The sequence below is a fragment of the Choloepus didactylus genome, chromosome 10, assembly GCF_015220235.1.
Source record: "Choloepus didactylus isolate mChoDid1 chromosome 10, mChoDid1.pri, whole genome shotgun sequence".
NCBI classification, from domain to species: Eukaryota; Metazoa; Chordata; class Mammalia; order Pilosa; family Megalonychidae; genus Choloepus; species Choloepus didactylus.
This window is the reverse complement of record NC_051316.1, coordinates 18,395,053-18,539,231: the sequence shown is the minus strand read 5'-3', so window position 1 is coordinate 18,539,231 and position 144,179 is coordinate 18,395,053. Positions and strand designations below refer to the sequence as shown.

Genomic DNA, 144,179 nt, shown 5'->3' with positions numbered 1-144,179 from the left:
GACAGAAGGCTGCCAACCTGGGAGAAAGCATGGTCTTGTCAACTTGCCTTGAGTTGGGTTTCTAACCTCTGAAACCATGAGCCAATACATTCTTGCTGTTTAACCCAACCCATTGTGTGGCATTTACCATAGCAGATGGACAAACTAAGACAAGGGGCAAGGACAAGTTCTTCTACAAAGTGAAAGCCACTGAGAAACAAACTAGGTAAACATGTTCTGGGACCAATCTCTGGTGAGTCAGAGCAGCCAAAGAGAAGGCTGAAAATGCCAACAGAAGGGAACATCGAAGAACCTTGGGGCTTGGTAAGGGATTTGGAATGTCTCCTATAGGATCCTGGAGATATTACTCTTGGTGAAGCCATCTATCCTCTGGAACCCAGTGATTCATTTCCATCCTACATGTCAAATGCATTCACCTCATTTCCAATATCCCCCAAAATCTCAACCTATTGCAGCATCAACTCAAAGTCTAAAATCCCATCTAAATATCAAAAGTTCCAAAGTTCCAAATATTATCAACTAATCATCTAAATCAGGTACAGGTGAGACTCTGGGTAGGATCCACCTTGGGACAAAATTTCTATTATGAAACAAGAAAAGTTATTTGCTCCTAAAATGCAATGGTGGAACAGGAATGAAGTATTCATAAAGAAGAAAAAATGGAAGAAAAAAAAAGAGTCACCTGTCATGATCAATTTAGAAAGATAGCAGGAAAAATTCTCTTTGATTCCAAGGCCTGGAAATACCACTCTGTGGCTCAAGCTTCTGCCCTCTGAGTCATCCTTCCTTTTTCATGAAAGTTAGAATGTGTTTGCCACTGAGCAGCTTTATCATTCTGTTCTCTACCTAGGGAATTTTGGAAGTCCAGAAGACTTTCTTCATGCCATCCTCTCTGTCCCTTTCAGCTGTAGCTGGCAGTGTTTCCATGGTCTAACATTCCCAAGAAGCTTATGGGTCTCTCCATGTATGTCTCAGTGATTCACTCCATTAAAGGGGCTCAGCCACAGATCTTTCTTGGATAATCCCATTTCTTCTCCTGGCTTCTACTGAGATGGCTGAGGCTCTTCAAAGAGCTCTCTGGATGATTGAAAATACCCAGACCTTTTGACTCTTCTAAGATACTAGGAGGATTTCCAACCACACAGGTGTTCTTCTCCCCAGGGCATGCTTTCCTGACAGTAACTTTCCTGGTTTTAGCATATTTTGCAACGAGGATTGGCTGAGAATTTTCCAAATCATCAAGTCCTGATTTCTTTTTTATTGGCAGTTCTTCCCTCAATCAATCTCTTTTTTTCTCATATTTTATCATAAATAGCAAGAAGAAACCAGAACACATCTTTAAAACTTTGCTTAGAAATTTCTTGGGTAAATATTCCAAGTTCGTCATTCATAAGTACTACTTTTCACATAACTGTGGAGCACAATTCCATTAAGCTTTCTGCCACTAAATAACAAGGATCCCTTTCTTCCAGTTTCCAATAGCATCTTCCTCATTTCCTTCTGAGCCCTCTCTGGCAGCATCTTCAACATCCATATTTCTACTAATAGTTTGTTCAAAGCAACCTAGGATTTTTCTATCATGCTCTTCAAAATTCTTCCATTCTCTGCCCACTGCCCAATTCCAAAGTCACTTCCACATTGTGATGGTTAATTTCATGTATCAACTTGGCCAGTTATGGTGTCCAGTTGTTTTGTCAAGAAAGCACTGGCCTGATTGTCACTGTAAGGATATTTTGTGGATTTAAATCATCAGTAAATTGATTGCATTTATGGCTGATATAACTACAATCAACAGAGGAGCTTGCCTTCTTCAATGAGAGAAGTCTTATCCAATCAGCTGAAGCCTTACAGGGAGGACTGATGATTTCAGCAATCTCAGAAGGGAGAATTTTCATCTTTACCTTTAGCCAGCCAGCCAGCATCTCCTGGGGAATTCATCAAAAATTTTCATTGGAGTTCCCAGTTTGCAGTCTGCCCCATGGAATTTGGACTTGCCCATCCCCGTTCTCACATAAGCCAACTCCTATATTAATATCCTATTTTCATTACACACACACACACACACACACACACACACACACACACACACATCTGTGTTGGTTCTGTTTTCCCAGAGAACACTAATATGCACCTTATTAGGTATTGATTACAACAGCACCCTACTTTCAAGTACCCAAATCTGTCTTCATTTTCTAGGGCTGCTACAGCAACTTACCACAAACTGGGTTGTCAAAAACAACAGAAATTTATTATCTAACTGTTCAGGAATCCACAAATTTAACATTCAAAAGGACTGTGTTCCATCTGGAGTCCCTAACAGAGAATCCCTTTCCTTGCCTTTTCCAGCTTCTAGAAGCTGTCTGTATTCCTTGAATCATGGCCTTTTCCTCCATCTTCTAAGCCATTGTGTAGCATTTTCAAATCAATCTCTCATTCTCTTTCTTTCTCTCTGTCTCATCTCTGTTTCTGTGTCACATCTCCTACCACCTGCTGATGCTCTTGCCTCCCTCTTCTAAGGACCCTTGTGATTATATTGGGCTCACACAGATAATCCAAGACAATCTTTCCATTTGAAGATCCTTAACTTAATCAGACCTGCCAAGTCCCATTTGCCAGGTAAGGTAACATATTCAAAGGTTCTGGAGATTAAAACAAGGACATCTTTTGGGAAGGAGGCATTGTCACCACAGTGAGTACACACATTTGCACATTAATCACTACCCTTACTAACCCAAAAGTTGAGTTCACTCAATTGGATGGCTGTATGATGATAATTTTCTTGGATATCATCCCTCTTTTATCACCAAAGATTCTATTTTCTTTTTTTTTAATAATGCAATTTTATTGAGGTATATTCACATACCATACAGTTATACAAAGTGTAAAATCTATTGTCCACAGTACCACCATATAGTTGTGAATCCATCACCAAAATTAATTTTTGAACATTTTCATTACCACACACACAAAAGTAATAAGAATAAAATTTAAAGTGAAAAAGAATAATTAAGTAAAAAAGATCACTGGGTGCTTTTTTTTTTTTTTTTTGCCCCTATTTTTCTACTCATCCATCCATACACTGGACAAAGGGCAGTGTGATCCACATGACTTTCCCAATCACATTGTCAACCCTCATAAGCTACATTTTTATACAATCATCTTCAAGATTCATGGGTTCTGGGTTGCAATTTGATAGTTTCAGGTGTTCACTGCTAGCTATTCCAATTCATTAGAACCTAAAAATGGTTATCTATATTATGCGTAAGAGTACCCACCAGAGTGACCTCTCAGCTCCTTTTGGAATTTCTCAGCCACTGAAACTTACTTCATTTCATTTCACATCCCCCTTTTGGTCAAGAAGATGTTCTCCATCCCATGATGCCAGGTCCATATTCCTCCCAGGGGATTCTGTTTTCTTTATGACATATGAGCTCCTTTGACATGGCCAAATGCAGTATATTTCATCCAACTGGTCTACCTTTATGCTGGAAATGAAGGTTTGGGGGTCATGGAGTAGGGGGCTGGCATTTACCATAGACTGGATCCTGATCACACATGCTGCAGTGTGAAATTCCCACTGAGACAGTGGCTTCCGTAGATGGATTTCCCACCTCCAACATCATGACTAGTTCAGGAATAGTATCTGTTCTATGAACATACCGGTTGGCTAGAGTGGATGATCAGCTGGAAGGAGAGTCCAAGGCTGAAAGACAATTAGTAATCTAGTGAATGACGGTTTCTCCTGCAATAAGAAGTGGGGTGGTGGGAAGGGCAGAATCCAAAGAATTTAGTATGTAGACCAGATGAAACACTGTAACAAATATGAATATGGAAAATGAGAAAGAGGAAGCTGAAGAAAGGGTGATCATGAAAAAGGGTGGCTGAAGTCTTGGGTATGAATAAAATCATAGAGTCTGAACTGAGAAGAGAAGAAGAAAGCCAAGAACATTCCTACTGACATCTGTATCATCAAACATAATTCTCTATGGCTGACTATAGATACATGTCACCCAGAGAAAAGTAACAATATTGCATATTCTGCTATCCGGAGTATAAGGCTCCCTGCTACCACTAATATATATCATGGAAATGTTCTTCATATTGGTTGGTTGGGACTAAATCTATTCTTACTTCAAAAGAAAGAGAGGCTCGAAGAACCCCACTTTTACATTTATTTTCTAGGAGATCTGTGTCATGTTGCCAGCCAAAACTTTCCTTTCCTGCCAAAAGCTTTCATTTCCTATAAATATAGACACCAAGAAGGGTGTCCGACATTTCCTGACTCGTGTCTAGGCTGGCCAGATGTGTTCATTGGTTGAATCATGTCATTACTGGCAAGGACCTGGCCACAAAGGCACTTAATGGAATTAAAGTGTCGTAGGAAGAGGACTGGGCTTCTGGGGTGGCAGTGTTGGAATTTGGGGATCTGGACAAGTTTGGTTCTGGTTTTTCATTACTGCTGAAAACAATAGCATCATCTGAGTTTCCAAGAAAATTCCTATGTTAATACGTATACATTTGATCAAACTCAAGACCTTTTTGATTTCCTTTTTATTCACAAGGTACACTTACATTTGCACTGATATGCTGTTCATGCCAGTTTTCCAAATCAAAATGTCCACTTTACCAAAAAGGTAGACATCTTTGAAGAAGCTCTTTAATAAAAAAGTAACCTATAAATATAACATTAAGAGCTCTTCATTCTAAATATATTCACAAATAAATCACTTATTAAAATGATGAAAATGCATACAATACATTTCATTTGAAGGTCTCTGACTTAAAATAATGATGTAAAGGAACCTTAAAATAACTTTAGGGAGTAAGGTCACAGAGAATAAGGTATGACTACATGTTCGTGTTACAAAATTACAAAATAATCTTTATACACAATGTTTAGAAAATTGAAACAGAGGTGCTGCAGTGGCAAGCCTAGAAATGGAAGGGAGAATTTGGAGTCTGTTCTCAAATTACTTTTTCCCTAATGAGAACATACTCATCTAACAGGAAAACGGGGTGCATTTTTCTATTAGAATGCTGTTTTAAAATGATATTGAGCAGCTGCCATGGGCTTCTACACAGTTGCACTCTTATTTAAAATACTAAATAAAAACCAGGGAAATTTTTCCTAACTACTGCTAGGGTAACATTACACCTAAATGAGGGGCAACATTACAATAAAGAGCTGTGCTGGATGAAACAATGAATCACATTTGTGTTAGTACAAATGCAATTGCATATTCAGAGTGGCATATAACTCATCACTCTCTTATCCTCACCCCTATGAAACTCCTCCTCCCTCCTTGTCTGGCTCTGCCCTCCCCATGGGGTCCTGGGCTCAGGGCCACAACAGGGTGGGCTGCTGGGCTGAGTAAGGACTGACTGGAGCCAGTCACTCTCTACTGGAACACAGCGCTGATAATCATCCTTGCAGGAGTCCTGCAAAAGAAACCACATGAGTCACAATAAGATGACAGACAGTAGCTTTCTGGGGGCTAAGATGACAGGCAGTTTGTCCCGATCACACGCTCCTATTATAAATCAAAAAGAAACTGGCTCATCCAGATGAACCAAGGATGTAGAAAAGGGCAGGGAATCATTCCATTTATTTCCATTTCTTCTCATTGTATGACCTTGGATTTCACTCAGTCTTTTTCCTTTATACACATTTCACCCGAGACAATTTCTGAGAATAAATGGAGCATACTGAAGCTCACAAAGATCATTGTTAGATATTCATACCATCATTATTCTTAAATCATATTTATAATTATGCATAATATTAATATCATTATTATTGTTAAATATAATTAATAATTATGCATCATTTATGCTAATAAAACTTTTCCTGAAAAGTTGTTAATCAAATGCGTATATAAGTTTTTGTGTGAAATTTTATTTATCCCCCTTGTCTTATCCCAATCTGCTGTTGGAGGAATATATGTCCTTGCTCCACAACCAATGGGTGGCTGAGTGACTTGCTTTGGGTAATTGAAATGTGAGTTGTGAGGTTTGTCTGTCTGAGCAAAGATGTAAACACGCTTGCATCTTTGGGCTCACTCTACCTGCTCCTTACAATTTGCATGGGAACAAAATGTCTCAGAGAGTGATTTTTCTTTCAGCCTGGAAATATATGAGAATCATCTCTCTGCCAACCTGTTGCCTGTAATAGAACTGCCAGAGCCAACCTGCAAGCCCAGGAGTGAGAAATAGAGAAATACCAGCTGTTCTAAACCACTTCAAAATGGGAGTTGTTTGTTGTCAACACAAAAACTGACTAATACACTTACTCTGTTTGCTCATTGACTTACAATATAATTTCAGGGTATACTCTGTTTTACTGATTTTCAGTTGAATATTATACCAGCTGGCTATTGCCGCAATTATGCTGTGTAACAAAACCCACAAATTTTTGGTAGCATTAAATAAAATAATAAGTCTTTATATCTCATGCATTTGTGCATAAGCTGGAGTGGGCTTGGCTGCAGTGGTTTGGCTGTGATGGCTCTGCACCACATGTCTGATATCCTCTTCCTGGACCAACAGGTTACCCAGGCATGTTTCTCTCACTGCAAGGACAAAGGCACAGTAGTAGCCCAACTAGGCAAGCACTTCTCAATCCTCTACTTATGTCTTATTTGTAGCATACTATTAGCCAAAATGAGTCATATGACCAATCCCTGCATCAATCAACCAAGGAAGTACATGCCCCCCTTGGCTGTAAGGGAACAGAGTGGACATTTCTGAAAACAATCTAATTCACCTCATTAGTTATTCCTAATATTTTACTGGAGGATTGGTTTTCCTTTTATGTTCTGCTTCCCCTTTCCATCCCAGGTCAAAGGAAGTGAACCAAAAAAACAGTCCATAATCCTCATAAGGGCTGACTTCAAAGGATTTCTGCTATGGACAACTTGTACCCTATGACTACACATAACCTAATTAACTGATCATTTTCTACATCATATTTAACATCAGTAAATCAGAGTGGAACATACTAAACAGCCCACTTAGGACTAAGATATAAATCTATGTTGTTCAATTTGGTACCAGGAACCATGTTTAGTTATTGAACAGTTGAAATTCTGCTAACTCAAATTGAAATGTTGATGTTTTGTTAGAGTACAAAAATACCAGATGTGAAGACTTCTTAAAAAATGTAAAACACAGCATTAATGATTTTTATATTGATTATATGTTGACATAAAAATACTTTGTGTATACTGGGTTAAATGAAACAGAGTATGAAAATTAACTTGACCTGGTAATGTCAGTAAGAACAGCAAGTGAAGACCTCTGAAAATACTCTTTTCCATAAAAGCAGTGAGAACACCTAAATCATTAAAATTAACTTTTTTGGAACTCTGGGAATTAACTGAAGGCTTACACAATCTGAGAAGCTGTTGCAAGATACAAAGACAGAATCTCAGAACAAGGGGCTCTGTGGCATTTGAACTTGCTTTATTCACATTCTTCCCCTCCCCAGCTCTTCAGTAGCTTTGAAAAGCAGCAGCTTGCAATCATGGTGAAAACCAACAATGTGGCAGCTATGGGAAGATGCAGAGAGGGGTTGGAACTCCTGCAGTGACAAATTCTAGAGAATTGTTATCATTTAACTGGTCTGAAGATTCCACACGATCCCACTCAGAAGATTTATCTTTATTTGACCTGACTGGGAGCTTGACCAGTGTGAGTAGCCTTTTCCCTAGAGGCATTTGTCGAAAACAATCAAAGGTAACTGTTGAACATTGAGGTAGACTAGGGCAATAGATCACAGTTGGGTCAAGCAATAGGTTAACCAAAAAAGTGCAAAAGTAAAATCCAGGAATGAGATGTCCATGGGAAGCTTTGAAGAGCTCCTCCATCTTCCTGATAATCTAGAAGGCTACATACATGTGCTGGAGTTACTATATAATTCAACAATATCAGTCCTAGGTATATATCTCAAGAGAAATGACAGCATATGTCCACACAAATACTAGTTAATGCATTTTTTATAACAGCATTATTCATAATAGCTCCAAAGTGGAATGCATATCAACTTATTAATGAATAAACAAAATGTGGTATATCCATACAATGAAATGTAATTTGGCAATAACAAAGAACAAACTGCTGATACATGCTCCAACATGGATGAACCTTGGCAACATGATGCTAAGTAAGAGAAGGCAGTACAAAGGATCACATTTTGTCTGATTCCATTTATATTAAATGTTCAGGGTAGAAAAATTTCTAGTAATGCAAAGTAGATTAGTGGTTGCCAGAGAATGACAGGAAGGGTAATGAATGAAAATGTTCTAAAATTCATTGTATGATAGTTGCACAGCTCTGAATACACTGAAACCCCTTGAATTGTATACTTTAAATAGGTGACTTGTGTGCTGTGTGAATTATTTCTCAATAAGGCAGAGAGAGAGAACATTCATCCCAGCATCCCAGCTGAGCCCAGTTGCTAGTTGACCTGTCAATGGAATGCAGTCACACAAGTATCCCCAGCAAGATGAGCAGAAGAATGGTTCATCTGAACCCAGCTGAATTTGAAGAATAATGAGCAAGTGAAATGGGTTATTTTAAGCCACTAAGTTTTGGGATGGTTTATTGCATAGAAATAGAGAACAAAAACAACCATAGCAGAATGCTTTTTCTTCTCTACTCCTTCTCTTTCAAGGCTGTTGGATCAGAAGGGGTGGACTCCTCTCACTGGGTCATTTATTTATTAGAGTGTGCTGGACTTATTCTTAGCTCAACTACATCTACGGAGCCAGAACATTCTTGTTTTGATTCTTGGTATACTCTAAGTGAAAACATACTTTGTATCAGACAGAACCTGCTATGCAAACCTAAAATATGCCAATACATCTTTGAGGAATGGTCAGATTGCTTTCCAAGGTGGCTGCACAATTTCATATTCCCATCAGCAGTGTGTAGGATTCCAATTTCTCCACATCCTCACCTATAATTGTTATTTTGTCTTTTTCATTATAGCCATCTTAGTATGTGTGAAGTGTTATCTCATTGTGATTTTGATTTGTATTTCCCTGATGGCCAGTGATACTGAGCATCTTTTCATGTGCTTATTGGCTATTTGCATAACTTCTTTGGAGAAATGTCTATTCAATTCCTTTGCTTATTTTTCAAATGGGTTAGTTATCTTTGTTATTGAGTTGCAAGTGTTCTTTGTATATCTAGATTCAAGTCTATTATTCAAATCAGCTATATGATTTTCAAATATGTTCTCCCCTTCTGGGTTGTCTTTTTACTTTCTTAATGATGCCCTTTGAAGCAAAAAAAAATAATAATTTTGATGAGTGCAATCTGTTTATATTTTGTTGTTGCCAGTCTCTTTAGTGCCATATCTATGAATCCAGTTTCTAACTTAAGACTGTGAAGAGTTGTTCCTATAATTTACTCTATGATTTTTATAGTTTTTTCTCTTATATTTAGGTCTGTGATCCAGTTTGAGTTATTTTTTGTGTCCAACTTCATTATTCTGTATGTGAATATCCAGTTGTCCTAGCATCATTTGTTGAAAAGACTATTCTTTCCCCCATTGCATTATCTTGGCTCAATTGACCGTAAATGTAAAGGATGATTTCTGGACTCTCAATTTGACTTTGTTTGGTCTCTACAGCTATCCATTTGCAAGTTCTACATGGCCTTGATTACTGTAGCTTTGAAGTAAGTTTCAAAATCAGGAAGTGTGATTCCTTCAACTTTTTTCTTTCTCAAGATCATTTTGGCTATTCTGGCTTACTTGAATTTCTTTATAAAATTTAGAATCAACTAGTCAATTTCTGCAAATATTCATGTAGTCTTAACTCCTTCCTCTTCCATGAGGATTTTCCACCTGGTCTCTATATGTGGTATTTCCCATCAGTATAACCAGCTTCTCACATGGCCCCCAAGAGCAAAACCAGAAACTGCTAGGTCTTCCTAATGTCTGGAGCTGGCACAACGTCATTTCCATCACATGGTTTTGGATGAAAGGGGTCACAGGGTCATCCCAGATTCAAGGGAGGCAACTATACAAGAGCGTGAACGTCAGGAGACCTGGCTCACTGGGAGCTCCAAGGTTCTACCACACTGACACCAGCAGCTGAGTGGAGGGAGGATGAGAAGGACCTGAGCATGGGCCCCAGACTGAAATTGTCACAGTTCTTGTGACATCTTGTTCTTCTCTTCTGGATTTTCCTAGGAAAGATGGAGCAGTTTTCACCTTCAGATACAGGTTTCATACATCCTGAGGGCAATTACATTCAGAGCATTCTAACCTGGGCTGGATGCTCTTTCTGTGTGGTCCTTTCACTTCTATGCCCTCTGAAATATCCCTCCTCTGACAGATTTTAACATTGCTCAATGCTCAGAGTATACAATTTAGTCAAAATGAGGTGGGCAGCAAGAATTAAAAATGGCTGACTGTAAATTACTCACACTGGCGCAGAATCCACTCCAAGTCAGCATCTCACTAGAAAAATGGTTGCTCAGCTGCTCTCCAAAAGTAACTTTTTTGAAGGAGATATTGATTAAGTCTGATTTTTTCCAAAGCTGCAATTGATTTGTCAATTTGTCAGATGATGTATATGAATCAAGAAGATTAGAGAAACTAAAATCCATCTGTTTCTCAAGGCTTGAAACTGGTGCTTCAACCTAAGAAGAGAGTATAAGATGCATTTCAGGAACTCTGGGTGGCTTTTTCAAATTACTCCAATCCCACACACTCACCCCCAAGCCTTGAACCCCTACTTGAGACTCATTAACAAGGTAAATTGAACCACTGGTTCTGAGAGGAGTGTGTGAGAGCCCTCAGTTGAAATAGGTTGGGAAAAAAATGACCAACCACTGGAAACTAAGCCAGAATCTGTCCCACCTGTCCATTAGCATAACCTCTTTACTGTCAGGAGACCCTCTGATCTCCAGTTGTCCATGCTACATCTCATGTTCCATCCTAGTATGGTCACTTCTTCAAGCTACTGACCCACAGTCTCCTCCTGAGCCTAGATCTTGGCACAGCTCTTTCTAAGGCTTTACCTCATTACTCAAGACAATACTGGTCTCCTTGGTTTCTGAACCCCCAGATTATCTTGGGCTGTTCCAGGCAGTTTAGCACTCCTGTTTTCAATGTTCTGTGATCAAAGGTAAAAGCTCCTTGATAGGCAGACTCAGCCTTGTTCTTCTTAACACCCCCAGGGCAGCAGGGTCAGTATTGAATGGCATTGTCAATGTCACATAAACACACAAAGCTGCCTGAGGGGCAGCCAGCCAGCCTTCTTTGTCACCAACTATAGCCTACCACTAGAAATACATGTATTATCATCTGGATGTAAGTTTCCTAGTAACTTCCTGTAGAAGCCCCTGGCCTGAGCAAAACAGGCCTGCAGAGCTTGTTGCACAGCAATCTAATGTTTAAACTGTCATCTTTGTAAACCAGAAGAGATAAAATGGTAAATTAACCTTAAAATGTAACTTTAAAACGGGAAGTAGGCAGGAGGTGAGAAACTCCTGGTCTGGCAAAGAAGCAAGATGTAAATGTAAAGTCTTGCACTCAGATTTGAATCAACATTCCCCAGACCTCCCACTGTCAAACCTCCCCTGTCAAATGTTAATCTATTTTACCTGCTGCCTGACTCCCTAAAATGTTATCACTGTTATGGTTATCACGAACTCCATCTGATGGTCTTCCTCTTCTTCCTATACCAACCCGCTTCCCCCATATCATCACATGACCATGTTCCCATGCTTATGCTTTCTTACCCTTAGGACTGTCTTCGTCTTAAACCCTTATAACTGGCTCAGCCAACCTCTTTAATTGCATGGTCAACTTCCCTGTGAACGCGGTACATGCTGGTGAGAGAAAGCCGTCATGATCTCTCTACAGTGACCCCTGTAAGCAAGCCCTGGATAAAGGTTCATGTATCAGAAAATGCCTGGTGTCATCTTTGGCCTCTCAACTGGCAAAGCCCTCAAGGGCTGCGACACTTCCCATTAAAATGTTGGGGAAATTTAACAGTAGAAACTTGTTTCAGCTTCTGTCTACCACGTAAAGAAGACTACTTGCCTGTCAACTGTCAGGTGCTACAGTGGTTGCCTTCTTCTTGAATCTTCCTTTTACCCTTTGGCAGTACTGCTTCCTCCAACCCTTTCCGTGTGCTGTCAACATTAGTTCTCAATGTTGCATGTAGGTTATCCTAGCAGAGGTACCCAACATTTTATTTGCTATTATTTGCTGTTGACCAGACTCTCCTTTCAGGTTACGAACACCTAGAAGGCAGGAGCCCAAGTATTGTTCATAAATGCACTAAGTAATTCAGCATGATGCCAACTACAAAATCACAGCTCAATAAATGTGTGAATGAACATTGTCTATTACATATATATTAATATGATTGTATAACCAATGTAGTCAGAACTCAAATCCAGTGCTTCTGAATCCAAGTCTAGAGCTCTTTCCACCCCAGGATAGTGCCAAGTCTTTATACTACAATGGTCCAAAAATGAAGCAGGAAAGTTTCTTAGATCAAGGCCCCCAGAGATTAGTTGGAGAAAATAATAAATTAATTAAACTAGATAAGTACCTTACAACAGGTCACGGTAGAGACAGGGAGGCTGAGGAGGGGAAATATTTGAGTTTGTGAAAAAGGGAAAGCATTGTGGAGGAGTTGGCTGGGAGGTAGACTTGGAAGGCTTGGTAGGAGCTGGGGCCTTGGGGAATTGGGATGGGTGGTTATGTATGAAATGATCAGTCACTGCTGGGATGCCCAGGGGAGGAAAGAGAGTAAAGAGCACAAGACAAAGATTCTCCTTTAAAAGGTCTGCGTTGGTGCCCCAGGTGTATTTGCTTCCTATTGTTGCTGTAACAAGTTACCAAAAACTTGGTGGCTTAAACCAATACATAGGTATTATCATACAATACCGGAAGTCAGTCTTGCTAGGCTAAAATCAAGGTGTAAGCAGGGCTGTGTTCCTTCTGGAAGCTGTAGGGAGAATCTGTCCCTTTGCCTTTTCCAGCTTCTACAGGTCACCTGCTTTCCTTGGCTCACATGCTTCTGTTGTCACCTCTGTTTTCTGACTGTGAGCCTCCTGCCTCCCTCTTGGAAAATGACTCTTGGGATTCCATTGGGCCCACTGGCTAATGCAGGATAACCTCTCCATCTCAAGATCCTTCACTTAACCACAGCTGCAAAATCTCTTGTACCATGTAAGGCAACATATCTACAGGTTCTGGAGACTAGGATGTGGACAGCTTGGGGGGGGGGGGCATTATTTACCCTAACAAACTACACATGGGTGAGTTTTTAGATCCTGCTGTACGATGCAACCAAAGAAGACAGCTACCCAGGCAGGATGCAAGTTTTGCACGCCTAATGGTGCATTCAAATTACCAGAGGACCTTTTGCAATCACAGAATGCGCCGACTGCACCCATGCCAGGTTTCCAGAATCAGAATCCTGTTATATTTTAGAAGTTCCCCCACATCATTCTTATGTACTCCTTGGGTTGACAATGCCCTCAGCGGAGTCATCAGCAGCCCCAACAGCCCTAAGTCACTACCCAGTGTAGTTCCCTGACAAGCTGCAAGACTCTCCGGGGCACTAGGCAAAATCCAGAGGGTATATGACCTGGAAATTCCACTCCAAGTTACAAATCCTAAAGAATATAAAACAAGGACACAAAAAGATATAGAATAAAAAATAGTGCTCACAATAGCATTATTCGCAAAAGCAGAAAGGTGGAGACAACCACCACCAGACAAATGGATAAAGAAAATGCAGCAGATACACACAATGGGATATTATTCAGCTGTAGAAAGGAATGAAGTCCTGATTCATGTCACAACATGGATGAACCTTGAAGATATGTTGCATGAAATAAGCCAAACATGAAAAGACAAATGTTGTATGATACCAGTTACATGAACTATCTAGAATATGCAAATTCTATAGAGACAGAAAGTAAAATGCAGGCCAAAGAGTAGGAAATGGGGAGCTATTGTTTAACGGGTACAGAGTTCCTGTTTAAGGTGATAACAAAATTTTGGCAATGGATGGTGGTGATGGTAGCACACTACTGTGAGCACAAGACAAGTAATTAATATCACTGACTTGTACACAGGAAAGTGGCTAACAGGAAATTCTATGCTATATATATGTTACCACTATAAATTTTTTTTTAATTTCAAAGGGCAGGGTCCCAGCCAGATTTGGAGTATGGACCCTTTATGGGAGGGCTCACACATCTGTCTTTTTAGCAGTTCTTCTCAGGTGATTCTGATGTACATGCGATCTGACTCCACTGCCCTGCGGAAAGCATCATAGAGACTGGAGATGAATCAGCAACAGCCTTGGCAGGTGGAGGCTACTTTTGTGGAGAGCTGACAAGGGTGCCAAGCGGACAGAGTGAAGGGCTTTGTCCAAGATCTAACTCTTCTTGAAGGAAATAATTTTTTTTCAGAACCAAATGCAGGCACCTAGCAAAGAGCAGTGTGGAGGCCAGCACACTTTTGACTCTTGGGGAAAGATGTGGAGCCTTTATAGATGGAGATGTTCCTATCAGCCAGGATTGTTGAAGGTTCACGATGATCCTCTCTAATCTGGTTCAAAATGACATCAGCTTGAGTTACTGCAATTGGTACTGTTAAAGGGGAACATATCTCATCCCTACAATGATGCAAATTTATGCTGCCAAGTTAGACCCATAATTTTTTGAGACAATTAGGAAATCATTCAGAAAATTGTACAATCTCAAAATATTAGAGATGGAAGAAACTCCAAGATCATCTGGTAAAAGAAGTGACCAGCCTCAAAGAGCTACTTGGGACTCACCCAACTCCTCTGGTTCCATCTGAAAACGGAAATATTATCCCTTGTATCATCTACTCATATGAAAGTGTATCATCTACTCATATTAATGAAAGGCAGACCAATTGACCAAGCAAAGTATTAACAAACAAAGGCCCAAAAAATACACCTACATATTGAAAAAATGAGAATTTATCAGAGATTAAAGGGGAAAACAATATTTTAAAACATACAGTCTTATTTCCACAACTTTCAAGCTGGTTATATGAAAGTTGCAGTTGACTATCATCGTTAAAACTGACTAGCCCTTAACACTGAAAATCTTAACAGGGTCTAGAAAAAAAAACTAAAATTACATGTTTTTTAAACCCCAAACTTAAGCAAGCATTCACATATCCACCCTTTGCTGGGAAACACATCAACCATGTGCAAATACTTCTAAACTTTGTTCTCACGTTGCATGCAGACTTTATTTAGGGGCCAGATAGCAGCACAAATATATCTCTGTCACATTCTTAACCTGAAAGTCTTCAAAGCAATGATGCTTTACTAACCCCAAAAAGAATTCCAAGGGCACAATTAACCTATCTTCAAATTGTCACTGTAATCCCCTTTCTGAGCCTCAGATTAAAGGATGCTGTTGTAAGGATACTCTGTGCTTTCAAATTATAGATGAGATCATCAAGAAAGCTTAAGTCAGAACTTTGTTTTGGATTTCTGGCTTCACAACTTCCCTTGGAGGGAAAAAATAGCTGTCTATCAGATATGCTACCAAGAATAAGAGTGGATCGTTTGTATACATAAAAATATCAATAATAAAATATCAGTAATCATGTTGGTAATATTACAACACCCAGTGGTGGTGAAAAATTCAGTACAGGCTTGCAATAGAAATTGAGTTTCTATCCTAGAGTTTGTAATAGACAGCAGAAGTTGGCAAGCTATGGTCCTTGAGACAAATCTGGCCCACAGCCTGTTTTTGTACAACCTGTGAGCTAAGAATGATTTTTAGATCTTTAAACGGATGAAAAAATATTAAAAGAAAAATAAGACTTCATGACACATGAAAATGATGTGAAATTCAAATTTCAGTGTCTTTAAATAAAGTCTCATTGAACCCAACAAGCCCTTCATGGATGGATTGCCTAGGGCTGGCTTTGCTTCATAATGGCAGGTTGAGTAGCTGGCACAGGGATTGAAAATACTGTCTGGCTCTGTTTTTGTTTGCCAGGGCTGCTAGAACAAAGGCCACGGACTGCTTGGCTCAAATGACTGGAACTCATTGTCTCACAATTTTGGAGGCTAGAAGTCCAAACTCAAGAAGTCCAAAATCAGTCTTTTTTCAAAATCTGTCGTGTTCTGGTGATGGCTCGCCGGCCATCCATAACTCAGTCTCTGCCTCTCAGTCTCTCCCTATCTGGTTCTTCCTAAGGTGTCCAAATTTATTCTGCTTCTACAGATTCCAATCCTATTGGTGTAAGGCCCACTGTGATTCAGTTTAGCTTCATCTTAACTAGTAACATCTTCAGAGGTCCTATTTACAAATGGGTCCACACCCCAGGACCAGGTGTTAGGACTTGAGCGTGTCTTTGTGGGGGCACAATTCAATACATAACAGGCGCTTTACAGAAAAAAAGTTTGCCAATCTCTAATATGGACCACAGTTCTCAACCTTGGCTGGATGTTAGAATCATCCTGAGTATTACAAAAAAAAAAAAAAAAAAAAAAAAAACGGATGCTTGGGATTTTCTGACAAAGTTTTACATCAACTGATGAGAATTTCCCAACTGACTGATCTAGAAACTTGCATCAATTGGCTTCATAAACTGCCATGCAGGTACTCCCACATCCCAAATATAAATTCAAGTTATCCACTCCTCTTCCCTTTGCCCTTCTCCCAAACCTCCTTCGTGGCTTCAGGGATATCCTCTGTGTGGGATTCTTACTGCAAGAATGCTTTGATGGGAACCACATACTCACAAGTATGCACATACATGTGTACACCTGCACACACAGAACACATGGGGTGTCTCTCAGCACACAGTGCACCCATGCATACACACACAGACATGTATAAACATATGTGTGCACACGAATATACACCCACGTGCACACATGAATTCATGCACCCATGTGCACACACAAGCACAGGCACCCAGTGCGACCTTAAGACCTCAAGAAAATGGAAAGTAGATTCTATTTTAAAAGGGTTATAGATTATTTATCAAAATCACACCTAACTTCATTCCCTCATTGGATCTGCCCTAGCCCTTGCTCTTGAAAATCAAGCAGTTGCTCTTTGATGCAGAGAGCATATTTTAAGATCTCAAGGTAGTTTCACTCTTTGAACCGCACCTTTCACATTTGAACCTCTAGGTGGCAGCCAAGTCTCATGGTTGAAATGTTGCTCGTTAAATGAACTTGTGTGTGTGTGTGTGCGTGTGTGTGTGTGTGTGTGTGTGCACATGTAGGTGTGTGAGTGAAGCCCTGGCATTTAAGATGCTCAGTTAGAGATGCATCTTTAAGAAAGATGTTTGGAATTAAGAATACGTACAACACCCAGTTATGTATGGCTCATAAGAGGGAACGAGGCGTAATTATTCCATGAGTCCTCACGACCTAGTGAACAGTTTTTGATACTTTACAACAAACATCAGTCCAGAGGGCTGTACATCAAGGGGCAGCTAGAACCTGGCACAGCCTTCCACTAGATTCTTTCAATTCACATGTTCTTTTTGGGTAAATGTTGAATGGGAAAAGGGCCCTTAGCTGGAATGTGCTCTTTTCATGGAAACTTCTCTCTTGGAGGCTAGAGGGTTACTCTCATTTTTTCCATTGAGTGCCTTTGCTTTCCATCTCCCTCCCTGACCATGGGGGGAACACTGCATCTTGCCTTTTAAATCTACTTTTATTGATTCCCATTGTTGTAGATGGGGAGATAATTCTTCTCTCTCTCCAGGTATTGACACAGTGAAGCTGCTGTATTCTTTTAAATTTCCATTTCAGTGAGCCAGTCTACATCAGCTGCCCTGATCAAACAGTTTTTCTAGTAGCCAGAGGGGGGTAATCATTATGTGGCTGAACTTCTTTTGTAATGACAAAGGGAAAATCAGGCCCTAATCCTTTTGCCAGAGACATCTGATAAGAACAGGATGGGGATGAGGGGGATTGATAATTAAATTAGTCCAGAATAAAATAACATTTGGTTTCTAGACCAAAAAGCATTGAAGAGGATGCAGGCACACACACGTACGTCCACACTTTGGAGGGGAAAGGGCACCACGGTCCAAAGACGAAGGCTTCTTTACTCTGTGGACTTCAGACAAGCTGTTTCAACTCTCTGAGCCCCATTTTCCCATCCGTAAAACAGGGGTCGCATTGAATTACCTCCTCCTGCAGCATTAGGAGAATTCAGGGAGATAAAGTGTCTGGGAGGGCTTTATAAACTAGCACCTCAAATGCAATTTCCGGTTATGATGGTGATAATAAGAGTGTTTCCATGTGGACATGCAGAGATGCCCCTGAGAGCTGCCCCATCCAGCTCCCCCGTTCCCAAGATGATGCTCTGTCTTCATCTCCTCTCCCTCCAATAGCCTCTTAAAACTTGGCAAGCCCTCTGGCAGCTCGGGGTATTTCTCCCAATTGCACTGTAGAGGATTCTGAATAAAATGGAGAGCAAAGTGTCAAGGCTCCCAGCCCCAGCAGCCACCTCTGTCCACATATCCCCACCACTGCCTCCTCCCTCTCCAGTCCCCAGAACATGCCAGGGATTTTCCTGGCTGCTTGTCGGTGTGGTCCCTTGGGGGGTTGAAGGTGAGAGGAGCATAATCTGGGACAGCTCTTCTGGAGCTAAGGTTTCAGGACACAAGCGTGTTCTGGTGGGAACAGGGAGAAACTTGCCCTGGTGTGGCCTCTGTGTTTTCCAGCACCAGCGTGCATTTGTTTATTTCGGGGCCTTGGAGACGGAGCTGCTGTGCTTATTCACCCACATTCTGGGCTGGGGTTCATCCTAAGAACCAACGTTGCCCTTTTACTTCGGAATATGCCTTCTGGTGCCAGTGTCTCATCTCCTGTGGAAGGTGGCAGCTTCTCAGCCCTGGGAGCTCGGCTGTGGCCACGCTTACAGGCTGCACACAAAGCCAGAGATGGAGACGGGGTCACCGTGGCTGGTGAATACCATTTTGCTGCTTCCAGTAAACTTGGCCTTTGCCCATAATTACTTGCTTCACAGGTTACATATATCCAGTTTTCCTTTAACCATAGACTGCAGCCAAGATCCAATAGTATAAATACACCAAACAATTTTTTTTTCAGACTCAAGATATTATTTTTAATGGAAAAGGAGCTTGTTCTCCCAGAAAGGTAGCTTTTGACATCTTGCTGCCCTACCAGGGGCTGTCAAGAATACGAAGAGTTACTTGCATCAGCCGTGGATGTTTCTTTACAAGACAGACAGCAATCCAGATACTGTGCTCACTCAACTTCTCAACTTTCTGTTGGGAGCCAAATAGCTGCCAGGTTTGCAATAACTCCAAGTTCAGGAGACCGGATTTGGATTTGGACTTCCTGGAAAGCTGACTCACCATCCAATGCTGCAGGGATGCGTATCTCCTTCACAGTGATGCCTTCAAGGATAAAGCTATTTAGCAAAGTCCAATCTATTTTCTCTGCTCAGTCAGAGGGAAGCAATCTTCTGAAGGGCCCTGGACCCACATGATTTTGGAGTAACAGCTGGTATCAGATGAGATCTAGGGGTTTTCAATAGCTTTGAGATATCTTGCCTGGGATGAGCATGTGGATATCTGTGCAGACCAAATGCCACAGGGGCCCATTTCTAAACTGAGTGCTGGTTCAGAAAAATTACGATGATCTGGTCAGAATACAGTCCCAGGACCAGAAGCATCAGTCTTACCTGGAAACTTGCTAGATATGCAAATTCTGTTCCCCTCTTCAGACCTACTGAATTAGAAACCCCAGGAGATGGAGTCCAGCATTCTGTTTTAACAAGTCCTCAGGTGATTCCAACAGAAGCTGAAGTGTGAGAACCACTGGGCTAGCTCCTATTATTATTTTATTATTATATTAAAATTTTATTATGTACTCCTTCCCATCCTTCTTTTTTAGGTCCAGCACATTACTGAGCACAAAATGAGATCTGAATAAACATTTTTGGAAGGAACAGGAAGGGATTCTATGATATGATTCCACTTTCTCTCTTTGAATTTGGTTTCAGTTTAAGAAGCTATCGTAAAGCTAAGAAAAAGAGCACTCCTGTGTGGGTTTTCTTTTTACACACTCAGTGTGGGCGGGCAGGTGCCTGCTCCTACAAAACCTCTGGAAGAGCAAAGTTTATAAAGACATAAAGGACTAATGTCAGTTCATGCTTGGACTTGTGAATATTCAAGATTGAGCCTGCAGTGCTATGGACTTTGCCAATTAAAACAAAGCAAAGCAAAACAAAACAAACAGAAACGCTACTGACTTAATTCTCACTGGATATTTGCTCTCGTTTGCATTAGTAATGCTTCCATCGGGGACACACTGACATCAGAAACAGATCTGGAGAGGCCTCTGTGAGAGAGGCAGATCCCTTAGCAGGGCAAACGTTAGTTTTGTTATAAACTTGGAAATGCAACGAACAACTTCTGGCCAAGACTCCAGCAGCGCCTCCTGGGCAGACCCAGCTCTAGGAAGCTCCTACCAACCCCAAAACAGAGGAAGTGTCCACTCCTCCCAGAAAGCTGAGAGAGTGAAACAAGAATAAGATGGCATTATATGCAAAACTGGCTTTTATTAGGCAAATGATTTCTCCAAGTTACTTAAACTGGCTGAGCTTTAGTTTCCTCATCTGTAATATGCAGCTATTATTATCTTCCTCAAATATGTTAAGTAAGAGGGTTCAAGCAAGCAGCAGGGCGCCTGGCGTATCATTGTATCATTGTGCCATTCTGTTGTTGTTTTTAATGTGGGTTGCAGCTCATTAGCGCTGAGGAAAACCAACTCACTGGTCATGATTCCAAATGATTTTTTCTTGCTGTTGATTCTTAACGATTTACTTGGGGATTCACTTTTCAATCTTCTCAAAGTCATATATGATATTTTGATATTTACTTTGTTACATTTTTTTCTTTATAATATATGGTTAGAACAAGTTGTTTCATGAACATTCTATTTCATTCGCAGCTATCATACACGGGAACTGATTTGCAATGTAAAAATACATTTTTCACTCAGGGTTGCAATTAAAAAAACTGGAAAACCTTGCATTAGGTGTTTTCCTCTTTCCTCCATCCTTCATCCGTCTGTCTGTCCTTCAGAAAACAGGGGCCACTGTCATGCCTCCAGTCGTCAGGATTGAAACAGGGAGACGATTCACCCTCATGGGTGCAGAGCATCCAGTGCCACCCCTTCTCTTCTTTCTGGAAAAGGAGATGAGGAGCCAAAGAGGTCTCCATGGGAGCAGGAAGCCTCTAGCCAGCCCCGGAATGGCTAATGGAGTCCACAGGGGGGCCCCAGAGGGACGAATTGGGACACTGTCAGGCAGCTTGTGGATTAAGAAAATGCACACCCTACTTTGGTTGCCCTTCTTGCCAGGGTCTTCTGTCATGCAAGTAGAGAACCAAGTATTCAGAGAGCCAGAAACAAATGATCACCCCTCCTGATTAACTGAAGGCCCTGGGTTGCCGAGGCCCTCAGAAACAATGGCCAGCCCCCCGGGGCCTCCTCCAGCCGCAGCTGGGCCGCTGTGGGGGCATGCACGTGGGGGCACGCGGGCCCAGCTGTCGGGCACGGGGGTCTTTCATTCTGCGGAACAATGGCCTGGGCTCCCGGGGGAGCTTGGGCAGTAGGATTGACCACGTGTTACGCCGCCCTCTCGCTTCCGCAGACAGAAGTCCCGCCCGCCCGGGAGCCTCCCTTTTCCGCCGTCCCCCCACCTCTCATGTCAAGGGCTGTGGGCCCCTCTCCTATAGGAACACGGGTTTACAGTAACAGGGCAGGTTGTTTGAGGGCAGGAAAAGCCATCCCTGCGCACCCTCGCAGGCTGATGGCGCAATGCCCGGGGCCTCTTTGCTAAGAACTGGGAGGTTCGTCCAGCCTTATCCGGAGGCTGCCAGGAGGATAAGCAACTTTTGACAGCTTTCCCTCTGGGTTACTGCTGGGGGGCAAGAGAGTGACAGGGTGTTTGCAGCTGTTCAGGGGTACCTTCTGCAGCCCCTTGCTTAGGGTTAAAGGCATGCCCTCTGTTTGTAAGGCAAGCCAAGTTTTAGGGCTGTTGTTCAACGCTCCCTTGCAGACTGCAGTAGGAATCCCTCTCTCCCCGGCTAGGCAGGGTTTCTACAGAGGCTCGCATCTCTCCCTTATGGTTTCCACCAAAACTCCAGGGGAGGCAAGACATGTAGGCAGACGGGGACAATGCATGTGTTGTTTTCCTCCCCCCACTTCCTCCTTCCCCTTGCCCATCTCCCTTCTAATTCTTCCTCTTCCTCTTCTTTCTTTCCTCTTCCTCTGCTTCTCTCCCCTCCCCCCATCCTTCTTCTGCCAGTTGGGGTGCAGCAGGAATAAATTGCCAAAGACAAGAGGTCCTACCCAATATATTTTCTTTGCAAGGGCATTTTGAGAAATATTTCACTGGGGGAAACATAACTCTCATCAAACTGTGTTGGACTTACATGAAGTAACTTATTTCTGGTCTGAACTTAGGTTTACATTTTACAGGTTACGTTACCCCTTTTCTCACCCCGTCAAGGTGTGTGTTGCTCAAGTTGGCAGCAAATTGACTTAGGGTTGGGGTGGAGATAAAGCTGGAAGGAAAGCTTTGCTTTGGGGTCTCCAGGTGGCACTGCAAGTACCAATCTGATGTTATGACTACTTCCTGAAGCCCCACTCTCAAAGTACCTTTTTAGCATCCAATTCCTTTTTTTTTTTTTTTCTGGAAATGTGAATTTGGATTTTTTAATGGCAGCCAAGAACCCTTCATAACTAATTCATCCATTCAACAGATCTTGTGGAGTACCTTTAAGAGTTGGAATTCCAACAAGCTTCTCCTCTTAGCAGTGTGCTGAAGCCCCTCGAACATTGGTTTACAGCCTTGACTACACATCAGAACCACCTTGGAGAGCCTCTGAAAAAACTCCAGTGTTTAGACCCCTCCCCAGGTCAACATAATCTGTGTTTTTGGAAGTGGAGCCAAGCATTGGATCTGATGTGCAGCCAGGATTGACAACCAGTGCATTAGGTTCCAATGTTTTGAGAAGTTGGCAGATTTCTACGAAACTGGCTGATACTTGCTTTGAAGATGTTGATGTGCTGAAATTATGGAAAACAGAGAAATTCTACTTATTTCTCCAGAATAAGTATAGAAGTGTTAAGTTCATTTTGGAGGTCTACGTAAATGAAACAGACATTTGAATTTACTTGGCCATTGTTTTAGTTTACTAAAGCTGACGAAATGTAATAAACCAGAAATGGGTTGGCTTTTACAATAGCATTTATTAACTTACAAGTTTATAATTCTAAGCCTGTGAAAATGTCCAAATCAAGGCATCATCAGGATGATACCTTCTTCCTGAAGAAAAGCTGGCGATTGGGGATTTCTCTGTCATTTGAGAAGGCACAGGGCGATATCTGTTGGATCCTGGAACAGGAAAAGGCCATGAGTGCAAAAAGTGGTGAAATCTGAATAGTCTGTAGTTTAGTTAATGACATTATATCAATGTTCACTTTTTAGTTTTGATAAATACACCATGGTTATGTAAGATGTCAACATCAGGAGAAGCTGGGTGAGGGACCAGGAATCCTTGGTAGTGCCTTTGCAACTCTTGATTAAATCTAAAGTTATTTCTAAATAAAAAGTTAAATAAAAAAGGTTTCTTGGCTGTCTACACCTTCAGACATCAAAGTGTAACAATGACAGGCAGTTTCCTCGATGAGGCCAAGACCTTTCACATATGAAATGACAGAAGACTGATTCTAGACTGACCACTTTTCTGTGGTTCTTAGTGACAAAAGCTGACCACTGACCCTATGGTAGGGGGTGAGCGATATGGGGGCAGAAGGACAGGTTTCTTTCATGCCTCCAAACTAAATCACAGCTAAGTCATAGTTTCTTCCACTGTGATGAGTTCCAGTAGGTCAAACACAACCCCTAGATTTTTCACGTGGCTGGAAAAGAATCAATTCGTGCTGGCGACAACTGTTAACTCAAGCTGATTGCAGATTAGAACTGGCTGGTCGGGGCTCTTGAAATTGTTGCTGTGGTTTTCAATTTGATCTTGTTGTCTTCATTTTTATCTACCCCTGATTTGGTCTCCAAATACCAGCCAGAGCAATCTTTTGCAAGGCAAAGAGCAGATCAGACACATGCTATCTTTGGACGGAGAGTTACTGTCATCTATCAAGACCAAAAACAAAATGGGAATAAAGAACTTCTGGCATGCCACTTCAGTGTGGTGGACATCATCATTTTTAAGCTTAACCGTCAGTTTTTTCTATGTAATTTCATGTAGAAGTGACCTTGTAGAAGACTTGGAAGTGAGGGGAGAGCGTTAGTGGGAGAAGAGCCATCAGGGAGGGGTGGGAGGAAGGGAAGGTTGGCTTTGATGACCTCCAAAAAAGCCCATTGATGATTTTGGAATTTATCCATATTTCCTCCAAAGAGATTATTAAAGATATACATGATCATATATATGTGTATGCATCTCTATATAGAGTGTAGACATAGACACTTCCACTAGCACTCATAGTGGAAAAATTCTAGCACTAGGAATTAGGAGACCTAACTCCAGTTTTAGCTTCCTTACAGACTGCATCTCCAGATAAGTACTTGCAACTTTTCTTGACCTCATTTCCTCACTATGAGCTAAGAGAGTTGAGGTATGGCCACTTCCAGAATTTTATCCTATTACTTCAGGTACAATTTCAGGAGCTAGTGATGGGACTCCATGAAATAAGAAGTAGAAAATTGAGTATTATGCCATCCATTTAACACCATTCTATCTGAATGGTGTTACACACCACATTCACACACACACACACACACACAAAAAAAACATAGATGGAATTAATTCAAGTATTCTATTAAAAATTTCTTGGTAAGTCCAAGGTGAAAGTTGACTGCACACTGATAGAGTGTTTCAATTTGAGGTCAACACCATCCCCATTCATTCCTGTTCTACAGCTCTGAAGATGAAAACTGTGTTTTCATCAAGTAGGTCAGTGTATTGCTGTCTGACAACATCACGTGACTGACTTCAACATGAAAAATATTTAACCTGCTGTTTCAAAGTATGTGAAATCTCAATGATCATCCTCAGCCTCCCTTCTTTTCCCTGAATTATAGCAGACCACAATAAAAAAATCAACATGTTTAATTCAGTTGAAAATTAATTATCTCTCTCTCCCCAGGGCTGGCACTGAAAGGCTTTGTTCTCCTTCCTCCCGACTGAAGGACTCCAAGAGTCTAAACCCCAACGGGCCAGATGAGGAGACATCGCCATGCTGGGCCACACGGCCACCCCAATACCACATGGGCTGAATGGCTGAAGTGGGGTGATCAGATGTCAAGCACAGAAGCCCAGCTGGGAGTGCATGGCCAGGTTGAGCCCGGCTGTGTATCACTGAGGTGAAGCAGGCAAAGTTGCAAGGAAAGGAGGGCTTGACCAAAATCGGTGCAAACCCCCAAACGCTTTCATAGTGACCTGATTTACCATCAAAATGTGACTTCTTATTCTTAGCAAAGACTTCCAGGGGGTTCTCAGACATCAAACACTGCTGGGATAGCCAAGTGACATTTTGACAAACATAAGGAGAAACAAATTGAAACCATCCATGGATTTAATTGCGTATAAAACACAGATGGATTGAAAAGATTAATAAGGGAAAAAAATCTGGTCAAAATAAACTTAGCCTTAGTAAACACAGCATATTCAAAAATTGTTAGAGACATTGGGAGCAAAGCTTTGGGGGTCAGATCGCCCAGCCCTGCTGTTAGACCTTGCATCTCAGCATATACAGCCACCTGCAGGGAGTGTCCTGTGTCAAACACAGTCATTGTCCATATAGTGAAGGAAAGCAAGGGGCCCATGGGAAGGAGAGCCCTCCGGAAGCACAGTGCACTGCACGCTAGAGCACTTTCAAATATGCAAGGAGAGCTTGTTATAGTCCACCATACCTGTCAATCATTTGTGATCACTGCATTCCTATTGGCTTATGGCCCCTTCTATCTAGAAAAGAGGAGGGTCCGAAAAACTTTACCCACCAAAGACAGCCATGTAAGAAAGTTCAAGACAGTTAAGGAGAATTCCGAAATTTGGAGCTTACTCTTCCAATATACCTCTTTTGATATACTGGTGACCTCCTTAAGCAGTGTCCCGTGTTTCTAACATTTGATTTCAAAGTTAACCTTCACTTATAGGGACTTACTTGCCTTCATCCGTAGCTTAACCACTCTGAAGATAGAATCCAGAAGGCATTTTCAAAAATATTCTTCAAGACGTAAGCTATTTTATCCATTATTTATTCTGTAATTACACCGAGAAGTCATTGCCCTTCATTAGCTCAACTCTAGTTGATAGTAAATGTGTTGATTCACTTTGAGTTGTTTCAAATAGCATAGTCAAGAAAACTAGGACTCACTCTTTAGGGACATCAATGTTAACTCACAGCAAATCCTTATCATCCTTTTGACATTCCAGGGCAGCTAAGACTGAGCTGGTGGCTTAAGTTTGCAAATAATTTGATTGTTTTTTGAATGCTTTCCTGTAATAAGAGAAAACTTGGCTATGAAAAATGATGCACAATACAGTAGTCTAAAAGCAATTATAAAAGTGAGCACAAAACTTGCTATAAACAATCCCCCCACTAACTCCTTGCTCTGTCATTTAATTTGCCTGGATATTGCTGACATCTGTCAGCCACAATGTGGTTTGTTGAGATTATAAACCAGCAGACCAAGGTGGTGTTTGAGATGGTTAGATTATGTCCCAGCTCCACAAAACACACATACACACATACATGCCACATACAGTTATTCTTTTTTTCCTATTTTTCTTAGCAAATCTCAGATATTTATTTTACCTGCATGGATTAAAATTGTCTTTATTCAAGGCTATTCAATCTTTTCCTAAAACAAACATCATAAGAGTTTGGAATTCTGATTGAAATTGCATTAGATCCTAAAAAACATCACACTAAAGTGGAGGTTAAAATCCAACGTTTGGGTTGATGTTGTTGGCTGTTTTGTTAAGCTCCCTTTACGAATGCTACCTCCTACCAGGTTCCTTCCTCCACTTTTTGACAAATATTTATTTTTACATCAAGAGGCAATTCAAGATTTCTCTCTTGCAGAAGATTTTAAAGATTATTCTATCATCCAGTTCTAAGTCAGGGTTTTTCCCAGGTGATTGGTCATACAGAATCTTGCATTTGTCTCTACTCTGACACTTAGCACACCATTTTGTAATTGTCAGTTTATTTGTCTATATTGTCCACTAATTTCCATGGACACTCAAAAACCTATAATTTATTCTGGAAAAGTCATATAAAAATGGTTCTGAGCAGTAGAGTGAAAGTTCCACAAAGGCAGCAATTTCATTTGCTTTGCTCATTTTGACACACCTGGTACATATTTTGACAAATGGCAGAGGCTCAATACATTTTTGTCCATTGAATTAAAGAATTTAAATTTATTAGAGCAAGTATAATATATTCCACAACTGATGCTGACATAAATGGACAAATCTCTGGTAGGAAAAGCTATCCCTCTCCAGCAGGGATCAGCAAACTAGGGTCCGAGGGGTCAAAGCTGGCCTCCTGACTGATTTTGTACCCCTATTGGCTAAGAAATGGTTTTACATTGTCAAATGGTCTTTTTTTTTTTTTTTTTTTTTAAATCAGAAGAAGAGTCATATTTCATGACCTGGGAAAATTATATGAAATTCAAATTTCGGTATCCATAAATAAAGTTTTATCAGAAGGCAGCTATGTCCATTCATCTTTGTATCATCTCTGGCTGCTTTTGCACAGCAAGGGCAGTGTTGAGTAGCTGTGACAGTGACCAGATGCAGTCTTCTCATGGCTTTGCCCTGATGCTCAGTGTCCTACAAATCACGCTGATGCGGTTATAACTTGGCAGCATTTCAAGTACCACTTGCCTTGCCTTGCAGCGACATTTTATTTATTTAATTACCCATGCATGTCCATCATGTCAATCAAGAGAGGAGGGAGAGTGGGCTCTGAATGCTTTCAAGTCACAATGGAGTGTGATTATTTTGTTATCGAATTTGGCAACGCCTTGCTTTTATTATGCAATAGCACTACAGCTGTGCCAAAGAATACAATACGTGTCAAAGTTACTAGGCTAAGTACTTATCATCGTATTCCCGATTCACAGGACGGCAGGCAGTCAGAAAAATTAGGAAACTGAAAACGGGGCTTCTTATCACAACACGATTTCTGCACAAAAATAAAAATAAAAATGAGGCTACGATCAAAGTAAGTTTCCAAGAGGCTCATTTGTTAGCCAAGCAGATGAAGCCATTTATTGATGTTTAGTTGATTATATTGTGCTTGACTGTAGCAGCTGAGACTTTCAACGAGAGCAGTTGTCCTGCGAGTTGACAACAGTCAATAAAAAAGCAAGACAAAATTGTAAAACTATTATAGAAATTATAAAAGGGAAAATTATAAAATATTAGGTGCTTATATAAGAAATTATCTTTTTAAATTTGGGGATCAGAATGCTTTTAAACAAAACTCAAATGTCATAGACCTATAAAGGGAAAAAATTTAAAGTTTTATTTTATTAAAGAATGATTCAAAAGATACTATAATCTCATAAGGAAAGAATACAAATTAAAGTTATACCTGTTAGATGAAAAAAATTCCATATCTCACCATGATGGCAAGACTGGAAGGACACACATACTTCCTTTCACTGCTGGTGGAAAAACAAATTGCTCCAATCTCTGTAAAGTGAATCTCACAGTATTTATAAAAATTTTGCAGCATTCTCATTTCTGGGATTTTATCCCTCAGTTATTTGTACAAGATAATTTACCATAGCATTGTTTATGGTGTCAGAAATTGTTAAATAATCTGGTTGTCCTTCTAAAGGGGACTTGTCAAATTCATTAGAGTTACACATAAAATATGGAACTGGCTTACACAGTTGTAAAAAGTTCTTTTTAAACTCCTTATGTACTGAAATAAGTATAACTTCAAGATATGTGATTAAGTGAAAAAGGAGCAAGATGGAGAAACATTCATATAGAATGCCAATAATTGGATAAAATGAGTGAGCAATAAAACATTTATCTACAATTATTTTTATGTGGAGTAAGATCTCTTAGATACATGAGAAACTGACAGTGATGATCTGTTTTCGTCTCCTGGGCTGCTCCAAGCAAACACCAAGAAATAGGTTGGCTTAGACAAAGGGAATTTATTAGCATACAGTTTTGAGGCCATGAAAATGTCCAAATCAAGGCATTGTCAAGGTGGTGTTTTCTTCCCAAAGACCTGCTGCTGGGGATCGTTGGCTCCTCTGCCACATGGCAGGGCACATGGTGGTGTCTGTTGGTCTCCCTTCTCTCTTCCAGGTTTCATTGCTTTGAACTTCTTGCTTCTGTGGCTTTCTCTCTCTCTCTCTCTCTCTCTCTCTCTCTCTCTCTCTCTCTCTCTCTCTCTGCATTCATTCCATTTATAATGGACTCCAGTAATAAGATTAAGACCCATCCTGATTGAAATGAGTCACACCTTAACTGAAGTAGCCTCATCAAAAGGTCCTACTTACAATGTGTCAACACCCACAGGAATGAATTAAATTTAAGAACATGGGTATATACAGCTTGAAACCACCACATTACCCATTTCACTTTTTTTAATTTGTTTGTTTTGGAGGGATCATATCTATCTGGACAGTGGTGGGAGGTAGAATCTTTACTGAGTATTTTAAAAAAATTATTTATTGTCTTTGAATTATGTTCAATGTATTGTCTGTTGGGAAACAAAATTTAGAATGGAAAAAATAAAGAAAAAGAAATCTATGCTTTAAATTTAAAATTTTAATGATTTTTTTGAAGGATACATTCATGAAAACTGGAAAGATAAGCAACTAATTAGGTGAGGATCCCAGGGACACATGTAAATGACAAATGATCAGCATTCAGAATATATACCTAACTGTAAATTAATTTTTTAATAAAGATTAAAATGCACTACAGGAATGGGCAAAAAGACTTGGACATCACTTTATGTTAAACTCTCAATATTAGAGGAAGCTAAAAGGTTAATAAACATCTGAATAATGCTTAATATCATTAAAACTATAGGGCGTGCAAATCAACAGCAGAATGAGAACTTATTTCACTCCCACCTGATTGGAAACAATTTCAAAGTCTGGTAATACCACATGTTGGTGAGGAGATGCTGCAGGAGCTCTAATCTACTGCTATTGAGAGTCTAAATTAGTACAGTTACTGTACTTTGGAAAACAAACTTCAATCCTCGATATAGCCTTGAGAAATATATGCACCAGAGTATCTGTAGATAGTGTTTCCAGAACATGACTTATAATAGCAAGAAACTGAAAACAATCCCAACTCCATCAAGAGTAGAATGCATAAATAAATTGGGGCATATTCACTTAATGGAATTCAATACAGCAGTGAAAATATGTGAAATAGAGTTACAAATAACAACACAGATGAATTTCACAAGGACAATACTTAGTATAAAGGAGAGTCGCAGACAAATACATGCTATTTGACTGTAATTTTGTAAAATTCAAATCCATCCAAAAGTAAGCAGAATATTGTTTGGGGATACAATAGCAAAACTCTATAGTAAAACTCTATAGAAAATCACAGAAATGACAGGCACAAAAATTTGGTAGTGGTTAGGTTTGAGGGAAGAAGGAATGGAAGGAGATGGTGTTTTGAGGGTTGGTCAGAGCAGTGAGGACCCCAGAAACTTAACTGTAGTTTTCTCTTCTAAAACTGATCAGTGTGTGCAAGTTGTCAGTTGTATCATTACTCTTTATAGCCTATGTGGTTATTACAAAAATTTTCATTCTATTTATTATTTAATAAAACTATTTACTAAATTTTGAATTTTCTCATCTCCCATCCCTGGAATAAAATCTATTTTTATGGGGAATGATTACTTTAATATACCAGTGTATTCTATACTCTTGTATTTGAGTTAGGATATTGGCATCTGTATTCACAAGTAAAATATGGTGTCTGGTTTTCTTTTTCAATTCTATTATTTTGAACTTTGGGGAATAAGATTATTCATCAAATGAATTCAGGAGTTTTCAATTCTTCTAAGCCTGAAATTGTTTAAATACCCAGAAATTATCTTTTTTGTTTTACTAAAGGTGAGCTTTGTCTGTATTAAAGGTTCTTTCATTCTAAAATACAAGTATAAGCAAAGGAATATTCTGACTATCAAAGTAAGTTTGAACTTTTTATTTCCTGTTTTAAAAATGTGTACATTCTTCAACTCCTCCTCCTAATTGTGTGAGGTTGCTTTGAAAGAGAACCTGTGACTTTTACCTTATTTAGTAAAAGGTCCTCTTCAGATGCAATAGGGACCCTGAGATGAAGAAATCATCCTGTGTTATTTTGGAGACCCTAAATCCAGTGACAAGTGTCTCTATGAGAAACACAAGAAAAGACACAGTTGTACAGAGGAGAAGGAAACGTGAAGATAAAGGCCGAGATTGGAGTGATATGGCCACAGGCCCCAGAAGCTGGCAAACTTCAGAAGCCAGAAGAGCCAAAGAATGGAATTTCCTGGAGCCTCTGGAGGGAGAATGACCCTGAAAACACCTTGATTTTGGATTTCTGTCCTCCAGAATGCTGAGAGAATCTGTTTCTGTTGTTTTAAGCTGCAGAATAAATTTTCTGTTGTCCTAAGTTATTGGTAATTTGTTAAGGAAACCTCAGGAAAATAATACTGATTTTGGTTCTAGAAAGCTGTGTGCTGCTGGAATAAATACCTAAAAAAAATGTGGAAGTGGCTTTGGAATTGATCAGGAGACAGAGGTTGGTGGTAGAAAAAAGCCCAGATTGCTCTGAACAGACTGCTGGTAGAAAGATGGATGTTAAAGGCACTTCTGCAAAGGGCTTAGAAGAAAATGAAGGGCACATTATTGGAAAACTGGAGAAAAGGCATTTCTTGATACAGATATAGAAAATTTGACTGAGTTGTGTCCTACTGTTGTATGAAAAACAGAAGGAGTATATGGTAAGTATATTAGCTGAAGAGATTTCCAACCAAAGTGTTGAGGGTGTAGCCTGGTTTCTGCTTATAGCAAAATGCAAGTGGAAAGAGATAAATTGAGACAGAAGCTGTTAAGCAAGTATATACCAGGACTTGATGACTTGCGAAATTCTTGGCCTATTCAGATTACAAAAGATGCTAATATTAGGAGATTCACTATTAGGGAAGTGTGCTCTAGAGAGAGGGCCAAATGTGTGGCTGGATAACTGTTCTGGTTTGCTGAAGCTGCCATTATGCAAACTGCCAGAAATGGATTGGCTTTTATAAAGGGGATTTATTGGGCTATAAATTTACAGTTCTAAGGCCATAAACGTGTCCAAACTAAGGCATCAACAAGAGGACACTGCCACTGAAGGAGGGCCAATGGTGTCCAGAACACCTCTGTTAACTGGGAAGGCACGTGGCTGGCATCTGCTGGTCCTTTGCTCTGGGGTTCTGGCTTCAAAATGGCTTTCTCCAAAATGTCTCTCTCTGCTTCTATGCATCTTTGCTTTTTCTCCCAGAGTGTTTGTCTCTAAGCATCAGGGATCCTCTCTTAGCTTCTCCAGGACCAACTCTTGCCTTCATCTCTTAGCTTAGCATCTCCAAATGTCTTTCTGTCTACATCTTCAAACATCTCCAAGCATCAGGGTCTGTGTCAGTTCTTAGCTTCTCTCTGAGATGTCTCTCTCAACTTCTCTTGGGTTGTTTTCCCCTTTCTGCTCTCCGTGTGAGCTCTCTTTAAAGGACTCCAGTGATCTAATTAAGACCCACCCTGAATGGAAATAATATAATCAGAGTCTTCACCTACAGTTTGAGTGAATCACATCTTCATGAAAACATTCAATCAAAATGTCACATCCTAATCAAAAAGATTAATATAAGTCTGCCCCCACAAGATTGCATCAAAGAACATGACTTTTCTGGGGGACATAATAGGTCCAAACCAGCACAACAACCTTTTGCTAAAGAGATTAGGTGTGGGACTCATGGATTCACTCAACCGTCTCAGTAGAGGCCAAGAATAGAGATGGGTTATCCAAGAAAGATCTGGGGAGGATTCCATTGTCTCACGGCAGGGATCCCAGTGACGCACCTGGGAGGACCACAAGGTTTTTTTTTTTTTTTAATACTTTAATTATTTTTATTAAGTGAACATATGTCTCACTTATAATAGGTAAACTGGCTACAGCCCCCAGAGATCAAAAGAAGATATACATACGATGTGTGACTTTTGTTAAAGTATTATGCATCTACTATTTAAGGATGTGTATATACTAAACTAATTCTGTTTTAAAAATTACAATCTGTTTTACAGATGATCTGTATCTATGTTTGTTCACTAAGTCTTTGCTACAGCCTTTGGCCTAAAGCAGTACAATCCTGACAGGATGTTTATATTAGAAAATTATATAAAAACAACGGATGGGTAAATTAGGTAACAAAAGCATTTTACTCTAACTTCTTTTAAAAGAAGTAGAGAGTTATCATTCAGAACAACATAACTCATTTAAGTTTCAAGTTTTTTCTTTCCATTGTGCAGTATTTAACTTCTTCAAAAAACTTTTTTATCCTGACTTCTCTCATATAGAAACACTAAGAGCTGTTACAAAGTTCTGTCCTATAAGTAAAAACCTTGTTAAAAAAGGTACTTGTAAAAATCATCGGAGGTTTATTGAGACTAAAATGAAGCAAATGGCTACGAGAATAGGAATAAGTCCTCATATGGTTTCAACATAGCTACAAATGCTGATTTTCCGGTAAATGATACATTCTATTATATGTAAGGGGTTTGGTTTGAGTGATTTTCTGATCATTTGCCACAAGCGACTTTTTTCCAACAGAAAAATAAATGACCCAAAACATAACAAGACTGTGCTACAATTAATAGAATGATGAGGGGAAAAACTGTCTCTGTTAAAAAACAATTCCTGTCATTCTTCTGGTATCAAATAAGAGGAAAGAAAATAAACATTTTTTTGTGAAGATAGAAAAACATATTTGAAACTACATGATTCTGACCTATAATTTAACCTGAAATTATGCAGAGTTCAAAAAAGACCCAGTCCCCAAATACACCCTTTAGAGGCACAATAAAATCTTTAGAATGCTGTCCCAATTAAAAAGGAGAGCCTGGAAACAAAGCATGAAATACCTCTACTATATTAAAAGTCAAGAGCAGATGAACTGAAAGCAGATTCCCTCTGAATATAATAAATTATTTTATAGTCTTTAGACAAACCATTTTAAGAAATCTGAAGTTCCATGATTTATCTTATCTAGTAGTACAGAAATTCAAAGTGCACATTTTATCAATGTATTTTAGGAGATATAGCACCCAGTGTCCTTTGAGGTTTGATATCTGGTTCTTTCACAGGTTTTACTTCTTCTTCTGGTTTGGGTTTGGTACTGTCATCCTTGGGTCTTTCGGAGCCAGCATTTCTGGTGTCCAGTACGCACTTACAGGAGGATATTCAAAAGGTAAAGTCTCTGCAGGACCATAATTTGCTTTGAGTTCCAGCTGTGGAGCTTCTGTTGGAATTTTTTGAAAGTATATAAATCCGTTTTCTCGCTGACATTTTTCTAGGGTATTCTTCACAAGACTTCCAAGTTTCCTAAAGAACAAATGTCCTGAAGGTTTGACATTTGGTCCAGGTCCTTTGGTTTCTTCATATTCTTTGCATAATGCTTCTGCCTTTGCATAAAATTTTTCTGCTTCTTGGAGCAACCTGATTGCTTCACCACATTTATCACTGGCCAACAAAGTCTGACCATGGTAACAGTAAGCATAAACTGTGTAGAAACACATTTTCAAATGAAGATATTGTGTCCATTTCAGAGTATGCAGGCTCCAAACTGGATAAAGTATGATCAGCTTTTTGATAGAAATTGGCTGTTTCATATGCCAGTGCAGCAATTAGTCCAGGAGCATGTTTTAGTTCAATTGCTCGAGCAATTGTTACCTCTTGAGCTTCAGCCTGACACTGGATGATATAAGCTTCTATGAACTGCACCTCTAAATCCCTTCCCTTTTCTGCGGGTGTAATAAGTTTGGGGATATGACTTGCCTTTAAATGTTTAAAAATCCCAGATGCAATTTTTAAGCTTCAGTGGACTTCTTTTGCTTCATCTTCTGTTATGTTTTCTTTTCCAGCCAGTCTTGAAGCATATTTGGTATACCATAAAGCAACATTAAATCCCATGGAAATTAATTCAAAAACAGCATCCTGTTGGGAACTTGGAGAGCTGGAGGGTCACCTCGGGCTAGCTCTGTTTCTTTTTCGGCTCAGTGGAGAAAGACTCAGCCATTTTCAGTTCCCAGTTCTGTTCCCACAAGGTTTTTGAGAATATTATACCAGCAGAAACACTGTCAGCTTGGACTGCAAGTGATAGAGACAAGATGGAGTGAAGCAACTGTCAGACTTTTGAGATTTTACAGGCAGGAAATAGTCTGATGGAGCTGCTCAGCTGCAAACGTGTGCTACCCTTCAAAAACATGGAAGAATGACTTGGAGGGAAGAGCCTTCAGCACAGAAGGTAGGGCCAAGGGTACAGAAGCAGAGGGCAGCAGAGCTGTGGGCTCAGAGAGAAGAGCTGTGAGTGTAGAGGGCAGGGCACAAGTCACAGAGGATCATTTCCAGGCCCTGAAACCTAAAGCAATTTGCTTTGCTTGATTTTGATATTGTTTGAGACCAGTGACTCTTACCGACTTTCTGTTTTCTCTCTTTTGGAGTACGGATGTCTACTCTGGTATCCTATGTCTGTCCTGCAATTGTATTTTGGAAGCAAATAATACGTTTTCTGGTTTCCTGGGTCCACAGATGGAAAGGAATTTTGGCCCAGGGTGGATCATACTCAGAGCTTCACCTATACCTGATTTAGATGATCAGCTGATGAGATTTTGGACTTTTGAGCAGATGGTACTTAGATGAGATTTTAAACATAGAGATGATGCTGAAACGGTTGAAACTTTGAAGGATGTTGGAGTGGGATGAATGTATTTTACACGTGGGACAGATGTGAATTTTGGGGGGCCAGTGGGCAGGCTGTAGTGGATTGAATGGTACCTCCCAAAAAGATACAACCTGGGACCTGGGACCTGTGAAGTTTACCTTATTCGGTAAAGAGTAATGAATCTGGAGATGAGGAAGCCATCCTAGATCTTTCTGGGTGGGCCCAAAATTCAATGACCAGAGTCCCCAGAAGAGACAGAAAAGAAGGCTCCGACACACACAGGAGAAAATTATGCAACAATGAAGACAAAGATTGGAGTGATGTGACCACAAGCCAAGGAAGCTGGCAGCCCCCATAAGCCAGAGAGCCAAGGAAGTGTTTTCCCCTCGAGCCTCTGGAAGGAGCATGGCCTGGCTGACACCTTGACTTTGGACTTTTTGTCTTCAGAACTCTGAGAACATAAATCTCTTGTTTTATGCCACACGTCGGTGCTGATTTGTTATGGTGGCCTTGGGAAACTAACACATTAGGGAAACACCATCAAGCCCCAGAGAGGTGAGCAGCTGATTCATATCAGATCTTAGGAACTCTGACCCCGGGAATCAGAAAACACAATACATCCTCCTGAATACAGCAATCAGGCTTTCCCAGCTCACTATATAGGAATGCTTCCAATGCACAATAAGAAAATCTGTCATTTAGCCTGGACCTTTATTAGCTTACTTTTAATGACATTCCAGTAGTGAATTAAAATAAAGTTGCAGAGGACTAAACAGTAACTTAAAGATATTGGGATAACTTCTCTTTTAATTATTTGGATATTAATTTAGGCGAGTTTATGTGTTAGCGGAAATCCTTCGGCATGCTATCCTTTGGCATTACAATCTATAACGAATTTTTCACCATCAGTGTTTATTTTTTAATGAAAGGAGAAATAAACTATTTCTAAACTCCTAAGGGAGTGTTTCCTTTACTCTCGGCATCAGAAAATGTTTGCTCTCAGGGAGCCAAACTTCCCAAATTGGATCTAGGAAAAATTGAGACCATCAAAGTGTTTAGTTCTCTGGAACCAGACTGTTAATACTCTTCCCAAAATTTCAGGTCTGACTTTGTTAGGGTATTTGTGGACTTAATAGGGGCTACAACAGAAGAGCTGTAAATGTTATACATTGCCAAATATCCATGACAATAACAACAACAGAGCAACAACAGCTAACATGTGTTAGACTGTTACCCAGTATCTTGCCAAAAGTTAAGCATTTTACAGTGGAGAGAGAAGGGATTGGCTGTGGCTTTTGGATACCTGGGTCCCTCCACTGTATGTTTCAACCAAAGCCCAACCTCAAGCCTTTAGCTTAGTGGAAGAACACAGATTGCATCTGGTTTTCCTCCATCTTCATTGCCTGCAAATAGTGTGTAGCACCCCTTCCCCGCCACCACCCCCAAACTTGAACTCACAGGCTGTTCTAGTTGCCAAGGCTGACAGAATGCAAAACACCAGAAATTGATTGACTTTTATAAAAGGGGGTTTATTTGGTTGCACAGTTACATTCTTAAGGCCATAAAGTATCCAGCAACAAAGGGTACCTTCACTGGAGAAAGGTCATTGGCATCTGGAAAACCTCTGTTAGCTGGGAAGGCATGTGGCTGGCCTCTGCTTGCTCCCAGGTTGTGTTTCAAAATGGCATTCTCCAAAATGTCTGCATCAACTTCCAACGGCCGTCCTCAAAATGTCTGTCTCAGTTCCAGCTAGCTGTGAGCTCCTTCCGTCTGAGCTTATATAGTGTTCTAGTAAACTAAACAAGGCCCATGCTTGAATGGGCAGGGCCACACCTCCATGGAAATTACCCAATCAGAGTTATCACCCACAGTTGTGTGGATCACATCTCCATGGATACTGAACCAGTAGGTTTCAACCCAATCCACACTAATATGTCTGCCTCCACAAGAATGCATTAAAGAATATGGCTTTTTCTGGGGGACATAAATATACAAGCCACACACAAGTCAAAATAACAAAACATGTCAAAAGCATGGAAACACTGGAACAGACAGATAATTTTATGTTAGCCTAATTTAATTCTCAAAGCTCCCCCTCTGAAATTGGATTTACCACTCTTCCCATTGGGAGTAAGGCATTAGAAGTTTTGGAAGTTTAATTCTTTCTCTTATGGCTTTATGTTAGTTTTCCTAGCACTGCTTTCTTTTCCTGACATCCAGAACAAGAACTTTTTAAAGCAACAGCTTTCAGCACACCTGGGACGCTTCAAAGGCATCAGATTTACTGCATCTGTTCTCCCCCATGTAAATAGAAGTCCCACTTTCTCCTTGAGTCATGTCAGGAAGGTAGTTCTTACCCACTGCAATTATATGTAAAACAACAGAATCCCCAAAACCGAAGGAGAATACAGACATTGATCACGTAAGACACTTAACATCCATGTTTTCTTCTGTAATAAATTTTAATCACAGCACATTAAGAAAGGATTATGCAGTCTCCTCGCCAGCTCTAAAGAATGAAGTAGCTCTTCCTTTAGAGTGGTCCTCAAAACTAGGTCTGCAACTTCCATTAAGCATGCAATCTTAATATTTTAGTGACTTTGCAAGCTGCTTGTGGTTTGAGGCTCCACATTTCATAATTCAGACTCACCTCTATAAAACTAAAGTTCATTGTTGTAAAGCCTTTGTGACAAGCTGCTGAACCAGTCTAACTGCTGCCTCTCTCCCTATTAAAGGGGAAACACCAAAAGTGGAAAAAACTGTGGGAGACCCCTGCAGTGACAGGATCTGCTTTAAACTGGCTTGTGTGGGGCTGGGTACTGTACCAGGAGTATCAAATAGAAAGGGCCTTTTGAAATTTTCCTCCTGTTGCTCCTACTACACTCTTAGGAAACAATGCATGTGGGACCCTGGACCTCAGTTCCAGATGTCCTCAGGAGGAAAATCCAGTGTCTTAGAAGAGCTTCAGGAAAGGAGGGAAAGGATGGAGCTAGTGAGGTAACGGCTCAGAGGTTTACAGAAGAGAAGCAGCACGGAGGGCTCCTGGATGTGAGGGAGTGTCTTGGTTTTCTCAGCTGCTAAAATAAATGTCATGCGATGGGTTGGCTTAAACAACAGGAATTTATTGGCTCACAGTTTTGAGGCTAGGAGAAGTCCAAACTTGAGACATCAGCAAGGCGATGCTTTTTCCCAGAAGACTGCAGCATTCTAGGGCTGGCTTGCCAGGGATACTTGGGGCTTCTGGCTTTTGTGTCACATGGCAATACACGTGGTGGCATCTTCTCGTTTTGCTTCCAGGTTCTGTTGACTCCCAGCTTCTCCTCCTGCACATGGCTTTCTCTTCATAAAGCCTTCAGCAATAGAATTAAGCCCCAATCTCATTCAGAGGGGCCACAATTTAACAGGAAATAGCATCTTCGAAAGGTTTTATTTACAACAGGTTCACACCCACAAATATGCAGATTAAGACTAAGAACATGTTTGTGTTTTGGGGGGTACATAATTTAACCTACCACAGGGTACGTTAGGAATGTCTTACCCAATATGTTTCACTTATATTTTCCTTTTAATGTATATGTGAACATACCATTGCACAAAAACTTTACCTTTCTAAAGAAGCCTAAATAATGTTCTAATTTAAAATAAATATCCTAAATGATAAAAAAGAAACTTTCTTATAGATTAATTGGAACCCTTTACTTTGTAAGTCAAAAAAAAAAAAAAACAATCAATAGCAACTTAGATTTTATTAAATTTAGTGTCTCTGTGTGTAAGTACACACACACACACACACACACACACGTATGCATAGGGCAACTATGATATTTTTGGAAGGAGACCCAACTTTTGCTAATAAATTTGAAAATTCAAATGAAATGTACTATTTCCTAACAATAGTTAATTTGACAACATTGATTGAAAAATTATAGAAAGGCAGAGTAGGTTATTTAAATAGAAAAAAGGAGAAAATAAGGAAAGTCATCTGAAAGGTCTAATTTTCTAAAAAAGTGCCCAATTCAGAAAATAATAAAATTGGTTTCTTCCAAATTTTCAAGAAACAGATATTCCTTATGTTATGTAAATTATACAAATATATATGTATATATGTGTTTGTGTGTGTATGGTGTGTTTCAAGTTCATTATTCCATGAGGCTATCATAACTCAGATATCAAAAATAGAAGAAGATAGTCCACATAAACAAAACCCATAGTCAACTCTATTTCTTCAAATAAATGCAAAAATCTTCAAATAGATGCAACAACAACAAAAAAACTAACAACATAATAAAATAATCCTAACTTATGACAAAACTTATTCTGAGAACAGAAAAGGACTCAACATTAGGCATTCTATTAATAAAACTCACTAAATTAAGAGAAAGGAACAGCTGAATAAATTCCAAAACAGAAGGCTTTGGATAAAATTTAACATCTATTCTTAATACAGAGCAAACAAACAAAAAAGACAGGATAAAATGAAATTTTCTGAACACAATAAAATGTATGTATTAAAAACCTGCATCAGACATCAGATTAAATGGTAAATTTTTTAAAAATTCCCGCTAGAGGCAGTACCATGACAAGCGTTTAATCTAGTGTGCTGGTTTAGATGTATTATGTCCCCCAAAACACCATTCTATTTGATGCAGTCTTGTGTGGGCAGGAAACATATTGGTGTTGATTGGGTTGGAGACTTTTGATTGGATGTTTCTGTGGAGATGTGACCCACCCAACTGTAGGTGATAACTCTGATTGGATAATTTCTGTGGAGGTGTGGCCCCACCCATTCAACATGGGCCTTGATTAGTTTACTGGAGCACTATATAACCTCAGACAGAAGGAACGAGGTTGCTACAGCCAAGAGGGACACTGAAGAATGCACAGGAGCTGAGAGAGGAAATGCAGTTTACAGAGACATTTTGGAGACGGCCTTCGAAAGCAGGCTTTTGCTCTGGAGAAGCTAAGAGAGGAAAAACACCCCAAGAGCAACTAAGAGTGATATTTTTGAGGAACTGCAGCCTAGAGAGGAACGTCCTGGGAGGAAGCCATTTTGAAACCAGAACTCTGGAGCAGATGCCAGCCACGTGCCTTCCCAGCTAACAGAGGTTTTCCAGATGCCATTGGCCATCCTCCAGTGAAGGTACCCAGTTGTTGATGTGTTACCTTGGACACTTTATGGCCTTAAGATTGTAACTGTGTAAACAAATAAACTCCCTTTATGAAAGCCAATCCATTTCTGGTGTTTTGCATTCTGGCAGCATTAGCAAACTAGAACAACTAGAAATGGGGATGATAGCATGTACAACAAGAAAATGTTATTCATGTTGGAATGAATGAAGCAAAAATGCTATGACCCACAGTCAATATTATTCTTTATTTTAACAGCTCAAAAGAATTAATTAAATATCCCTGAAAATAATTTATTAAGATGACTCGATGAAGGATGAGTATAGAAAAAGCAGTAGCTGATATATACGTTAAAATATAAAATCAGAATATGGAAAAAGGAAGAAAAATCCCATTCATAATAGCAAAAAGTCTTGTTAAACACTTAGTAAAAACAAAAAATTATAAATGTGCAGAACTTATTATGAGGAAAAATACATTGGCAGAACAGAGGAGAGGAGGCATATCATATATATTTTGGGATAAGGTGTCCATTAAGAAAATCTCCAGTAGTGACTTCATTTTTTTGACAAAGTGGTAACCAAACTTTTCCTTCCACTTTGCTAGTTCTCACTTTAGCTGGACCTAATTTGCTGTTAAACCCATCCACTGAATTCTCAATTTCAGTTCCTGTATTTTTTATTTCTAGAATGTCTATTCTAATTTTAACATGTTTTGCTCTCTGCCAAATCACTGATCATGTATTTTAATATCTCAAACATACTAATTATATTTACTTTAATGTCTATGTTTGATAACAATATAATCTCAATCTTCAGTGGATCTCTTTCTATTGTTTAATGGTTTTTTTTTTTTTTTTCTTGGTCAGGTTTTCTCTTCTTGAATACCTAGCTATTTTTGATTGAGATTCAGTCTTGTTTCCTTGGAATGCGTCTCCAGATGCCTCCTCTTGAAATACTCATTTTTGGAATCAAGTCACCGTGCTGCAAGAAGCCCAAGCCACATGGAGAGACCATATGGAGGCACAATGGTTGGAAGCCCTAGCTGAGATTAGCCTTCGAGCCATTTCAGTCTGGAAACCAGACATGTGAGTAAAAAATTCTCCAGATGGTTCCTGGTCTCAGCCAGCTGAACCACTCCCACTGTTTCAGGTCTTCCCAGCTGAAGCCCTGGACATCTTGAAGCAAATACAGGCCATCTTCTGACTATAGAATCTGGGAACATAGTAAAGTGGTTGGTTGATGCCAATGAATTTATATACAGTGACAGATAAGTGAAATGAAATTTCTGGCTGTGAAAATTCCTCAGTGGTAGTGATCTGGCTGGCTTTACAACCTCTACTCTACATGACTTATAAGAAGGAGGAAGAGCCAAGATGTAAGCAGGAGAGAAATCTTCTCATGGATGAGCTCATGACACCTTTGGAAATAGAGAATCCAGAAACTTTCTTATTTATGTTCCTTCTTCCAACATTATTCTTGATGAGGAAGGATCCCAAGCTGCTGTCTTTAGGCACAAGAAGTGTCTCTGAGCTTTAATTTGGGTTCTAACTTGAACACAGCTCAAGACTTGGTTTAATCATCATAGCTACCTAAGAACTGATATTGCCAAAATGATCAAAGTGCTCCATGCTGGTCATTGTGTCCAAGTCCAACAGCCCAATCGGTCATTCTCATTAGACAATGACTAGGATGCATGATAGGGAGTGAAGAAATCAAGTGGAAAGGCGGGAACAACAAGAGTCAATTTGGTCCTCCATTAAAAAAAGGTAACCAATGCTCAGAAGTACTCTTGCAACTAAACAAGCTCTTTCTTGCTTGCCAATAGATAGATTATAGTGTAATTTGCTGTCCAGTCTAGAAAGGTGATGCTATTACTAATTACACTGGGCAACAGACATACATCCTGTGTGATTCCATTTCTACTAAATTCTAGGAAATGCAAACTAATACATAGTGATAGAAAGCATATTGATTGTTGCTAGGGGATGGGGTGGCAGAGAAGACAAAAAAGGAGAGTTTATAAAGATGCCTGAACATATTTTGGAGGTAATAGACATGTTCATCTTCTTGAACAGGTGTATATCCAGGTCAAAACATCTTAAATTGGGCACTTTAAATATGTGCATTTTATTGGATGACAATTATACCTTGAGAAAGTTGTTTAAAGAATCTCCATTGCAGCTGAAGTCACATTGCCAGATGCTCTGCTAGTCTCTCTTTGTAAAATAAATAAAAATGTTACAGAAACATCCCTACCTTCCAACATCTTCCCTTTCGCTCCCTGCCAGTGTCATTTCCCAGAAGTAACTCCTATACAGATGTTGGCGTACTTTCGAAACATGATTTTATACATTTCCTAAATGTATATTATGGTGGTTTGGAGCTGTAGGTACCCCAGAAGAACATGTTCTTAAACTTAACCCATTCCTGTGGGTGTGAACTCATTCTAAGTAGGACTTCGTGGTGAGGTTACTTCAGTTTAGGTGCAGCCCTCCTCAATCAGGATAGGTCTTTATCTTATTACTGGAGTCCTTTATAAGAAGAATGAAATTCAGAAAGAGAAAGCCACAGAGGGGGCACTCAGAAGCTGAACATCAGTGGAACCCAGAAGAGAAAGGAGAGATCAGGAGACACCACCATGTGCCTTGCCATGTGAGAAGCTAAGGACCAAGGATCACCAGCAGCCAGCCCGAGAATGCCACAGTCTTCCAGCAGAAAGCATCATCTTGATGATGCCTTGACTGTGAGCAAATAAATTCCCACTGTTTAAGCCATCCCTTTGCATGGTATTTGCTTGAGCAACCAAAGAAATTAAAACATGTGTATCTCAGTTATATATACATACATATAAATATCTCTATTAATTTTAGACATTATTCTTTTATGTGTTTAGGATATTTACAAATATTATCATATTGGGAATAATTGTGATGAATTAAAAGGAAAAGGAAACTTTTCTCCATTTTCTTTCCAGGCCTGCTGCACAAGCTGCAATACTTGAATTGCTTCTTTTCACTACACCTTTGTGTTATGATCACTTTTTCTTAGATGCCATATATTCTTCTTTGTTGGGTTCTTTTTTTCTTTGTTTTCTTATAGTATAGTTTTAAGAAATATTATTTACAGCAAAGTACATGGATAGGAAGCAAACTTTCCAATCCTTTGCATGTCTAAAAGCGTCTTTCTTATTTTGCGCCTACATTTGATTGATAGCTTGGCTGGGAATAGAATTTTAGGTTCGTAATCATTTTCCCAAGGACATTCAAGCATTGCTCCATCGTGTTCTAATTAGTGTTGCTGATAAGAACACATCTGTCAGTCTGATCCTTGTTCCATTATAGTTAATATATTTTTTGCTATTGGAAACCTTGAGAATCTTTGCTTTATTCTTAGTTTTCTGAAGTTGTTTTTGGGTGTGTCTGGGTGTAAACTTAAATTTTTCATGCACATTCCTTTTTCTATTAGTTTTTAAAATAATTAGCTCTTCTCCATTTTCTCTTCTTTTTCTTTCATAGACTCCTAATAATAATATAGTACTTTTGGACTAATGACTATTTTTTTCCTCTTTGTCTTTTTTTTTTATATACTGGGAAGTTTCCTCAAAGTTTTCTTTTAATTAGTTCCATTGAATTGTTTTCTTCAGATATAATGTTTCTAATACAATAAACTAATTATATTTTCTGATTCTTCCTTATGAAGAGTAATCTGTTCTTAATTTACAGATATCATTTCTTCTTCCCCATCTCTGGCTAGAGATCTTTGCATCTTTTTTCTTTTTCTTGGATTACCTTTGTTTCTTCTGGGGTCAATTCCATTCATTCATCTCGGCCCTGTTTTTTTTCTTTTCCTTCTTTCCCCCTTTGCTTTATTCTTGGATTGTATGTTTATAAACAAAGCATAGTGTTGATTAGTTTAGATAGGTCATATGGATTTTCTCTACCATCACTATCATTTTTGGCCTGTCCTGTGGATTTGAAGACTTACTGCAAGCTTTGAGTGTAGGTGAGACATGTCATCTGGTAGGTTTCTTTCAAGATATAAATAATAGTGAGGGAAAATTGGCAGGCCTCTCCAAGTCCCAGATGCCAAAAAAAGAGCCTATTTCAGGCGATCTGCTATTTCAGGAGATCGAGCTCCTTCTAAGCATCTATTTCAGCCTTCATTTTGGGGGAAAATATAGCTCCTGGGAAGAAGAGTGGGAGAAGCCTCCTCTGACCTCTATCTTGTTCTCAGCATTGTTATGAATGTGTTCTATTTTATATATCTTAACTCTCATTTGCATTAGTTTGTGCTTCCCAGTCCACTATCTTGAACTAGAATCATATTTTATTTTTAGATAGTCAAAGCCCTCTGCCATTTTGGGCAGGGCCCATTATTTTTGGAGCTGACAATAGGGGCCAAAGTATCTTGTATAATAGCTATTATTACAACAAAATTTTTGTTATTATAAAAGCTAGTATTACAGTCACAACTTTAGTATCATCTGTGCATACATATATGCATTGAATGTTTCATTTCTTTTAAAGGGCAGAACACTATCTTCCAATAGAATTCTTCTTCGGAAGCCAATTAGATCCAACAGAGAAGTTCATGGAGATGTGCCCCACCCAACTGTGGGTGATAACTCTAATTGGATAATTTCCATGGAGGTGTTATCCCACCCATTCAGGGTGGGTCTAAATTAAATCACTGGAGCCATATAAATGAGCTGACAGACAGAAACTCAGTGCAGCTGAGAGTGACATTTTGAAGAGGAGCTACAGCCAAAAGGGACACTTTGAAGAATGCACTGGAACTGAGAGAGGAGCTTCAGCTTACAGAGACGTTTTGGAGACAGCCTTTGAAAACAGACTTTTGCTCCGGAGAAGCTAAGAGAGGACAAACGGCCCAAGAGCAACTAAGAGTGACATTTTTGAGGAGCTGAAGCCTAGAGAGGAACATCCTGGGAGAAAGCCATTTTGAAAACAGAACTTGGAGCAAACAGCGGCCACATGCCTTCCCAGCTAGCAGAGGTTTTCCGGACACCATTGGCCGTCCTCCAGTGAAGGTACCGGATTGTTGATGCATTACGTTGGACACTTTATGGCCTTAAGACTGTAACCGTGTAACCAAGTAACCCCCCTTTTATAAAAGCCAATCCATTTCTGGTGTTTTGCATTCCAGCAGCATTAGCAAACTAGAACACTCCATAACAGTCTTTTTCTGTAAAAGAGAACTACGCCTCCATGTTATTGACACCCTTTTGCCTCAAAATGTGTTCCTTAAACCAGCAGACTTTGCCAGAAATTGTGAATGCTGCCCTACCCCCAAGACCTGCTGATCTGCATTTTAATAAAATCTGCATTTAACACACTCTCCAGGTGATAACAGTGCACATAAAGTTTGACAAGTGCTAGCTTTAGCCACTGTAATTTTGGCCACTCTTATGCTCAGCTAAACCCAGTCTTACCTGATGTAGTCCTTTTGGGATCAAAGTTTTGTGTGCAAAGCGATCAATGGAAGGGGGCTGTGCATATTTGGGCTCTCAGGATAAAAGGGAACAACATAACACAGTGTGGCCAAGAGATTTATCAGAAGTTGGGAACTGGAGCCATGACACCAGCAGATAAGAATAAGAAGCTCTTATTGGGGAAAAAGGAGGGAGATAGTGGCATTTGCACAAATAGCTCAAATAGCTGTTCATACCAGTCTTATCCATATCTAAAAAAGAAGGCTGATCCTAGATGACATCTGGGTAATTGACTTAATATCTAACTCCCTAGAATCTGGATCTTGGTAACTCAGTTCAAGAGTCCAGCTATTGCCTCTGGTGGTACTTTTTGGAGGTATCAGATCAGAGTAAGTGTTTGCACATTTTGTCTCTCCTCTCTCAGGTCTGTTAGGCCTTTCTAGAGGGTCTCCCATTTTCCATCTTTAGTATTATCTAAGTTAGTTATTCTCACCTTCTTATTTTTTTGGTTCTGCCTGACAACACATCATGGCCCTCTCCTTCATCTTTATATGACTTCAGGCCTTTTCAAGAGATAATAACACTGCCATCTTACTTGACCATCTGGTCTTCCCTTACGGTTCTTTGCCTTCTCCAGCCAACATGCTTATTCAGCTCCCTTTACCCATTTAAATCCAAGGTTTCACAAAAACATAATTGTTGAATAGAGGGAAACCCTTTTGGTTCCCATTATTGCTAAAGTTAGCTCAGAAGGCATAAAAAAGCAAAATGTTGGCCTGGAAGGAGGAGTATTTGGTTGAAAGACACAGAGAATATTTTAAGTCAAGAAAAAGCAACCAAAGGCCTGTCCTTGGGAAAGATGATAGTGAATGGAGGATGGGGCATAAGTCCTGGGCAGGAGCTGTCAGCTGCCCACCAGAAGCCAAAGAAAGCTTGTAACTCTGCATGGTGACAGCGTAAGAAGGGAAATGGAGAAAACAGAGCCTCGAGCCCTCACACCAATGCTGAGTTGCTGAAAGAAAACTGGAATGGCCCCACTCCAGACATGATGTTCCATGATCTCATGAGGTATCTTCACTATGTAATGCACAGTTAGTTAGAGCAGTTCTTGTTACTTGTAGCTAAGAGCATCGCTAGCTCATATGATTGCAGAGGGTAAGGGAATAATATGAAATAGCCCTGAATTGATTAAATCTGACCTGAATACCAAGCTGAAGGATTTAGGGAAGAGCTATGACTTTTAAAGAGATTATTCCTATAATAATGCAAAAGATTGACTAGAGAGGAGATAAAATAAAGAAAGAATAAATAGAAAATAACTGAGCATGGGAGTGTCTGAGGATCCAGATGATGAAAATATTAAAGAGAAGGGAGGTCTGAGAATGTTTTGTAGGATGACCACTGGACTCGATGACATCAGATGCAGTGATAAAAAGTTGTCTTAGCAACTGGGAAGTTATCACTAGAATAGGCGTTATTGTTTAGTCATCAGCCTCTGCAAGCAAAAGCAGCTCATGGCTCAATTTCTGCAAGTTAACAAGCTTGGATTTATGTATAGGAGTCTGAGTACTGTATGCCATAAAATACGATTTAAGACTTTTACTTATGATAACAAGGAAAGGAATATTCTTGAAATTTGAGAATGACCATATTCTAGAGGGAAGGGAAGAGAGATAATTAATCAAACCCTGATTACCTGGGTTCCCAGGACCGTAATTGTATGTCATCTCATTTTTTCTTGCAATAGCCTTGTTTGATCATCATCGTCGTCATTGTTATTCACAATTTAATTATGAAGAAATGGAGACTCAAAGAGTGAAGGAAAACTTACTTGTGGTCACATAGCTGTAAATGAAACCGGTAGCAAAACAACTCCCTAACCACAAATACCCATTTAATGTAATAAGTAAACATGCAGGGAGATAATGTTTTAAGGTTCTCCGAAAGCCTCTTTTAATCTGGCCTCAACATCTTTACTATTTAAATGGTCTCCAAATCTCCTGAATTAGTCAGTGACTCATTTTACCCCAGTATTTATAAATAAAACTGATTTTCTTTAACCAGGTTGGAATCTAGAACAAAACAAATAATCTCTATAAACATGGAGATTAACTTTTTTTTTTTTATCTTTACCTGGATTGAAAGTTTTCATGAATTTAGGGTACTCCATTTCAGAAGAGGGTTGGAAAGGAGGTGAGAGTTGGAGGGAGTTTATGAATGGATGGGTGACAGGGTAGTTTACGAACAAGAAATAGAGCATCGATTTATTTATAGCTCTAAACCTTAAACCCTCCAGATTGAGATATGAAGCAACTCACGAATGGTTCAAGTTGGTGATGCTGATAAAAGGCATGTCAAGAGCATCTATTTGTCAGGGCAGAGGGGATGTCCGATCCCACCCTCCGGCACCACAGTGAGTTTTCTAGCTGTAGATTTGCACCCAAGAACATCTTCTGCTTCATCAAGATAAATTTCATTCTAGGTGAACAGTTCACTCACTGGTCAAGACCAGTTTCTTTCTAGTGTTGTTTTGGACCCTTTCCCTGGGGCAGAGAAAGCCTCTGTGTTCATTGTATTATCATGCATCAACCCTTGCTCAAGAACCAGCCAGGGGTAAATAAAAAAATGTATCCAAAGGTGTTCAGTGATTCACAGGCTCTGAACATTGGCCACGGACAACCAACAGAAGTCAACTACATCTGAGTAGCATCAAACATAGAGACCAGAAGATGAAACAAATAATATGACCCAAAGGCCTTTTTGATAGAGTAAGTACATTAAACCAGGTATCTCTGAATCAAGACTTTGAAAATATCAGCCTGCCCACAGCTTCTGGGATCTTTAGACTTAAACTCTGCTGTGTCCACCAGTTTTGCACTATCCTCAATTCCCAAAGCTGCCCCAGAACCCTGTGCCCCTCCTCAATTGCAGTCCATCCTTTCCATATCCTAGAATGAGAGAACATTCCCTGCAGGGAACGCTTTCCTAGCAGGTCCCTGTTATTCTCCTACATGGCACAACACTGCCTGATGCTTTTCTCCAGGAATGTCATATACGATTTCTCTTGTACCACTGCAGGGTCTGAATGCTTGTTGTTGTTGTTTGTTTTGTTTTGCTTTGCTTTACTGAATCCAGAGGAGTTTTATGTTAAGAGTGACCCAGATAATCACTGCAGCCACCTGCCTTGCCTGTAGGTCAAATGATGCTAAGTTTTAATGCATCTGATTAAGAACTTAGTTCCCAGGTGCTGTTAATCAGATCTGCTGATTTTAGCCCTGTATTTTCTGGCTTGGCTGGATAATGGCCCTTATTTACTAGTAGTTGATCATTCCTCTGGCAGGTTCTATGGTATCTGAACCACTGCTTGAGTATCTCAGGCAAAGCCATATGCTCAGGGCCATTGGTGACTCACTCCCTCCGCCCCCCCCCCCCCCACCTCCCACATCCAAAGAAACCAGAAGGTCACACTTCCTTCTTGTAAGGACACTAGTCATTGTATTTAGGGCCTGCCCAAATCCACCATGACCTCATCTAAACTCAATTACTTCTGCAAAGACCCTATTTCCAAATAAGGTCACATTCTGAGGTTCCAGTTGGACACGAATTTGGGAGGACAGTACAAACCCCATAGTGTCCTTTTGCTGTTACAGTTTACCTTTAAAGTGGAACTTATTCCTTAAGGGATGCTGTTTATTGTTTATCTAAGTATGGAGGAAGGCAATAGAAAAAATATACTGTGGCTTGCGTCCTGCTGAATTTTTGGGGGAGGTGCAAAGTCCATGCTGCACTGAAGATAAAAACATCTATTGAGACATTTTTGTGCCAGCACTTTACCATAAAACCTCCAGGGAGAAAAACACAAATAAAGACAGACAAACTGAAAGTTCACAGGTTAGTGATGGAGACAAACTTCTAAACTTAGAAGAAAGACAACTTTGGAAATGACCAAGCACGGCTGCGTGCTCACCCTGTTACCAGGATCCAATATTGGACTTAGACCTCATGGCAAGAAGCAGATGCAATTAATGCTGGGGAGAAAAGGCAAAATGTTGATGTAAGAGGTGGAAAGATGTTTGGGTCGGGAAGCAGTAGCTGGTGTGTGATACGCCGTCCTCCTCTGGGGCTGCGGCAACACAAATGCACAGCAGGGAAGGCTGTGGAGGGGGCTGGGATGCAGGAAGGAGCAGGCCAGGCAGACACACCATGCTCAGATGAGGTCACAAGACTGTGTTAGAGATGGCCACACCTGCATTGCTTGAGAGATCCCGCCCATGGTGGTAGTAACAGGGTATGAAACTTTAGAAAAACAAATGCATGCTAGATCTCTCATCTTACAAAGATCAAGACTTGAAAAAGGTGAGGAGCCTCTGATGAGTGAAGGTTCAGAAACAGTGGGAATGCTGGGGACACACAAGACCTCTGGTGCCCAAGGTGACAGGAGGGTGACAGGGGATGTGATCGCCAGCCCAGGTGGATAAACCTCCCTCACATTTGTGCCAAGGGCCAGCCTTCCCGTGACTTCAAATTTGTTTCACAAAGCAAATGTGTTTGACTTTATTGCAGCTCACAATATCAGTTCTTTGGCTCGTATTGGTTCTTTATTTGATTAATCAATCAAATAGTTGTTTTATCCTTTGTTATGTAAACATTTTTTATTGATTAAATAAAAATAAATAAATATAAAACTCTCAGAACACATTTTCCAGATGAACTAAATAACAACACTTCCACTTAGTGGGTAGAAGGAGAAACAGAAATTGGAAAAAAATTACTGTTATTTGGGGACATCACCTTAAACATGTCAAGCTCTGTTGAAAATTATAATCCCTTCTCCAACACAATTTAATTTATGTTGTTGGTTCTACAAATCATGCTTTCTGCTTATAAATAGATAGTCTGGTCCTAGGCTGACTCATTCCTTTTCATTTCTCTTATTGCCATGTCCAGTCACAGAATCAGATGCTCTATTGAAAATGTTTCACTGTATTAAGTTTTTTTCATGTTGGAGAATTTTACCACACTTACAAACAAATACACACACACCAGTTTCTTCTATTTTCTGCCATTTTCTGAAACTCCACCTTTGAGAAATTAGAGCCCCAGCATTGCATAGTTTTTTCTTGGTTACAGAATGAGCTTATTCAACTTCTGTTTCCAGAAAGATGGAGTAGATATATATTTTCCTATTCCTCCCACTAAATACAACTAAAAAACCCTGGACAACTAAAAACTCAGGTGGAGAGAAGAAGGGAGACCAATTGTGGACCTCAGGACCCAAGGAAAATATGATAGTTCCTGGGTTTTCTTTTTGCTTCATATAATTCAGACTTGGAGATGAAGAAACCAAAAACCTGAAAATGTCAAAGGCACAGACAAAAGATACCTTATCAAAAACCTGCTCCTTTTACCCAGAAGACACGGAAGGCAGCAACCCAGCAAGACAGAAAATTTTTAGAGAATAGCTGTTCTACTCCAGCCAAATACCATGGAATAAACTGTGATCCCAAGCCCCACCTATATGGGGAACCTAGACTTCTACTCTCTCCAGACTAGAAAGAAGCATCCCAATCCTCTCTGCTCCCCCAGGGTCAGGGTATATGGTGTCACAGAAAGCCAACTAACCCCGAAAATTTAAATAAGATTCAGTGTGTCATACAATAATACCCAAAATGTCCAGTTTTTAATAGAAGATCACTCATCACAACAAGAATCAGGAAGATCCCCCAACTAAATGAAAAGAGACAATCAGTAGATCCCAACACCAAGATGACACAGATGTTAGGATTCTTAGACACATATTTTAAAGCAGCCATCATAAAAATGCTTCAGTGAGCAATGGTGAACATACTTGAAACAAACAAAAAGCATAAAGACAATCAAGTGGAAACTTTAGAACTGAAAAATACAATAACCAAAATTAAAAACTGAATGGAAAAACTCAACAACAGAATGGTAGGCACAGAGGAAAGAATCACTGAATAGAAGAACTCAACAGTATAATGGAGGGTACAGAGGAAAGAATCAGTGAACTGGAAAACAGAATAGAAATTACCTAATATGAGTAACCAAGAGAAAAGAAAACAAAGAGCATCTCAGGGACCTGTGGGACTGTAGCAATAGATCTAACATTTGTGATAATGAAATCCTGGAAGAGAGGGGAAAGAAAGTGGGGCTGAAAAAATGCTCAAAGAAATAATGGTGGCAAAATTCTCAAATTTTGTGAAAGACATAAACATACAGATTCAAGAAGCTAAACAAAACCTAATCAGGATAAACCCCAGGAAATGCACACCAAGAAACCTTATAGTCAAACAGCTAAAAAGTAAAGATAAAGAAAGTATCTTGAAAGCAGCAAGAGAAATGACATCTTATGTATAGGAGAAAAACAATTCTAACAAGAATGGATTTCTCATTGGGAATCATGGAGGTTAGAACAAAGTAACACAATGCAGGTGCTGAAATAAAAGAATTGTCAACCCAGAGTCTTATATCCTATATATGAATCCTATATATGAATGAATTCTATGTATTAATCTACATATGAATGATACTTAAAAATGAATTTTATAAATGAATAAAGGGGAAATCAAGACATTCTCAGATGAAAGAAACCAAGAGAAATTGTCATCAACAAACCTACCCTAAAAGAATGGCTAAAGGATGTCCTCTAAATGGAAAGGAAAAAGTAAAAGAAGGAACCTTAGAACATCAGGTAGGAAGAACACAAAATTTAAAATATGCATAAATTGAATAGACTTTCCTCTGTCTTTGAGTTTTCTAAATTATGGTTGACAAGAAAAAAATTAACACTTCCTGATATGGTTCTAAATGTAAACAGAGGAAATATTTAAGATAGGCATATTATAAATGGGCAGTGGTGTAGGATTTCTGAATTTCACTTGAACTGGTAAAATGATGACATCAGTAAACTGTAATAAGATATGCATATACAATTCAATATATAGAGCAACTATTTAAAAAGTTCTACAAAGGGGTTTACTCAAAAACACCAGTGTTAAATCAAAACAGAATCCTAAAAAAAAGTTTGAGTAACACTCACAAAAGCAGAAAAAAGAAAACAGAATAAAGAAAGAGAAGACAAACAGAAAAAAATCATAAAATTGTAGACACAATCCCTAAAATATCAATAATTACACTAAATATGAATGTTCTAAACACACCAGTCAAAGGAAAGAAATTGATATAGTGGATTTAAAACATTAGCCAGCTATATGTTATCTACAAAAAATTTATTTCAAATAGATGATATAGGCAGGTTGAAAGCAGAAGAATACAAAAGATAAATCATGCAAACATTAAATAAAGCAATAATGGCTATATTAATATAAGATAAAGCAGACTTCAGAGCAGAGAAAATTACAAATGATAAAAGAATCAATCCACCAAAACAATATAGTGATCCTAAATGTGCACACACCAAAGAACAGAACTGAAAAATATACGAAACAAAAACTGACAGTACTAAATGGAAAAATAGACAAATCCACAATTACAATTGGTTAGTACAATTCATCTCTCTCAACAATTGATAAAGAACTGGAAAGAAAATCAACAGTTATAGAAGAATTCTAGAAAACCACTGACCAATAATATCTAATCCATATTTATATGGCACCCGGTTAACAACAGCATAATACCCATTCTTTTCAATTGCCCACAGTATAAATATCAAGATAGATGATATCCTAGGCCACCAAACAAACCCAAGAAAATTTAAAGGAATTGAAATCATATAGAGTGTGGTCTTTGGCAAGAGTGGAATCAAACTAGAAGTTGATAATAGAAAGATAAAAGGAAAATCTCCAACCACTTAGCAACACATTATTAAATAATCTGTGGGTCAAAGAAACCCCAAGGGAAGTAAAAATATAGTTACCTGAATGAAATGGAAAATACAACAAGCAAAATTTATCAAACAAAGTTAAAGCATTGGTGAGAGGGAAAATTACAGCAGTAAATGGACACATTCACAATGAGGAAATGTCTCAAATCAAGAATCGAAGCTCCTACCTAAACAACTCAGAAATAGAAGAGCAAAATAAATACAAAGTGAGCAGAAGGAAGGAACAACAAAGAGCAGAAATCAATGATTTGAAAACATAGAAACAAATAGAGAAAAGTAATGACACAAAAAGCTGAGTCTTCAAAAAAAGATCAATAAAATTGACAAATCTGTAGTAAGACTGACAAAGGAAAAAGAGAGGATGCAAATTACCAGCATCAGGAATGAAACAGGGATATCACTACAGACCATGCAAATATCAAAAAGATAATAAGGGAATATTATGAACAACTATACCTACATGACAACTTTTAGATTTAAATGGAACAATTCCTCAACAACAAAAACATAAACTATCAACAACTTACCCAATATAAAAAAGGAAATCCCCAGGCCTAGATGGCTTTATTGGAATACTCTACCAATTATTTGAAGAATTAATACCAATTATACACATATCTCCTTGAAAATATAAGATAAGGAAATACTTCCCAATTAATTTTGTGACTGTAGTATAACCCTGATACAGAATCCAAACAGAGCATCAAAAAAAGAAAGAGAAAGAAAGAAAGAAAGAAAGAAAGAAAGAAAGAAAGAAAGAGAAAGAAACAGACCAATATCCCCCATGAATATAGGTGCAAAAATCATTAACAAAATATTAGTAAATAGAACTCCTTTGTACATAAGAAGATTGTACCTTATGACCACATTGGTTTTATCCCAGGATTCAAGCCTGGTGCAATATTTGAAAATCAATCAATATACTCTGTAATAGTAGCAGACTAAAGAAGGAAAAGTATCATCTGATCATATCAATTGATACAGAAAAAGTATTTGGAAAAATTCAACACTCATTCACAGAAAGAAAATAACCTCTCAGAAAAATAGTAATAGAGGAGAATACACTTAATTTGATAAATAAAATCTACAAAAAAGATGATGACCCACATTATACTCAGTGTTGAAAGACTGACTGTTTTCCCCCTAAAATCAAGAGGAAACAAGGATGTCTGCTCTCATCATGACACCTTTTATCAACATAGTGCTGGAAGTTCTAGCCACTGCAATAAGACAAGAAAAGGAAATAAAAACCACACAGAATGGAAAAGAAGACTTTTTTATATATATATTTTCAGATGACATGATTTTGTGCTTAGAAAATCCCAAAGAATCTATCAAAAAACTCTTAGAATTAGTGAGTACAACAAGGTAACAGGATACAAGATAAACATTCAAAAATCAATTGTATTTCTATACACTAGGCAAGGGACATGTAGACACTGAAATTTAAAAATATAATACCATTTACAACAGCTAGAAAAATTGAATACCTAAGTATAAATCTAACAAAACATGTGCAGTACTCATACTACAAAATGCTGATAAAGACATCAAAAAAGATCTAATTAAAAGGAGGAAAATATCATATTCATAAATTTAAAGACTGAAGGTAGTAAGAATGTCAATTTCAATCTACAATTTTCTTAAGAAGGTTTATTACATAACAATGAACTCGTTCACATCTGGTTTGATATTTGCTTTTGAAATTCTAAATTTAATCCTTTTGCATAGTAGATAGACCCTAGAGGCAATGAAAGAGCTCATATGTTCTATTCCCTTTGGAATGATCCTCTGATCTTGGTGCCTTCTTTAAGCTATGAAACCAAACTCCCCGAAAGAATGTCAGTGCCCTGCATCATCTCTACGACATGTGAGTCTCCAGCAGCCCTCCCAGCTGTGTTTCCAATGTGCCTACAGTGATGCTTGTGCACAGGGGAAAGCCCTGATCTGTGCTACTTACTGGTGAAATGAAAGGCCAATCCAAGATGGAACCATCCAATGATCATGTTGCAGGCTTCATCTGTGTTCACTGACATCAAGGAGCGATGTTTGAGCCACATTAGTGAAGTGTAGATTTCAGCCTGGTAAGCAGCTCACGTTAGCTTCACACTTGCCTCATCTCTCTGGTATACCTTATCTAATAACAAATGGTGAATATTGCCCAATCTCTGGATCTCAGTCAGGTCCTCCTGGAATGATGAGTGATGTAGTGAGACATTAAATCAAAATACGTAAGAGAATGGAAATTAGAGTGAACCCCAGATCAAAATAAATGTGTTCAAAGTAGGTGGCAGAGAATCTGTTTTCCAACTCTTGCACACTCTGTTCCCAACAAAATGCTAGTACATGATGTTTCCTCAGTGAGAGAGAAGGGGAAGGTTTGGCTCTGAGTTGCTGTTCTTCCCCACCAGCCTGGTCCGGGAACTTTACCTTCACCTTTAACTTGGAGCTACTGAGGGAAAACCGAATTGATCTCCCCTGGAATTGGAGGCATCATGGCCGCAAGGCTGCCTGCCTCCCAGGAAAGGCAGTGAGCTCCTTTGGCAGGGTGAAGGTGATTTGGCATTGCCTACATTAGAAATCTATTGCTGGCTAATGAATTACCCAGAACTTAGTGGCTTGAAGCAACAAATGCTTACTGTCTGGCAGTTTCTGTGGGTAAGTAATCCAGGAAGGGTTCACTTGGTCCCGAGAGGATGGTCTTTTAGAAAGCTGGAAGACAAGATGGTCGGGTCTGCAGTCATCTGATGACTCAACTGGGGGAAGATCCTCTTCCAACCTCAGTTGCATGGCTGCTGGCAAAGCTCAGGTCCTCTCTAGCTGATGGCCTGGATCATTCTATAGGGCAACTCAGAACACAGCAGGTGGCTTGATCCAGAGTGAGAACTGACAGGCAGAGAGCCTGAGTAAAACAGAAGCCACAGCCTTTTTGTCACCTAATCTCAGGTGGGACATTCTATCACTTGGCCACATCTATTTGATAAAAGTAAATCATTAGTTTCAACACAGACTCAAGGGGTGGGGAGTACACCAAGGAGTGAAATCAGAAGTTGAGCCGCCCTAAAGACTGTCTACCACTAGAGGTGACCATACACCCTCCAAGGGCAGGTCAAAGGGGGTATGAGTGTTGTAGAATTGCCACGGCACTTGGGGAAGAGACTGAAGGACCATTTGCAAGGAACCCTGGGGCTTGCAATGTGACAGTCACTATGTGGCATGAGCTACTGGAGAACGAAGGCATGAGGGTTGCAGCTAGCAGTTGAGGCAGAGGCACCACCCCATCCTGAACATCACAGCTGGAGGGGAACAATGGGACCACCAAGAAAATCTCCTTCAAGAGGAAACCCCAATTATATCCTCCACCAAAAGGTCCTAGACAGCAGGTATATAAAATGCATCCAGCGCCATAAGACTGGACCTTTTTCTTTTAGTGTCTTTTGCTCTGGCTCAGTCTAGGGGTTTGTAAACTGCCAAGGTAGGATGGAGAAAGGATGGAAATAGTAGTAAGGGAAGAAGATACTGTTCCTTCTGCAATGAGGCAGACCATCAAGAGTCCAGATCTAGGGGACAGGGAGAATGGAGAGGGTTGGGGGGTAGTGGTGAAGGTTCATTCATCTTAGACTCAGACATACAAAGAACTTAAAAGTGAATGGATGGAAAAAATTCCATGCAAGCTACAGCCTAAAGAAAGCAGGAATAGCAAAATTAATCTCAGATAACATAGACTTTAAATGCAAGGATGTCATAAGAGACAAAGAAGGTCACTATATACTAAAAAAAAGTGACAATTTGACAAGAAGAAATAACAATCATAAATGTTTATGCATCTAATCAAGATGCCTCAAAATACATGAGACAAACATTGGCAAAATTGAAGGAAGCAATAGTTGTTTCCACAATAATTTTGGGAGACTTCAATACATCACTCTCTCCTCTAGATAGAACAACAAGACAGAGGACCAATAAGGAAACTGAAAACCTAAACAATGGGATAAATGAATTTGACTTAACAGACATACATAAAGCATTATATCCCAAATCAGGAGGATACACATTCTTCTCTAGTGCTCACAGAACTTTTTCCAGAAGAGATCATATCCTGGGGCATAAAACAAGCCTCGATAAATTTAAAAAGATTGAAATTATTCAAAGCACATTCTCTGACCACAGTAGAATACAATAAGAGGTCAATAACCAACAATGATTTAGAGCATTCACAAATATCTGAAGGTTAAACAACACACTCACAAACAATCAGTGGGTTAAAGAAGAAACAGCAAGAGAAATTGCTAAATATCTAGAGACAAATGAAATGAGAGCACAACACATCAACACACACAGGATGCAAGGAAGGCAGTATTGAGGGGGAAATTTATAGCTCTAAATGCATACATTAAAAAGGAAAAAAGAGCTAAAACCAAAGAACTAATGGAGCAACTGAAGAAGCTAGAAAATGAACAGCAATCTAATCCTAAACCAAGTAGAAGAAAAGAAATAAGGATTAAAGCATGAAGCATGACAACATGGATGAACCTTGAAGATATAATACTGAGTGAAATAAGCCAGAGACAAAAAGAGAGATATTGAATGTTACCACTAATGAGAACTCTGTGAAAAATGTGAAATAAATGCTTTATATTGTAGAATGTAGGGGGCCTAGCAATCGACAGCAACTATTGAAGGGGGAACAATAATCTAATAAGAACAGATAAGTTAAGGAGGGTAAACAATGTTATGGGAATGCTCAGGAATGACTATGTTTGTTAATTTGGGGCGGGGGGCGTATGGTAGGAACATGTTGGAAGCAATGTAGTGATTTTACGTTGTTTTATTTTATTTCTTTGTTTTTCTTGAAAAGTTTTTTCATTGTTTTTTAAATTTTTTGATAAATAAAGTTTTTTTTTAAAGTAATGAATCTTCATTCATTATTGTCTGGGACTGCATACTCTAATTTATTAACTGAGACTGCATGTATGACTTCCATTTACAGGATTTTCTATTTAGTGTGAATGAACAAAGAGGTCGTAATGCCTGCCAGGTTTTCATCCAAAAGTGAAGAAAGACTATCCCCACAGAACAAATTGCATAGGACCCATGGAAGATGAAAATAAAGTTAATGTTTATTATATCCTTCAAGCAGTACTTGTTCAACGTCACAGTAACGAAAAGCCTACCCCATGTTTTGCCAAGCTTCATGACTGGGAATCGATACTTACAAAAGAACACTTTCTACTGCATAAATGAAAACCACTGTGGTTCCTTCAATCATCAGCAACTTTTTCTTTCAAAACCATATCCAGGTTGCAAAGTGTGTTTGTTCTGACCATATTTTACAATCATCCAATGTGTGTTTTAAGAGTTTAGCGACATAAGTAGGAGAGCAAATGAAGGTCTATCTCAACTGAAGGTCTATCTCAGCAATTCTCAAAGCACCAATGGGACCAAAGAGGAGTGAGGATCGGGGGTTGCTAACCAGCTTCCTTGGAAGGATGCTTCTCTTGTGGGCTTTGTCAGACTCCAGGAGGTCTTCCAGGACCAGCACATCTCACACCCCTTCCTCACACATGGGACCCTTCAGTTGAGAGTCATGACCTTTGTTAACCCAGCTACCTGCTGGAGCAGAGTACATGCCTCTTGGGGAAGCTGGGAGACTGCGCCTGAGTTTTACTGCTGATCCGCAGATATTTAAGCGATGCCTATCTCAGAAATTGCTGCTGTAATTACCTCTCATGGCCACTCCTTGAAATTTCTGAAATAGAAGTAAAGGCTACGGAATCAAGACCAGCATTTAAATCTGGGTTCTGCCACTCCCCTGACCATGTGTCTATTATGTAGATTGCTCAATCCTGCAGTCTCAATTTCTCCAAATTTAAAAATAGAGATGAAATAGTACCCACCTCCAGAGTGTTGTGAGGAATGAATGAGGTGACACATGGAAAGCATTTTGCACAGTGCCTGGTATACTGGGAGCATCAGTAGCTGTGTCTCTTAATAAAGCATCTGGTGCACACAAGCCAAGTGCTCCCAGACTGTGCTAACTGGTTTATGTAACTCCAGGAAGGGCAGATGGGCTCTGGACATGCCCCTCCTCTCATTTCCCTCAGTCCACCTGTGAAACCAGTTCCTGATGGAGGTGAAGATCCCTGGATGCTCACAGCAGAGGAGACTTTTCCCTGATCAGGGGTCCCTCATTAAGACCAGGCTGATAGACACCTTGAACTACCCTTGGTTGCTGCCTCCCCTCCACCAACTAAAAGAGTTGACCCTCTGTGCCAGTTTGGTTGTATTATGTCCCCCAAAATGCCATTATCTTTGACGCAATCTTGTGTGGGCAGACATATTAGTGCTGATAAGGTTGTAATTCTTTGATTGAGTATTTCCATGGAGATGTGACCCACCCAACTGTAGGTGATAACTCTGGATAATTTCCATGGAGGTGTGGCCCCGCCTTGATTAGTTTACTGGAGCCCTATAAAAGCTCAGACAGAAGGAGTGAGCTTGCCACAGCCAAGATCTCTTTGAAGATCGCACAGGAGCTGAGAGAGGAATTGCAGTTTACAGAGACATTTTGGAGATGGCTTTTGGAAGCAAACTTTTGATCTGGAGAAGCTAAGAGAGGACAAACTCCCCAAGAGCAACTCAGAGTGACATTTTGGAGAGAAGCTACAGCCTAAAGATGAATGTCCTGGGAAAAAGCCATTGAAACCAGAACTCCGGAGCAGACGCCAGCAGACATGCCTTCCCAGCTAACAGAGTTTTCTGGATGCCATTGGCCATCCTCCATTGAAGGTACCCAATTATTGATGCATTGCCTTGGACACTTTATGGCCTTGAGACTTTGTGTAACCAAATAAACCCCATCTTATAAAAGCCAATTCATTTCTGGTGTTTTGCAAAAAGGCAGCATTAGCAAACCAGAACACTCTCCCATTCACAGGAGGCACCTTGGCAGAAAAGAAGGAAGCCACATCCCAAGATATATTGTACTTGCTATAACTTACCATGAACACAGGGCCTCACTCTCCAGTGAGGTGGGACTAGCATCTTTCTTCACTGTTTTGGTGATAGGTAGCTTTTTAAATGGCTCCCAATACCTCCTGGAAGCCACACACTCTTGCTTACTCTCCTTTCATTGACTGAAGACTAGATCTTGTACCTGGCTTCTACCAAATAGAATATGGCGAAAGTGATGGGATGTCTCTATATTCATAAGGGAAATTGGTCTATAATTTTTTGTTTCTGTGTTGTCATTATCTAGCTTTGGCATCAAGGTAATCCTACTCTCATAGAATGAGTTAGGAAAGGTTCCCTTCTCTTAAATTTTTTGGAAGTGTTTGAAAAGGATTGGATTATTTCTTCTTTGTGTGTTTGGTAGAATTCACCAGTCAAGACATCAGATCCCGGACTTTACTTTGTTGGGAGGTATTTGATTACAGATTCAATCTCCTTAGTTGTTACCATTTTGTTGAGATTTTTCTATTTCTCCTTGAGTCAGTTCAGGTAATGTCTGTGTTTCTAGGAATTTATCCATTTCATCTAGGTTAGCTAATTTTCTGGTGTACAATTATGCATAATATTCTCTTATAATCTTTTTTATTTCTGTAAGCTCAATGTTAATATCCCCACTTTTGTTTCTGATTTTAGTTATTTGCATCTGCTTTATTTTTCTTTATCAGTCTAGCTGAAGTTTCATCAATTTTATTGAACTTTTCAAAGAACCAACTTTGGATTTCATTGTTTCTTTCAATTATTTTTACTTTCTATTTCATTTATCCTGTTCTAATTTTTATTACTTCCTTCCTTTTGCTAATTGTAAGTTCAGTTTGCTCTGCTTTTTCTTAGTTCCTAAGATGGAAATTCAGTTAATGATTTGAGATCTCTCTACTTTTTAAAAATGTAGGCATTTACACTGCCTTTTCTGCATCCCATAAGCTTTTGTAGGTTGTGTTTTCATTTTCATTCATCTCTGAGAATTATCTAATTTCTCTTGTGATTTCTTTCTTGACCCATTGGTTATTTGTGTGTGTTATTTAATTTCCACAAATTTGTGAATTTTTAAGTTTTCCTTCTGTTACTGATTTCTACCTTCATCCATTGTGGTTGGAGAAGAAGGTTTGTATGATTTCAACCTTTTAAAATTAACTGAGACTTTTTTTTGTGAACTAACATATAGTCTATGCCACAGAATGATGATGTGCTCTCGAGAAGAATGTATAATCTGCTTTCGTACAGGGGTGTTCTATATATGTCTGCTAGGTCTAGTTAGTTTATAACATTTTGCAAGTTCTATGTTTCCTTACTGATCTATTGTATACGTGCTCTATCCATTATTGAAAGTAGTGTATTGAAGTCTCCAACTATTATTATCCAACTGTCGATTTCTGCTTCAGGTGTTTTGGGAGTCCATTGTTAGACACAAATAACTGTTTTATCTTCTCAGTGAATTGACTCATTTATTAACAGTGTCCTTCATTGTCTCTTGTAACAGCTTTTGACTTAAAGTCTATTTTGTGTGATATTAATGTAGTCACCCCGGCTCTCTTTTGGTTACTATTTGCACGCAATATTTTTTTCTATCCTTTCACCTTCAACCTATTGATCTACAGTAAGTCTCTTGAAAATAGCATAGAGGTGGATTGTGCTTTTTCATCCAATTCTGCTAATCTCTGAAATTTGATTGGAGAGTTTAATCAATTTGTATTCAAATTACTGATAAGGCAAGACTTATTTCAGCCATTTTACCTTTCCCAGGGTTTAGCAGGTTTCTTCCTTCCTTCCTTCCATTCATTCATTCATTCTTTCACTCATTCATTCTCTCCCTCTCTCTCTCTCTCTTTTAACAACAAAGGCTGTAGTTCAAACTGGCTCTCTGCTGAGGCTCTCCTTCAACACTTAGCCTAGCTTATATTGGTTCTATAGATCAGCCCAAGGAACATGTTTAAGATCTTCTTGGGTCTTTCTGAGCATGTGTCTTGCCCTGGGCTTTTGCAGCAGTGTTCAGTTCCCCAGTGTGCAGGCATGCTTCTTGGGTGATCTAATTTCCCTCTCAAAAAACAAAAAGCACAAAAAAATCCTCCTCCCCAACTTCTCTTCCTTGGCCCCAGGCACTATTTTATGTCTCAACCTCAACCTTCCACTCTAGGCACCTGGACTTTGCTTGGTTCCATGCCACTGGCCTGTATCACTTCTTAGCCCTGAACGAGTTCTGGGTTAGGGGGAACAGACCAGTACCTTGAGTCAGTTTTACAGGGAGACACGGTCAGGTTGGAACAGACATCCAGAAACACTAAATGTGCATGTCAGGTGTGCTGTGCTTCCTCCATAACCAGATACCACAGGCCTGCACTGGAAATAATTGCCTGCTGTCCTATGGTTGCATATGCTGGGGGAGAGTTGGGGAACAGGGCAAGTCAAAGTGCCAGGCAGCTTTCCGACTGCTGTTAGGCTGCCTTTTGCTTGACTCAGGATTTTCTTGGTTATTATTTATATTTGACTGTCTTCTGGAGTGTTGGAAACTTGGCTCTGACCATTTCTGCCCATTTTTGCTATATCAGTGATTGGGTATGTGTGTGGAGCTTCTTATTCGGATATCTTGCTAATAACTTTCTATTATTTTTTATTTTTTAAATGGGACTAGGCATTTTCAAAAAGTATGAAGTGGGGTGTCTTGCAATATTGTTTGCTATATCAATAAATCCAAATTTGATTTGTCTATGTAGGACCAAAAAATCTGGGTGTTCAGGCCACAGACACTGCAGAGCTTCTGGGTAACTCACTCCCCCTCCTTTCTTCGAATCCCTGGGAAGGTGGTGCTAACAGGTGGATGGATTGATGTGTCCTCAGTCCCCAAGGCAGCATGGCTGAGGGAGGCTCTGTTCTCTGACAGCCAAGCACACAGGGGAACAGTTATGGTTTTTCTTTCCCATTGTACCTCCCTACTTAGGCGCTCCAATTTACCCTTTGCATGAGTTCTTTATTCCATTGTTTGCTGTCAATGCTGTCACTTCCTCCTTGTTGTCCCAGTACAAATGGAAACGCACCAGCCACCAGGGCTTTGCTTTTGTATCCCCTGCCAGCTGGGGGTCCCACACTTCAAAAACTTTAAATGATTAATTTTCTGCTTTAAATCACAAAGGGGGATGGGAGGAAAGAGCTTAGTCATCTGTCAGCCAGTGTCAACAATTACTTCCACAGACTTTTGGACTAGAATTAAAATACATTTCAGTTCTATTCACCATTCCAAATGACACAGGGTCTGAAGGAGGAATAATAGTAAGGAGGCTGAGGTCACTTGGAGGGTAGACTTAACTTGAGTTCTTGCTTTCTCTTTCTCCTCCTTGACCTCCTTCTTTTTATCTCCGTTTACCATGTGCCTGTGGTTCCAAGCACTGAGATAGGAGCCAAAGGGGAGAACAGAGATACACACACAAAAGTCTGTTCCCTGTGTGCTCTCAGGGCTGGGAGGAGGCTGCAGTGCACGCACTGGTTGACCAGATGCATGGCGTCTGGACTAAGTTCTATAGTGGAGATATGGGGCTAGATCTTGGCAGTGAGAGATTAACCGTTAACCAGCAGAGGGCTTCAGTTTAGCAATTCAAAGGATGTCTAGAATATCAACACTTCTAGAGAAATGTGGCAAATGCCTTTCAGACAGAACTGGAGCCAGAAAACAAGATAACTCAATGTGAGCTATGCCATGTGGTTAAAGTAGCAGGAAGGTGGGTGGAGAAAAGGAGGTGACACAGGCCCAGTTAGAAAGGGAGATTTAGAGCAGATTACCCAACCTAAATAAAGATCATCCTCAAAAATATACTTTATTGCAAAACTACATTAAAATTTTAAAAATTGAAGCTCCAGAAGTCCACCATTGTATTCTTTGATGAAGTCAATGTTTTTTCCCTTTATTATGTTTTGCTCTAATTAATGTGCATATTCATTTTATATGTAAGTGCAGTAACAAATCAAATAGACTTATGATAATTGACGATTCACTTAACATTGTCTATGCTTATTTTTTAAATTTTGTTTCAGTCTTTTCATTCCTTGCCTCCCACTCCCCCTGGCCTTCTAATGCCGCTACAGAACCAGTGTTAGCAGCCTCGTGTGCAGCTCACAGACCGTCCTGCATGCTCAGTCTCTCATATACAAACATGCACACAAATATACACAGACAGTAAATGAATATCCTTGTTGGATTTTACAAAAAGGGCATTGTACTATTTCATATCTGTGACTTCTTTCCTTACTTCACACCCTGAACGTTCTTATAATTTGATAGCTATGGATCTAATGCAATAGGTTTAATATCTGAATAATATTCCATTTTAGGTGTTATGGGTTGAATGTCACACAGAAAGACATGTGCAAGTACTGACTCCTCACACCTGGGAGCATGAACTTATTTGGAAATAAGGTCATTGCAGTTGTAATCAAGTTAAGCTGAGGACATGCTGGGTTAGGGTGGGCTCTTAAGTCCAATGACTGCTGCCTTTAGAAGGAGAGAGAGATTCCGAGACTCAGGGAAGACAGCTATGTGAAAGAGGGGGAGAAATTGGAGGAAGGCATCTATAAGCCAAGGAATGCCAAGAATGGCTAGCAATCTCCAGGAGCCAGGAAGTGGCAAGGGAGGAATTTTCCCTGGAATTTTCAGGGGAGCATGGCCCTATTGACACTTTAATTTTGGACTTCTAACCTCCAGAAATGCAAGCGAATAAATTTCTGCTGTTGTTCTAAACTATTCAGTTTATTGTAATTTTTTATGGGAAGCCCTAGAAAAACAATACACAAGACTGTAGCCAATTTATGCAACTCTCTCCCTATTGGTAGACTTTGTAGTTTTGTTCTGCAATACTCATCCTTATACATTTACCTTATGTGCTAATGATTTCACTTCTATGAACTAGATGGGCAGAAACAAAGCAGCTATGCCAAAGACTGTGTGTGTGTACACATATGTGTAAATATATAATGTACGATGATGATTGAAATGCTTTTACCTTTACATCCTCACCAACAGTAGGTATTATCCAGATATTTGTTTTGCAATCTGAAGGATGAAAAGTAACATAATTTTGTTACCTTCATTGGCTTTTTTCCATGACTCCACGTGAGGGCCTCTATTTTTTAATGTGTATATCAATCATTTGCATTTCCTCATCTGCAAATTGTCTATATGCTTTGGCCAATTTTCTTCTCTTATATTATCAGTTTCATAGAAGTTCTTAAAATGTTATGAATAGTAACCCTTTGTTACAGGTATCATAAATGTTTTCCCCAACCAATCTTTGTCTTTGACTTTGTGTTGGACAACTATTTTTCTAAATAACAAATGAAATTCTGCACCAAATATGTGTAACTGTTGTTGACGGAATGGACTGGGAGGGCAAAATTATGAAATATTTCTGTGTGTTTTCTTTTGCCTGCCTTACACTGTGCTAAGTCAAATCTTTCTTCCTTTGCAGATTCCAGAAGATATCTCAGGCAGATCACAGAACCGGTGTGGTCACTTTGGGAAATCATCATCTGTCTATTGATCAGGTATTGAAGCAGTTCACAGCTGCTGGATGGACCCTCTGAGCCTTCCATGGGACAGCACATGAGGCCCGACCTTCCTGCTCTCCCACATGTCCTATGTTGCTTACATCTTCCAGGGCAGGATGGAAGATGACTGCAAAGGGCGATCAACTCCTGTTTCACTGGCTTCGATTTAGTCGGACATTGGTGCCCACTGATAGCTGACTCTCTTATTGGGAGCTTCCGTAGGTTCTCAGAAGACCAGATTCTACATCCTAGCAGAACCAAGAACTTCATGAAGCTCCTCCCTGTAAGGTAGTTTGGTTTGCAAGTCGGGCAATGAAGCCAAATGTGCAGGTAACAAAGAAAAGTTTTATTTGAGAGAAGCCTCAGGGCAGCCCCCGCTAGCAGAAAGGCTGCCTGGAGGGGAAAGCTTGCAGTCCAGTGGTGACATTTCTTTTTATAGGGCTTTCTGCCAATCAGGAGGTTACACGGTGTAAGGCATGTGAACTTTGGCCAATAGGGGTTACACATAGTTTATCTTGTAACTTTGGCAATGCCTGGTTTGTGCATTTGAACAGGAGAGGTGAGGGAGGGAGTAAATTTGTGAGGGAAAGGGAAGGGGCAGTGATGGGCGAGAACAAAGAAAGTGGCATGAAAATGGGGAAAGGGAGATGGCAGCAGTGTTAGGTATGGTCTGATCTGCAGCCTGGTTTTGCAAAACAGGGAAATGGGGGAGGGGTCCAGGGCCCGGACCCGCTGCCAGCAACCACTCCCGGGAAGTCATCTCAGGACCCCAGTTTTCTTAAAGAAGCCTCACGTAAACTTGGGTTTGGGAGGTCTGTCTGGCCCTCAGGACACAGGCTGATCAGTCTCCTCCACTCTGCCCTCATGGAGAGATCTAGCCAGCTTCTGGTCCCCGAAATCCACCAAGTCAGGGCAGGCATGCCCAACTTTATGAGGGATCCTCTCGGAGGCCCCCTCATTTGGCACAAGGTGGGGACAGACAATGAAAGGCAATGTACTCCATTCCAAAAATCCTTCGCTTGCACACTTACTGACAAACACTTGGTCTCCCATGACACGTCTTGAATGGGAGCGACCATGGCTCGAGAGTAGCAGAACAGGTTTGGGGCACCCCCTTGACTATGTGCACATGGAGAGCTGGCCCTCTGCCTGGAAAGTGTGGGCCCTTTGTTCTCTGCTACAGCCCCAGACAAGGAAACGTCCCATACAACCACCTGCTACTTACGGCCATCCTGTCCTTTAATGATATAAATGAGATTCGGAGAGACAAAGTCAGAGGGGTGGTGGGTGAGTGGACACAAAGCAGGGATGTTCCGGAAGTTTCTTCTTGTAACCAGGGCAGATCACGTGGTGGCTTTGTTGAGGGTGGCTAGGCCGTGAGTGGCAGGGAAACTTCGAGGGGGGCTGTTTTAGTAACCCCGGCAAGAAATATTGGGACTCATGTGCATCGTGCTCCCATGCAATGGAATTTTTTTTTTTTTAATTTTTAAAATATGCTACAATTCCTGCAGCCTGAATCTCTAGTTCAAGAATTAATTTAGCCATCTCGGTAAATGCTCTTTATGTGTATAGGAAAGACAAAGTACATGTCCTTGAGGAGACAGACAATTAAAGCAAAGGAGACAGATAAATAAGGCAACATCGGGCTTGCTTGTTGTTGGTCCTGTGCTCTGGATTGACTTTACTGTGGCGTCTCATGGACATTGTTCCAGAACTGAATCTCCCCTTTGCCACACATTGCTAAAGACCGGGGCTCAGTGCTTCATATGTCTCTATGTGCCCTGGGCTGACAGTACCAGCCAAGAACAGTGAATTAAGCCGCATGATGTAACTGCAAAATGATAAACATAATTGGAGGGAGGGGGCCTGTGAGCTGCTGCTCAGTCACGTAAAGACATCAATTGTCTGGCTAGAGGCTGAGGTGGTTGTAACCCCTGGAATTTCACGTGCGTGTCAGGCCATCCCTAGTACAAGCCCTGGGGACTGACAGAATGGGTTTGTAAACTTTAGAAAAACAACTCCAAAATTCTCACTTGCACCTGTCATTAATTTCATGTGAGAGTGAAAAAATACATATATTTGAATATATACATATATTTATTTATATGTGTATTACTCATTTATTTATATTATTTATATTTACATTTGTATATGTATATTTATTTATATTTATATGGGGGGAGGGCTTATTTTTATACTGCTCACAGAAGCTGGAATGAAACTTCCTGGCTTCCCAATACCCACCACTAACACCTCTCTTCCATTTTTACTAACTCCTTAAAATTTACTTAAAGACATCAAGTCACACTTTGTATGTTCCTATTATTATACCCCACATGGTCAGATTAAATAGAGAGCCATGTTCCACTGCGGGGCTTTGCTGAGGTTAGTTTGAGTTCAAGCATCACTGAAAGAAGGAGGAGGAAAAAAAGCTAACATAAAGACTGAATAGATGAATGGTTAGGCAGCAGTTTTTTTTTTTTTTGGTTCTCTCTTAATCAGAGAGAGGCATCTGCCCACCCTTTGCAGATGTGGGGGTAGAAAATGGAGATACTGAATGACTTGCTCAAGGTGACCCAGAGATAAACAACAGCTCCCACAACCTTCCAGCCTGATTCTGCTTTATGTAAGATGCTCTGGGCTCTGCTGCCTTCTGAAACCAGAGAGAGAGAGAGAAAGGGGAGAAGGTGAGAGAAGCCCCAGCCCCTCATTTTTCCTCTTCACAGCCCTGTAACTTAGCCCTGTAAGTGTATGGAATCACTGTCCCCAGCAGATGACATGGCAAATCCCCTCTTGGCACCCAGGAGCTCTCCCTGACAACCCCCACTCCTGCAGACACTCTCCTGGCTCTGTTTGAGCCCCTCTGTCCATCATCCACCATCCCCCAGATTTGAACATTGTCTCCACAAATCAGTTTGGTATGGGACAAATATTCTAGCATCAGCAAAATTCTTTTGAGCACCTGATGTGTTTGTCCATTTTTATTCCTCATCAGTGACATTCTCTTTGTGCATCTCCTGTCAGCTCCAAGGTTACTCTCAGGGGTTCACAAAAGACATTTAACAAAATAGCATGTTGGCTGTGAAAATTCCATGCACCATGATGCTGGTGGGAGTTCTGGTGAGGCAAGCAGGCAGGAAGAGTGAACCAGCACCAGGAGATACATCCTAGTTTATTCTGTATGTCGGAGTCAACCATCTTCCTAAAGGAGCAAAGGAGTTTTGGGTCATGATGGCAAATTAAAAAAAGTAGACCGCTGGCTCAGTGCAGGCCAAGTGAACCCGATATGTTTATTGTCCCCATGGATAAACAGTGCATGTGCAGCTTGATTTTTAACAAATAGGCTGAAGGACTCCATGGCTCTGCTATTTATTAAAATGCAACAGAGCTCAGGCTCTGTGTATGAATGTGTATGTGTAAAAGTGTTTATGTGAGTCTTTGTGCGGACCCATGTACGTGTGTATAAATGTGTGTGGATATGAGTGTGGTTTTGCATGTGTGTGTGTGCGTGTGTGTGCATATGTATTTTTTTCCTCTAGTAGTTGATCATTTTTGATCCAGTTTCCTTAATGGCACCAAGTTAAGCACTGCCTTCTGAGTCATCTGCTGCAGACCTGGTAGTCTAAAATGATAATTGTGTCTGGCAGATCTCATCTACATTTTAGATGCGTCTCTTGTGTATCTTTTTATTCAAAATCTATTATTAAATTCATCTTCTTGTGCCATATGCAAGAGTGCCCTTTATTACTAATGTGGACTTACTTGCTCTGCAAAATGCTTGGAATCTAGACTTTGGGCAGAGAGCTCCCAGCTCCTCTCCCTGCCTCGTCTGATGGTGTACAGGTGAGGAATAATCAACTCTTCAACATGGAACTGCTTGAAATTCTGGGTCCTGCCCCTTCTGTTTCGGCTAGGTTGGTAAGCACCTTACACGCTGTCCTTCATTCTTTCTCTGAAGCTCAACTAAAACCACTGACCTAGAAGACACCAGATAAGAGATATTCAATAATAATAAAATTAAGGGGCAAAAGAGAACACCCAAGTTATAAACTAACACTATAATGAGAGAAATGTAATTTATACTTGGGAAGCAAGTATCGATCTGTATCTCAACAAGATCTATGGGCTTAACTGGGTCCTTTCTAACAGATGACATCTTGTATTGCAAAAGCAAAGTTAATCCTTGCAGATGAAAGTCAACCTCCATTAAAATCGGGAGGTGGGAGTTTAGTTGAATTTTAAAGCAACTAGTAGGGAAATAATAGATACATAGGATTTTTCAGCAAAGAAAAGACATATGAAGGCCATCCTTTGTAATGCATGGTTCTCAAGGGTGAATCTTAGAAATCCTTGATCTTTATAATTAATTACAGGCATGTCAAATATATGTCATAACTCTTAGAGGGGATTTTCTTAAAATGCGAAGGTTGTTTTTAAATAAATAAACGACCATAACCGACCTACCAAAATCTAAGGCAATGAAACTATTATTGGTACAGATTGTGGAATACCACCAACAATCTTTCTTCAATTATAATTCAAAAATAAAAATCTTCTTGATAACTATGTTATTAAATTTTCTGCTTCCTATATTTAGAGAACTGCATTATTTATTTCAACATGCCTATTTGAGTTGACATTTAAAAACTGTTACAAATGTAGATTTTAAAGACATATGGCATAATGGAGCAACAGAGGAAAGTCTGAACACCTTGGCCATGGTCCTGAGCCTGCAAGCTGTGTGTCCTTGAGCAAATTGCTTTATTTCCTCAGCTGGTAGGATCCTTATCAGCAAATACAAATCCTGGCCCCTCATTGAGTAATCTACAGTGATTCTGCAGTGATGCAAATAGTGTGTGTTGTGAATATCATTAATTACAGTTAATCTTAAAAATTACACTGCAAACATGATGTATTTTAACCTCCCCCCAAAATTGACAATTGCCATGGTAAAACCAGAAATAGTGAAAGTATCTATCTCTATCCAGAATTGAAAACCAAAACAAAGCCTGTGTTGAACTCTGAAGAGCACCTTCACGTGGACCATTTATTTTGACAACAATCTATTTGGTTAAATTACTGGAGGAAAAATCAGGCAAGTTGTTCGGATTTACCAAGTCAAAGCAGCAGGTTGCCTGTCTGAACTGCACCCTGTTCAGCTGGGTTCTTGGATGTCACAAAGACATAAGCCTGAAGAATGTCTTCCTGTTTAAAATGCATTTTCTGCCATAATCAAAACATGACAGATATTATGTTATCTCCTGGGATATAGTATTTCAAATTGTAAGAATTGAGCACAGGACATGTTTGGGTAGCTGTTGACTAATAGACTATGAAAGAAGGAAGGTTTTCTTTCTTTCTTTTTTAATTTTAATGAAATATTTTATTAATTCAGTATATCCAAGAGGTAAGTTTTCTTGATTCCATTTTATTCACCTTTTTATCCAAGGAGTGTGAATGGTTTTCTAGGCATACAAAGTTGGCAGAAGGCCAGATCTTTGAAAACTGATGAGGCCAACTACTTCATTTGTTCATAGGTTTCTAGACTATTCGAGTGGCTGGGCCTTACAGAATATAAAGGTCCATGTGCTCATTTTACAGATGATTAAACCGAGGCCCAAGGAGGGAGGTGGAAGGAGATTCAGAAAACTGAGGGCAAAGAGGTTTCAAGAACCTGACCACCAATTTTCACCCCAGGACTGTTTCTACAGCCCCTATATGATCTGAGTTTCTGACTCTACTCATCAATACTTGGTTAACCCAGAGGAAGTACTTGAATTTTAAAAAGAGGCACCACAGAAGACAAGAAAAACCTGGGAGGCCTGAGTTATATGAACTCACAAGGAAGTGACCAGTGTGGATAACAGGTGCAGGCTTACCAAGAGTGACCTGTGCTTTAAACTAGACCTTCCTGGAGAAGGGTGAGAACAGAGGACGATTGTTGACATTCCGATGACTGGATCTTCTCAGCATTGGCACCTCACTTAAAGAAGCCAGCTGGTGGAGGAGTGGGTTCCTGTTTGCTGGACCAGCCAGGGTTCTCATTAGTCTACCAGGGTAGCTGCCTTGCGCTCAGCGCTAATGAGGGCTGGTTGGATGGTGGCCTTGGAACTCGCTGCCAAATGGCCCAACATATCACACGACAGCAACCAATGCTCCACAGAGGAAAAGAAGGTGTATCTCAACATTTCTAACCTGGTTCTAACAGGACAAAAACCAACCTCAAACCAGTCCTGGGGGCGTGCCTCCATGATGGAGAAATTCAAGATGGCGTTGGGTAACTGTGCCAGTTTGAATGTATTATGTCACCCAAAACGCCATGTTCTTTGATGCAATGTTGTGGGGGCAGATGTATTTACTGTTGATTAGATTGGAATCCTTTGATTGAGTGTTTCCATGGAGATGTGACTCAATCAACTGTGAGTGAAACGTTTGATTGAATAATTTCCATGGAGGTGCTACCCCACCCATCCAGAGTGGGTGTTAACTGTATCACTGGAGTACTTTAAAAAGCTACACAGGCCCAGAGGCTTGCTACAGCCAAGAGGGACACTTTGAAGAATGCAGAGGAGCTGAGAGAGTTAGCTGCAGCTTACAGAGACATTTTGAAGACGGCCATTGGAAGCTGATGAAAACATTTTGGAGAACACCATTTTGAAACACAACCTGGGAGCAAGCAGATGCCAGCCACGTGCCTTCCCAGCTAACAGAGGTTTTCTGGACACCAATGGACTTCCTCCAGTGAAGGTACCCGATTGTTGATGAGTTACCTTGGATACTTTATGGCCTTAAGACTGTAACCGTGTAACCAAATAAACCCCTTTTTACAAAAGCCAATCCATCTCTGGTGTTTTACATTCCAGCAGCATTAGCAAACTGGAGCAGTAACCAAAAGCGAGGTGGGGTGGCTGAGCAGGCCAGTTCCCAGCAAAGGAAGCACGACCTCCCCAAACCAGAAAGTGAACGAACGAGGATGCACAGGCCCCACTGCTTATCCATAGGAGTCTTCCAGAAGAATGCCTATTCCTCTCAATGGATCCTTTTGAGCTTTGCAGCTGTTGGTGGATTCTCTGTAGGTTTGTGGGTAGGTGAGTTAGTAGATTTCTTTGCATGAGTCTGGTTTTTGTGTGTGTGTGTTTTTTTCAGACAGGCACAGTTTTATTGCTCTTCTAACCAAAGAAAAGCAGGGTGTCCACTGATCAAAACATGTATTCTAAAAAGCTAAGAGTATATCAAAGTATAAATCAAGGATTATTTTTAAATTGGATAGTATTGGTCAACCCTTTAAAGCCTCACTCCAACCAATGCATGTTCCTTAAAGTAAGCTTTCTGGATATTGAGTTTTCTTGAAGGAAGGTGTTCTTGGAACAATGCAGCCTGTCCGAATCAGCACGCTGTCACGGGAACGTGGCCAGGGGTCACTCAAGGATCCAGCAGAGGGAGGGCAAATCAGGCCAAAGCCGGTTCCAGGAGCCAACAGGGCCTTCCACGGGGGCCGCATGTGTCAGGGCAAGTCAGTGTGTATGAAGCAACATGGCCTCGACAACCCCAAACAAGCTTGCAATCTAAATCACACAAACACTGACCTGCCTGACAGAACAGAGGAGATTTTTATCTTCTATGAAAGCAGACAAACAGCCAATCACCCTAAACTCTATGTTAGCAAGATCACTGTCCCAGCAGGTGCCTTAATTGGTAGGTTGTGGCCTCCCTCCATGTGCACGTTCCACCAATACAGACCAAGCATTCCACCCATAGCAGGGGGCTATGGTTGGGGGTCCCCGGGCGTGGCTACATAGCTGCAAAAGGAAGAGAGCACCGTCCATTCCTCTGACTCCAGGGGATTGCCACAGGATTTATTCCCTACAACACTATTCGTTTTTATTCACAATCTTAAAATAAAAACACAATAAACAAAAATAAAAATAAAGCCTGCAGCCGCACAACCATGGTGCAGTCCGGAGAAGGCACGTAGCGCGAACAGCCATGGGCTATTTACCCTCTGACTCTTGACTTCTCTGTGCATTTGACAAACATTTACTGAGTGCCATGGATACTGAGATCAAAAGATGGGATTTCCGACCCTCCAGGAGCTCGCGGTCCAGTGAGGAGATGGACACGTAAACAGATCATTTCAACACGGGGTGTAATAAAATGTATGCAAGGCCCAGGAAGAGCTCAGAGCTGGGAAACCCCAAATCTGCAGGGTGTCAGGGAGGGCAGCACAGAAGAGGACAGCTGCAAAAGGGGTTGTGGGAGGGGGAGGAACGATGACGCTGGAGGGCATTGCATGCAGCAGGAGCTACACATGCAATGGCTCAAGGGTATTCAGAGCCTGGTGTGTGTTGGAAGCCAGGGCTCAGAGGGGTGGCAAGGAAGGACCTGGAACAGGGGATACCAATACCAAGACAGCCAGATCACTCTGATCCAACTGGGCTGAAGGCATGGGAAGAAGCAGAATTAGAAGCACAGTGCCCCGAGAGGAAGTTGTTCTGAGCAACAGTGCAAAGGGCTTTCATTCAGCCCAAGGTATTGACCAAAAGCAAGAGAACCGGAACTGGACATTTTCTGGAAGCCATGTTTAAAAAGTGAAAAAAAAAAAACTCTGTTTTATTCTACCCAATAGATCCAAACTATTATCATTTCAACATGTAATCAGAGTAACCAAAATATTAATGGGTTATTTTTTGTTCTTTTTTTCCCCGTACTACATCTTCAGAATCTGGTGTGTATTTTATATTCAAAGCACATCGTGATTCAGACCAGTCACATTTCGAGGGTCCGGTTGCCACAAGGGCCAGGGGTGGCCTTGTTGGGTAGGGCAGGGCTAGACTCTCTGAAAGCCATCTTCACTGATATTTCTTTTCCAAACGTAGATTGAAGTGCAAGTTTCAATTGCCAAACAATGCACAGTACTCTGAGACTTCAGCTGCAAGGCCTGGGAGTGGGTCGGTGGGAAAGTTGTCTGGAAATAAACATGTACTCCATCATTCTCTTTCCTTTCCAAAGTTTGAAGGAGAGAGGGTGGCATGGGACAATCTGCATTTTAATAAACACCGCCTCTTGCAACATAGTTCTCAGCCTTCTTAATGAAGGCCTCCCAATAACAATAATTAACATCAGAAGGTGCTGGGTAAGCATTTGCTAATGAATGTCCTCCCAAGCAGAGTCTGTTTTGATTGACTTGAAGCAAAGGCTTTAAGTAACTTGCATGGGGCCCCAAAGGGAATTGAGCTGATGTAACTTGTATTCCAGAAGGAAAACAGTTTAAGTAACTCAAGTGGGACCACAAAAGGGGAACCGTATCAGAAACAAGAGTAGAACCCGGAAACCCGTAAGCAAGTTGTCAGTACTTAAGACCTCAGGAGAGGCATGGCACGGCTTGTTCTTTTTAAGAGCATAAAGCAACCAGTGGGGACGTTAGCAGCCTCACATGAGTGGGTTGCCTCTGCCATACTGGCCAATAGCTCTGCTCCACCCAGCCTGTGGTGAGGATTTGGCCACAGCCAAGGGGCTGTTGGGTTCTTGAATATTGTGTACAGCTTGTCCCTTGTGCAGGTTTGGACCTGCTTTGCAGAATTCCCATCACGAGCTCTCTAAAAGTCCTTGGCTCCTTTCCAATACTTGGTTTTGACAACAGCTTGGTGGTATTTGCAAGCACAAGAGGCTGCTGTGGCCCTGCAGTCATGCTGTAGAAATAACACTTAGGAGAGATGCTCTCTCACTTGGACTCACCATGGGCCAAGCACCAAACAAAATGCTTTGCATGGATTAGCTCAGGAAATCCTCTCTACAACCCCATGAAATCAGAATAATTATTGTCATATAGGCAGGGAATCCCAGGGAGTTTAAGTAACTTGTTTTGGTAGCCCAGTAATACCTGCAGAAGCTGGGTGACTCTAGAGCTGGAGATTAAACCACTAGGCAATAGGGCCTTCATTTGGTTGGGGTTAATTCTTTATGTTACATGGTTATAAGAAAAATAGATGATGGTAGGCAGAATTCTAAGAGGAACTCCAAGATTCCTGTCCTTTCGTGTGCACACCCTGTATAATCTCCTCCCCTGGACTGAGAGGAGAACCTGTGGATATGGCAAATTATCACTCTGTGATTACTAACTGGTAGACTTAGAGGTGGTCAAAAGGGAGCTTATCTGAGTGAACCTGACCTAATGAGATGATCCTTTAGGAAGACTGCCTTTTCCAAAGGAAGAGAGCTTGGAAACTTGTGAGTGACAATGGGGAGGGGGTACGTGACAGGAGCTACAGTGGCCTCTAAGAGCTAAGAATGGCCCCCAGCCAAGAGCCAGCAAGAAAATGGGGACCTCAGTCCTACCATCACAAGGAACTAAATTCTGCCAGCCACCATGTGAGCTCCAAAGAGGATGCCAAGGAGGGGGTGAGATAGGAAAGTTTAAGTTGTATATGTGTTCCCCCAATTTAAAACAAGAAAGAGCAACTAAAGAGGCAGTGACAATTAAATGCAATTCTTAATCCTGGGTGGGATCTAATAATGGAGGAGAAAAGGCCCAAAGGGACATTATTAGGACATATAAAAATTTGAACTATAGACTGTAAGCTTGACCATCAATGTTAAATTTCTTGAACTTGGTAACTGCAATCAGGGTTGTTACATAAGTAAATATCTTTGTTCTTAGGAATTGTACATGGCGGTATTAAGTGTTCAAGGAGCCTGATACATGCAACCTACACTCAAGTGTTCAGAAAATGGATAGATAGATGATAAGATAGATAGATAGAAAGAAAATGGGTGGGTAGGTGGGTGGATGGATGGATGGATGAATGGATGGACAGAGAGACAGACAGAATGACATGGCAAATGTGGCAAAATGTTCAAATTGGTGTATCTGGGTATCTAGGGGGAAAGGGATATGTTGGAGTTCTCTGTATGGCACTTGTGTTATTTTTGTAAGTCTCCCACAAGTTAGAAAATATTTCAAAATATAAAGTTAAAAACAAAAAAATGTTTCATGTAAGAAACAAACAGACAAACAAAAAATATGAAAGAACAACACAGACATCCCCAGGAATGATAATGGCAATGATGGTGATAATAATAATGATTTATGTAACAGGATCTGTGCCTAAACAACAAACTTTATATGGATGATTATCTTGGGGGAAAAAAAACACAGCAGAAAGGAACGCAGCCCAGCAGACAACTCAACTTTAGCTTTGCGAAATCCTGAACAGAGGACCCAGCCTTCACTCTTGACCCACAGAAACTATGAGATAATAGATGTATGTTGTTTTAAGCCACTGAGTTTGCGGTAATTTATTCACAGCAAAAGAAAATTAATACACACATCTTCTCTGCAGGTTGAATGTATGTCTGATTATCAATAATTGCAAAAGGGCTATTGGAAATCCTTTCCTCTAATTGGTTGTTCTATTCCTGTTGCCTCCACCTCATTGGCACTATTATTATTAAAATAAGCTTTTTATTTTGGAATCCTTTTAGATTTATACAAAAGTTGCAAGGATAGCACGAGGATTTCCCGTGAAGCCCTCACTCAGTTTCAGTTTGCCCTGATGTTATCATCTTACATCACTGTGGTGTATTTGTGAAAACTTAGAGATCAGCATTGATTGAGACATTACAATTAATTAAACCCCAGGCTTTGTTAATATTTTATCAGCTTTTCCACTAATGTCCTGGCTGTGTTCCAGGATCCAATCCAGAATATCCCATTGTGTTCAGTTGTCGTGTCTCCTTAGTCTCCTTGAGTCTGTGGCAATGTTAGTTTGTCTTTGTTTTTCATGACCTTGAAAGTTTGGGGAAGTATTGGTCTTTGTAGCTGTCTGATATTTTGATATTTTTCTCATGATTAGATTGTGCATATAGGCTTTTAGTAGAAATGACACCAGGAGAGGTGCCCTTCTCATCACATCCTATCAGGGGGTACTTGGTAACCACATGAGATCACTTAGTTATGATAATTGGCAATATTTTTATTCTAGATGAATTCTCATTGAAGTTGTTTCGTATTCTCCCTCCTATGATGTGTGTGTCATTGCAATCATTTTGTCTATATAAATACACAAATCTCACTTAGCCAATGGTCCTTGCTAGAAGAAACATTGTGCAAACCAGAGATGTAATGGATATACAGCTCATTCAGGAATCTGGAGTGGCCCAGAGATTTCAGATGAATTGATACTACAATGGGCATGTAGTTGCAATAAGTGTATCTATCCAGTGTTTTGGGTTACCCCGGTGTCAACGGTGGCTACTGGACTAACAGACAGCTTGGGATTGTTACCTCACCCAGGTGTCATAGCAAAGCCAGCTCCCCTCCCCTGCCACCCACCCCACACATCTGACTGCAGCCTTTACCCTTGATAGAAGTTAGAGAAATGCAAACTTGATCTTCATTGAAACCAGTCTCCCCCATTGCTGGGCTCCCTTTTATCTCCTAAAATGCTTCCTTATATTTTAACCTCCCGGCACCCAGAAGCTTTGAATTTTCTCCATCGTTGAGTTCCAAAGAGTCAAATATTAATCATTTATTCTGCCTTACTTAAAACCAGGCTTTACCTCTCAAGGGGATATTCATTTGGAGCCATATCTCAAACTGTGGAAAGTGAGGCTATTTCAAGTGTCACAAGGCAGATGACATTTTAGGGACATGAGGAGCCTTGTAGCTGACACTGGTCTTTATTTGAAGCTGATGTGTAATGGACAGGGGCTGGGATGGCTGGTGGAGGGAGAAAAAAGCAAGTTTTAAGGCAAGAGAGAGAGGACCAATGTGCTAGGCCATGACACAGCACAGCGTTTTAGAAATTTAACACCTGTATCCATGCAATTGTTTATGAATTATTCTGGGTAATTGGTTTCAAGGTACACAGGTATGTGGCAGAATCCCTCCATCCATCCCCATCCATTTCTCAGCTCTCTTAGTTTCCTGACTGCTATGACAAATCCCACACGATGGGTTGGCTTAACCACAGGAACATACTGGTTCACCATTTCAGAGGCTGGAAGGCTCACGTGGGTCAGTGGCGTTCTGGCTGCCAACAATCCTTGGGTCCCTTGGCTTTCCTAACACATGGCGAGGTCCTCTCCTTTCTCTTCCAGCTTCCACTGATGTCTAGCTCTGGAACCTCCACATCATGTTCTCTTCATAAAGCCTCCAGTAACCTCATTCAGTTGGCCACACCTAAACTTAAAATAACATCTTTAAAAAGTCCTATCTACAATGGCTTCACACCCATAGGAGTGGATTAAGATTAAGAATGTGTTTTTTCTCTGGGGACCCTAATTCCACCTACCAGACCAGATTTCTTGGAAATATCATAAATACAGCATATACCATATATGCATCATCTTAATTATTTTCATTCCCAGACAACATTACAAACACAGCTCTCTGACCTTTAGTTTAGACTCCATGTCAGGTTTCCAGCAGGAACAGAATTCACCCCAGATGGTTCAAGCACAGAGATGTTAAGGACAGGATTCCTTACAGGGTAGCAAAGGCTAAGGGGACAAGCCAGGGAGGTTGAGGCCCCCAGAAACCAGCAACAGCAGGAAGCCAACACCACACCTTGGACTGAAGGGATGAAGAGAAGAAAACAGGGGACCTGGGCCCAGGAGGATCCAGGCCTGGTCTGTAGGGAGGGTGTGCCCAGAGGGGGTTGGGTGCAGGCAAGGAGCAGGGGACCCCTCTACATCCCCCCTATCTCCCCCATCTTCCTTAGGTCCCACTTGCTGGCTGTGACCTCTACAAGGACCCATTTGGGACTCCCAGGGGCTCACTGATCTGCAGAGTTGCAGAGTTGCAGGGTTGCAGGTTTCATGAGGAACCAGGGTCCATGGGCCACCCAGGTTCGGCTTCCAACAGCCCTTTGTGAGTCACTGGGAAACCAGGTGAGAAGCACCAGGCTTGGCTTTTCAACACTGGTGGTGCCTACTTTCCTTTGTTTCCACGTCACTGTGTCTGCTGGCATGTCCCTGGTTGGCCCTACCCAGGTGTGCTGGTTTGGATGTATTATGTCCCCCAAAATGTCATGTTCTTTAATGCAATCTTGTGGGGGCAGACATATTAGTATTGATTAGGCTGGAAACTTTTGATTGAGTGTTTCCATGGAGATGTGACTCACCCAACTGTGAGTGACACCTTTGATCAGGGTGTGACCTGTTGATTAGATTATTTCCATGGAGGTGTGTCCCCACCCATTCAAGGTGGGTCTTGATTAGTTTACTGGAGTTCTTTAAAAACACTGGCCAGACCAAGACAATCACTGGCTTAGCTCAGAGATGCTTGGCTGATGCTTTGAGATGCTAGCTCAGAGTTTGCTCCGGAGAAGCTAAGAGAGACAAACCTAGAGACATTTTGGAGAAAGCCATTTTGAAACCAGAACCCCGGAGCAGACACCAGCCACATGCCTTCTGAGCTAACAGAGGTTTTCCCCGATGCCAAAGGCCTTTCTTCAGTGAAGGTACCCTATTGTTGATGCCTTGGTTTAGACACTTTTATGGCTGTAGAACTGTAAATTTGTAACCAAATAAACCCACTTTATAAAAGCCAATCCATTTCTGGTATTTTGCATAACGGCAGCATTAGCAAACTGGAACACCAGGCTAGCCTGCTCACATGGTCTTGGAACACACTCCAGGTTCATCTTGCCCTACAGTTGGCTACAGACCAGGCTAGCATGTGGAACAGCCCCTGCAGGCCCCCTCAGGGGGTTGGGAAGGGTGCCTTAAAACTGCGGGGAGCAATAACGCTGCATGGGGCTCTTCTTTAAACAATTTTTTGACTTGGTCAGACCCAAGAATTTAATGGGTAAAAAATACCAGCTGATGGTTTCAGCCATTTGTGGTACCATACCATAATATGCCTGGGGCCTTTCAGTGCTCTTGACTAATTCACATAGAGTTATTCTGTTATTGAAAAAAAAAAAGTGCATGTGGAAGCATTAGTAAGATTTTATTGCCCAGGGTCACATACAGTTGCTTTCATTTGTTGTACAGAGGAAGAGAAAGAGCTTAGCTAAATTCAGTTTTCTTATTTCAAAGCAGAGCATAAAATAATGCACAACTGAAACTGTCACCAGAAACATTTTGCTGAGCTGCTTGAAAAAATAAGCAGCTTAAAGGACAACCTTTCTGGTCAAGGGACCACTGACCCAGACCCACAGTTGTAGCCACAAGCAAGCCTGGGGTGCCAGAGTTGAAAGGACTGTATCCTCCAGCAAACGAGAGATGTCCCAACAGAGCAAGCACTCAGCAAGCCCTTGTGGAGTTCTCTCCATCCATGTATCCACGAGGGATCTTTAATTGTGAGACAGCTGTGGGTTTGCAGTGCTAAATACAGGCTGGTTCCATTTCTTTGGTCTCAAAGACAAAGAAACTCACAATGAAAGAGCTGAGGATGAATTTTTTCTGTGTGTTTTTTGGTTTGAAAGTTCACATACTGGAGTTGCCCTCTCCCCCATCTCTCCTCTTCTCATGTTAGGCCCAGCCCTCCAGCAATCCCCTCTCCATGAGCTTGTGGCCCTTAGGTAAGCAGCTACGACTGGGACACCCTGGCAGCCAAGCACAGGTCCACAGGGGCACATGTGGTGTGGTTTAGTCACCAGCAGCAGCTGGGTTCCTGCCTGCTCTGCAAGGGGCATCTGTGGAGTTTCATTAACAGCTGCTTTCCAAAAATAGTTTTAGGCTACAGATGTATGCGTGCTTGCTCAACTGTTATTGGTTCAATTTTAGTAAGAACATCTTAAAAACTCACTAAAACTTCAAGTCCAGAGTGGCATTTGCAGAGACTGCCATATGCAATGCAAATCTGGCACCTTCAGTCGGCTGTGTACTGGCTGAAGGAACTCTTCACGACAAAGCAAATAAAATCAGTTGTGATTTGCAAGACACGGAAAGGGTTAGCTCACAAAGCTCATTCGTTTCATTTATAAACTACTAAAATACATCCTGGATGCCAAAACTGCCTTCCTCTGACTTCTGTTCAAAAGTGTGGGCTAGTAGAGCCATGAGTTCACTGCACACACCCTTGAGCAGCCCTTCCAGAGTTCTTTGCTTCATTTTCAAGCCCACCAGTTTCACACTGAACTGAATCTCCTCTAAGTGGATGCTGATTCATGGAGAATCGTTTAGCAAGGAAAAAATCATTATCTGATTTCATAATGGATTTAATGGATGATATTCATGGGTTGTGTTTCATGGACAGAGTTATGGGTGGGTGGAGATATTGGAGGACTTGCAGAAATATAGGATGGTCAAGGAAAGCAGTGGAATCTGCCCTTTGACATTTGTAACTAAGAGATTGACATTGACTCTTATCTACATGATCTCAGCCCCATTTCAATCATTTGAGGTTTATAAGGAAGAAAAATAGAATATCTCAGATTGACTTAGATGATAACTTGAAGGCAAGACACATGTTCTCACTAGAAGAAATGTTAACAGACTATGGGTCATATTTTCCTACCAGCACTTCTCTTTCAAAACTATAAACTTTAGATACAGTTCCAGATTCAAATCCCAGCCCACCGCTGACTAGCTGGGCAGTTACATTCTTTTGGACTCTACTTCCTCTCCTGTAAAATAAAGATGATGTAGCTGTCTTTCAGGATGAACTTGAGATTTGGAAATCATATAGGTAAAGGGCATGATGAATAATAGGCACTCAGCTAATTATATTGAATTATTTAAATTGATTTCTACTTTGGGTCTGATGCTGTGTTCAGCACTTTTGTATACATCATCTTGTGAGTATAGTGAGCCCCATAAATTTTAAAAAGGAGGGCATGTGCTATCTGCACAAAGAAAGCTAGGGGACAATTACAAATGCTATAAAACAATGACTTATGGGTCAGTAGATTCTACTTCCTAAATGTCTCCTATCAGAACTGCCTGAGATTGGTTCTGAGTTCAGAACATATCAGAACCATCTGGGAACAATCATTTCCTGTCATTATTGCTACAAGAGCCTCCTAACAGACCCCAGATTCTCTAAACATAACATCGGCCATGCCTTTCTCCTCTTAAAGGCATTCAGCGGCCCCCATTTCCTTTACCACGAAGTCCAGACTTCTTAGTGGAAGAAATAAGGCCCTTTGAGTCATGGCTTCTGCATGGCTCTGCAACTCCACTTTCCTCCACCATCCATCCAAACCCTAAGCTCCAGGCATAAAGAACCATTGGCATTTCCCAAATGCATGATTCTGTGGTCTGTGCCTTTGCACATTCTGTCTCTTAGGCTTGGAACACCCTAACCTCCTCTTTGCCCTTCACCCATCCAACTCCTCTTCAGCCTTTGAAAATTAAATCCACCAGCCCCACCTGAGGAAAGCTGTATGATACACTCCCTGCCCAAAAGTCCCACAAGTCTTGTGATAGTTGGTCTTCTTCTATGCTCCCACAATTCCCTGCACACACTGCTACCATAGCCTTCATCATAGTTCACTTATCAAATTGAGATTTCCTAACAAAGTAATGAACTCCATGAGGACAAAAACAAGACCTTTTATCTTTGTTTCTCTGATGCCACGCATAAGGCGTGCACATAAAATATGTTGGTGGAAGGAAGGAAGGAAGGAAGGAGGGAAAGAGATGGTGAGTGATTCAAGATTCACCTCCTCAAGACCAAAGCATGAACAAAACTTTTCATTTTCTGGACTCAAATGAAGGAAATGGCAAAGGAGAATTTGAGGTGAAGGAGGAGGGAGGGAGGAAAAGATGAAGAGAGGAATGGAGGAGCTTAGAGATAACAGCAAAAATGGTGGATGATCTAGGATGGAGGAAAGAGGCTACAGGTAACACATTTCTACTGTCCCTAAGAATGGACTTTGGAGCCAAACTTTGTTCATATATCCTAAACTAGAAACCAGTGTTTCTTTGGCTTTTATGCCAAATATTTGAGACATTCTAATTTTCTAATTCTTATCTGGGTACAAATCCAGAGAGGAAAGTTCAATTGGCCAAATTTAACAAACAAATTAGTCACAGATCCTGGAATGGAACACAGATATCCTTATTCTTATTTTAGAACAGCTCGCTCTTAAGGTTGGAAGTTCTGACACATGAGCTTGGCTTCCTTGAATGAGGGAAGGCCAACCTGCTGCCAGTTCCAAGACAATCACACCTACAGTCAGACTATGTTTAGAAAAGACAGGGAAAATGAGTAACTTGCGCTTTAAGAATAAGGACTGCTTCCTGCAAATTGACTCAATTTTGAAGATCAGGCCACAGATGGGAAAATTCTTGGCAGTGTCCATGTCTAACCAGGAGGACAATATCCTAATGAGCCCTAATTTACATCTTGTCCAAAGAGGTGTGACTGACACAGCAACGATTCGCCTGTAAAGATTAGTCCTAAGAGTTCAGTTAAATGCTGGTGCAAAATAAATCCTTCTGTGTTCAGGGAGTGGGGAAAAGATTCCCACAATAAGGACCATAATGTACTTTGCTTTCTTGTTTCAATTAACCACAAAGGTCTTGCCTGCCGTTGCAAAATTCCATTTATATGAAATGTCCAGAATAAGAAAATTCACAGGGACAGAAAATAGATTTGTGGTTTCCAGGGACTGGGAGAGGGCAGATGGTGAATGACTGCTAACGGGTATGGGGATTCTTTTTGGGGTGATGAGCAAGTCCTGGAACTAAACAGTAGCAATGGTTGAACAGTATCAAGGATTTAGTAAATGCCACTGAGTTGTATGCTTTGAAATGAAGTGGTAAATTTCATGTCATATGTATTTTACCACAATTTAAAAATAGAAAACAAGGCCCTGTGTTTAGAATGCCAGAGTGAATGCAGAGATACAGCCAAGGATGTATGTGCAGACTATTCTGCACCAATAGTTCATCTAGGCAATCGGTAACATTGACTTGGCAACATTTATGGGGCCAAAATGGAAGTTCTACCTCCTTCTTCTGCCCTTGGGCCAATAGCCATCTACAGGCTCTAAGATGAGAGCATTATTGCTGATGTGAATTGAAACTGAAAGGCAAGATGAGATTTGATGCCATTTTTCCTGTAATGAGGGCATCCCTGAAAAGTGCAATAAAAGGTATTGTCCAAAGTGCTGATTGGGCAAGGTCCTGGCCCACCCATCTCTCATTTTCTCACTCTGGCTCAGTTCCTGGCACCCCTATTTTTGCTTGGTTCCCTGTTTGGGGGTCCAGATCCTGTTCCCAGCTATTACTCAACTCCCTGTTAGGATGGAAAGAGGCAGTGAGTGCTTCAAAGTGTCATCAACTCAAGACCAAAGTGTGAGCAAGACCTTTCATGCTATGGGCTCAAATGAAGAAAATGGTGGAGTATTTGCAGTGTCACTGGGAGAGACATTTCTAGATGGATTTTCTTCCTCCTGGACCCCCAATCCCATGGCATGAGTGACCACATTGCACAACATACCACTGGGAATGGCCTTGTTCCAAAGATGCACAGTTAGTTGCTCAAAGCCCAGGATTTGCATGACCTGCTTTCATCCAAAGGATTTTCACATGCCCCAAACACTGAAAAGGAATGGAAGTAAAGTTTGTCAAATTTATATGAGCCCAGAGGAAAATGTAATGTATAAAACCGAAGCTGAAGCCCAGGTTTCTCTTGTGGCTTCAACAAAGCCACGTCATGTCAATCCGCCTGAGCAGAGCATGCTGTCCTCACAGTAAAAAACAAGATACCCTACAGCTGATGGGCCATGGAGGGAATAAACCCTCAGCAAAATGAGTAATGGATAGAATGTCAACATGATTGACAGCACCAGGCACATAGCAAGTGCTGTGGTTTCCCAGGGCTGCTGTAGCAAAGGGCCACAAACTGGGTAGCTTAATCCAACAGAAATTTATCATCGCACATCTCTGAAGGCTGAAAGTCCAAAATCAAGGTGCTGGAAGGACACGTTTCCTTGGAAGACCCTAAAGAATCAGTTCCATGCCTCTTGCAGTTTCTGGGGGTTCCCTGGAAATCCGTGGCTTTCTCAGTCATCAGATGGTTTCTCTGCTCTGTCTCCCAGTCTGTGCCCAAACTTCCCTTCTTATAAGGGCACCAGTCATGTTGGATTTAGAGTCCATGCTACTCCAATTTGACATCATTCAACCTGCCTAATTCCAACTGTAACCAATCTATTTCCAAATAAAGATCACCTTCTGAGATCTTGATGTCTCTTTGGGGGACATAATCCAATCCGTACCAGCATGTAATCAATAAATGGTCAAATATATTATTGTATTTATTACAATTATCATCAGTATTGCAGGCTCCTGGAGGGGCAATAATCAAGAAGCACCCCTTTGAAATTGTCTGAGGTTCAGTGTCTTTGTCTCAACGGTGACAATGAATTCACAGTTTATCCCTTGGACCCAAGGCCAATGAGGTAGGTATCATTAAAAAAATATCTATCTTGTCTGGTAAAATCTTAGGACAGGATGGGATTCCGTGAAGCTATTAATTGGACTTTGATTCTAGAGCTGTCTTTTAAACTTGTAGGCAACAAGAAGTGGGGGGAAAGTATTTAAATGAAGTCATGGGTTCCTTTGGAAATCTAACTCATGGAATATGGATTTTGAACTTGTCTTTTTGTCAGGTCTTTCTCTACCTGTAAATGCATGGGACGGGGGAGAAGGGGCAGGTTCTTTGCAGGGGAGTGGGTGTCTGTCTACAAACCCAGCCTGGATTCAACACCTGTATTGGTTTTCCAATCATCCTGGCTCCGTGCCCTCCACTTGTTTACTATAATTTGAAAATTTTCCAGACAAGGCAGGGCTGTAACAGCCCTTTGCTTTAAATGTATCTGCAGGCCCTCATGCCTGTCTGCTTGAAAATATTTTGCCCTTGATTCTTGGCTGTTTCCATCAAGGTCATGTTTTTTTGGAGAGTGACTGTCCACAGAGAGACATCCTGTACTTTGAGTTTTTTGTTTTGTTTTGTTCTGTTTTTTGAAAGTAGTAGCTCCACTAGGTCTCGGCACATCGAAATCTGAAACATGTAACTCTTCTCCCTCTGTGGGATCCCTAGATGCAGGTTTAGATTTTAGATGTGTTGGTCCCCCCACCAGGCTGGAAAACAGAGAGGATGGTGGTGCACTGGAGCCTTCCTCTGGGGTCTGAGTTACAGATTTCAGAAAAAGAAAAGCAGGACCATTTAAGCCTTTTTCAGAAATAACCTGCTCAGGTGTTGTCCCAGAAGGACACCACTATGCATTCTACCACACTGTGCATTCTCCAGGGTCATGAGATGTGAGGAAAACCACACTGGCGGTGTGTCCTTAGGGACTTTTTCCATTACCCTGTTAGTGGTTCCCTGAACAGTTTCAGTGGAAAACTAGATTTTTTTTTCTTCCTCCACATTAAAGCTCATAGATCACTCTGGACTTTAACTTGATTACAGATGTCCACTATGGTGCCCTGCTCGGCTGTCCTCTCCAATCATCATTCTTAAAATCCCACAGCTCCAAAGCTCCCTTATTCTATCCCCTTGCCCACCTAAGTCATTAAACCTGCATGAGTTCCCCCAAACCTGAAAAGTTTCAGGAAATATCAGACGGCGATTAAAATAATAAAAACTTCCAGAAAAAAACTGCACATCATATATCTCCATTTTTATTGCATTTAATTGCAATAATCTGCACAGTTAATGACCCATTTCTTATTTGGGTTCACATGATAATATGAATAAACACACCATTACCAGATTTGTAGGACTTTTTGAAGAAACCTGTTGTTGATTTTCTTAGTTACACCCAGGTTGCTCTGAATTTTCCTGACTGAATAAAATCATTTAACATATTCTGCCAAGAAGGGAAATCAAGACAAAACTGAAAATGGAGGCACCAGCAAATATTCAGGGCACAGAATACCACAGATACATGAGAGCTCAGCTTTCAGGGGTTAATAAAACCAAGTTGGCACACTTACCCAATGCCTGGTATGACTCAGTCACATTTCACCCTTTCCCTTGTGCAAAACACCAGTGGGCATCCAATTGGATGAAAAATCTTTTAATTCTCAAGAGAAATGCACGCCTGGGACAGAAAATCATTCTGGAACAGGAAGGACTTCATATATAGTTGCATAATCTGGGACCTGGATTCTTCTCATCACATCATGATATGTCAAAGTACAATACTGTGGACTGCAATGGGTATAACCCATCTGCAACAAGCTTGCATGTCGCTGAACCAGAGGCTCTTGCAAAATAAGAAGAGAACCCAGCTTTCATTATGAGATGTATTCTGAGGTCACCACAGTAGCCAGTTGCAGTAGAATATGTGTTATATGAGATTTGGGGGTGCATGGAGCGGGGATCGTGCTCTCAGAGCTGGCTCTCTGAAGACCCGTGCTAAAGAAGCCTATTTATCCTTGTTAACCAGAATTAAATGAACATATTTGACCACAGAGTCCCACCTTTTATTCTTCTGAAACTCCTATTACAGCCTCTGAAACTAGAGTTCTAGGATACACACTATGGAACTTGCTGCATCATAGACCAGTAAAGACCCACCCTGCCTTGTATTCTTGTAACCTTGACATTTTAAAGTTCTTATCGAGCGTGAAGCCTGTAAGTCCCAAATTACTCTGTTTTTATTTTATTTTTGTTTTTTTTTAAAGGAAATCATAAAACATTTGAAGTTTGTTTTATAGAGCATGATTAGGGGACTTGGATATCTAAATACACACACACACACACATGTGCTTCGGTTTGCATGAAATAGAGCCTGGCAGATGCAAACCTTATATTAGACACGAAACACTCCAGCAGCTGCTCAGTTCCGCTTGGAGGCAGGTGCCCGCCACGACATGTGGCACATTTTCCTGCTCAATGCCACATACGAGCAAGAAGAGCAGACGTTGTACATTCCACTTCTGTGGTGACACTACCCTGGAGGCATTTCTGGAGATGCCTGCGTGGTTGCCACTGACTTTCCAAAATTCCCAAGTACGGTGTTCATTTCAATTGACTCCCTAGCATACATTCCACCCCTAAATGATTAGTTTAATCCAGCCATTGGTGCCCATTCTTCTTGGCTATTGGTTTAGGAATGTGCATATGATCCAATTCTATCCGATAAGATCGGGAAAGCATGCCCTTGGGGATGTTTCTGGGCAAAGTTTATGTCTTAGGTTGGGTTCCCTGGAAAAGAACTCAAGAGACAGAAAGAGATTTGTGTGCAGTTGGTTTATTGAGAGGATTCTCAGGAACAATTGTAAGGAAGTGAAAAAAGCGGGATGGAGCAGAAGGAGAAATTGAGCTATATTGCAATCATAACAAAGTCCTCAGCCAATCCGAAGCTAGACTCTTCAGCAGAGCTTACCAATTGAAGCAAGGGAGCAGAACTGTCGCTCTGGAGGGTGCATAGCCTGGGCTTTGTGACTTCCTTTGCCTGAGAAGAATGTGTAAGAGGAGCTCCACTGTGAGCCAACAGCTGACAACCCTCCCAGCCTCCAGGGAAAAGAGAACCTTAGTCCTTAAGGGTGGGTTCTGGGAAGTACCCCAAGAATCCCCTATAGTATACCGTTGCACTGCTTGGATTCATTGATTCTCTGCAGTGAGTTTATTCCATCTGGCTTCTGCTGTATTTTGGTTGGTCTTTTTCCTGGGGAAAAGAAGCAAAGAAAAATTAGTGGAATGTACCATAGTTCCAGCCACTACAATTTGTCTCCAGGCCTCAAATGCTCCATATCAACTCCCTCCTCCACTATCCATTCTAGAGTCTCCTCCTTCTTGGCTAGCACTTCTGCTGGTCTAGCTGTCACACCTGCTGTGGTGACCAAGACCCTCATCCCTGAAGTGTCTCAGCAGCTGCTCACCCAATCCTTCCAAGATCCAATTTAGGTATGGCCAGACTGAATCAGTGTGGGACTTAATCTATATTATTGGAGGCCTTATAAAGAGGAGCCAGAAGTCAGCAGAAACTATAAGAGCAGACACAAGGAGACCAAGGTCATCACCATGCAATGGGAGGCAGAGATGCAAGCCGAGGAACCTCAGGGATTGCTGCAAGCCAGCACCAGAATGCTAGAGACTTGGGAGAAAAAGCATGGCCTTGTCAACACCTTGATTTTGGATTTCTAGACTCCAGAACCATGAGCCAGTAAATTCTTGTTTAAGCCAACCCAGTGGGTTACTTGTCATAAAGCAGCTGTGCATTGCCTCTTACGTCATAAGCACTCTCTGGTGAGTGCTAACATGTGAACAGAGATTTTCACACTTGATGCCCACTCCCATAGATCTATCCACATATCTTTTCCCCCAGAACCCTTTATGCCCAGTCTTCTTATATTTCTTCCTCATAGCTCTTAACCAACAAGCCAAGCCATACAGCATTTCCCATGAGTCCACATATATTCTTACATCAAGCAATTTCTTCCACACAAGGTAGATGATCAAGTAAACTGCTCAAAATTCTGACCTTTGGGAGGATTGTCTCTCACTGGTGTCTTTCAGAGCTACCCCAGAGAGGGTCTGCAGTGTAGCAGTAGTCCACTTTTGGCTTGAGCCCATACACCAAGGGAACCCATTCACGTATCACGCTTTATCCTCCTCCAACAGCTGATCCTAAGGGAGCCCCCATTTGACCATGGATGTGAGCTGAGATAGAGGCATGATACAACAGTGATGCAAACATAGGAATTGGAACTATTGGCTCATGCTGCTTACTTTTACTATCTGGCTCAGCTCATGCCCAATTCCATATGCAACACTTTAATCTTGGCATGGATTGATGTTTGGTCCACCCAACCTATGATTCAGTGAATTAACAGAACCCAGCTCATGATGGGCAGTGCTGGCCTCATGGCCAGGCACTCTTTCCTTGCCAGGGCCGCATAGCATCTTAGGGTTTGTTTTTGCATGTTGTATAGTTCTCTGCTATAAATGGCAATACCTTGCTCTAGAATTCTAGGGATATGTGTTGTGGTTCTTTTATTGTGGCTTCCCATAAACTCCACAGGATTGTCCTTTCCCACCATGGATATCTCTACTACCATCAGTCTGAAGGGTTGTGTGGTACAAGTTCCAGACCTTTTGAACCTCATTCTGGACTTGCAACAGAGCCCTTTGCTGTTCTGGGCTTCATTCAAAGGTGGCAGCCTTTTGTGTCTTTCAGTGTATGGGTTGGAAAATTATTCCTGGTTATGACATATGCTTCCACCAGAACGCCTAGAAGACTATCAAACATCGCGCTTCCTTCTTAGTGCTGGAGAGTGCAAGAATCAGTAATTTTCCTACTTTAAGGGTATGTCTTGACATATTCTAGATTATCTGGAACCCTAGATATTTCACTGATGTGGTGGGCTCCTGAAGTTTCATAGAGTTTATCTTCCATCCATTGGAGCACATGTGCCTTACTGAGATATCCAACATATGCATCACTTCTTGCTCACCCAGTCTAGTTAACATGATGTTATTGATGTAGTAGACCGTTGTGATGTTCTGCAGGATATTTATCTGGTAGAATTGCCTTTGGACAGAGGGTGAGAGCGTTAAAACAGCCATGGAGCAAGATGGTATATGTGTACTGTTGTCCTTCCCATGCAAGTGGGAAAGTCCTCTGATAATCCTTCCAATAGGAGTGAAAAACAATGCATTCACCAGAATGACAACTGTATACCATCAGCCTGAGACTGTTAATCTGCTCCAGCAAAGAGACCACATCTGACATAGCAGTTTCAATTGGGGCTGCTATCTGGTTGAGTTTAGGATGTTCCTCTGTCTTCCAAGAGGAACAATCTGATGCTTGGAGGAAAAGGAATGGTGAATCAAATGGGTGAATCACTTCTGCATACTTTGGGTCTTTAAGGGTGGCACTAATCTGCCATTCTCCCCAGGATGTGATATTGTTTTATTTACTATCTGAACCAAAATGGGAGATGAGTAGTTTCAGGGGTTTACACTTGGCCTCCTGAACAAGATAGCTCTCATCCCACAGGCTGAAGACCTAATGTGAGGATTCTGCCATCCATGAAAATTCAGTATGAGGATTCTGACAACCATTCATTCAAATTATACCTGTGAAAGATCATCAAATGGATCTTCAGGCCCAGTGGACCCACCATAAGACTGAATTGGGCCATTTACTTACCATATGCCCTACGGATGGGACATGAAGATGTGCCAGACTTGGGTATCAGTGCCAACTCAGATCTTGTGTTCAGCAGTCCTTAAAAGGTCTAGGTAATTCTCTTTACCCAGCTTGGAGTTAACTCAGTAAATTGCCATGGGTCACTTTTTGGAAGGACTAGAGCAGGGATCAGCAAACTTTTTCTGTATAAGGATAGATAGTAAATATTTTTAGCTTTGCAGGCCATATGCAGTTCTACCACAGCTACTCAACTTGGCTGTCATAACACAAAAGCAGCCATAGATAATAACTGAATGAATAAATGGTAGGGAGTGGCTGTGTTTCAATGTTATTTACAAAAACAGACAGTAGGCTGGCTTTGGCCACCCTCAGATTACTGTTTTCCAAGACCTGAACCAGGAAAATGATTATCTTATATACTTGTGGTTATGTGGTCCTTCCTCATGGAAATTTGGCCTCTCCTTTAGTAAATGGATCTAAAGGTGAGATCTGGCTGAGATACAAAAATCATGTAAGGAAACATGACTTTTTATTGGGCAGCTGCCCTCAATCATTTACTAATCCATCCATGATTTTTTTTTTAATAAATAAATCAATATGCTCATTTTCTGCTCATCTATCTTGTTCCTAGGAACACTGTGTTTTATAAATATCTCCATAGCTCTCCGCAGGTCAGGCCCCTCTGCCTGCCATTCAACCACCTTGCTTTTGATAGTTGAGCACCACTTAGCCTCTATTATTTCTGGATCTTATTATCTCCATTGCTACCAGGGAGCCCAGTTCTGTAACAGCATTTCCTCTCCTGATCCTCAGACTACAGAGGACCACCATCTGTGAGCTTCTCAAAGATGGCCTGTCACCAGTGCATTCCTTACTGTCTTTGAAAATGGGTTTCCTTCTGGGCTCATCCATAGAACATATTTGCCTGGTGCGTTTTCCAACCTTATTTAGCATATTCACTCTAGCATATCCACTTCTCCGATCCTTTCTTCCACTTTCTGCCATGGCAGTTCTGGCATTCTAATTATCTGAGTGTTCTAAGATTCCAAGAGACATCCTACAGTGGGTCAGCACCATTTCTCAGGGTCCTTTGTCGGGGTATTAGATCATGGATCATGAGAGAATATTTCTATATCAATAAACTCTTCCTTATACAACTTTATATTCTGCTCTTCTTGAGCCAACATGCTCAGGACCCATCTTGACTTAGACTCCACAACCACTTCAGCTCAGAACCTCTCCCCAGTTGTGACTTAACCCCAGTTATTGAGGAGTGCTCTCGAGAACAAAATCTGTAGTAGCATGAGGAAAGCAGGATTGGGAAGCTGAACTTCAGGCAGTTACAACTGATGATCAATCTGATGGAGAGCTCTGGAGTTGAGAGGCTCCAAATTGAAGAAAGGGGTCTCGCTCTTCGTACCCCGACATAAAACAGTCAAATTATGGGGTGCCCCAGAGCTCAGATCCAAAGCAGAGAGCATACCGTTGAGCAAGGAAGCCTCCTTCAGATACAAGCAAATTCTAGGGAGGGACTCAGCAGTGAATCATCATCATCAGCTAATGCTTCTGGAGTTGGAAAATGAGGGCCTCCATCCCCAAAGGGAGGATCTGCATGATGCCCCCAAGTATCTGCTAAAGAGGCCTTCCTCTTTAAAGGAACATGCAGTAAAAGAAGGTCCCTCATGTCCAGTAGAAATTGCTTTGTTTGGATATGATGCCTAGCATGACTAGAGCTTTCTTTCTACCGAAAGAGAAGCTGCTGAAGTTAAAGCTGACACGTTGAGGATGACAGAGAGATGGAGAGAACCTTTGTCCTGGATGATTTTGTTGTGCTGAGTCAACACTGTTGAATCTGGAAGGTCCTGGGATTGATTTTCTCTTTCTTAAAGAGGCTAGCATTGTGACTGATGCATCCAGCTTCAAAACTAATTTATGGACAGTTCAAGTAATGGATGGAGGAAATAGAAGAGACAATAAGCAAGACTGATTTAATTTTTCTGACCATAGTCGAAACTTTCAAAAATATAGACTATGATGACATGGGGAAAAATGTTTCTGAAACATATTAATATACTTTTCTTTTTTTGCAATTATTTGTACTGACCTCCCCTTATTGTGCCAGAGGCATTGATTTGCTTCAGAAATATTTAGTTCTGCTACATCTGAAAAGAACGATTCAATATTACACTCTGACATCCAGAACACAATTTTCAATTCTGCAGGAAGACATTCATTTTGTAAGCCAAGATTTTTCCATCTTTTTAAGTTTCCATTAAGAGTCAGACCTGGGCAATGTAATATTCAAGTTTAACATTAGCCAGAATTGGTGAGAGAATGATATTATATAAAATAAAACCTGTCCTTTTACCTTTTAGGTCTCCATGGGATGAGAGAGAGGAAGAGGAGGGAGAGGGGGAGGGGGAAAGGGAGAAGTTGTTGTTAGATGCTTCCTATCATTCCCATGAAGTGAATTCAGGAAAATGAGGAGGCATAGTGGATAGCTGGAAGAGAAAGCTCAAAACAAAGACACTTTCCCCCCATTTCCCCTTGGGAACCGCAGAGGGAGCTTTCATTCAGATATGGATTAGTGCAAGAGTGATACAGCATAAGACTGATGGAGGAAGACGGGTGGATGAATGAGCCTGAAGTTGTGCTCCTGCCTCTTCCTGGTTTACACGTGTTGAAGAAGGATCCAGAAGTTCCTGTCTGCTCTGGAGAGGTGACTCAGAGGGCTGAGGGGGTGTGTGGATCAGTCAGTACCAGAGATCAGGCAATAATGCAAAGAACTGGAGCTATGGACTCTGGTGGAAAGTGTGAACACCACACCCAAGTAGCCAGATAGGGCCACTCATACTTAGCAACCATGAGTCCATGATCCAGAAAGACAAGCCACAGAAGACAAGGAACCAGAGAGGATCTCAAGGATATCAGATCTGATAGCCCATCTCCCCTCCTTTTGGAAGGCCTCAAAAACTCCTTATAGGCCCAGCTGCTATCATGAAGAGGAGAAGGGAGAAGAAAGGAAATCTAAAAGGTGGAAGACTTTCTCAAAGAGGCCATAAAGTGATTATTTTAATCTAAAGAGATGGTAATATTTTAAATTTGCAAATGTGGTGTCTACGTGTAGTAGGATCTGTTAGCGTCTGCTCCCATCCCCCCAGCTCTCATAAGCCTTGCTCAGATATTCATATTTCATATCTTGCACTAAATACCTGAGAAATCCTGTTTTGTTTGCCTCACATTTCCCAAATTACCATTTCCTAAACCATTTTTGTTATAATGGGAATGAACAGAGTACTTCTGGACAGCAAGACCCAACAAACAAGATTCTCATCTCCCTCGTGCAGTCGAGAGGATAAAATACCATCCTAAATCCATGGCCATCGTTAAAACCTAAAGAATCCATTCATCCACACTCTGGGCTCCTCACATCTGAGTGGGCACTGGCCTTGAGCTGTCCTTGAGCCCAGTTATCCTAGATGACTATTCCAGAGCATCGGGGAGCACTTCTGAATCCTGCCTTTAACTTTGACCCTCTTGCCGTGGTGTTGGGCCCTCCCTTTTCACCCTATCCCCTCACACCAGGCTTGCATGTCCCTGTCTACTCCCTTCAGTGTGAAACCCCAATGCTACCGTCAGCCTGGTTTTCAGGTTGCATTTTTGTCCTTGGTGCCACCTTCCAGATTGTCCTGCAGCTACTTTCCTCTTATCCCACACATCCACCCTGTTCAACCCATCCCTCAATCCTCCCCTGAGTAGTTCAAGGCTTTCCTTAACTCTAGAGAGAGTTTAGACATAGATGTAATAATCCTTATTTCCATCATAGCCACTGAGAATTATTTCTGTAATCATCCTGTCTTCTGGAAGGATGATGCATCTTGGTTTTCAGGACAGAAAATATTTCTCTTAGTACTCTTCAACTTGTTTTAACTTTGTGCCTTCTATGATAATGACAAATTCTCATGCCTTCCTTGAATTTTCTTTGAAATCTTAAAATTAATTAATTTTAATCAATTGAAAGACAATTGATTTTAATTAATTAATGCCACAGCTAAACACAAACCTAAGCGATGTCTGCAATTTATTCTGAACAACAACAACAACAAAGTAAGACAGATTCATGGATGCATAGAGGGATGGCTAGATGGGCAGATATGTGATTAAAGCAAATAATACATAGAAAGTGAAATGTACACCTTAGGTTGTGGGTAAATGGGTGTCCTCTGAAAAATTCCTTCAATTTTTTGGTATGTTTGAAAATTCTGATATAAGATGTTTGAGAAAAATGTAAGCAATTTTCAAATGTGTTTTTACAAATGACACACACCACTCCCCGCTCAGGGAGGAGGGATAGCAGATGTCCATCTAGTTGGAAGAAACGGCTTGCATGATTTAATTCTCTGCTTGAACCATGTGAATCTCAGCATAACTGCTATTTGGGGGAAGTGTTGCTCATTCTCCCAGCCCAACGCTGTAATCTCCACTCTCTTCATCTTCTGGGAACACGACGGCATTCCCAGTGCATTTGGCTAGGGCTTATCTGTCAAGATTGTACTCACAGCCCACGCCCCTCTCACCCAGTGTGCCTGGCTGTGCTCCACACACATCTCCTGTTCCATATGCCACCCTTTCAAACCCTTCCTGGATCCTGCATCAGGAACACCTTCCAAATCTGATATCCATCTGTCCATCCTTGGAAGAAGCAACAAAAGTCAACAACACTTATACAGGAAAGGATGATTTCTGTGGGATGAATTTGCTTAGAGAACAAATCGTGCCCAATCCATTCCTGGATGAACACTGGTATGCAAGGAAAAAAATGTGCATTAAAAATGACTAAGATTTGTTTAAACAATTCCATCTGTTAGTACTGTGAGAAAAGGCTCAAGGCTTCTGGTTGTGTCTGGGGTCGGGGGCAAGAAGGGAGGGGCAGAGCTTTTTAAACAGAATCTGCAGTGGTCCTAGAAGCCATGGGTCAGTTTAGTGGGGTGAAGGAGTTTTGAAGTGAAGGAAACCCCAATATTTGCAAGAAGCAACTGTGTTCTGGAAAGTAACAGCTCTAGAAGGACCACACTTTCCAAAGTGAAGGGTTTATAGCTACCTTTGCCTAAGTCTATTCTAAGGCAAGTCAAGGTTTGTAAATATCTACTCTTCTGTCTGCACACCCATGTTCAGAGCAGCATTATTCACAATCGCCAAAAGGTGAAAGAAACCCAAGAGTCCATCAATGGAAGAATGGATAAACAAAATATGGCATATGCACAAAACAGAATATTATTCAGCCATAAAAAGAAATAAAATTTTGATACATGATAAAACATGGATGAATGCTGAAGACATCATGTTGAATGAAGTAAATCAGACACAAAAGGACCAACATTATATGATCTCCCTTCTCTGAAAGAACTACACTATGCAAATTCTTAGAAATGGAAAGATTACAGGGCAGGGGTGGGAGTCAGGATGGAGAATGGGGAGTTCTTGCTTAATGGGTACAGAGTTTCTGTTTGGGGCGATAAAAGAGTTTTGTTCATGGCTGGTAGAGATGGTAGCACAACATTGTGATTGAATTGTGCACTTGAAAGTGGTTAAATTGGGAAATGCTACATTGTATATATGTTACCAATAACATTTTAAAAAATTCCACTGTAAAAAAAAAAAAAAGTCCATTCCTCACACCCTAGAATTGAAAGTGGCTAGAAGTAGTATAAGAAATGCCCACAAAAGTGAAGGGGCATCAGACCCATTGGTAATGCGTAAATGATAATGACAATAAGGCTGGAGCCCCATATGGCTTTGAATATTAGACTAAGTGTGTACTGAATTAATACTTGGCTCTTTGGCTGAGAGGACCTGTTCTGGTTTGCTAATGCTGCCAAGATGCAAAATACCAGAAATGGATTGGCTTTTATAAAGGGGGTTTATTTGGTTACAAAGTTACAGTCTGAAGGCCATGAAAATGTCCAAATGAAGGCATTAATACAAGTGTACCTTCACCGAAGTAAGGCCAATGGCATCCGGAAAACTTCTGTTAGCTAGGAAGGCATGTGGCTGGCATCTGCTGATCCCAGGTTGTGTTCCAGCTCCATTCGCAGCTCCTGTGCATTCTTCAAGTGTCCTTCTTAGCTGTAGCACCTCCTTCTGTCTGTGAACACTTTCATAGGGCTCCAGTGATTTAATTAAGACCCACACTGAATAGGTGGGGTAACACCTCCATGAAATTATCCAATCTAAGGTCTTGCCCACAGTTGATTGAGTCACATCTCCATGGTTACACTCAATCAAAAGGTTTCAACCTAATCAACACTAATACATCTGCCCCCACAAGATTTCATTAAAGAACATGACGTTTTGGGGGACATGATACATCCAAACCAGCACAGGACCCATTAAATATTTTGAACCATAGAGTAACAAAGCGATGCTTGTAGACTCTGGAGGAAATGACTTCGTAAGTGATTAGCTGCTAGGGGCCCTCTACAACCAGGAAACATGAGGTAGCCCATGCAGCTTTCTACCCCCAGCCTGACTGCTGAACACCTGCCTCAGGAAACATCTCATCTGAGCCATGTGTGCTTTGTCCAGGGACAAGCAGTAGAACCATAAACCCAGACACTCTCATGCGGATATGGTAAAGAGACCCTTGTATCTGAATAGGGTCATAGCACAAATCCCCTAATGAGCAGGAGCAAAAAAATCAACAGCAGCAAGAAACCATGGCACCTGCTCTCTGGTTAGTTCAAGTGAAGCCAGCAGCTTAAGGGTTCACCAGAGATCAGCTTCAAGCATTGCAGCATCATAACAGAGAACAACTGCAGGCCACCCTTGGCCCTGCCCACAGATGCAATGGAATGCAGGACTCCAGTGGGCATGCAAACATAACGACAGCATTTCCCATCAGAATAAAGTAAAAATAAATAATAAAAACAAAGCAGAAGGGAATAAGGGCAAGGTTGAAGCAAAATGGGGCAAAGAATGAAGTTAAGATTTGAAAAACCTAAAATCCATGAACTCCAATAACAGCATTTGAAGCATGTGGGATCCTTGTTACAAATTCAGGTTCCTGGGGAGATGGAACCCCAGCCCCTACCCCACCCCCATACCAGTCAGTCTAAATCTAAAATCTGATAACCACATGACTGGATACATTGAGGAGGGAGCCGTGAATTTACTTAAATATGGTTTCTTAACATAGACTTTGAATTCTTCTGAAATGATATAAGAAGTTCATGTGTATATGCACTTTTATTTTCTAGATAGAGAATTTAAATGCTCATCAGATTACCAAAAGATGCCAGAACCCAAAACTGGTTAATGCCACTGCTAACCTTTCCAGAAAGCCATGGAGAAATGGAACCACAATGAGATGATAGAAGATCTGATATTATTAATAGCTATTGAAGACTTACTAACAATTAGCATCTGGACTCTCACTTAACACCTGGGAGGCAGATATTGTCACCACTGCCACTTTATAGTTGAGGAAGCAAAGCCTTGGAGATTAATTTCCCCTAGGTTATGCAAATGGTCAACTGCAAGATTAATTTCCCGGCAATCTGTCTCCAAAGTGGCAGGTTTAACTACCCACATGCCCAGCTCACCCACAGTATAGGAGAGAGTTTCCTGATGTAAAAACATGCCAGGGTCTCAGGCCAAGCTCCACTCTTCCTTAAGCTGAAATCAAAAAGACTGTGTGAGCGGTTGTCAAGATAAATCTTCCTCCTATATTACAGTTTCTGTTGTGCCTGCACAATTCTTTGAATGAAATGGACTTTATTCTATAATTTTATAGCAGCTGGCATATTTTTGGCATTTCCTAAAAATCACCTTCAAGGAACAGCTCGTTCTCAGAACAGTTTATTCAAGGAAATACCCAAATCCCAGCTCTGCCACTTACTGGCAGAGTGACTTTGAGCAAATTACTTAAGTTTGCTATTCTTTTCCTTACTCTTAGCATTTTTATTATCATTGCAATGCTATGTGTATACATTTTTCCACAATATAAAAATAAAGCAAATCAACTCACCTCATTTTATGAAGCACGTAAAACCCAGATACCAAAATATAAAAACCTAACAATACTGTGATGTTCTAGTTTGCTAATGCTGCCAGAATGCAAAACACCAGAGATGGACTGGCTTTTATAAAGGGGTTTTATTTGGTTACACAGTTACAGTCTTAAGGCCATAAAGTGTCCATCAACAAAGGGTACCTTCACTGGAGGATGGCCAATGGCATCCGGAAAACCTCTGTTAGCTGGGAAGGCATGTGGCTGGCATCTGCTTGATCCCAGGCTGCGTTTCAAAATGGCATTCTCCAAAATGTCAGCGCCAGCTTCCAATGGCCATTTTCTAAATGTCTGTCTCAGCTCCAGCTTGCTATGAGCTCCTTCTGTCTGAGCTTATATAGTGCTCCAGTAAACTAATCAAGGCCCACGCTGAATGGGCGGGGCCATACCTCCATGGAAACTATCCAGAGTTATCACCTACAGTTGGATGGGTCACATCTCCATGGACACTGAACCAATAGGTTCCAACCCAATCCACACTAATACATCTGCCCCCACAAGAATGCATTAAAGAATATGGCTTTTTCTGGGGTATATAACTATACAAACCAGCACATATGGTAAATATAGATCCCTTTTAATAAAGAATGTGAATGAAAGAATCCCTTCTAAAAAGTCAGATTAATTTATTCATTATAAGAGTAACCCTTGGGATTTCACACATACAGGATTCAGAAATGTATTAATATAATCTCTCACAATAATAGGTAAAATGGCACATTGATATGATAAATGCTGAAAAAATTCAATACTCAATCCTGATTGCTCAATAAAAATCAGTAAATTATGACTATAAGGATCCCCCCTTAAAATAAAAAATAATTAGCTTAAACTAATAGCTTATACATTCATTCAATAAACATGCTTTGAGCCCAGATACCATTCCAGGTGCTTGGCATATGTGAGTGAACATAAAAAAGGTAACTGCCCTTGCAGAAGTTATATTCTAGGCAGGGAGGGGCCAAGGGGAACAGAAAATAAGCAATAAACATAATAAATAAACAACATGGTTTTTGTATCAGTTATCTATTGCTACGTAACAAACATCCCCAAAGTTGGTAGTTTAAAAGAACAGATTTATTACCTCTGTGGGTCATTTGGGCTGCACATGCCATCGCCTGGGGCTGAAGTTATCTGGTCCACAGTAGCTCATTCACATGACTGACATTTGATGCTGGCTGTTAGTTGGAAACTCAGCTGGGGCTGTCAATGAAATACACACACAGGATTTTTCCACATGTCTTGAGCTTCCTGTGGAATGGCGGCTGGGTTCCAAAAGGGAGCATGCCAAGAGCAAGTGTTCCCAGAGAGAGTTTTCTCTCCAAGACAGCAGAAGCTTCCATTCCTTTCAAAGGCTTAAGCCTGGAATGGCACACTTCTGCCGTATTTTTTTGGTTAAAGAAGTCACAGGCCTAGCCCAGATTCAAGGTGGCAGAGAAAATAGACTACCTCTCATTGGGAGATGCAGCAAAGGCTTGTTGTCATCTTTAATCTACCATGTATATTCAAAGGTGATAGTGATATGGAAAAAGGTTTTACAAGAAAGCGCAGTCAAAGCAATAGGAATTGGAGGTGGGTGGGTGTGATTTTAAATAAAGTGGTCAGAGTTGACCTCATTGAGAAGGCAGCAAATGAGCAAAGATATGAAGGTGGTGAAAAAGAGAGCAATGCAGATAATCTGGGAAAAGAGTTTCCCAGGCAGAGGAAACAGGCACGGCCAACAAAGAGGTCAGCAGGGTAAAGAATAGAGTGAGGTGGGAAAGAGTAATCAATTTTGTGTTCAGAAAGGTCGGAGTCATACAGATTTTGTTCACAGTGTAGGATATTGATTTTTATTCAAGGAAATAGGGAGGCATTGCGGCATTTGGGCAAAGGAGTGAAATCCAGGTAAAAAATTCCAGAAATCCAGAGTAAGGGATGGCAGTGGCAGTGGGGGTGGTGAAGCACTGGGGAGTTCTTGTTATATTTTGTAGGTAGAGCTGAAAGGATCTGCCAATTATTAGATGGGAGTGAGAGAAAAAGCTACTGGATGGATGGAACTGCCATCAGTGCAGAAGGGGATGGTGCTACAGGATCCTGCTGGGTGGCAAGAAGGCCTGGAGTTTGGTCTTAACCGTGTTAAGTTTCTGATGCCTGGTAGAAAACAAGATGGAGATGTCCAGAAGGGAGCTAGGTATAAGGTTCTGTAGTTGTGGAGTGAGGGCTGGGCTGGAGAGAAACATTTGGGAATGGTAGACCAGATGTTCTGTCTAGCCATGAGGCTGGATGAGCCCCACTACCCAGAGGAAGTGCAGGTAGACAAGAGGCTTTGGGTGGGCATTTTTGGATTCCAAAGAAAGTCAGGAGCAAAGCAATGATGCTCAGTGTGACTTTCATATCTATGACTGTTATATCTAGTGTGACTAGATACCCTGGCTAACACCTTTGCAGCTAAAACATAAATCAGCAATACAACTATTATAAAGGAGGATGGATTACAATTGTCTTTTCAATCAATGTGATTGTGTGCCTACAAAACCCAGGAGATTAAATAAAACTCTATTGGAATTAGTCGGAGATAGAGAATTTTATTTAGTAAAGAGAAGAGAAGTATAATAAAAAGAGCTTTCGGCCATAATGAATCCAATTGCATATTGGGGAAAACATTCACTAATGATATAAACTACCCAGGAAGTACTCTAACAAAAAAAAAATTCTTACGTGAAGAAAACTTCAAAATATCTGAACACATATTAAAACCTCAAGAGTCTCCCGTCCCTTACCTGGCTCTGGTTTCCTGCAGTGTACTCTTGAGTTCGCAAGTCTCCATTGCCCATCTTTGGCATGCAGGCTCGTCAGCACAGGTCCACAGGGTAACTGTGGCACCTGAACAGGCCTGTCACCCACAGAGAGGGATCCAAACACTGGGCTTTCTGTTTCCAGCCACTGCTCTGTAGTAATAGACTTAGTCCTTAAGAGGCTGGGGCTATGGTTATCCCCATTTTACAGAAGAGGGGAGTGAGCACATATCCCTAAGTCACTGAGAGAAGTAATCCCCCTTCTTAGTTTGCGAGGGCTGCTATAACAAACATCACCAACTGGTTTTGGCTGTACAACAGGAATTTATTGGCTCCCAGCTTTGAAGCAAGAAGTCCAGAATCAAGACATCAGCCAGGCTTGCTTTCTCCCTGATTCTGTAGTGATCCAGTGGGGGCCACCAGCAACTCTTGGGGTTCCTAGGTTTGTATCTCTGCCTCCCATCATGTGAGGGTGTCTACTCCTTTCATCTGCTCCTCCGGCTTCCACTGGCTTCTGGCTTCTCCAACTTCTGGGCTGTGGGTTCTTGTCTTCAGCAGGGATTAAAACGCAGACTCATTCAGTTTCATCTTCCAGAGTTTGCTTCTCTGGTTGCCTATGAATTTGTGCTATTTTTACATTTGAAAAAGAAAAACATATTTCAGCATCATCCAAGCAGCATGACTATCCCCTATTTAAGAAGCCCCCAAAGCAGGTGCAGTTTGCCAGGGTCCCAAGCACCATGAAGAGCTTCTTGGAGAATCTGGGTTTTGGGTAAGTTGAAATATTACAAAATACTTCCTTTTTGCCATCAAAACATTGACTTAAGTATCATACGAATAGCACTGAATGTTGAGGCTTTTGTTCGCCCGTTTTCGCCTGAGAGTAGAAATTGCCCTCAGTGTTTTTCTTGGGAAGTACATTTGTATGACAATGTTCACTGTTGGCATTTCTAAGCGAATGCACCCTGCTATGCAAAGCTGAGCACAAAAAGCAAGGATCTGTTTGCTCTTTTGCATTTTGTTACCCAAAGACTGCCAACTGGGGTAAACACACATTTACTCATGAAGTGACTGAACACTTTGATTCTCGTAAATTCCTGAAATGCCAGCAGCTCATGTGCCTGCCTGGTCGATTTGGCATTTTGGGCTCAAAGCTAGGGCAAGTGGTCCAAATCCTTTTCTTATCCCACTCTCTGGCATTTGAGGTTTACAGCAAAAGGAAACTTATTACAGTGTACTTTGGGTAAGGCTAGGGTTTCAAATGCCTGTCTCTCCAGAGGGGTGTACCGCTCCACCCATGAAAAGCAGCCTGCCAAAAATTAAGCAGCTGAACCCCTTGTAAATCCAGTTTCTGGGGCATGGGTCTTAAAACCCAGCACCTGTTGCAAGCAAGCAGTTGCAATGGGTCTGCAGCTGTGAGGTGCTATTATGTAGCCAGCTTGTATCAACAAACACATGAGTTCTTGTCAGTCCCACATGTGATGAGAGGGTGATCAATGAATTTTGTTGCAGCTCCTGCCCAGCCAGCAGAAAGCACCCAGGCACCATTTAACAGCATCAAGGCAAGCACTAAGAGTAAAACATTAATTTGCCTGGATCTGCTAGACTTTCAGACATTCTTCTACCCCGGTTTACACAGTAATGATATTCATTGTACATGCAGAACAGTTAGCGATTCACAACCTCCCAACCACAATTCCCATCCGATGCTGCAAAAGCCCCTTCCTGCTTTCCTTGGGAGCATCAATTGACTGCCATTAAAGAAATGCACCATGAAGTGAAAGAGCTCAGCATTTTGGCACTTCCTATTCTCAGCTGCCCCCCAACAAGGAGCATGCAAATAAGGAGAGTGGCAGAGAGGGTCTGCTGAAGAGGGCAAGGGGCTGGGATCTCGCCCAACCCAACTATAATATCCAGATGCTCTCAGCTTGTCTTGGGAGTCAGGGTAATTATTTTTATCCTTTTCACCATTATTAGAATTCTGGTTAGATGACTTTTCTAATGAAAAGATTTTTATTATACAATGTCTTCCATGAAAGAATTTTTGAGCCACTTCCCAAAGGATGTGTGTTGCTGTCACTGGGACTCGAGCTGCCCATTATCACCAACAAATTCACAGCAACGCTGCCAACAGTGACCAAGAATCTCTGCAAAGTATCTAGATCACGTGTTATCGGGTTTGCTCTGCAACTTGAATGCAGACCGCAGAAAATTTGGGAATGGTAAGACCTTGCTGGAAATGAGTTCAACAGCAGCCTCCACCCCAGGCTCATGGCTAATTAACCCCACTGGGAGACACCCCAGCACGCAGAAAGTCAAGTCTTTGCCCAGCTGGGTGGGGTCCTCCAAACAGGGAGCCCCCTTCCTCAGCTGAGCTGCCGTCGTCAGCTGATGTGGTACATAAAACAAGTGGCAGGACCCTGGACATGCATTTTGGTGGATGAAATGCACTGGGCTGATTTTACACTCACAGGGTCATAGAACGTCTCTTCTATCATCCTACCCTTATTATAGTTATTATTAGTGTTTTATTAGCCTTAATGTTAAAAGTCCCGGTCTTTTTCTTTAAGTTGTTCCCTCTTCCATGTATATCTCGCTTAATCCTTCTGATATAACTGGATCGCTGGCCCATGGCCTGTGATGATAACAAGGAGACATTACAAGCAAGAGTATCATGAGATGAAAGGTTTATTTAGTACATTGTTTGATCTTTGAAGGTCAGTCTTCTGCGCAGGAGACAGAAGGCGAGCTGACGTCTCTCTGGCTGCTCTCCCCTGTTTTGAGCAAGCATGTTCCAGGAAGCTGGTTTGTTATTTTGGCAAGTGACTGTTTATCACCATGCATTCTGGGGGTCAGGTTTCCTGTTGCAAAGAGGCCTAATCGTTCCTGATATTTAAATAAACAGACCTTTAAATATTGACTAAAGGTGTATGTGGGAAAGTGAATTTCAACCCAGTAGGGTTTAAAGACAGTGAATGGTATTTATGGGAACAAAGAGCTGGAAGAGAACGCAGTCGGTAAGCCAAGGTGATTATTTGAATCCGCATGTAGCAATTTGCTGTCTGCACTTTTCTTTCATGCAAAATGCAAGTCCAAAGTCAGAACTGACACCATCAAAAATGCTTAGAGGTAGCCTATGTTTATATCACTAATCAGGCAAGAAGGCAATTTTTTTTTTTTCTGCAAAAGATAACTAAGAACCATCATCTATTCCGGCATAATTTTTACAAAAACTCTAATATAAAATGATTAAAGAAGATGATGTAGATACAACCCCAGGTCAGGACGGGCTCAGAGTAGATACTTCATGAAAAGCAGGTCAAACAAACCAAACAAAATCTGGCCCAAGCAATGATGAAATAGCAGAAAATTATTCACCTTCAGAATTGCAGAGGAGATAAACCAGCCAAAAAAAACAATAATTCAAAGAAACAAACTCATAAATATCATGGCCGTATGAAAACAACAGGGATGTAATTCACTTTACCTCCCCCCAAAATCAAAACAACACTATATTAACCTTCCCAGGAACCCTGAGAAGTTAGCAATAAATACTACAACTCCTTTTACAGGAACAGTCAGGGAGAGAAAACCTTTGCCTTCTCCGAGTTTACACATGGTTTAAAATAGACTCAGAATCCCCCACTGGTGAAGCCACAAAGCCAACTTTCCCATCAGTTAATCCGTTTTATAAAATTATCCTATAGACCCTGACATACAGAGAACATGTTGTCAGAGCCAGAGTTCGTAACATTTTTCTGTTAGGGAGCTAAGTGATTCCTTGAAAACCTTATTTGATTTTCCACACTCCCTACCAGCCCCTTTTCAATAATTTTCACTTTCTGGGCAGAAAGGCAGAAAGGAGGCGGGGTGTTTGCTCAGCCTCCCGACACAGCTGTCCCCCAGCAAGGGCTCAGAAGTGAAAGTCAGCTTCTGAGAATGATTCTCATGTACAGGAAAGAACCCCCCTTCTTGTCCTCACCCCGGGAGACCTTTACTGGAAAGTAGCTGCTAGACAGAGCCCGCCCCTGGGTCCACCAGCCCCTGGCTCCCCCCACCTCTCATATACACCTCCTGGAGAGAAAGCAGCAGGGATCTCCACGGTGCCTCCTCTTAGGACGAAAGGAGAAAACCAGAGCTACCCTATGACGTGGTTTGTGAACCAGCAAAGTTAGCTTTTCCCTGAAGCTTCTCACCCCAAATCTCAAAGTTGGCTGAGACTGCTCCTCAGCCTGGTTCTTTGCACATTCTAGGAATTTAGAACCACTTTCAGGCAGGGAAGTCAACAGATGCCCCTAAAGTTTGCTGGGTTGGAAATCCCCTCAGAGCTGTGGACTGGTGAAACTGCTAGAAGGGAAGTGCAAAACACTCAGCTGTAGCCCAGCAGCACCCAGCCTGACATGTCGGCACCCCACCTCCGCGATCACCGTCGGCACAGCCGGGCAACGCTGGGCAACGCCGGCGCAGCCACTGGACAGACGAGTTATCCAGGCAGGAGCCACCAGCAAAACCTTTTGCCAACTCATTAAAAATAGATAGTGTGTGTTTATCACGCGTCTGTGTTTGTGCATTTTGTTATATATTATGATTGTTAAATACACCATGAGTACAGAAAGCAAATGAAGATTTATATTATGTCATATCATATTATAAATGCCCTGTAAGCACCATCCTTGATAAAATCTTCCCAGACACCCCACAGTCCCAATCCCACATCACACCCTTCCCTCCCACCTAAGAATAACCACCAAGCTGAGTTTTATGGGAATTATTTCTTTGCTTTTCTTTATAGCATTATTTCCTTTATAGTATTTCTACTTTCCTTGATAGTATTATTTTTATAGTATTACTTTTATATTATATTTATAGTTTATATTATATTTATGTTTATAGTACAGCATTACTTTTATAGTAGTACTTTATAGTATTAATTTTCTTTATGGGATTATTTCTTTATGGAGTTTAGTTTTGATTCTTTTTGTTGGTTATGCCTTATAAGTCAGTGAGCTTCCAAATCAGATATAGATACAGATGTGCACATTTATATATGAGTGTGTATATGTATGCATATGCCTTAAAATTTTTATAGTGAAATAAATCCTCACTCCCTTCCCCATTATGTCAGTGCACTGCATCTTTTAATGGCAATAATGGGATAAACAATGGGCAGGTGTAAAACAGCACCATAACTGAAAACATTAAACCTGCACATGGCGATTTGAATGTGGCTAAAAGGGAAACTTTTAGGCTGTATATATGTTACTAGAATAACAAAACAAAAACAAAAAACAAAAAGCAAAGGACTATGCAACACAGTGAACACTATTGTGAAGATGGACTCTAGCTAATGGTACAATTACAAAAATGTTCTTTCATGAATTGTAACAAATGTACCACCTTATAATGCAAGTTGTTAATAATAGGGGGGTATTTGGGGACTCTGTGTTATCTGCATGATTTTTCTGTAAACCTATGACTGCTCTAATTAAGAAATAACCTGCACATGGTTTGTTTGGGGTAATAGAAAGTTTCGGTAACAGATGGTGGTGAGGGTAGCACAGCATCATGAATCTAATTAACACCACTGAATTATCTATTTGAATGTGGTTAAAAGGGGAAATTTTAGGTGGTATATATGTTACTAGAATAAAACTTCTCAAAAAAACTGTGGGACTGTACAACACAAACAGTGAAACCTAATGTAAGCCATGGGCTATAGTTACTAGTATCATTATAATAATGTGGGTTCATCAATTGTAACAAAGGCGCCACACTAAAGCAAAGTGTTAATAATAGGGAAAACTGTGCATGTGAAGGAGGGAATATGGGAACTGTATTTTCTGCACGATTCTTCAATAAACCTACAACTTCTCTAATTAAAAAAAAATTTGCACACAGAACATTAAATGTCCACACCTGAGAACAGCTCCCTGAGAACCCACCCCCCAGATCTGCTGGGATCCCCACAGCAATTTCATCCAGGGGACCGCCAACGAAATACTCTCCATCTCCTACCAGATTTCAATTTTCTTCAGCAAATCGGCCGCAGAGGCTGCCCAGTTGGAGAGAACCCCAGGGGTGTGCTGGGTTGACTTGTACCGGTTCTAGAGAACCACTCATCAAAGCATCTGTGAATTTTGCAGCCGGTGTTAGAAGCAGCTGTTATTAAAAATTAAAATGTATAAACTTACCGCTCAAGAAATTATTTTAAAAACCAAGGCAATAAACGTCCCAAACTCATGGCTGGCTAATTATTTTACCACATTGTGTTATTATCTCTGCTCTCGGGGTTGGGTGGTGATGTCGTTTCTGTGCGGTGGAAATACTTTACGCCAGTAGCTACTGCCCATCTCTTCCCATCTCCCCAGTTGGTGACATGATACTGGAAGCTCCAAATCCATCCTGGCAGGACAGAAATTGATAAATGCTACAAACCAGGATACAGCTTTCCCCCTACCCCCATCCCCAAACACACAGTGTTGGTTGCTAAACATTTATCAGTACTCACTGGTCCTTCCTCCCAATCTCCAAAGCTAAGAACTAGAAAACATACTGCCTGGGTCTAAGAGGAGTCAGCTTGTCTCACCTGCCACTCCAGAGAGTGGGCAGGCACCTTGCCAGCCCATCATGGGGTGCTGGCTTGTGTGGGGGCTGCAAGGGGTGGGAGTAGGGAGAGAAGGCAAGTGCCCTCTGAAGCACAGCCCTGCACAAACACCCAGGCTCCCTCAAGCAGGCTCCAAGTCTTCTCTGGCAATCCCTGTCCCCTCCGTTTCACACCAGGGCACACAAGCCTTTGCACGACCACCCTCCTGGGAACTTGACCAGCCTAGGAGGGCATTCTACCTGGTAGCAGGTTAAAACCAGGAAACCACGTGGTGGGAAGCAAGGGGAAATGCCTGCCTAATAATCTGATCTCTTTTGGATCAAGTGCAAAGTCAGAGAAAGCACTGTATCTTCTCTAAGGATACAAATAGGAACTGTGATCTTTTACGCCAGCATTCAAAGGAACACATAGGGCCTTTTCCTGCAGGGCTTTTGGAGGTGGTTCCCTCCCTATCCTGGCCTGGTCGGCCCCAGAACCTTCCCCGTCCGCTCATCATTACAGAAATGCCCAGCAAGTTTTAGAGACTCGTCCCCTTGCATGGGTCAGGCTGGCCCGAACACCTCTCCTTGCCTCTTGCCCACCCATATTCCAAAGACCCAAGCCTCACTCTGGAGCCTCTTCTCACAGATACCCCGAGTCCCAGCCTCGGGCACCCCCAGGACCCTCGGAGCATCACATGCTCCCTGCTTTGTCCACCCAGCAGCTGTCCCTCCATCCCCACTGCCTGCGTGATGCCCATATCAGTCACTCCAGCATCTTCATCCTCCAGCGCCCAGTCAGATCCAAGCTGAGAACAAAGACTGAAAACACTGAAAGAGTCTGGAGAGGATATCACATCTGCAGGGATATCCAACAATAAACCCACTCCAGCTTTTTCCGAGGGAAGAAAGTGGAGAGATTGTGCACCCCACTCAGCTTTCTTTTGCAGGTGCAGAGGTTGCATCCAAAGTGCTTCTGGATGTCACTGCTTCAACATGTGCCCAGACCCCCATTTCTCAGGTATATCAATGTATGCAGGAAAGAGGAAGAGAGGACTGGAATAAAGATTAAATCAGAGGTGGTAGAGGGGAAGGAGACTAACAGCAAGATGAAAACAGGATTCTGAGCCAACAAGATATAGGGGAGAGGTTGAACTCTGCTCTTAGGCAGCTGTGTCACTCTAGGCACGTTGGGTTCTGTTTAAAATAGTGAGAACACAAAAATCCTTCTTGTGCTGAAGGTAGAGTGAGGAAGGGCAGGAAAAAGTCCTTTGTGAGCTCTGATGCGTTACGTAAATATTAGGAACACAGATGGAAGGAGCTGAGCCAGCAGGGGAAGGCTGGGGCTGTCCTGTAACCGGGGCCCCAAACCTGCCTGTCCTTCACCCTGCCAAGGAGGACACGGGAACTTCAGCCAAAGATGCTACTCAGTGGCAGCAGCCAGAGGGAGCTGGGAGAGAAAACTGGAAGTGAAACACAGAAAGAAAAACTGGGACAAAGCTCAATGGAGAGGAAGTCACGCAGGCACAAGGCAGGGACATCTTGCCAAAAGATGACAAGGCATAATGTTGGTGTGACACTGTGAAAACAGTCAACATCACTGAATCATATACTTGGAAGTGGTTAAAAGGGGGAAACTTTCAAAGGGGAATAAAATTGTTTTTTGAAAACCATAGAACTATACAACACAAGGAATGAGCCCTAATGTAAACTATGGATTATAGCTAATAATATATTTATAATCTCTGGCTCATCAGATGTAACAAAGGTGCCACACTAATGCAAAGTGCTAGTAATACGGAAAACCGTGTGTGTGATGGGGGTGTAAAATGGGAATGCTGTACTTTCTGCATGAATGTTTTCTAAACTTACAACTGCTCTAACAACAACAAAAATATAAAAAGGAAGAAAATGATGAGGCATTTCTTAAAGAGAGGAGGAATTGACGTACAGCAATAAACATGCTTGGTGCCTTCATCTTATCATCTGTAAAATGGGAATAAAATACATACTGAAAGTATTTAATAGCTCCCCTATCAGCTATTCTCTTAGCCAGGGAAGGCCAGCTTAAAAACATGTTTTCAGTCTAGAAAATGGGGACTTTTGCAAACAGAAATAGAGCAAAATAGTCTCTGGACGTTACCATAATCTAGCATTTGAATGCTTCAGGAACGGCTTGTTTTTGTCTGAAATGACATAGCTGCACCTACAGGTTCTGTCCATCCTGTATGTTCTGTTCCTTTTACTTGGGAAACAAAACAAACGGTGCGATAAACTGTTGACAGTTTTCTACGAGGCGTTCTTTGTACTAGGTCCAAAGAGAGTGGCTCTCACAACTCACCCTGGATTCATCGTAATTGACTCAAGACAACTTGCAACATGTTCAAGGGTAAACTGATTTCATCAAGGTTTTCCCATAATCCAGCAGCCTGGGTGAGACAAATACTCAGGCAACAGCCGTCGTCAGAGGAGGCAGGGGAAAGCAGAGGCTGCTGCAAGGGGGCTCAAAGCAGGGGACTCAAAGGGGGACGTCTCCCACGTCGCAGGGATGGTGGCACTGCAGGCAGGCAGGGCAGACAGATCCCTGGAGCCTGCTGCTGTTTCTTAATATATTTCTGAATGCATTCCTTAAAAGTCAGATGGAGATAATGTACGAATATAAAAATAAAATCACAAGTTACGAGGTCATTAAGCTCTTGACATAAAGCAATGGTTCTCAAACGAAAATGTGCAAAGGATTCTCTGGGGGAGTTGCTAAAATGCAGATTCCCAGGGACCCTCCGCCAGAGACCCAGACTCCGTAACTCTGGACTGGGGCCACCCTCAGTTAATGCCTGGTTCCCTTGCCGAATCTCCTGTTATTTTGTAAATGTTGTGTGTCTTTTGTGACCTAAGGAGCATGTTCACTGGGACCATGAGGATAGCTTGCCAGAGAAGCCTTGGAGCCTTCAGGCCATTGAAGGTGCTGTGATGTTTCACTGACTTAATGACACGTGCCTGGTACATAGTTAGCGCTCAGAGTACGTTAGCTTGTGTTACCATAAGATGTCACGCTTTTGATTCCATGGATCCCTGTGTTCTACTGAATTACTCTCTCCATCCTTGTCCCAGCTCTTGGACTGGCCCAGTTCATGGATTTGGGGAGAAACCCTTCTGAGTCATTGTCCTTGCAGCTTCTGTCTTTTGGCAACAGATTTAGCCCTCTGTCCATCCCCCAGCCCCAGGGCGAGTGACCAAGGCCTAATCTTCCTTGGCCCCCAGGCCTCATCCAGGGGCTGCAGCCTCACAATGGGACAACAGGGCCCCCTAGCTTTGCAGATAGCCCACCTCACTCTAGCTGGTCTACACAGGAAAGGGAATTGATAAAGAGAGACTAGGAGGCGCTTATCTCAGAAAGGACCTGAGGCTGAGATGAGGCAGCACAGGTGACACACGTGGCTCCAAGTAGGGTGCTCTCCTCCCATCTCTGCCCACCACGCTGTCCCTGCTAGACTGACAGATGCAGAAGCTCCTTTCCGTGGCTCAGCTGTCTTAGAAAACAAGGCCCACCATTAGTATTCTCACCAGGCGAGCTGAGAGCACGTCCCTGTACCTTTGCTGCAAGGGAGGCTGGGAAGGGAGTTTCTGGCACCCACTGCGGGGGAGGCAGGTTTCCTAAGAGCAGACAATTATAAACCTAGGAGAATGTTCAATGGTGCTGGGAACCCCAAGGTGGGACAGACATGAAGAGGGAGCACTTGGGAGTCAGGAGGCAGCAGGATCTGGTTTCCCGCCCTGCACCAGCCCTCCCAGGTCGGGTCCCCATCTCATTTCCCATCAATCTCCCCTTTCCTGGGGCAGAGAGATTGGCAACCCTTTGAGGGACATGATTGGCTGACACTAACCCTCTCAGATTGCTGGCCTCAAGCAGAAAGGGTCTCTCATGATAAACAGCCCTAAGCAGCCCAGGTTGCTGGGGGGACCCCGAAGGCCTCGGGAAGTGCCAAGACACCCTAACTTGCTGATGTTCTTCTGCCAAATCACTGCTCCCTGACTAGCTCGGCTCACTATTCTCTTTTCTAAGATATGACAGGTGACACTTCAGTTACTGACCAGTGTTGCAGCTCTGTTATAACTTGAAAGGCTCCTCTTATCCAGGGAAGGGGACATTTGTATCCCCACTGCCTCCCATCGCTCCATCTCCCTCTCGTGAGCAGCAGTTTCCACCGTCATAGTCTGGTCCTTACAACACCCCAATCCAAAGTTTCAGATTAGCTAGGACTCTTTTAGTAATAAGTGGCAGAAACTGCGCTCATGTCCCATGTCGCCCCGAACCAATCTCTGTGGCCAAGGTGGGGAGAGCACAGGTGTACCTTCTCAGCCAGGTGGGGCCAGACAACCTTGACTGGAGCTCTATAGGGATGGCGTGGAAGTGTGATGGGTGGCTCCCCTAAGAAAATTGGGGTGGTGTTGCTAGAAGAAAGGGGGAGAGGTGCTGAGACACCACACACACACACACACACACACACACACACACACACACTCAAATACTTATTTCATCCCAAGCCCCAGGACCTTATGCAGGGCTCAGTAGTAGACTCTATGACTTTGAAGCCCAGCGTCACCAAGGGGATGTGGTAGTGAACAGTGCAATGACCCACCCGAGCCACTGGTCTGTAGGAAAGAAGCAGACACTGGAGCAGGAGTGGCTTTCCACCTGCCTTTGTTTCAGGAGACAAACATGGTCATGACTTTTGTTTCAGGAGACATGCCTTTGTCTCAGGAGATAAAAGTGGTCAAGATAGCAGGCCCCATTAGGAGGCAGCTCTTGGAGTGAACCCCAAGACCCAGTTGTGAGTATTCAAATATAAGTAGTTGTGATTGTAATTCAAATGTAAGCAGTTGATTTAGGGGGTGATCACTGGAGGCAGCAGGAGGGAAGGGAAGGAGGCAAGGAGCTGGTTTGTTAAATTTTCAGGATTTCAGTGAGCCAGTTGTGAAACACGGTGATTATTAAAATTAAATTATTAAAAATTAATCATTAAATGAATTACTAAATATTAAAATTAATTATTAAAAATCAAAGCTACTGTTAAAGCTAGTATTAAAAATTAAATTATGTCAATTTACAATTAAGTAAATTATATTAAAACAGAGTTGAAGTTCAAAACTTACGACTCCAAATTATTTTAGTGCATTTTCCTATTAGATGTGATCTTGAGTTATTTCTGTCTACTATGGTAGCAATATGTAAAGGTGGGCTACTGCTCGTCTCTTCCTATTTCTGCATTTGGTGATACAACACCAGTAGGGGGATGTCTGCCAGGGCAGATATCTATATATCACAAAAATTGGCAAATGATACAAGTCAAGGCTTTTTTGCTTTTTTTTTTTTTAACCTGGAGGGCCAGTTGTTCAAACTTTATCAGCCCACTTCTGGCTGGCTGCTGCTGTAGATTGGATTATGTACCCTGTGCCAATTTAAAACTGTTAGGTATGCCAGGAAAGACTATGTTTTTTAGTGCACTCTTGTGGGGGCAGACTTATTGTGGGTGGATTATTGATTAGGTTGTTTCCATGGAGATGTGACCCACCCAACTGTGGGTGAGACCTTTTGATTAGATCATTTCCATGGAGTTGTGACCCCACCCATTCAAGGTGGGTCTTAATTAGATCACTGGAGTCCTTAAGAGAGCTGAGAGCCCACACTGAACCACAGACCTGGATACCTGGAGACTCTGGGAGATGCAGACAGAAGGACATTTGGAAATGCTAAGCTAAGAGATGAAGTCCAGAGCTTGCCCCATAGAAGCTAGAAGAGGACCCCCAGACACTTAAGAGAGAAATGCCCTGGGAGAACCAGGCAGAGAGCTGAGAGAAGCTAAGAGAGATAGAATCCCAGAGACATTTTGGAGAAAACTATTTTGAAATGCAACTTGGGAGCAAAGGACAAGCAGATGCCAGCCCATGCCTTCCCAGTAGCAGAGGTGTTCCAGATGCCATCAGCCTTTCTTCAGTGAAAGTTCCTCTTGTTGATGCCTTGGTTGAGACACTTTTACGACCTTAGAACTGTAAATATGCAACCCAATAAACCCCATCTATAAAAGCCAATCCATTTCTGGTGTTTTGCATTCTCACAGCTTTAGCAAACCAGCACATACAGCACCACAGACCTGTTCTAAATCTAGTCCTCATGCCTGTGTGTGTGGGCCCATTATAAATAGGACCACTTGAAGATACTATTTTTAGTTAAGGTGTGGCCACTGAATGAGTGTGGGTCTTATTCCATATCACCTATTACCAAGGCTTCTTAAACAAAAGAAATTGAAAGCCAGAAGCTGTAGAAGGCCACCCAGGAAGTCAGCAGAAACCAGAAGGGCTGGTGAAAGGAGAAGACGTTGCTGTGTGACGGGAGAAGAGATGCCTGTCAAGGACCACTGCTGCCAGCATCAGGATGCTACAGACTTCAGGAGAAAGGAAGCCTTGCTGAGATCTTGATTTGGGACTTCTTGTAGCCTCAAAACTGTGAGCCAACAAATTCCTGTTGTTTAAGTCAACCCATTGTGTGGTACTTGTCAAAGCATCCGGGCAAACCGCAATAGATGCCAACACAAGGTACATGATTGGACAGATTACCTGTGTGGACACCTAGAACTTAACCCCTCAGGGAACTCTCTAGAACAGATGCTTCAGAGTCATTCCAATCAAGGAAAGACCAGGCATCACGGTAAGGTCGGAGTGGGGTGGTAGTGGTGGTAGTGGAAAGAACTAAACTCTGAATTCACCAAGTGCTTAATAGATCACAGTAGACTTCAGCTCATGGAAGCCAACTCTGCTTTTCAGCTTTATACCCTTTTATGTTAAAATGGTCTCCAGCTCAGCACACTCTGGTATTTTGGCTCTGGGCACACTGCCATGGTCAGGAGAAAGCAGACAGTAAAATGAAACAAGACTGGGTAGGATCAGGAAAGAATGACTCTCCCGACAACTCCTGGTACTTAATGGCCCCATTGCACCACTTCTCACGCTGTCTTCAGCTGAAACAGGAACAGAGCTATCAACCCAAGTCTGAAAACTCAGACTTAGCCGTTAGAGACCAAGTGTGCTATCTCTGAGTTGTATTTCTCTATCAACTAAAAGCACAGGCTTCAGAAAAGTTTCTGACTAATCCATGACTTTTCTCACAACCTCCAGTGTACTGTGTTTGCAAGCTTGTTTTATCAACTAATTTTCTTTTTTATAAAACAATACAATAGCCTGCAGGGAAAATAAAAGAATGAAGTGGTTGACTCAGGAGGACCACAACTTGAGCTGACTTTCAATGTAACCATAGATAGCACTTATAGAAAAAAAGGATCTTGGATAGATTGCATGAAAAAGTGATTCAAAGTCCTTGTGTTCTGGACTTGGTTATCGGGCTTTCTATACAGGTAGGTTGAGTCAGGTGGGACAACCAATCAGATGGTAAACACCCAACACCTAGCTTCGAATTCAACAACACAAACTGCCATGAAGCCATCATTACATTCTAAAACCCAAACAGTTCTGAACTCCATAACCCGTTCCCTGAGCAGGGAACCATGCCAGTAGGAAAGTTCCAATGAGCAAGCCTGTCAGAACGTGACCTTCCCTTGAGTTCACACACACCCCATCCACCACAGACAAAATAATCATTATCAGAACAACAACAACAGAGCCTGCCTCCACAAGGCTCTCTCTGTCTGCCCAGCCCAGGACGGGCAGTAAATCATTCTTGCCAACAACTCCACTGAAAGGAGTGGAGGCAAAGGACTTCAGAGCCATTTTGCAGGTAGGAAAACAGAAACAGAGCTTTCTGAACAGCAAATTGCTGACTGCTTTAGAAATTGGGACTGACGGATTTCATGTCTAGACTCAGCCATGGTTTAGAATATTTAAGGAGTTAGAAAAGAGTTTTAAATTTCAAGTTAAAAGCTAGAGCTAGTGCTAGATTTTCATAAGAACTAATATACAAGTTTGAAATCCATTTAGTTCCTGATTTCAGTATGCAAAATGTTGGATATCTACTTATGTGATATGTCTGCTTCTTTACATAACAGTGATTTAGTAAAATCTATACCGTTAACTTACTGATTTAGAAGGATATCAACTGTTACCAGTGATTATCATTTCATTCAGACCCTCACTCTAATAAGCCATGCTGTTGTAAAGTATATAAAAGCATTTTTATGTAACAATAAGTAACGATTTCCCTTTTTTCCCATATTAAGATCAAAATCCTTCCATTTTAATCCCTTTCAGTGTTCTACCTTACTTTGCACTCTTCGTTTCATCATTCAATTTTATGAGCTTTTAACCATTATACTATTCTATATTCTGTTGAAGCAAGAACAGGCTTAACCAAGGGATGTTGATGTGGAAATTCTGAAGGTTACTTCTGAGCATATTCCATATTCCTTAGCTTCTTTTTTCACAGAAACCTTTGCTAACCTCAGGAAAGTGAGGAACCTTCTCCCACTATTTACATATAAGTGACAAGACAAAATAAGAAAACCTTTCTTAGGGTTAGCACTTCCTTTCCCCAAGCTCACCCTGCCCTCAGTAAACAGGCCAACTTTGTAATCGAAAAACTCATCCCAACTCTGAGAGCTGAAAATCCTCCAGGAGGGTGAAGAAAAGAAGGGGAGAGCTTGGAGAAATTAAAGAGAAGCTGGTTCTAGTTCACTGTCCTTGGTGAGGGCTTCCAACCACAAAGCTGCCTCATGTTCCACAACAACTGCTGGAGTTCAGCCATTACATGTGCATTCCAGGTAGAAAGAAGGATAAAGGTGAAAGGGCAAAAGGGAGTGTGCCAGCTATCTTTTACTCTTTTAAGGTACTTTCCTGGAAGTCTCACCCAACACCTGCTGCTTAAATATCAGCGACCAGAATTTAGTCCCAGCCACCCATGTCTGCAATGTAGACTAAGAATTTTACATTTTTGTAACTGGATTTATTGTTTTTCCAATAAAATAAGGGTCCTCTGCTTAAAGAAGAAAATGAGAACCATCTTTTGGAATAGCATGGGCAAATTGTAGTGTCTGCCACATATGTACAATTAATGAATTATATGTATACCTACCCACAAAATTTTGCATACAACTTCTCAGATACCCTGAAGTCTATTGGCCTCAGATTAAAGACTTCTGAATTAGCAATTGGTATTTCTTCATTACCTGACTTTTATTTTTATTCAAAAACTCCTTAGAACTAAGGTGGCACTATGGAAGAAATCATAAAATTTACTTAACTATTGACAAGTTAGACTGACTTAAACAACATCTAAAATACACCTAGGGTTATATGTTCTCCTCAGTTAAATGAGGATGTTGGTATGGAGAATGAGCTCAGTGGACATTTTGTACCAAATATGTAAAAGAAGATTCTTTCCATCCCTAACAGTCTTTAAACAGGCTTATTTGTCTCACCAATCTTATATTCACAACTTTGATAGGAGCAATATTTTGATTCACAAATAGAATGCAAGAAGAGGAGAGGTTTTGCTGAAGCAATTGGATGAGATTTTGAAGAGAAAAAAGGAAGAAAGAAAGGATTAAAGAGGATGTTTTTGTCCAAATGAATCTTTGAAGGAGGGTGAAGTTAATTCAGCTATGAGGGACACACCAAGGAGAGAAATGGGGACACATCCATTATGTCCCTGGTGGGTAGGGAGGAGAAGTGGGTAGGGGTCTCTGTGGCAGAGGACACCCCTTGAGTTCCAGAAGGTGGTGTGAGCAGTGAGGAAGACCTGACTGCTCTCCCAGGTGAGAAAGGAAAAGCCAAATTCCCTTTGCCAATATCTGCTTCTTGCATTAATTTTCAGGCATCTTCCCTACCTGTGAAAAGTCCCAAACAGATCCAGGGTCATGCTGTCCCTGCCAAGGAAGATGTCTTCTCTTCCACTCAAATAAAGAATAGCAATAGCTGTAGGTCACCTTCTCTATAACGGGGGACAAGGGACAATGCTAGACCTCTCCCTAATGGGGGACAAGCAGGCTCCTCATGGCTGGAAGTCGTCTGTGGGAAGGCATGGGAATCTTTTCCACATCAAGCACAAGACTGAGGAGGCTGAGTGAATTCCAAAGCCTCATCGTAAAGAAACATCTTCAGTTCTCAGCTCATCAACTGCTTCACCTGAAACCAACCTTCTTCTTGCCTAGGGAAGAGATATGTTTGACTCAAAAGAGTGTCCTTGGGAACCAGGTTCCTTGCCTCACTGGTTTAGTCTAAGTCCTTTTGTTGAGATGAATGTATACTCCCAGCACCTATGAAATGTCAAATTTTGTTCTCTGCCCTCACATGAGCCTGGATCCATCAGAGACTTCAAGTAGAATAGAGTATGTAAGGATGGACAGTGTTATAAGGAAAGAATTTGTGACACAAAATAGGAGATAGGAAGCAATGGTGATATCAAGGTTAAACAGGAATGACTAAAAGACAGCTGAAGAGTCAAGAAGGAGCAACCTGAGTTAGCACTCTATCTTAAAAAGAACATGCACAGGAGTAGACAAGTGGAGATGGAGCAGAAGAAAATTGCCTGGAGCAGATCAAGGGGAGGAGAGTATGTAAGGATAGCTGGTGGCATAAGGAGAGTTTGCAGCACTTTCCTAAAAATAGAGTTGATTTCTTAGCTAAAGCCACAGAAGCATTTATCACTTCCATTCCTAATGAGTCTCCTGACCTCTATTTCTCTAATACACACTTGACTCAGTAGAAACTGTGTTATGTCATGACAACACCCAACAGAAGGTCTCTATCGCTTAGAACAAGCAAGGTTTATTTCCAGCCCATGTGACATGGACAATACAGAGCAGCAAGGCTCTCTGCTCATCTCTGCTGCTCTGAGGCCAGGCTGATGGCAGCTGAGTGCTTCCAGCTTCCATGTGGCAGGTCAAAGAGCTAAAAATCAGATGGTCAGCATGCAGGAGATATGAGTTCCTCCTATCCCATTGGCCAGAATGAGTCACACAATCCTTCCAATCCTGAGGAAGTCAGAAAGAGCTATTCTTCCACATGGAAAACAGAAGGCAGCAAAACTTGGCATTCAGCATTGATGACTAACACTTCCCTTAGTTTTGCAAGCTTGGTGTCATCCACTCTTTTCATCAATAAGGCTCAGAGAAGCAACGTTACTCACTCTAGGTTATGCAGCGTCAAAAAAGAAATTTGAACTCGGGCCACTGGGTTCCAAAGAGCATATCTTTTCTCTTTCATTCTCTCTCTCTCTCTCTTTTGCTCTCAATATGTATGTCTTTAGCCTGATCTTTCTCTGTTTATCTCTCTTTCACAACATGCACATACACATACACATACATCCTCACCTCCAACTCCTAATTTTTGGGTTATTAAAAAAGTTTTAATGAATGTTTAGGTAAAACAAGATTTCTGAGCTTTAGGTAACTCTCATTCCTTGTAGGTTGTTGTGTTCTCAGATGTGAATCTTTACAAATTGAAACTGAATTCAAAACATGTAAAGCTCATGTGCTGTCAACATAAGACTCTTATGTCTCCCTGTATCTGAGATTGCCAGTCTTTTGAATAACATCAAAATATTTGAGCTGGAAGTGGACGATGCTTAACTCATGTGAGTGTTATCTCCACACACAGCAAGCTCTTTATGGTTTTGTTCTTTGCTTTGGGAATTTAAAGTGCAACATTGTCATTCTCCACAGTACTAACTGCCTGATGCATGTATTTGAGTGATGTATCACAGGTGAGAATTTAGTAGATGTAACATTAATTTCAAGGTAACAAAACTTTTACAGATGATAAAATGCCAACCCCTTTCATGCTTAAAGGTATTATAGCTCTATTGAGAAGAGACGAAAGCCAGAGCAGTAGGGTGATTCAGAAAGTAAATATTCTGAATAATCCCAACATCAGAGATAGTTGGCTGGAAAATGCCTTTGATTACTCAAAAACATTTGGGAGAATATCAGTTGCTGCCTACTCTTACCAGAATGGCAAATGATCTTGAAAAGACCAGTATTGGAGTAGTATGAGGAAAAAGAAAATTGGAGTGGTTGATAAGGGAAGCTCTTTTAGGAAATGGTGGTATGAAATGACAGAGAAATGGGAAAGTAATGAAAGGAATGTGGTGCCAAGGAGCGAGTTCTTGTTTGTTTGTTTTTTTTTAATTAGTAATATTAGACTGACTATTTTACAACTTGAAGTAAATTGTGGGACGTACTTCCACTTAGATCCCTTTACTTTCTTCATTTAAAAATATCATTGTATTGACATCAGATGATGTTGTAATGTTTGTTTCATTCATCAAATATAATTTAAAAACCCATGAGCAAAAGGCTATCTAGTTAGTGTACCCATATTTCTGCTCTTTCCATTGTTCCTTCTTCCTTCCTGATACTCAAAGATTCTTTTATCTTTTCCTTTCTGCTTGAACAACTGCCTTAGCCAATCTTTAGGGATAGGTCTTCTAGAAAGAAATACTTTTAGTCTTCATTTACAGGAGAATGTCTTTATTTCCCCTTCATTCCTGAAAAATAATTAAACTGGATATATACAGTTATTTTCTTCCAGCACTTCAAAAATGTTGTGCCACTTTCTTCTGATTTCCATAGTTTCAAGTGAGAAATCTGCTATCATTGAAGTGGTGTTCCTCTTTAGGTGAAGATTTCTCCTTTGCCCTTTGTTGTCAAAAGTTTAATCATGATGTGTCTTACTGTGCATTTCTTTGAGTTTATCCTATTTTGAGTTTACCCAGCTTCTTTAATCTGTAGGTGTTTGTATTTTACCAAATTTGGGATATTTAGCCATTATTTCTTCAAATACTCTTCAGTCCTACTTTCTTCCCTCTTTCTTAGACTCCAGTAACATGACTGTTAGATATTTTGTTATAGTCCCAAAAGTCCCTGACACTGTTCATTTTTTTGCAATTTTTTTTTCTATTTTTTTACTGATTTCTCCTCAAATCATATGATTCAGACACTGGCAAAACTGCTGACAAAAGAAACTAAATAGGATTGACTATTAGAATCAGTTACCCATTTGAGATTTGTGTTCATGATTTAGAATGAAACCAGTCAGTCCAGTTGAGTGATAGTTTTATAGTGAAGTACTGCTTAGATACAGATAGAAAGCAGAAAGATACTTAAGTTTAAGATTTTGGTAGGTAACTAAATGGGAAGAGAGGGTGTCAAGGGAGTTTATTTTGATGCAAGCCCATGGATGGGATGAAGGAGCCAATGAATAGAAGGTCTCTGGATTTTAAATTGTTTTGCAACCTAAAGAATGGGAGATGGTGTTCCTATTTTGGGATGCTGGAAGTCAAGATTTTATATACTTACGAGGATAAGATCCAGGATGAGAGAAGGAGGAGGAGAAAAGGTAGATGAGGATGAAGAAGTGACAAGAGAGTGACATATGCACTATCCAAAAAGTGACCATATAATTTGTTGTCCAAACTGAAACACTTTCAAGAATGAATAAGGTGATAAAAATAATTATTCCAGGACAATAGGCTTAACCTAGGACTACCCCTGACAAACCAAGATACATGCAAACCCTCTTCATCCATGAGAACAGTGATACTACTGAGAATGAAGACTGGAATAGGGTAGAGAACAAAGCTGTGCTGGAGCTAATGCCTTCACCTATGAGGGAGACCAAGTTGGAAGACAATTGCAATATGCAAGGGTAGATGATGGCAGGGATGGATGGGATATATTCTTGAGTATAAGGGATGTTTAGTTAGGAGAGAGGGAGAGAAGAGGTTTGGAAGGAGTAATAATAAGAAGAAGAAATCAACTCTACTTCCTGGCCCTGAGATAGATGGCATGTGAAGAAAAATGCAATGACACCTTGAGAAGGCTATAATGAGGATGGTGTACCATGAGGTCAGGTGGGTTTAAAAGGTGGCAACAGTGATCGCAGACAAGTTGAGAGTACTGGGTTCAGCAAATGGTGTGGTGGGAGAGAAGGGACAGGTGATGGGTCAGACTAATACTTACACAGAGCACTGTGGAGCAGGGTGGGTGTGAATTTTCACATAGGATCTCTGGACATCTATTGATGATGGATATAAACAGGGAGGAAGTAGGCTGGCCAAAAGATGGGACCAAACAGAATACTAAGCCCAGTCAAAAGGTTTCTCCTTACAACTGATGATGTTGGCAGATGACAGGGATGAAGGCAGTGTAAGTGATAGGAAGGGAAGCTCCCTCCACAAGAGCCCATGTAATAACAGCTTTGTGTGATGTGTCCCAAAGTAATCCCTGCCCTTCAGTACTCCTTCTGGACCTCACATTTTCCTTTATATTCTAATGAATTCTTTCAGTTTCTAATTCATGCTCCAGGGATATTTTACTCTACATTTCAATTAGCTATTGTGTAAAACACTTCTTTTTTTCCCTCAAGCTTCTTTTTCCTGGAATTTGAGGATTTAAGAATCACATGTTACAATAATTTAACCAACAGCAGTATTTAAATAAGCCTACGAGATGACAAATGTCTGGTCCAATGAACAAACAATGTGTCTTAAGAAACCTTTAAATTATCTTCAGGCATAAGACTGCTGTGGAGAACTTGGAAAATGAGAAAGTGTGGATTAATAAGACTACAGTGCATCAGATTGAATAATAAAAAAGGAATATCAACAACTTCCATTTTAGTGCCTTTTTCTAAGGGAAATCAGAAAAAAAAACCACCCTTACTGACTTGAAGTAAAAATTTCCTCACTGTCCAAATCAAGGAATAAGTTCTGTTGGCCCATATAACGTGAGCAGAACTTAATGAGTAGTTCCGAAAGAAGGAGGTGGGATTTCCAAGAGGTGTTTGCAAAATACTTTTCCCTCTTCTTCAGCCTTTATCCCACTGGTAACTAAGGACAGTTACTACAGCTTCCAACACTTCCTATACCCCAAGAGTTCTTCTGACAACCTTGTGGAAAAAATATTTCTGAAATCTAGAAAATGTGAATGTTCAAGAACATAGAGTTATTTTACCTAATTTTAACCTTTTTTTAAATTTTTTATTCATGTATATTTAGTTCAAAAGCCCATCTATTATTTTTACTTCCAGTCAACTCCAGGAAGTGTGCAATTGAGATTTGTTTAGCACATCCAGCGAGGGCTGTACAGTATTTTTTCAATGCAGGAGTTAAAAATTAGTTGCCAACCTTTAAAAGTCAAGAACTCTCAGCAATGGCACTAAGACATATGGCTGTCTATTTCTTGTTGGAAAGCTGCGTAATTTGGAAGCTGTGGGCTGCCAATCATGCACCAGGTGAGAGCCCTCTTTATCACTAGTCTCTGTAAGTTCCCTTGCCTTCTAACCCTGGTCAGTTTTATTAACTTCTGTTGGACAAACTGCCCCAATAGATAGTGTAGTTAACAATTACTGCTCATAAATAACAGCCATCCTTCAAAATGGTTCAGTGGGTCTGACCCTTTGCACATCATCATTCTTCAATACAAGAGTGTGATTGCAACAATTCCTCAAAGGTCACTGTGGCCTCAGATGTCCACTCTGACAACCACGTGGCCCATCAGTACCAAGGAGATCCCCACTGGGATTGCAGAGATGAAGGATACAGTCCCCATGTGCACTCTGGGGTGAAGACCCTCCTCCTCTTCGTTTGTGGTCCATGATTCTCAGTGTCTATCTGGAACCCAATTTTGATACCCATGTGGAATCCAACAGCCTTTGTATCTAATTTCTAATGCTCCCCTCTCTTTCAGGCAGTCTAGCTACACTCTGCTTTACTCTGATTTTTATCTACTTATATGGTTCCTTCCTTACAAAGGAAATAACTTGGGAAGAGAGCGCAATTAATTAGTTATTACAAAAACCACTTAAAAATTAACATTGTACTTCTACTTTAGGTAATGAGGGAACTTCCACCACTACCTTACATTGATTATCCAGAGCAGAATGATGCACTTCCTCTCCAAGTAATTGTGGCCACCCCCACCCCATCCCAAGGAATGATTCCTGGAGACCCTGGGCATGCAAACCAAGGGGCTCACCCTAAAGTGCTACTGTTGGCTCCAAATTAACAACATGCACATATCCATCAAGTGTTAAATGGAAGTAAATGTGCTACATTCATATAGTGGAAACTACCCAGCAAGGAATATGACTGGCAACATGACGAATCTTAAACTCACAATATTAAATGGAAAAAAATGAGATAAAGTGAACAGCAAGGAATAAAAGGTGCACACTGCTCAAAAACAAGGCAGATTATAATTCCATTGCTTGGGGATACATGCATCGGTGATAAATTTAAAGAGAAATAAGGAAGTGATTAAGCTAATCAAGGTAGTGGATATCTCTAGAAGGAGGAAGAGGCTGTTACCCAGAAGAGGCAACTCTGGGGCTTCTGAGATGCTAGAATGTTTTCTTTCTTGATCTGGGTGCTGGTTACATGGGTGTTTCATATTCTGTATGCACATATATATATATATATGAGCTTTGGCTATATGTAAACATGTGGGTGAGAAGAGGCTATCGCCATCACCCAGTTAAGAGACGGTGGGAACCTGAACTAAGGTAGGGGTAGTGAGGTATTTAAGAGGTAGAATTTGTAGGGCTGGGTGACTGGTGGGATAAAAACAAGTAGCATTGGGATCCCCTCTTTGTGTCCTGTTCAACAGGACTGGTGGGATGGTTCAACAGTGGGTGGGATGGTGGCACCACTCCCCTACCTAAGGATTACAGAGAAACAGATATGGTAGGCTTGAGATAGTGGAGGTAAAGAGCTACATTTTGGACTTGTTTACACTGAGATGACCAGGTCCAGAAAGCAGTTAGATACTGGGCTAGAGTTCAAAATAAAGGTAGGGTTTTGAGTTTCAGATTTGAGAATCATAAGCATTTTGGTCAAGGGCTCTTAACCTAGTACATCAAAGGGTGCTAAAGCCCTAAAAAATGGCATGTACTTGTGTGTCTTGGTGTGTGTGTGAATGTAGATTTAGCAAATAATGATAATAATAAAGGAGAAATTTGCAGATGTTATTGAGAGAATTTTTCTGGACTGATGGTGACAGAAACCATATATCAGAGAGCGAAAAATAAAAGTAAAAGAGGTCAAGACCAGTACAGGTGCATTTGAAAAAGGATTTTAAAGAGAAAAAGGATGTGGTAGGTTGGATTCTGTCCCCCAATACACATGTATTCTTAATCTTAATCCATGTTCCTATGGGTGTGAATCCATTGTAACTAGGATCTCCTGAAGATGTTATTTTTAGTTAGGGTGTGGCCCAACAGAATTAGGATGGGTCTTAATTCCAATTACTAGAGATCTTATAAGGAGAACCTGGAAGTCACAGGAGCAGGAAAGTAGAAGACCTTACCATGTGACAAGAGACTGAGACACAAGGCAAGGAACCCCAAGGATTATGGGCAGTCAGCCTCAGATTGCTACTGACTCCAGGAGACAGCAAGCCTTGCCAATATCTTGAGTTGAGATTTCTTCTAGCCTCAAAACATGAGTCAATACATTTCCATTGCTTCAGCTAAACCACTGTGGTAGGTGTCACAGCAGCCTGGCCAACTAAGACTGAGGGCTAGGCTCAGTATCCATGAAGGATCTTGAGTTTGTAGGAGGGCTTTCCTGTTTTGCATGTATGTTGGTATGTTGATATGATAGATACCTTTCTTATTGGGCTGAAGAGATATTGATGCAGCACAGTCCCAAAAAAGCAGGGGAAGATGGGGGTACAGAGCTCAAGTACGGGACGGGTCTAGGATAGGAAGAGAAACACCTTCCTACAGCAAAGGGAGGGATGGCTGTAACAGTGGGTGGAAGAGCAAGGAACTCAATCCTAAAACCTTCAGATTTATTGGTCTGCTATAAAAGCACAGAACTTAGAAGTTCTAGGAGATAAGGAAATGGCTTACATGACCTATAGCAACTTCAAGTCCCTCCAAGGTCAGACCTGTGAGCTCCCATCATTGCAGAATTTCTGGCACTTGGGGTCTTACTTTTCATCCTTAAAGCTTGGCCATGAATTTTTTTTTTAATGTTTTACATTTTAATGCACCACATTTCCATGAGTTTGTAACAGGAGAAGGAAAGCCCATGTTAGCTCCATATGCCTTTTTACAGGAAACCGAAGACTAAATGCCAACTTTCTCTGCCTATCTTTTTTTTTTTAAGATTTCAATAAGCTTGGCAGTGTTTCATCATATGGGGAACAGAATTTTCCATTTGATTAATATTTTTAAAAGATGAGGAGGAAAAAGTTCATAACACATGGCTGTGTGTGTGTGAGAAAGAGAAAGAAAATAACTAAATCCCAATATGTGTTCTGGGAAATGTGTAGTCTGGAAGCACAGAGTAATGAAGCTTCATTCTGTGCCTCTCCCTCTTTTTTTAAAATTAGCCTTACTGATTTAGAATTGACAGACCATCCAGTTCACCCATCTACAGTGTACAATTCCGTGAATTTTCATATATTTTCAGAGCTGTGTAACTATCACCAAAATCTAATTCTAGAACATTTCATCACCCCAGAAAGAAACCTTGCACCCATTAGCATTTCCTGCCCATAACCTCTGCCTGTGCCCACCCCTCCAGCCTTGGCAACCACTAATCTACTCTCTGTCTTTATAGATTTTCCTATTCTGGACATTTCATATAAATGGAATCATACAAGATATAGTCTTTTGTGACTGGATTATTTCACTGAGCATCACGTTTTCAAAGTTCACCCATGCTCTAGTGTAGCAGCACTTCATTCCTTTTTATTGCCAAATAATATTCCCTTGTATACCACATTTTATTTATGCTTACATCAACTAATAGACATTTAGTTTGTTTCCACTTTTTTGACTATTACAGATAATTCTGCTTTGAACATCCATATATAAGTTATTGCATGGACATACATTTTCATTACTCTTGGTTATATACCTACAAGTGGAATTACTGGGTCATATGATAACTCCATGTTTAAAATTTTGAAGCATTGCCAAACTGTTTTCCAAAGTGGCTGTTTTTAAGAACTGTTTGAGATGGTCATAACTATTTTTATTTTTATATGTTATAAAAATAAGAATCTTGCTATTGATGGGAGAAAAATTTTGTCAATCACATATATCTAGAATATATGAAAAACTATTACAACTCAACAAGAAAAAGAAAAATAACCCACTTTTTAAAAATGAGCAAAGGATCTGAGTAGATATTTCTCCAAAGAAAATATACAAATGGCCATTAAGAATATGGCAACATTCAACACATTAACCATGAGGAAAAAGCAAATCAAAACCACAACAAGATACTACTTTACACACACTAGGATGGCTATAATAAAAAAGACAGATACCAACAAGTGTTGGCGAGAATGTAGAGAAATTGGATCCCTCATATACTGCTGGTAGGATTATAAAATGATGCAGCCACTTTGGAAAACAAGTGGTTAAACATAGAGTTATCACATGACCTACTAATTCCATTCCTAGGTAGATATCCAAGATAAATCACATCACATGTTCTTCAAAAACTTGTATATTACATTTATAGTAACATTATTCATGATAGCCCCAAAATGAAAACAACCCAAAGGTCCATCAACTCATGAATGGAAAACAAAATGTGGTACTTTCATGCAATGGAATATTATTTGGCAATAAAAAGGAATGACTACTGATATATGCTACAACATGGATGAATCTTGAAAACGTTAATGAAAAGTAAGTATAAGAAGGCAGTCACAAAGGATCACATATTTTATGAATCCACTTATATGAAATGTCCAAAATAGGCTCATCTATAGAAACAAGTAGATTAATGATCACCTATGGCTGGGGGAAGGAGGGTGGTGGAATTGAGAGGTGACAGCTAAGGGGCACAGGTTTTCGTTTTGGGGTAATGAAAATTTTCTAGAATTAATTGGAGCACAACTCTGTGAATATACCAAAAAAAAAAAATAGATTTGAATTTTGCCCATTATGTGAGTGAATTGCATGGCATATGACTTATATCCTAATAAAACTGTTTAAAAAATAATCCCATTATTAAGTCCTGAGTGCTGTCATCCTCATGGGGATGAACTGGTCTGATCTGAAACACTCTCCTTTTCCTCTTTTATACAGATAAGCATGATTTTAGCTTGCTATCCATGGCTTTCTGCCAACATTTGCTTGATATTCTAGCTAACATCTAAGACAAATTCAATTCATCCTGCATGCAAGGAAAAAATAACTATAGCCAAGGTCAGATTAGAGAAAACCAAACTATTTTTGACTGAATCCCTCTCTGCAATGAGATGATCTAGTTAGAACTAGATACATGTTACCAAGTTATAATTTCACTGGTTAATTTCACCAAGCAGTGAAGTATAGCAACCAGTGTGTGTGTTCTGAACTGGCTGCCTACCTCATGGTGGGCTGATTGAGATCACTGCAAATGAAGTTACCTGAAAAATGCCCCAGGTGTTTAATCTGGGAGGTTAGCATAGCTGGGAGAGTCACCTGTGGTCCACTTGCTGCTGATAACTCAGGCCGTCAGGTATCTATTACCTGGTCAGTGTTGAAGGAGTGAAAGCAGAGTTGGGAAGCTGGATCAGAAAAGTTGATGGCAGGTGAGATCCCTGGTTCTTTGCTTATGGCTGCAACACAAACTCATAGAATCATGGAGATGGTCCTTCCCATGCATTATCGTGCATTTAATAACTGAGGCCCAGTGAGGACATTTAACCTTGTACTCTAATGAGATGGCCACAATGGCCAGTCCAGGAAGGCCAGTAAGGTTGGCAGGTTGGTTGCTTCTGATCATGACCCTTGTTATGGTTTGCTAATACTGCCAGAGTGCAAAACACCAGAAATGGATTGGCTTTTATAAAGGGGGTTTATTTGGTTACACAGTTACAGTCTTAAGGCCATAAAGTGCCCAAGGTAACACATCAGCAATCGGGTACCTTCCCTGGAGGATGGCCAATGAGTCCAGAAAACCTCTGTTAGCTGGGAAGGCACGTGGCTGGCGTATGTTCTGGAGTCCTGGTTTCAAAACGGCTTTCTCCCAGGACGTTCCTCCCTAAGCTACAGCTTTTCTCCAAAATGTCACTCTCAGTTGCTTTTGGTGCGTTTGTCCTCTCCTAGCTTCTCTGGAGCAAAAGTCTTCTTTCAAAGGCCATCTCCAAAATGTCTCTGTAATCTGGAGCTCCTCTCTCAACTCCTGTGCATTCTTCAAAGTGTCCCTCTTGGCTGTAGCAAGGTCACTCCTTCTGTCTGAGCTTATACAGTGCTCCAGTAAACTAATCAAGGCCCATGCTGAATGGGTGGGGACACACCTCCATGGAAACTATACAATCGGAGTTATCACCTACAGCTGGGTGGGTTGCATCTCCATGGAAACACTCAAAGAATTACAATCTAATCAACACCAATACATCTGCCCACACAAGATTACATCAAAGGTAATGGCATTTTGGAGAACATGATACATCCAAACCGGCACAACCCCAGAGCTTTTTCATTTCTCTCACCATTGACCTTCAGATGACAATTATTGCTATATATCTCCTTTTTCTGCAAGGCCGTTTTGAAATTTGAAGTGACTGAAGGTCAGTGGCTATACCAAATCAACAATGAGTCCAATGTCTCCATGTGGAATCAGAGAAAAAAGAAGAAATATTCCCTCTTCTAGAATGGAACTCAGCAACCAGATAGAATATTTTTTCTTATACAGAAGAGAAAAGCATTGTTTGTCTGTTTTTTGCTAAGTCTCTTACTTTAGATCCAGGGTCAGTAATGTTTAAAAACAAATATTTTAATGCCTCACTAATATGGACTAACTATAATGTGTAAACTCTGAGAATTGAATCTTAGAGCACAGCTTATCACAGGAATGCTTATCATAATGGTCCCTAGATTGTAAGCTCTTACAAAAGTCACATTTATTCCTGAGTTGTAATGGTTAACTCTAAATTCTGAGATGCTGAGCTCTTGTGTATAACCTGGTCAGTCTCTGGAATTTTGGTATTAGTGTGACACCTGAAACTCAGAACTAGAGCAGCTATGAATGTCAGTATTGCCTCCTACAGTAAATGTTAAAAAAGCTGAAAAAGAGATCAGACTTCAATTAGAGAAATGAATGAAGTAGATCTGGTTAGGACTAAGACAATTCAGATCAAAGGGTAAAGGATGATATTGACTGTATTTTAAAACTTCAACTTTTGTGTGAGACCAAAGGAAGAAATGTTAATTTGGTTCAGGATATATATTTTCTGTAGCACATTAAATAATTTAACTTGTATGGTAAGTTTATTCAAACACCATAATTATACAGAAATTTGAATAGGAAGTGAGATCTGGTAGGCTTGTACAGGTTAGTGTGAAAATCAGATAACATCCCAAAGTAATTTGGGCAGAGAATGAGGATATATTTGCAGGGACCCCTGGGGAACTGGGGAAGAATGCAGAAATATTGTACATCCCCACCTGGGTTGTTACTGGTGTTCTTGCAAATGTTGAGGACTGACAGTTTGGTTGGATGAGCCCTCGATCTTGGGACATGCCCTTGTGAAGTTTGTTGCTGCAAAGGAGAGGCTAAGCCTACTTACAATTGTACCTAAGAGTCTCCCCCAGAGAACCTCTTTATTGCTCAGATGTAGCCCTCTCTCTCTAAGCCCACGCGGCAGGTGAACTCACGGCCCTCCCCCCTACATGGGACTTGACTCCCAGGGGTAGAAATCTCCCTGGCAATGTGGGACATGACTCATGGGGATAAGCCTGGACCTGGCATTGTGGAATTGAGAAAATCTTCTTGACCAAAACAAAGTTTCAGAGGCTGAGAGATTTCAAATAGAGTGGAGCGGTCACTCTCGAAGGCATTCTTAAGCACTATATAGATATCCTTTTTTAGGTTTTAGTGAATTGGAATAGCTACAAGGAAATACTTGAAACTGTTGAACTGCAACCCAGTAGCCTTGATTCTTGAAGACAATTGTATAACCATGTAGCTTACATGGTGTGACTGTGTGATTATGAAAACCTCATGGTTCACACTTCTTTTGCCCAGTGTATGGACAGATGAATAGAAAAATGGGGAAAAAAACTAAATGAAAAAAGGGTGGGATGGGGGATGGAATGCTTTGGGTGTTCTTTTTTACATTTATTTATGTTTTATTTTTTGGAGTAAGAAAAATGTTCAAAAGTTGATTCTGGTGATGAATGCAGAACTATATGATGGTACTGTGAATGGTTGATTGCACACTATGGATGATTGTAGGGTATGTGAATATATCTCAAAAAACTGTATTAAAAAAAGTCAGGTAGCAAGGTGTAAACTTCCATGTGTTTTTTCTGACACTGGAGTGGGATTACTTGGACAAAATAAAGGACCTTATTATTAATTGATTAATTAATAATTAATTTATACTTTTCTATTATCAAAAGCAGCACCCCTAAATGAAAACCAATATGGAAAAGATAAGTAAAAATAGACTTTGTGAAAATTTTTAAAATTCTGTATAGCAGAACAATGTTTTTTTTAGAAAATGATGGTCTGGCATGAAATATTTGATGGATTTGACAAGTAGCTAACTGTTTTTTTTTGAAGGTTTATGCCAATTCCCAAGACAAACACGAACAATTGTATAGGATATTAAGCAGAGGCAGTTCACAAAAAGAGATGTAAAATTGGCTGCACACATAAAAGGGTTCTAAACCTCATTCATAATTCAAGACAAACACATCTGAACAACAAAATACTGTTTTACCTGTCCAATGGACCTTGATTAAAAAGTTGAAAAGTGTAGGTGAAGCATTAAGCAATCAGACAGGCTCATAGCCTGTTCATGAGACTATAAATTGGTGCAATTCTCTGGAGAGGTATTTGGCAACATCTACTAAATGTTTTAAAGGAAATATCCTCTGACCTAGCAGTTTGCCTGTTAAAAATTTACCTTACAGGTATGCTAATGAAAGTTTTCCAAAATAGACATACAAGGAGGGGCTTTTCAGCATCGCTTGAAATAGCAAAAACAAATCAAAGTAAAAAAGAGCACACAAAACATCCCATACCTCCCATCCAGCCCTATAATTCATTTACCTTTTGCCCTCATTTTTCTACTCATCTGTCCATACCCTCACTGGATAAAAAGAATGCCTCTCTTTTTTACTTTAATTTTTATTCCCATTTTTTTATATGTGGTAATGAAAATGTTCAAAAATTGTGATGAATGCACAACTATATAATGGTACATTGAACAATTGATTGTACACCATGGATAATTGTATGGTATGTAAATATATCTCAATAAAATTGAACTTAAAAATCTAAGAAGGGAAACAACCTTAATTCCCATCAATCAAGAACAGATGGATATTATGTTATATACATTTGAGAAAATATTGTGCATATTTTAATAGGATAATGGTTCAGTCATTTATCAATGGATTGACTGAAATTTTGAGTTGGTCTGTATAGATGAATGTAAACGAACTCCAAGGTTTATTATTAAGTGAAAAAAGGCATGGGATTAAACTGTGGAATGATGGTATGAAATGATTCAATGTGTGCGGATTTTAAAAGCACAGATACACATGGGCATATATAATATTTTTCTCTGGAAGTTTACATAGACTGTGAATAGGACTCCTTTTGAATGTAGGGAGCAAATTAAGCATGAAGGAAAGTTGGTGAGAAAGATTGTTACACTTTGTTTCATCTCCTACACACTTTGGATTTTTAACGTGTATGTATCTATGACATGTTTATTAATCAAAACTTTGTAAAAATGTAAAGAAACTTGTTTACAATGAGTGCTCCTTAAGTTTTTGTCAAATAAATATAACTTTCTGTTAATTAACTCTTTTTTTTCCTTTGATGTGGTTATATATGTATATATATTACGTTATAAATACACGGTAAAATTTGCCATTTTAACCATTTTAAGTGGCATTAGTTACTTTTAAAATGTTATGCTACTCTAGCCGACTTCTGATACTAAAACTTTTCTGTCACCCCAAAGAGAAACTTGGAGCAGCAACTTGCCATTCCCCCTCCTTCCAGGACCTTCCTGGTAACTTCTAAGATGCTTTCTGTCTCTAAGGATTTGCTTAATCTAGATATTGCGTATTAGTGGAATCATACAATATTTGTCTTTTTGTGTCTGGTTTATTTTACTTAACATAACGTCTTCAAGGTTCATCCATGTTTGCAGCATGTATCAGAACCTCATTCTTTTTTATGGCTGAATAGTATTCCATTGTTTGTATATACAACATTTTGTTTATCCATTAGTCTTTCAGTGGACAATTGGGTTGTTTCCACATTTTGGCTGTTGTAAATAATGCTGCTAATAACATTGGTGTACAGATTTCTGTTCAATGTCCCTGCTTTCAATTCTTTGGGGTATATACCTACACATGGGGTTGCCAGGTCATTTGGCAAGTCTGTATTTAAATTTCTGAGGAACTGCCAAACTGTTTTCTGCAGTGGCTGCACCATTTTACATTCTCACCAACAAGGCACAGGGGTTCCAATTTCTCCACATCTTTGCCAACACTTGTTATTTACCATTTTTAAATAATAGCCATCCTTGTGTGTGTCAAGTAGCATCTCATTGTGGTTTTGATATTTACCCCACTTTTTAATATGCAAAGATAGTTAAGCCTTTTCAATGTGAATTATTTCAATTATTAGAACACACACACATACACACAGACACACGTCGCAGTTTTCTTCTTGCCACCTATCAAAAACAGGGAACAATAAAGGCATGTGTGGATGTGTGTATATTTAAGTATGTGTGTGGTGGGTGTGGGGGTGTGGGGGTCTGTGTCTATGTCTGGTAGTGTGTGTGTGTGCATATGTGTGGGGTGTGTTGTGTGTGTATGTGTGGGATGTGTGTTGGGTGTGTGTCTACATCTGGTGGTGTGTTTGTGTATGTGGAAGGGGGTGAGTGTGTGTGTATGTGTGGGGTATGTGTGTGTATGTGTCTAATGGTGTCTGTGTGGGGCATATGTGTGTAAGTTGGGTATGTGTCTACAGTAGTGTGTGTGTGGGTGTGTTGTGTGTGTGCATATATGTGGGGTGTGTTGTGTGTGTGTATGGAATGTGTGTTGGGTATGTGTCTGTCTGATGGTGTATGTGTGTGTATGTGTGGGGTGTTGCATGTGTGTTGCTCTGTCTATATATAGGATGACCAGGGGTTGAGCCACAGTCAAAAGGAGGAGGGGAGGGGGTTGCATGAACCAGGCAGGTCCTTTACCTGCAAGCCAGGAAAATGGTCTCCCAGGTGGAGATGTCCTTGGGGACATGAGGAGGTGCTAGGAACGTGCCCCACCATGCGGTTTTGCCATGGGACCCTGGTACAGCTGCCAGCCTGCTCCCCTCTGAAAATAAGCTCCTCTGTAATCCTCTGGTCTGGATGTAGGATTCACAAGGAGAGCTGTCTCAGAAGTGGAGCTCGCACGGTGATGGACAGCCACACCATGCATGAATTATGCTGTATTACCTGCTGTCTCCACAGCCAAAACAAAGAAAAGCCAAAGAACTGGGCCTTTATGAACAACACTTTGCCCAGACCTGACTCATACTAAGAGTTACTTAATGGTTTTCAACCCTTTTATTAAATGACACATTGAACTAGAGGGTTTCTGAAATCCCTTGCAACTCTAGGAACAGATAGACAACATCTGGTAAAACTTAGGCAGCCAGATGTCAATGAAACCCAGAAGAGAAAGGAGAAGTTGCCATGTGACAGGAAAGCCAAGGAACCCCCAAATTGCTGGCTAGCCAGAATACTATCCACCCCAGGAGGAAGCAAACCTTTTAGCCTCCAAAACAATGAGACAATAAATTCCTGTTTTTAGTCAACCCATTGTGTGGTATTTGTCATAGCAGCCTCAGTAACTAAGACAGAATGTTATTAAGAAATACCTGGAGTCTAACTTGTGGTTTATGCAATTAAATTTAAATAAAATATGACCACAGGTATTTAAATAGATTTACAGCGATAGGACTCTGAAAAAAATGGAAGTGCTGGTAGACACACATATTTGTTCATTTAATCTTGTCCTGACTCTTGATTCACTGGCCTAGGAGAAGAGATCAATTGCCTTTTTATATACTCCCTCCACAGCAGTCATTCTTAACTTTTGGACCTCCCTGGACCTTTGAGAATTTAACGGTAAATGTATCTATGCACATAGACTTTAGAAAGTAAGGGATGACTCAGTTGGGAGACAGTGTTACTGACCTAGATGCACCAAATTAAATTTGGAATTCTTTATTAAGAAGCTGTGCTTTGCTCTCTCTCTCCTTTCCTCCCCCCTGTTTTTTTATCATCAGTGGGAAACACTCCCATGTCCAAAGCCAATCAATCCTTGCCTGTGAGTGGCTTGGCTTGTGACTTTGCCTCTGGATTATGGAAAATGAAAAACAAACAAACGACCCTGTGTCTTTCTGGGGCCTCAGGGCAGAGAGCAATTGCGGTGACATGGGGGAACTCAGAATGTGGGGAAAGCAGCAACGCTAACACACGTCCTGGCCAGCAGGGCTGGGCGTGTAACAGTGTTCACACACGCTGGGCTGGGAACCCACGCTGGGGAGTGCCAGGGCTTTCATGCAAACTCTCCAAACCACCGATTTTCCAGAGTTGTCAAGTTTACTTTTCCAGCAGAATCAGATAACAAGCCTGCACCCCAGAGGTCTGGAGTTAGGTCCTAGACCGAAGACAGGGGCTATTTATCTCTATGCCCACGTTCAATTACCAGAAGCAGAAGTGAGTTAAAATCATTCTCTCTGCTGTACTTGAAAGCACTGGGTTTTCAGCAATGAACCACAAGCCACCCATTTATTTCTGTCATCCGGGGCAGAGAAGAGCAGTCAGGGTTTAGAAAATGACAAGTGAGCAACTTCATCTTCTTCAGGAGTTTTGAAACCTTTCTACATGTTTCACATCCTTATGTAAATTGACTTTTTTTTTTTAAAGCTATTTCAATGCACCTTCTGTTACTCCTTTTGTTTGGATTCTTTTTTTTTTTTTCCATTTCTGAGAAAATTTTTTAAAGCTTTGAGATAAATGCCAAAATGAAAAATGTGGGCATTCCTACAGAGCAGCTTAAATCAGCTCTGGTGTTTATACTGCTGGGTGTGGAGACAGAATAATTTGTAGTTCTTGGCCCATATCGATGAGGCGTAGCCCTAAAATACAAAGTTACCGTTTATCAACTCTATCTTGATATTTGAATATGAAGACAGGCCTAAGGGAGCTGGAGACACCCATGTGAAGGTTCTTCTGTTCTTGAGTCTCCTCAGGCCACTGCCTGCCTCTATCTATCTATATCTATCTATCTATCTATTTATCTATCTATCTATCTAAATATCTATCTTTCTGTCTAATCTATCTCTACCTATATGTCTATCGTCCATATATCATCTCTACCATCTATTTATCTATTTATCATCTATCTATCCATCTTTCTATCTAATCTCTATCTATATATGTATCATCCATATATCATCTCAATCATCTATTGATCTATCATCTATCTATATGTCTTTCTATCTAATTTATCTCTATCTATATATCTATCATCCACATATCATCATCTCTATCATCTATTGATCTATTAATCATCTATCTATGTATCTAATCTTTCATTTTACAGATTAGCCACTTTCGTCTTTCCATTTAGGTAGTTTCCAACATTAAAAAAAATACACTATCCCTACTCAGTCAAAACAGGAGGAACCCAGATGAAATGACATTTTGCCATCAATGGAAAGTAGTTGGTTGAGCCTCCTCTGTCAGGGAGTCCAGGACATCACAGAATCACATCCTTCCACGGGCTTGGCATCTCTGATTCAGCCATGGGGACTTGACAGAGTCCCTATCTGTGAAATGGCGATGGTAATAACAGCCACTTCAATAACTTGTTTCAAAGATTGGTGGATTATTATGAATAATGCACACTGAGTGGAGGATCAGACTGTAGGAGGACAGGTAAGGCCCCAAATCATTTTAGTTTTTGAATCCCATGACTGTATCACCAATCAAAGCACATGTAAATAAAAATAATACAATAATTTCTTAAACGGTAAACCACGACCAGAGAGATTTGCGTCTTTTGCAGCAGACAAAGAAGTAGTGTACAGAATTTATAAATCATTTCCACAAGCTTATACTAAAAATGCAAACATCAAATAGGAAAATGGGCAAGGAATTTGCTAAAGAAGAAACTTGAGTGCCTGATTTTAAAAAAATGTAAAAAGTTGATTAACAGGCTTACCCAAAATATGGTCACACCCCTAGAGAGAATTCCCCTATCATTCTGGAGTAGGGTTCAAGCATAGGGCTTTTAGAAGCAATCCAGCTGAAACCAGTGGCCGCCAAGTGTGAGAACCAGTGTCCAAAAAGGACACTTATTTGATTCCACATTCTAAAGAGAGTCACTCAAGCATCAGTGGTATTAATGAGGATTTGGGAAATATTTTAGTCAATAGAAGAATCAATGAATAAATTTGTATAGTCATGTAATAGAATATTTGCACCAGTTAATACAAATAACCATGTCCTAATATGTATGAATCTCTACAAGATTATGTATAGCAGAAAAAAGCAAGTCAAAGAATGGTACATACAGCTTGATGACATTTGTGTAACATTTCAAAACATTGGCATAATACTATTAAATGTAGTGAAAATATTAAACATTGAAAAATGCACCCCATCCCCATGGAGAAGAAATAAGAGGCATGTGATTGGGTCAGTTCTGCCCGTAATGTTTCATTTCTCAATAGGAGAACATCCGAAAGCAAAAATGGCAAAATGTGAACTCATGTAAAACCAGGCAGTGGGCCCAGAAATATCGGTTATATTTGCTCTACACTTTCCTGGATCACACTTCTGAAAATTTTCATAATAGAGTTTTAAAGGGACAGTGGTATTCGATACTTGGAGGCATTTATAAAGCTGAATTCCAGATGTGAGAATGGCCGTGGGCACCTGGACCCGGTGGAGCAGATAAGCCTCACCTGACCACGGTGGGGGTTCATCATACGTGACTCTGCACAGCCATCCTCCATATGGGGCCACCCCAGGGACTCAGCCACCCACATGGCCAATGAGCACCTTGTCCACTACCTCCTGAAGAGTGAAAAACTCAGAACAGGAAGACTTCTGTCTTAGTTTGCTGGGGTGCTACCTCCCGATGACAACTGCCACACAATGGGTCGGCTTAAACAACAAGGATATATTGGCTCATGGTTTCCAAGGTTAGAAGTCCAAAATCAAGGTGTTGTTGAGGCCGTGCTTTCTCACTGAAGGCTGTAGACTTCTGGTGCCTGCTTGCCATAACGAACCCTCTTTCCTTGAATCTACTCTTCCAGTTTTACTGCTGACTTTCAGCTTCTGGCTCCTCTTTATAAGGCATCCAATCATTCAGATTAAGCGTCACTCTGATTCAGTTGGTCTGCACCATAAGTAAAAATATCTTCCAAAGGTCCCATTTACAAATGGGTTCACACCACAGAAACATGAATTAAGAACATGCCCTTTATCAGTGTACATAATTCAATCTACCACACCTTCCTTCCACACCCGACACACACACACACACACAGACACTAACACACACTTTAGGCTCCAGCATCCTGATCTTGCAATGTAACCAATTCTAATCCTTAGCCTCTGATTTGGGGTTCTGTCCTTCCCAGTATGCTTTTCTCCTGGTAGCTCATCTTAGGAATGTTAAGAGCCACATCAGATATTCACTCCCTCCAGGAAGCCTGCATGACTCCCAAAGTTGGGTTTGTTGCAAGTGGTTACCCCATTGTTGATAATGACCTGTTAATATGTCTGTCACCTCCAGAAGGAGAGGTGTTCTTTGAGGACAGGACCTGTCTTAGTCACCATTGCACCCCAGCCTCTAGCGGAGGACCCACAAATCCTAGGCATTCAGTGTGTATTTATTAAATAAATTGTTAACCCATTTTCTACCTCTCCTGCTCTAAATGTTTGTAACCCAGGTATGTGTCCACCTGTCAGCACATTTTGGATAAATTCCTTGGCCTATAGTGAGAGGAACCTGACAGCACCCCTATATTTCTGCCAAATGCCACCCTTCTCCTTCAAGGGACAGCCTTTAGGAGCAGTTATGTGCTGGGACATAACACTTCCTTCTAACTGCAGGCATCCTTGTGTCATCAGTCCCTGGGTCATGGATTGGGAAGCTAAGACTCTGCAATTATTTCTTATCACCTTGAATACCCTTCACAAATTCTATCCTGCAAAAATTTAAAGAAAATGCAGTCTCCAGGTTAGTCCTGTGAAACAATAAGATCTGCCTGTGACATTGGTCTGGATGCCAATGTGTACGGTTAGTGGAAGAAACACTAGGCTGGAAATGGGAATATCTGGGTCCAAGTAAAATTTCTTACATGATTCAAGCACAAGCTATGAATAGAGAAGAGAAGTTCATCTACAAACCAAGGAGATTTGATGCTGTACTGTCAAAGATCTACTTTTGATATGCAAAGAAAATTCAAATGTACTTATAACTCTCATTTTTAATGTATCTGGATGATTTTCTGAGATATTTAAATATCACCCACTGCTCTCGATTCTGTGTTATTCAAAAACTCCTTCGGGAACTATCCCTTCAGGAACATCCTGGTGGGAACCACTAGTGCTTTGGACAATTTCCCCAAAATTTCCGCTTTGCCCTGCTCAACCTCCTTTGCTTCATCCCATCTACATGTTCTACTTCCCTGTTTAGCTTCCTTTTGGTCTCCTCCCCATCAGGCTTCAAACCCAAGACTGCTCTGTTCCTCCACAGTCAGAATCACCGAATCACTTCCTTTCCTTCAGTAAAGGGAATGCCCACCTTTTATCTTTGGATTGCTCCTGAGTCATAAGCAAAAGTTTCCTCAAGAAGTGCCACTCAAGAAGTTCCACTGAGCAAAACTACAAGGACTATGATGCAGAACTCAACAGGGGTTTCTTATAAATTTAACTAAGGGCAATTTAGGCATTAAATTATTACAGAAAGGAGGAAGTTTGCTAAACCTCGTCTATGTTTCATATTTATCAGAGAAAAGTAAAGGTGGCATTTGCTTCCATAGATGAGGGAAGATTTTCTTTGTTTGGATCTGAAGAAATGCACTAAAAGAGGACGCAGATAAGAGTTTTGGTTTCCTTCCAGTTGCTTAAAGGTAAAACTTACTCTCTTTCCTTAGTGTGACATTAAAGGCAAGTTTACTCAGCATAAATAAATCGAAAATAGAAATCACATGGTATTAAACCACCTATTTGTTGATCTGGTGGCTTTAATCTGTCCTTTTCTTTCTCTTTAGAAACACCACCCAACCCCATAGTGGGTTTTCAGAATACTCAGACAGCCACAGGATGGTGCAAGCTCAGGATACAGTGTATGCAAAAATCTGCCTTCATTATCATATAATAATGAATTTCGCCTCTAAAAAGAGGTCTGGCCATTGGCCCAGCTCCTGGGCGGTAACCTCCAAATGTTTGGAATGTCCCATAAAAGGGGTGTCTTTGTTATTCATGGGGGCTGCATGGACCACACCTGATAGTTCATATGATAATGAGACAACAGGGTGGGGCCGGCCACACCTGCAGTCTTAGGGTGGGGACTGCCACACCAGAAAGGCCAACCATGTGATTAGGGGGGTAGGGCTTTGAACCAGTTCCTATTAGCCCTACCCACACAGGCTCTGGGAGGGTTTTACAGGGAGCTCATCCACAAGGCATTGATTCCACCAATCATGACTACATAATAAGACTTCTGTCAGAACTCAGTACCCTCAAAGCTTGAGTGAGCTTCCACAATTAGTGAGATACATCACTGTGCCTGGAAGTTGATGCACCCTGACTGCATGTAGAGAGGACACAGAAGCCTGCATTTGAGACTCTCCCAGACCTTGCCCTTAGTGTCTCTTCTTTTGCCTTCTTTCAATTTGTATCCTTTCACTATAATAAAACTATCACTGTAAGTATAGCGCTCTCAGTGATTTCTGTGAGTCGATCCGGTGAATTGTCAAACCAGGGAGGGTGGTGGAAACCTCTGAATTTGTAGCCCTTTGCAGTGTGGTTGGTTGAGTTCCAAACTTGCATCTGGTACCTTCAGGGTAATTTTCTAGAGAATTGTCTTTATCTTTTGGAGTCTGGCCTCACTACGAAAAATTACAGTCAGAACTGAATTGAAAGGCAGTTGGTAATTGAAGTTACTACAGTCATTTCTGGTATTGTCAGAAGTTACTGAACCATTGAATTCCTCATAATTACTTAAACCATCTTAACACACAATGAACATGTGTCCGATTACAACTTGACTCACTCACATAGACACTCTGAGCTGTACTGATTACTCTCTGCTCTCCCAGCCAGCATGCCTCCCCCAGCTCAGAGGCTGTCTGGTCTACCACTCTTCCCTGTTCACTGATTCAATCATTTTCCTTCAGCCTGATGAACTTCCTTTAAAATACCTTGTAGGTAGATCTGCTGGCAATGAATTCCCAGTTTGTCTGAGAAAGTCTTGATTTCTCTTTCACTTTTCAGGGATATTTTTGCTGGATATAAAATTCTGAGTCAACAGTTTTGTTCTTTTTTTCCCCCTTTCAACCCTTTAATGTGTCACTCCATTGTCTTCTTGGTTTCATGGGTCTTGTTGTAACTCTCATCCTTGTTCCTCTATAGGTAAAGTGTTTTTTTTTTTTTTTTCTTCCTCTGGTTGATTTGCCTTCAAGGTTTTCTC

General features: G+C 40.9%; 1 pseudogene; it reads right to left on the bottom strand.

Annotated features, from left to right (window-relative positions):
- Positions 1 to 34,385: 34,385 nt before the first annotated feature.
- On the bottom strand, positions 34,386 to 114,701 carry LOC119545116 (annotated as a pseudogene).
- Positions 114,702 to 144,179: the final 29,478 nt, after the last annotated feature.